The sequence below is a fragment of the Eleutherodactylus coqui genome, unplaced genomic scaffold (genome assembly GCF_035609145.1).
Source record: "Eleutherodactylus coqui strain aEleCoq1 unplaced genomic scaffold, aEleCoq1.hap1 HAP1_SCAFFOLD_82, whole genome shotgun sequence".
In the NCBI taxonomy this organism is placed as follows: Eukaryota; Metazoa; Chordata; class Amphibia; order Anura; family Eleutherodactylidae; genus Eleutherodactylus; species Eleutherodactylus coqui.
Genome location: NW_027101746.1, coordinates 510,193 through 648,021, shown reverse-complemented (window position 1 = coordinate 648,021; position 137,829 = coordinate 510,193).

Below are 137,829 nucleotides of genomic sequence, written 5' to 3'. Positions count from 1 at the left end.
GGAGCGCAAGCTTATGGCTTTTTCAAACACGGTCTACACCTCTCAGGTGCCGAGTTACAGGACGGTGAAAACAGTGAGTTTGTGTTAGACGCGAATCGTGCTCTGATTCATGTTTTAGGCTGGGAGCGCAAGCTTATTGCTTTTTCAAACACGGTCTACACCTCTTAAGTGCCGAGTTACAGGACGGTGAAAACAGTGAGTTTGTGTTAGACGCGAATCGTGCTCTGATTCATGCTCTAGGCTGGGAGCGCAAGCTTATGGCTTTTTCAAACACGGTCTACACCTCTCAGGTGCCGAGTTACAGGACGGTGAAAACAGTGAGTTTGTGTTAGACGCGAATCGTGCTCTGATTCATGCTCTAGGCTGGGAGCGCAAGCTTATTGCTTTTTCAAACACGGTCTACATCTCTCAGGTGCCGAGTTACAGGACGGTGAAAACAGTGAGTTTGTGTTAGACGCGAATCGTGCTCTGATTCATGCTCTAGGCTGGGAGCGCAAGCTTATTGCTTTTTCAAACACGGTCTACATCTCTCAGGTGCCGAGTTACAGGACGGTGAAAACAGTGAGTTTGTGTTAGACGCGAATCGTGCTCTGATTCATGCTCTAGGCTGGGAGCGCAAGCTTACTGCTTTTTCAAACACGGTCTACACCTCTCAGGTGCCGAGTTACAGGACGGTGAAAACAGTGAGTTTGTGTTAGACGCGAATCGTGCTCTGATTCATGTTCTAGGCTGGGAGCTCAAGCTTATTGCTTTTTCAAACACGGTCTACACCTCTCAGGTTCCGAGTTACAGGACGGTGAAAACAGTGAGTTTGTGTTAGACGCGAATCGGGCTCTGATTCATGCTCTAGGCTGGGAGCGCAACCTTCTTGCTTTTTCAAACACGGTCTACACCTCTCAGGTGCCGAGTTACATGACGGTGAAAACAGTGAGTTTGTGTTAGACGCGAATCGTGCTATGATTCATGCTCTAGGCTGGGAGCGCAAGCTTATTGCTTTTTCAAACACGGTCTACATCTCTCAGGTGCTGAGTTACAGGACGGTGAAAACAATGAGTTTGTGTTAGACGCGAATCGTGCTCTGATTCATGCTCTAGGCTGGGAGCGCAAGCTTATGGCTTTTTCAAACACGGTCTACACCTCTCAGGTGCCGAGTTACAGGACGGTGAAAACAGTGAGTTTGTGTTAGACGCGAATCGTGCTCTGATTCATGCTCTAGGCTGGGAGCGCAACCTTCTTGCTTTTTCAAACACGGTCTACACCTCTCAGGTGCCGAGTTACAGGACGGTGAAAACAGTGAGTTTGTGTTAGACGCGAATCGTGCTATGATTCATGCTCTAGGCTGGGAGCGCAAGCTTATTGCTTTTTCAAACACGGTCTACATCTCTCAGGTGCTGAGTTACAGGACGGTGAAAACAATGAGTTTGTGTTAGACGCGAATCGTGCTCTGATTCTTGTTCTAGGCTGGGAGCGCAAGCTTATTGCTTTTTCAAACACGGTCTACATCTCTCAGGTGCCGAGTTACAGGACGGTGAAAACAGTGAGTTTGTGTTAGACGCGAATCGTGCTCTGATTCATGCTCTAGGCTGGGAGCGCAAGCTTATTGCTTTTTCAAACACGGTCTACATCTCTCAGGTGCCGAGGTACAGGACGGTGAAAACAGTGAGTTTGTGTTAGACGCGAATCGTGCTATGATTCATGCTCTAGGCTGAGAGCGCAAGCTTATTGCTTTTTCAAACACGGTCTACACCTCTCAGGTGCCGAGTTACAGGACGGTGAAAACAGTGAGTTTGTGTTAGACGCGAATCGTGCTCTGATTCATGTTTTAGGCTGGGAGCGCAAGCTTATTGCTTTTTCAAACACGGTCTACACCTCTCAAGTGCCGAGTTACAGGACGGTGAAAACAGTGAGTTTGTGTTAGACGCGAATCGTGCTCTGAATCATGCTCTAGGCTGGGAGCGCAAGCTTATTGCTTTTTCAAACACGGTCTACATCTCTCAGGTGCCGAGTTACAGGACGGTGAAAACAGTGAGTTTGTGTTAGACGCGAATCGTGCTCTGATTCATGTTCTAGGCTGGGACCTCAAGCTTATTGCTTTTTCAAACACGGTCTACACCTCTCAGGTTCCGAGTTACAGGACGGTGAAAAAAGTGAGTTTGTGTTAGACGCGAATCGTGCTCTGATTCATGCTCTAGGCTGGGAGCTCAAGCTTATTGCTTTTTCAAACACGGTCTACATCTCTCAGGTGCCGAGTTACAGGACGGTGAAAACAGTGAGTTTGTGTTAGACGCGAATCGTGCTCTGATTCATGTTCTAGGCTGGGAGCTCAAGCTTATTGCTTTTTCAAACACGGTCTACACCTCTCAGGTTCCGAGTTACAGGACGGTGAAAACAGTGAGTTTGTGTTAGACGCGAATCGTGCTCTGATTCATGCTCTAGGCTGGGAGCGCAAGCTTATGGCTTTTTCAAACACGGTCTACACCTCTCAGGTGCCGAGTTACAGGACGGTGAAAACAGTGAGTTTGTGTTAGACGCGAATCGTGCTCTGATTCATGTTTTAGGCTGGGAGCGCAAGCTTATTGCTTTTTCAAACACGGTCTACACCTCTTAAGTGCCGAGTTACAGGACGGTGAAAACAGTGAGTTTGTGTTAGACGCGAATCGTGCTCTGATTCATGCTCTAGGCTGGGAGCGCAAGCTTATGGCTTTTTCAAACACGGTCTACACCTCTCAGGTGCCGAGTTACAGGACGGTGAAAACAGTGAGTTTGTGTTAGACGCGAATCGTGCTCTGATTCATGCTCTAGGCTGGGAGCGCAAGCTTATTGCTTTTTCAAACACGGTCTACATCTCTCAGGTGCCGAGTTACAGGACGGTGAAAACAGTGAGTTTGTGTTAGACGCGAATCGTGCTCTGATTCATGCTCTAGGCTGGGAGCGCAAGCTTATTGCTTTTTCAAACACGGTCTACATCTCTCAGGTGCCGAGTTACAGGACGGTGAAAACAGTGAGTTTGTGTTAGACGCGAATCGTGCTCTGATTCATGCTCTAGGCTGGGAGCGCAAGCTTATTGCTTTTTCAAACACGGTCTACACCTCTCAGGTTCCGAGTTACAGGACGGTGAAAACAGTGAGTTTGTGTTAGACGCGAATCGTGCTCTGATTCATGCTCTAGGCTGGGAGCGCAAGCTTATGGCTTTTTCAAACACGGTCTACACCTCTCAGGTGCCGAGTTACAGGACGGTGAAAACAGTGAGTTTGTGTTAGACGCGAATCGTGCTCTGATTCATGTTTTAGGCTGGGAGCGCAAGCTTATTGCTTTTTCAAACACGGTCTACACCTCTTAAGTGCCGAGTTACAGGACGGTGAAAACAGTGAGTTTGTGTTAGACGCGAATCGTGCTCTGATTCATGCTCTAGGCTGGGAGCGCAAGCTTATGGCTTTTTCAAACACGGTCTACACCTCTCAGGTGCCGAGTTACAGGACGGTGAAAACAGTGAGTTTGTGTTAGACGCGAATCGTGCTCTGATTCATGCTCTAGGCTGGGAGCGCAAGCTTATTGCTTTTTCAAACACGGTCTACATCTCTCAGGTGCCGAGTTACAGGACGGTGAAAACAGTGAGTTTGTGTTAGACGCGAATCGTGCTCTGATTCATGCTCTAGGCTGGGAGCGCAAGCTTATTGCTTTTTCAAACACGGTCTACATCTCTCAGGTGCCGAGTTACAGGACGGTGAAAACAGTGAGTTTGTGTTAGACGCGAATCGTGCTCTGATTCATGCTCTAGGCTGGGAGCGCAAGCTTACTGCTTTTTCAAACACGGTCTACACCTCTCAGGTGCCGAGTTACAGGACGGTGAAAACAGTGAGTTTGTGTTAGACGCGAATCGTGCTCTGATTCATGTTCTAGGCTGGGAGCTCAAGCTTATTGCTTTTTCAAACACGGTCTACACCTCTCAGGTTCCGAGTTACAGGACGGTGAAAACAGTGAGTTTGTGTTAGACGCGAATCGGGCTCTGATTCATGCTCTAGGCTGGGAGCGCAACCTTCTTGCTTTTTCAAACACGGTCTACACCTCTCAGGTGCCGAGTTACATGACGGTGAAAACAGTGAGTTTGTGTTAGACGCGAATCGTGCTATGATTCATGCTCTAGGCTGGGAGCGCAAGCTTATTGCTTTTTCAAACACGGTCTACATCTCTCAGGTGCTGAGTTACAGGACGGTGAAAACAATGAGTTTGTGTTAGACGCGAATCGTGCTCTGATTCATGCTCTAGGCTGGGAGCGCAAGCTTATGGCTTTTTCAAACACGGTCTACACCTCTCAGGTGCCGAGTTACAGGACGGTGAAAACAGTGAGTTTGTGTTAGACGCGAATCGTGCTCTGATTCATGCTCTAGGCTGGGAGCGCAACCTTCTTGCTTTTTCAAACACGGTCTACACCTCTCAGGTGCCGAGTTACAGGACGGTGAAAACAGTGAGTTTGTGTTAGACGCGAATCGTGCTATGATTCATGCTCTAGGCTGGGAGCGCAAGCTTATTGCTTTTTCAAACACGGTCTACATCTCTCAGGTGCTGAGTTACAGGACGGTGAAAACAATGAGTTTGTGTTAGACGCGAATCGTGCTCTGATTCTTGTTCTAGGCTGGGAGCGCAAGCTTATTGCTTTTTCAAACACGGTCTACATCTCTCAGGTGCCGAGTTACAGGACGGTGAAAACAGTGAGTTTGTGTTAGACGCGAATCGTGCTCTGATTCATGCTCTAGGCTGGGAGCGCAAGCTTATTGCTTTTTCAAACACGGTCTACATCTCTCAGGTGCCGAGGTACAGGACGGTGAAAACAGTGAGTTTGTGTTAGACGCGAATCGTGCTATGATTCATGCTCTAGGCTGAGAGCGCAAGCTTATTGCTTTTTCAAACACGGTCTACACCTCTCAGGTGCCGAGTTACAGGACGGTGAAAACAGTGAGTTTGTGTTAGACGCGAATCGTGCTCTGATTCATGTTTTAGGCTGGGAGCGCAAGCTTATTGCTTTTTCAAACACGGTCTACACCTCTCAAGTGCCGAGTTACAGGACGGTGAAAACAGTGAGTTTGTGTTAGACGCGAATCGTGCTCTGAATCATGCTCTAGGCTGGGAGCGCAAGCTTATTGCTTTTTCAAACACGGTCTACATCTCTCAGGTGCCGAGTTACAGGACGATGAAAACAGTGAGTTTGTGTTAGACGCGAATCGTGCTCTGATTCATGCTCTAGGCTGAGAGCGCAAGCTTATTGCTTTTTCAAACACGGTCTACATCTCTCAGGTGCCGAGTTACAGGACGGTGAAAACAGTGAGTTTGTGTTAGACGCGAATCGTGCTCTGATTCATGCTCTAGGCTGGGAGCGCAAGCTTACTGCTTTTTCAAACACGGTCTACACCTCTCAGGTGCCGAGTTACAGGACGGTGAAAACAGTGAGTTTGTGTTAGACGCGAATCGTGCTCTGATTCATGCTCTAGGCTGGGAGCTCAAGCTTATTGCTTTTTCAAACACGGTCTACACCTCTCAGGTGCCGAGGTACAGGACGGTGAAAACAGTGAGTTTGTGTTAGACGCGAATCGTGCTCTGATTCATGCTCTAGGCTGGGAGCTCAAGCTTATTGCTTTTTCAAACACGGTCTACATCTCTCAGGTGCCGAGTTACAGGACGGTGAAAACAGTGAGTTTGTGTTAGACGCGAATCGTGCTCTGATTCATGTTCTAGGCTGGGAGCTCAAGCTTATTGCTTTTTCAAACACGGTCTACACCTCTCAGGTTCCGAGTTACAGGACGGTGAAAACAGTGAGTTTGTTTTAGACGCGAATCGTGCTCTGATTCATGTTCTAGGCTGGGAGCGCAAGCTTATGGCTTTTTCAAACACGGTCTACACCTCTCAGGTGCCGAGTTACAGGACGGTGAAAACAGTGAGTTTGTGTTAGACGCGAATCGTGCTCTGATTCATGCTCTAGGCTGGGAGCTCAAGCTTATTGCTTTTTCAAACACGGTCTACATCTCTCAGGTGCCGAGTTACAGGACGGTGAAAACAGTGAGTTTGTGTTAGACGCGAATCGTGCTCTGATTCATGTTCTAGGCTGGGAGCTCAAGCTTATTGCTTTTTCAAACACGGTCTACACCTCTCAGGTTCCGAGTTACAGGACGGTGAAAACAGTGAGTTTGTGTTAGACGCGAATCGTGCTCTGATTCATGCTCTAGGCTGGGAGCGCAAGCTTATGGCTTTTTCAAACACGGTCTACACCTCTCAGGTGCCGAGTTACAGGACGGTGAAAACAGTGAGTTTGTGTTAGACGCGAATCGTGCTCTGATTCATGCTCTAGGCTGGGAGCTCAAGCTTATAGCTTTTTCAAACACGGTCTACATCTCTCAGGTGCCGAGTTACAGGACGGTGAAAACAGTGAGTTTGTGTTAGACGCGAATCGTGCTCTGATTCATGTTTTAGGCTGGGAGCGCAAGCTTATTGCTTTTTCAAACACGGTCTACACCGCTCAAGTGCCGAGTTACAGGACGGTGAAAACAGTGAGTTTGTGTTAGACGCAAATCGTGCTCTGATTCATGCTCTAGGCTGGGAGCGCAACCTTATAGCTTTTTCAAACACGGTCTACACCTTTCGGGTGCCGAGGTACAGGACGGTGAAAACAGTGAGTTTGTGTTAGACGCGAATCGTGCTCTGAATCATGCTCTAGGCTGGGAGCGCAAGCTTATTGCTTTTTCAAACACGGTCTACATCTCTCAGGTGCCGAGTTACAGGACGGTGAAAACAGTGAGTTTGTGTTAGACGCGAATCGTGCTCTGATTCATGTTTTAGGCTGGGAGCGCAAGCTTATTGCTTTTTCAAACACGGTCTACATCTCTCAGGTGCCGAGTTACAGGACGGTGAAAACAGTGAGTTTGTGTTAGACGCGAATCGTGCTCTGATTCATGCTCTAGGCTGGGAGCGCAAGCTTATTGCTTTTTCAAACACGGTCTACATCTCTCAGGTGCCGAGTTACAGGACGGTGAAAACAGTGAGTTTGTGTTAGACGCGAATCGTGCTCTGAATCATGCTCTAGGCTGGGAGCGCAAGCTTATTGCTTTTTCAAACACGGTCTACATCTCTCAGGTGCCGAGTTACAGGACGGTGAAAACAGTGAGTTTGTGTTAGACGCGAATCGTGCTCTGATTCATGTTTTAGGCTGGGAGCGCAAGCTTATTGCTTTTTCAAACACGGTCTACACCTCTCAAGTGCCGAGTTACAGGACGGTGAAAACAGTGAGTTTGTGTTAGACGCGAATCGTGCTCTGATTCATGTTTTAGGCTGGGAGCGCAAGCTTATTGCTTTTTCAAACACGGTCTACATCTCTCAGGTGCCGAGTTACAGGACGGTGAAAACAGTGAGTTTGTGTTAGACGCGAATCGTGCTCTGATTCATGCTCTAGGCTGGGAGCTCAAGCTTATAGCTTTTTCAAACACGGTCTACACCTCTCAGGTGCCGAGGTACAGGACGGTGAAAACAGTGAGTTTGTGTTAGACGCGAATCGTGCTCTGATTCATGTTTTAGGCTGGGAGCGCAAGCTTATTGCTTTTTCAAACACGGTCTACATCTCTCAGGTGCCGAGTTACAGGACGGTGAAAACAGTGAGTTTGTGTTAGACGCGAATCGTTCTCTGATTCATGCTCTAGGCTGGGAGCGCAAGCTTATTGCTTTTTCAAACACGGTCTACACCTCTCAAGTGCCGAGTTACAGGACGGTGAAAACAGTGAGTTTGTGTTAGACGCAAATCGTGCTCTGATTCATGCTCTAGGCTGGGAGCGCAAGCTTATTGCTTTTTCAAACACGGTCTACACCTCTCAGGTGCCGAGGTACAGGACGGTGAAAACAGTGAGTTTGTGTTAGACGCGAATCGTGCTCTGATTCATGCTCTAGGCTGGGAGCGCAAGCTTATTGCTTTTTCAAACACGGTCTACACCTCTCAGGTTCCGAGTTACAGGACGGTGAAAACAGTGAGTTTGTGTTAGACGCGAATCGTGCTCTGATTCATGCTCTAGGCTGGGAGCGCAAGCTTATTGCTTTTTCAAACACGGTCTACACCTCTCAGGTTCCGAGTTACAGGACGGTGAAAACAGTGAGTTTGTGTTAGACGCGAATCGTGCTCTGATTCATGCTCTAGGCTGGGAGCGCAAGCTTATTGCTTTTTCAAACACGGTCTACATCTCTCAGGTGCCGAGTTACAGGACGGTGAAAACAGTGAGTTTGTGTTAGACGCGAATCGTGCTCTGATTTTTGTTCTAGGCTGGGAGCGCAAGCTTATTGCTTTTTCAAACACGGTCTACACCTCTCAAGTGCCGAGTTACAGGACGGTGAAAACAGTGAGTTTGTGTTAGACGCGAATCGTGCTGGGATTCATGTTCTAGGCTGGGAGCGCAACCTTACAGCTTTTTCAAACACGGTCTACACCTCTCGGGTGCCGAGGTACAGGACAGTGAAAACAGTGAGTTTGTGTTAGACGCGAATCGTGCTGGGATTCATGCTCTAGGCTGGGAGCGCAAGCGTAATGCTTTTTCAAACACGGTCTACACCTCTCAGGTGCCGAGGTACAGGACGGTGAAAACAGTGAGTTTGTGTTAGACGCGAATCGTGCTCTAATTCATGTTTTAGGCTGGGAGCGCAAGCTTATTGCTTTTTCAAACACGGTCTACACCTCTCAGGTTCCGAGTTACAGGACGGTGAAAACAGTGAGTTTGTGTTAGACGCAAATCGTCCTCTGAATCATGCTCTAGGCTGGGAGCGCAAGCTTATTGCTTTTTCAAACACGGTCTACATCTCTCAGGTGCCGAGTTACAGGACGGTGAAAACAGTGAGTTTGTGTTGGACGCGAATCGTGCTCTGATTCATGCTCTAGGCTGGGAGTGCAAGCTTATTGCTTTTTCAAACACGGTCTACACCTCTCAGGTGCCGAGTTACAGGACGGTGAAAACAGTGAGTTTGTGTTAGACGCAAATCGTGCTCTGAATCATGCTCTAGGCTGGGAGCGCAAGCTTATTGCTTTTTCAAACACGGTCTACATCTCTCAGGTGCCGAGTTACAGGACGGTGAAAACAGTGAGTTTGTGTTAGACGCGAATCGTGCTCTGAATCATGCTCTAGGCTGGGAGCGCAAGCTTATTGCTTTTTCAAACACGGTCTACACCTCTCAGGTGCCGAGTTACAGGACGGTGAAAACAGTGAGTTTGTGTTAGACGCGAATTACAGGACGGTGAAAACAGTGAGTTTGTGTTAGACGCAAATCGTGCTCTGAATCATGCTCTAGGCTGGGAGCGCAAGCTTATTGCTTTTTCAAACACGGTCTACACCTCTCAGGTGCCGAGTTACAGGACGGTGAAAACAGTGAGTTTGTGTTAGACGCAAATCGTGCTCTGATTCCTGCTCTAGGCTGGGAGCGCATGCTTATTGCTTTTTCAAACACGGTCTACACCTCTCAGGTGCCGAGGTACAGGACGGTGAAAACAGTGAGTTTGTGTTAGACGCGAATCGTGCTCTGATTCATGCTCTAGGCTGGGAGCGCAAGCTTATTGCTTTTTCAAACACGGTCTACATCTCTGAGGTGCCGAGTTACAGGACGGTGAAAACAGTGAGTTTGTGTTAGACGCGAATCGTGCTCTGATTCATGTTCTAGGCTGGGAGCGCAAGCTTATTGCTTTTTCAAACACGGTCTACACCTCTCAGGTGCCGAGTTACAGGACGGTGAAAACAGTGAGTTTGGGTTAGACGCGAATAATCTCTGATTCATGTTCTAGGCTGGGAGCTCAAGCTTATTGCTTTTTCAAACACGGTCTACACCTCTCAGGTTCCGAGTTACAGGACGGTGAAAACAGTGAGTTTGTGTTAGACGCAAATCCTGCTCTGATTCATGCCCTAGGCTGGGAGCGCAAGCTTATTGCTTTTTCAAACACGGTCTACACCTCTCAGGTGCCGAGTTACAGGACGGTGAAAACAGTGAGTTTGTGTTAGACGCAAATCCTGCTCTGATTCATGCCCTAGGCTGGGAGCGCAAGCTTATTGCTTTTTCAAACACGGTCTACACCTCTCAGGTGCCGAGTTACAGGACGGTGAAAACAGTGAGTTTGTGTTAGACGCGAATCGTGCTCTGATTCATGCTCTAGGCTGGGAGCGCAAGCTTATTGCTTTTTCAAACACGGTCTACACCTCTCAGGTTCTGAGTTACAGGACGGTGAAAACAGTGAGCTTGTGTTAGACGCGAATCGTGCTCTGATTCATGCTCTAGGCTGGGAGCGCATGCTTATTGCTTTTTCAAACACGGTCTACACCTCTCAGGTGCCGAGGTACAGGACGGTGAAAACAGTGAGTTTGTGTTAGACGCGAATCGTGATATGATTCATGCTCTAGGCTGGGAGCGCAAGCTTATTGCTTTTTCAAACACGGTCTACATCTCTCAGGTGCTGAGTTACAGGACGGTGAAAACAGTGAGTTTGTGTTAGACGCGAATCGTGCTGGGATTCATGCTCTAGGCTGGGAGCTCAAGCTTATTGCTTTTTCAAACACGGTCTACACCTCTCAGGTGCCGAGGTACAGGACGGTGAAAACAGTGAGTTTGTGTTAGACGCGAATCGTGCTCTGATCCATGCTCTAGGCTGGGAGCTCAAGCTTATTGCTTTTTCAAACACGGTCTACACCTCTCAGGTGCCGAGTTACAGGACGGTGAAAACAGTGAGTTTGTGTTAGACGCGAATCGTGCTCTGATTCATGCTCTAGGCTGGGAGCGCAACCTTACAGCTTTTTCAAACACGGTCTACACCTCTCGGGTGCCGAGGTACAGGACAGTGAAAACAGAGAGTTTGTGTTAGACGCGAATCGTGCTGGGATTCATGCTCTAGGCTGGGAGCGCAAGCGTAATGCTTTTTCAAACACGGTCTACACCTCTCAGGTGCCGAGGTACAGGACGGTGAAAACAGTGAGTTTGTGTTAGACGCGAATCGTGCTCTGATTCATGTTTTAGGCTGGGAGCGCAAGCTTATTGCTTTTTCAAACACGGTCTACACCTCTCAAGTGCCGAGTTACAGGACGGTGAAAACAGTGAGTTTGTGTTAGACGCGAATCGTGCACTGAATCATGCTCTAGGCTGCCCAGCCTCTGGAGAGACTCGCCCGCCTCTGGGGAGAATCGCCCGGCCTCTGGAGAGACTCGCCCAGCCTCTGTGGAGACTCGCCCAGCCTCTGGAGAGACTCTCCCGGCCTCTGGGGAGATTTGCCCGACTTCTCTGGAGACTCGCCCGCCCTCTTTGGAGACTCGCCCAGGCTCTGTAGAGACTTGCCCGGCCTCTGGAGAGAGTCGCCCGCCTCTGGGGAAACTTGCCCGGCCACTGGAGAGACTCACCCGGCCTCTGGGGAGACTCACCCAGCCTCTGGAGAGAGTCGCCCGCCTCTGGGGTAACTTGCCCGGCCACTGGAGAGACTCACCCGGCCTCTGGGGAGACTCGCCCGGCCTGTGTTGAGACTCGCCCGGCCTGTGTGGAGACTCGCCTGGCCTCTGTTGAGAATCGCCTGGCCTGTGTGGAGACTCGCCCGGCCTCTGAAGAGACTCGCCCGGCCTCTGTGGAGACTCGCTCGGCCTGTGTGAAGACTCGCCGGGCCTTTGTGGAGACTCGCCCGGAATCTGTTGAGACTCGCCCGGCCTATGTGGAGACTCACCCGGCCTCTGTGGAGACTCGCCCGGCCTCTGTGGAGACACGCCCAGCGTCTGTGGAGACTCGCCCAGCCTCTGGAGAGACTCGCCCGCCTCTGGGGAGAATCGCCCAGCCTCTGGGGAGACTCGCCCAGCCTCTGTGGAGACTCGCCCAGCCTCTGGGGAGACTCGCCCGGCCTGTGTGGAGACTCGCCTGGCCTGTGTGGAGACTCGCCTGGCCTCTGATGAGAATTGCCCGGCCTGTGTGGAGACTCGCCCGGCCTCTGAAGAGACTCGCCTGGCCTATGTGGAGACTCGCTCGGCCTGTGTGAAGAATCGCCGGGCCTTTGTGGAGACTCGCCCGGAATCTGTTGAGAGTCGTCCGGCCTGTGTGGAGACTCGCCCGGCCTCTGTGGAGACTCGCCCGGCCACTGTGGAGACACGCCCAGCGTCTGTGGAGACTCGCCCAGCCTCTGGAGAGACTCGACTGCCTCTGGGGAGAATCGCCCGGCCTCTGGGGAGACTCGCCCAGCCTCTGTGGAGACTCGCCCAGCCTCTGGAGAAACTCGACCGCCTCTGGGGAAAATCCCCCAGCCTCTGGGGAGACTCGCCCGGCCTTTGTGGAGACTCGCCTGGCCTGTGTGGAGACTCGCCCGGCCTCTGTTGAGACTCGCCCGGGCTGTGTGGAGACTCGCCCGGGCTGTGTGGAGACTCGCCCGGCCTCTGTGGAGACTCGCCCGTCGTGTGTGGAGACTCTCCAGGCTCTGGGCAGTCTCGCCCGGTTTCTGTGGAGACTCGCCCGGCCTCTGGGGAGACTCACCCGGCCTGTGTGGAGACGCGCTTGGCCTGTATGGAGACTCGCCCAGCCTCTGTAGAGACTCGCCCAGGCTCTGGAGAGACTCGCCCGGCCTCTGGGGAGACTCGCCCAGCCTCTGGGGAGACTCGCCTGGCCTGTGTGGAGACTTGCCTGGCCTGTGTGGAGACTCGCCCGGCCTCTGTGGAGACTTGCCCGGGGTGTGTGGAGACTCGCCCGGCCTCTGTGGAGACTCGCCCGGCCTGTGTGGAGACGTGCTTGGCCTGTATGGAGACTCGCCCGGCCTCTGTAGAGACTCGCCCAGGCTCTGGAGAGACTCGCCCGGCCTCTGGAGAGATTCGCCCGCGCTGTGTGGAGACTCGCCCGCCCTGTGTAGACAATCGCCCGCCCAGTGTGGAGTCTCGCCCGGCCTGTGTGCAGACTGACCCGGCCTCTGGAGAGACTCGCCCGGCCTCTGTGGAGCTTCGCCCGGCCTCTGTGGAGCTTCGACTGGCCTCTGTGGAGCTTCGACCGCCCTCTGTGGAGACTCGCCCGGCCTCTGTGGAGACTCGCACAGGCTCTGTAGAGACTCGCCCGGCCTCTGTGAAGACTAGCCTAGGCCCTGGAGAGACTCGCCCGGCCTCTGGGGAGACTCGCCCGGCCTCTGAAGAGACTCGACTGGCCTCTGAAGAGACTCGCCCGGCCTGTGTGGAGACTCGCCCGGCCTCTGTTAAGACTCGCCCGGGCTGTGTGGAGACTCGCCCGGCATCTGTAGACTCGCCCGGCATCTGTAGAGACTCGCCCGGCCTCTGTGGAGACGCGCCCGGCCTCTGTGGAGACTCGCCCGGCCTGTGTTGTGGAGACTCTCCAGGCCTCTGGGGAGACTCGCCCGGCCTCTGTGGAGACGCGCCCGGCCTCTGTTGAGACTAGCCCGGGCTGTGGGGAGACTCGCCCGGCCTCTGTGGAGACTCGCCCGGCCTGTGTGGAGACTCTCCCGGCCTCTGGGGAGACTCGCCCGACTTCTCTGGAGACTCGCCCGCCCTCTCTGGAGACACGCCCAGGCTCTGTAGAGACTTGCCCGGTATCTGGAGAGACTCACCCAGCCACTGGAGAGAGTCGCCCGCCTCTGGGGAAACTTGCCCGGCCACTGGAGAGACTCACCCGGCCTCTGGGGAGACTCGCCCGGCCTGTGTTGAGACTCGCCCGGCCTGTGTGGAGACTCGCCTGGCCTCTGTTGAGAATCGCCTGGCCTGTGTGGAGACTCGCCCGGCCTCTGAAGAGACTCGCCCGGCCTCTGTGGAGACTCGCTCGGCCTGTGTGAAGACTCGCCGGGCCTTTGTGGAGACTCGCCCAGCCTCTGGAGAGACTCGCCCGCCTCTGGGGAGAATCGCCCGGCCTCTGGAGAGACTCGCCCAGCCTCTGTGGAGACTCGCCCAGCCTCTGGAGAGACTCTCCCGGCCTCTGGGGAGATTTGCCCGACTTCTCTGGAGACTCGCCCGCCCTCTTTGGAGACTCGCCCAGGCTCTGTAGAGACTTGCCCGGCCTCTGGAGAGAGTCGCCCGCCTCTGGGGAAACTTGCCCGGCCACTGGAGAGACTCACCCGGCCTCTGGGGAGACTCACCCAGCCTCTGGAGAGAGTCGCCCGCCTCTGGGGTAACTTGCCCGGCCACTGGAGAGACTCACCCGGCCTCTGGGGAGACTCGCCCGGCCTGTGTTGAGACTCGCCCGGCCTGTGTGGAGACTCGCCTGGCCTCTGTTGAGAATCGCCTGGCCTGTGTGGAGACTCGCCCGGCCTCTGAAGAGACTCGCCCGGCCTCTGTGGAGACTCGCTCGGCCTGTGTGAAGACTCGCCGGGCCTTTGTGGAGACTCGCCCGGAATCTGTTGAGACTCGCCCGGCCTATGTGGAGACTCACCCGGCCTCTGTGGAGACTCGCCCGGCCTCTGTGGAGACACGCCCAGCGTCTGTGGAGACTCGCCCAGCCTCTGGAGAGACTCGCCCGCCTCTGGGGAGAATCGCCCAGCCTCTGGGGAGACTCGCCCAGCCTCTGTGGAGACTCGCCCAGCCTCTGGGGAGACTCGCCCGGCCTGTGTGGAGACTCGCCTGGCCTGTGTGGAGACTCGCCTGGCCTCTGATGAGAATTGCCCGGCCTGTGTGGAGACTCGCCCGGCCTCTGAAGAGACTCGCCTGGCCTATGTGGAGACTCGCTCGGCCTGTGTGAAGAATCGCCGGGCCTTTGTGGAGACTCGCCCGGAATCTGTTGAGAGTCGTCCGGCCTGTGTGGAGACTCGCCCGGCCTCTGTGGAGACTCGCCCGGCCACTGTGGAGACACGCCCAGCGTCTGTGGAGACTCGCCCAGCCTCTGGAGAGACTCGACTGCCTCTGGGGAGAATCGCCCGGCCTCTGGGGAGACTCGCCCAGCCTCTGTGGAGACTCGCCCAGCCTCTGGAGAAACTCGACCGCCTCTGGGGAAAATCCCCCAGCCTCTGGGGAGACTCGCCCGGCCTTTGTGGAGACTCGCCTGGCCTGTGTGGAGACTCGCCCGGCCTCTGTTGAGACTCGCCCGGGCTGTGTGGAGACTCGCCCGGGCTGTGTGGAGACTCGCCCGGCCTCTGTGGAGACTCGCCCGTCGTGTGTGGAGACTCTCCAGGCTCTGGGCAGTCTCGCCCGGTTTCTGTGGAGACTCGCCCGGCCTCTGGGGAGACTCACCCGGCCTGTGTGGAGACGCGCTTGGCCTGTATGGAGACTCGCCCAGCCTCTGTAGAGACTCGCCCAGGCTCTGGAGAGACTCGCCCGGCCTCTGGGGAGACTCGCCCAGCCTCTGGGGAGACTCGCCTGGCCTGTGTGGAGACTTGCCTGGCCTGTGTGGAGACTCGCCCGGCCTCTGTGGAGACTTGCCCGGGGTGTGTGGAGACTCGCCCGGCCTCTGTGGAGACTCGCCCGGCCTGTGTGGAGACGTGCTTGGCCTGTATGGAGACTCGCCCGGCCTCTGTAGAGACTCGCCCAGGCTCTGGAGAGACTCGCCCGGCCTCTGGAGAGATTCGCCCGCGCTGTGTGGAGACTCGCCCGCCCTGTGTAGACAATCGCCCGCCCAGTGTGGAGTCTCGCCCGGCCTGTGTGCAGACTGACCCGGCCTCTGGAGAGACTCGCCCGGCCTCTGTGGAGCTTCGCACGGCCTCTGTGGAGCTTCGACTGGCCTCTGTGGAGCTTCGACCGGCCTCTGTGGAGACTCGCCCGGCCTCTGTGGAGACTCGCACAGGCTCTGTAGAGACTCGCCCGGCCTCTGTGAAGACTAGCCTAGGCCCTGGAGAGACTCGCCCGGCCTCTGGGGAGACTCGCCCGGCCTCTGAAGAGACTCGACTGGCCTCTGAAGAGACTCGCCCGGCCTGTGTGGAGACTCGCCCGGCCTCTGGGGAGACTCGCCCGACTTCTCTGGAGACTCGCCCGCCCTCTCTGGAGACTCGCCCAGGCTCTGTAGAGACTTGCCCGGCCTCTGGAGAGACTCACCCAGCCTCTGGAGAGAGTCGCCCGCCTCTGGGGAAACTTGCCCGGCCACTGGAGAGACTCACCCGGCCTCCGGGGAGACTCGCCCGGCCTGTGTTGAGACTCGCCCGGCCTGTGTGGAGACTCGCCTGGCCTCTGTTGAGAATCGCCTGGCCTGTGTGGAGACTCGCCCGGCCTCTGAAGAGACTCGCCCGGCCTCTGTGGAGACTCGCTCGGCCTGTGTGAAGACTCGCCGGGCCTTTGTGGAGACTCGCCCGGAATCTGTTGAGACTCGCCCGGCCTGTGTGGAGACTCACCTGGCCTCTGTGGAGACTCGCCCGGCCTCTGTGGAGACACGCCCAGCGTCTGTGGAGACTCGCCCAGCCTCTGGAGAGACTCGCCCGCCTCTGGGGAGAATCGCCCGGCCTCTGGGGAGACTCGCCCAGCCTCTGTGGAGACTCGCCCAGCCTCTGGAGAGACTCGACCGCCTCTGGGGAGAATCGCCCAGCCTCTGGGGAGACTCGCCCGGCCTGTGTGGAGACTCGCCTGGCCTGTGTGGAGACTCGCCTGGCCTCTGATGAGAATCGCCCGGCCTGTGTGGAGACTCGCCCGGCCTCTGAAGAGACTCGCCCGGCCTATGTGGAGACTCGCTCGGCCTGTGTGAAGAATTGCCGGGCCTTTGTGGAGAATCGCCCGGAATCTGTGGAGACTCGCCCAGCCTCTGGAGAGACTCGCCCGCCTCTGGGGAGAATCGCACGGCCTCTGGGGAGACTCGCCCAGCCTCTGTGGAGACTCGCCCAGCCTCTGGAGAGACTCTCCCGGCCTCTGGGGAGATTTGCCCGACTTCTCTGGAGACTCGCCCGCCCTCTTTGGAGACTCGCCCAGGCTCTGTAGAGACTTGCCCGGCCTCTGGAGAGAGTCGCCCGCCTCTGGGGAAACTTGCCCGGCCACTGGAGAGACTCACCCGGCCTCTGGGGAGACTCACCCAGCCTCTGGAGAGAGTCGCCCGCCTCTGGGGAAACTTGCCCGGCCACTGGAGAGACTCGATCGGCCTCTGAAGAGACTCACCCGGCCTGTGTTGAGACTCGCCCGGCCTGTGTTGAGACTCGCCCGGCCTGTGTGGAGACTCGCCTGGCCTCTGTTGAGAATCGCCTGGCCTGTGTGGAGACTCGCCCGGCCTCTGAAGAGACTCGCCCGGCCTCTGTGGAGACTCGCTCGGCCTGTGTGAAGACTCGCCGGGCCTTTGTGGAGACTCGCCCGGAATCTGTTGAGACTCGCCCGGCCTATGTGGAGACTCACCCGGCCTCTGTGGAGACTCGCCCGGCCTCTGTGGAGACACGCCCAGCGTCTGTGGAGACTCGCCCAGCCTCTGGAGAGACTCGCCCGCCTCTGGGGAGAATCGCCCAGCCTCTGGGGAGACTCGCCCAGCCTCTGTGGAGACTCGCCCAGCCTCTGGAGAGACTCGACCGCCTCTGGGGAGAATCGCCCAGCCTCTGGGGAGACTCGCCCGGCCTGTGTGGAGACTCGCCTGGCCTGTGTGGAGACTCGCCTGGCCTCTGATGAGAATTGCCCGGCCTGTGTGGAGACTCGCCCGGCCTCTGAAGAGACTCGCCTGGCCTATGTGGAGACTCGCTCGGCCTGTGTGAAGAATCGCCGGGCCTTTGTGGAGACTCGCCCGGAATCTGTTGAGAGTCGCCCGGCCTGTGTGGAGACTCGCCCGGCCTCTGTGGAGACTCGCCCGGCCACTGTGGAGACACGCCCAGCGTCTGTGGAGACTCGCCCAGCCTCTGGAGAGACTCGACTGCCTCTGGGGAGAATCGCCCGGCCTCTGGGGAGACTCGCCCAGCCTCTGTGGAGACTCGCCCAGCCTCTGGAGAAACTCGACCGCCTCTGGGGAAAATCCCCCAGCCTCTGGGGAGACTCGCCCGGCCTTTGTGGAGACTCGCCTGGCCTGTGTGGAGACTCGCCCGGCCTCTGTTGAGACTCGCCCGGGCTGTGTGGAGACTCGCCCGGGCTGTGTGGAGACTCGCCCGGCCTCTGTGGAGACTTGCCCGTCGTGTGTGGAGACTCTCCAGGCCTCTGGGCAGTCTCGCCCGGTTTCTGTGGAGACTCGCCCGGCCTCTGGGGAGACTCACCCGGCCTGTGTGGAGACGCGCTTGGCCTGTATGGACACTCGCCCAGCCTCTGTAGAGACTCGCCCAGGCTCTGGAGAGACTCGCCCGGCCTCTGGGGAGACTCGCCCAGCCTCTGGGGAGACTCGCCTGGCCTGTGTGGAGACTTGCCTGGCCTGTGTGGAGACTCGCCCGGCCTCTGTGGAGACTTGCCCGGGGTGTGTGGAGACTCGCCCGGCCTCTGTGGAGACTCGCCCGGCCTCTGTGGAGACTCGCCCGGCCTGTGTGGAGACGTGCTTGGCCTGTATGGAGACTCGCCCGGCCTCTGTAGAGACTCGCCCAGGCTCTGTAGAGACTCGCCCGGCCTCTGGAGAGATTCGCCCGCGCTGTGTGGAGACTCGCCCGCCCTGTGTAGACAATCGCCCGCCCAGTGTGGAGTCTCGCCCGGCCTGTGTGCAGACTGACCCGGCCTCTGCAGAGACTCGCCCGGCCTCTGTGGAGCTTCGCACGGCCTCTGTGGAGCTTCGACTGGCCTCTGTGGAGCTTCGACCGGCCTCTGTGGAGACTCGCCCGGCCTCTGTGGAAACTCGCACAGGCTCTGTAGAGACTCGCCCGGCCTCTGTGAAGACTAGCCTAGGCCCTGGAGAGACTCGCCCGGCCTCTGGGGAGACTCGCCCGGCCTCTGAAGAGACTCGACTGGCCTCTGAAGAGACTCGCCCGGCCTGTGTGGAGACTCGCCCGGCCTCTGGGGAGACTCGCCCGACTTCTCTGGAGACTCGCCCGCCCTCTCTGGAGACTCGCCCAGGCTCTGTAGAGACTTGCCCGGCCTCTGGAGAGACTCACCCAGCTCTGGAGAGAGTCGCCCGCCTCTGGGGAAACTTGCCCGGCCACTGGAGAGACTCACCCGGCCTCTGGGGAGACTCGCCCGGCCTGTGTTGAGACTCGCCCGGCCTGTGTGGAGACTCGCCTGGCCTCTGTTGAGAATCGCCTGGCCTGTGTGGAGACTCGCCCGGCCTCTGAAGAGACTCGCCCGGCCTCTGTGGAGACTCGCTCGGCCTGTGTGAAGACTCGCCGGGCCTTTGTGGAGACTCGCCCGGAATCTGTTGAGACTCGCCCGGCCTGTGTGGAGACTCACCTGGCCTCTGTGGAGACTCGCCCGGCCTCTGTGGAGACACGCCCAGCGTCTGTGGAGACTCGCCCAGCCTCTGGAGAGATTCGTCCGCCTCTGGGGAGAATCGCCCGGCCTCTGGGGAGACTCGCCCAGCCTCTGGAGAGACTCGCCCAGCCTCTGGAGAGACTCGACCGCCTCTGGGGAGAATCGCCCAGCCTCTGGGGAGACTCGTCCGGCCTGTGTGGAGACTCGCCTGGCCTGTGTGGAGACTCGCCAGGCCTCTGATGAGAATCGCCCGGCCTGTGTGGAGACTCGCCCGGCCTCTGAAGAGACTCGCCCGGCCGATGTGGAGACTCGCTCGGCCTGTGTGAAGAATTGCCGGGCCTTTGTGGAGAATCGCCCGGAATCTGTGGAGACTCGCCCAGCCTCTGGAGAGACTCGCCCGCCTCTGGGGAGAATCGCCCGGCCTCTGGAGAGACTCGCCCAGCCTCTGTGGAGACTCGCCCAGCCTCTGGAGAGACTCTCCCGGCCTCTGGGGAGATTTGCCCGACTTCTCTGGAGACTCGCCCGCCCTCTTTGGAGACTCGCCCAGGCTCTGTAGAGACTTGCCCGGCCTCTGGAGAGAGTCGCCCGCCTCTGGGGAAACTTGCCCGGCCACTGGAGAGACTCACCCGGCCTCTGGGGAGACTCACCCAGCCTCTGGAGAGAGTCGCCCGCCTCTGGGGAAACTTGCCCGGCCACTGGAGAGACTCACCCGGCCTCTGGGGAGACTCGCCCGGCCTGTGTTGAGACTCGCCCGGCCTGTGTGGAGACTCGCCTGGCCTCTGTTGAGAATCGCCTGGCCTGTGTGGAGACTCGCCCGGCCTCTGAAGAGACTCGCCCGGCCTCTGTGGAGACTCGCTCGGCCTGTGTGAAGACTCGCCGGGCCTTTGTGGAGACTCGCCCGGAATCTGTTGAGACTCGCCCGGCCTATGTGGAGACTCACCCGGCCTCTGTGGAGACTCGCCCGGCCTCTGTGGAGACACGCCCAGCGTCTGTGGAGACTCGCCCAGCCTCTGGAGAGACTCGCCCGCCTCTGGGGAGAATCGCCCAGCCTCTGGGGAGACTCGCCCAGCCTCTGTGGAGACTCGCCCAGCCTCTGGGGAGACTCGCCCGGCCTGTGTGGAGACTCGCCTGGCCTGTGTGGAGACTCGCCTGGCCTCTGATGAGAATTGCCCGGCCTGTGTGGAGACTCGCCCGGCCTCTGAAGAGACTCGCCTGGCCTATGTGGAGACTCGCTCGGCCTGTGTGAAGAATCGCCGGGCCTTTGTGGAGACTCGCCCGGAATCTGTTGAGAGTCGTCCGGCCTGTGTGGAGACTCGCCCGGCCTCTGTGGAGACTCGCCCGGCCACTGTGGAGACACGCCCAGCGTCTGTGGAGACTCGCCCAGCCTCTGGAGAGACTCGACTGCCTCTGGGGAGAATCGCCCGGCCTCTGGGGAGACTCGCCCAGCCTCTGTGGAGACTCGCCCAGCCTCTGGAGAAACTCGACCGCCTCTGGGGAAAATCCCCCAGCCTCTGGGGAGACTCGCCCGGCCTTTGTGGAGACTCGCCTGGCCTGTGTGGAGACTCGCCCGGCCTCTGTTGAGACTCGCCCGGGCTGTGTGGAGACTCGCCCGGGCTGTGTGGAGACTCGCCCGGCCTCTGTGGAGACTCGCCCGTCGTGTGTGGAGACTCTCCAGGCTCTGGGCAGTCTCGCCCGGTTTCTGTGGAGACTCGCCCGGCCTCTGGGGAGACTCACCCGGCCTGTGTGGAGACGCGCTTGGCCTGTATGGAGACTCGCCCAGCCTCTGTAGAGACTCGCCCAGGCTCTGGAGAGACTCGCCCGGCCTCTGGGGAGACTCGCCCAGCCTCTGGGGAGACTCGCCTGGCCTGTGTGGAGACTTGCCTGGCCTGTGTGGAGACTCGCCCGGCCTCTGTGGAGACTTGCCCGGGGTGTGTGGAGACTCGCCCGGCCTCTGTGGAGACTCGCCCGGCCTGTGTGGAGACGTGCTTGGCCTGTATGGAGACTCGCCCGGCCTCTGTAGAGACTCGCCCAGGCTCTGGAGAGACTCGCCCGGCCTCTGGAGAGATTCGCCCGCGCTGTGTGGAGACTCGCCCGCCCTGTGTAGACAATCGCCCGCCCAGTGTGGAGTCTCGCCCGGCCTGTGTGCAGACTGACCCGGCCTCTGGAGAGACTCGCCCGGCCTCTGTGGAGCTTCGCCCGGCCTCTGTGGAGCTTCGACTGGCCTCTGTGGAGCTTCGACCGCCCTCTGTGGAGACTCGCCCGGCCTCTGTGGAGACTCGCACAGGCTCTGTAGAGACTCGCCCGGCCTCTGTGAAGACTAGCCTAGGCCCTGGAGAGACTCGCCCGGCCTCTGGGGAGACTCGCCCGGCCTCTGAAGAGACTCGACTGGCCTCTGAAGAGACTCGCCCGGCCTGTGTGGAGACTCGCCCGGCCTCTGTTAAGACTCGCCCGGGCTGTGTGGAGACTCGCCCGGCATCTGTAGACTCGCCCGGCATCTGTAGAGACTCGCCCGGCCTCTGTGGAGACGCGCCCGGCCTCTGTGGAGACTCGCCCGGCCTGTGTTGTGGAGACTCTCCAGGCCTCTGGGGAGACTCGCCCGGCCTCTGTGGAGACGCGCCCGGCCTCTGTTGAGACTAGCCCGGGCTGTGGGGAGACTCGCCCGGCCTCTGTGGAGACTCGCCCGGCCTGTGTGGAGACTCTCCCGGCCTCTGGGGAGACTCGCCCGACTTCTCTGGAGACTCGCCCGCCCTCTCTGGAGACACGCCCAGGCTCTGTAGAGACTTGCCCGGTATCTGGAGAGACTCACCCAGCCACTGGAGAGAGTCGCCCGCCTCTGGGGAAACTTGCCCGGCCACTGGAGAGACTCACCCGGCCTCTGGGGAGACTCGCCCGGCCTGTGTTGAGACTCGCCCGGCCTGTGTGGAGACTCGCCTGGCCTCTGTTGAGAATCGCCTGGCCTGTGTGGAGACTCGCCCGGCCTCTGAAGAGACTCGCCCGGCCTCTGTGGAGACTCGCTCGGCCTGTGTGAAGACTCGCCGGGCCTTTGTGGAGACTCGCCCAGCCTCTGGAGAGACTCGCCCGCCTCTGGGGAGAATCGCCCGGCCTCTGGAGAGACTCGCCCAGCCTCTGTGGAGACTCGCCCAGCCTCTGGAGAGACTCTCCCGGCCTCTGGGGAGATTTGCCCGACTTCTCTGGAGACTCGCCCGCCCTCTTTGGAGACTCGCCCAGGCTCTGTAGAGACTTGCCCGGCCTCTGGAGAGAGTCGCCCGCCTCTGGGGAAACTTGCCCGGCCACTGGAGAGACTCACCCGGCCTCTGGGGAGACTCACCCAGCCTCTGGAGAGAGTCGCCCGCCTCTGGGGTAACTTGCCCGGCCACTGGAGAGACTCACCCGGCCTCTGGGGAGACTCGCCCGGCCTGTGTTGAGACTCGCCCGGCCTGTGTGGAGACTCGCCTGGCCTCTGTTGAGAATCGCCTGGCCTGTGTGGAGACTCGCCCGGCCTCTGAAGAGACTCGCCCGGCCTCTGTGGAGACTCGCTCGGCCTGTGTGAAGACTCGCCGGGCCTTTGTGGAGACTCGCCCGGAATCTGTTGAGACTCGCCCGGCCTATGTGGAGACTCACCCGGCCTCTGTGGAGACTCGCCCGGCCTCTGTGGAGACACGCCCAGCGTCTGTGGAGACTCGCCCAGCCTCTGGAGAGACTCGCCCGCCTCTGGGGAGAATCGCCCAGCCTCTGGGGAGACTCGCCCAGCCTCTGTGGAGACTCGCCCAGCCTCTGGGGAGACTCGCCCGGCCTGTGTGGAGACTCGCCTGGCCTGTGTGGAGACTCGCCTGGCCTCTGATGAGAATTGCCCGGCCTGTGTGGAGACTCGCCCGGCCTCTGAAGAGACTCGCCTGGCCTATGTGGAGACTCGCTCGGCCTGTGTGAAGAATCGCCGGGCCTTTGTGGAGACTCGCCCGGAATCTGTTGAGAGTCGTCCGGCCTGTGTGGAGACTCGCCCGGCCTCTGTGGAGACTCGCCCGGCCACTGTGGAGACACGCCCAGCGTCTGTGGAGACTCGCCCAGCCTCTGGAGAGACTCGACTGCCTCTGGGGAGAATCGCCCGGCCTCTGGGGAGACTCGCCCAGCCTCTGTGGAGACTCGCCCAGCCTCTGGAGAAACTCGACCGCCTCTGGGGAAAATCCCCCAGCCTCTGGGGAGACTCGCCCGGCCTTTGTGGAGACTCGCCTGGCCTGTGTGGAGACTCGCCCGGCCTCTGTTGAGACTCGCCCGGGCTGTGTGGAGACTCGCCCGGGCTGTGTGGAGACTCGCCCGGCCTCTGTGGAGACTCGCCCGTCGTGTGTGGAGACTCTCCAGGCTCTGGGCAGTCTCGCCCGGTTTCTGTGGAGACTCGCCCGGCCTCTGGGGAGACTCACCCGGCCTGTGTGGAGACGCGCTTGGCCTGTATGGAGACTCGCCCAGCCTCTGTAGAGACTCGCCCAGGCTCTGGAGAGACTCGCCCGGCCTCTGGGGAGACTCGCCCAGCCTCTGGGGAGACTCGCCTGGCCTGTGTGGAGACTTGCCTGGCCTGTGTGGAGACTCGCCCGGCCTCTGTGGAGACTTGCCCGGGGTGTGTGGAGACTCGCCCGGCCTCTGTGGAGACTCGCCCGGCCTGTGTGGAGACGTGCTTGGCCTGTATGGAGACTCGCCCGGCCTCTGTAGAGACTCGCCCAGGCTCTGGAGAGACTCGCCCGGCCTCTGGAGAGATTCGCCCGCGCTGTGTGGAGACTCGCCCGCCCTGTGTAGACAATCGCCCGCCCAGTGTGGAGTCTCGCCCGGCCTGTGTGCAGACTGACCCGGCCTCTGGAGAGACTCGCCCGGCCTCTGTGGAGCTTCGCACGGCCTCTGTGGAGCTTCGACTGGCCTCTGTGGAGCTTCGACCGGCCTCTGTGGAGACTCGCCCGGCCTCTGTGGAGACTCGCACAGGCTCTGTAGAGACTCGCCCGGCCTCTGTGAAGACTAGCCTAGGCCCTGGAGAGACTCGCCCGGCCTCTGGGGAGACTCGCCCGGCCTCTGAAGAGACTCGACTGGCCTCTGAAGAGACTCGCCCGGCCTGTGTGGAGACTCGCCCGGCCTCTGGGGAGACTCGCCCGACTTCTCTGGAGACTCGCCCGCCCTCTCTGGAGACTCGCCCAGGCTCTGTAGAGACTTGCCCGGCCTCTGGAGAGACTCACCCAGCCTCTGGAGAGAGTCGCCCGCCTCTGGGGAAACTTGCCCGGCCACTGGAGAGACTCACCCGGCCTCCGGGGAGACTCGCCCGGCCTGTGTTGAGACTCGCCCGGCCTGTGTGGAGACTCGCCTGGCCTCTGTTGAGAATCGCCTGGCCTGTGTGGAGACTCGCCCGGCCTCTGAAGAGACTCGCCCGGCCTCTGTGGAGACTCGCTCGGCCTGTGTGAAGACTCGCCGGGCCTTTGTGGAGACTCGCCCGGAATCTGTTGAGACTCGCCCGGCCTGTGTGGAGACTCACCTGGCCTCTGTGGAGACTCGCCCGGCCTCTGTGGAGACACGCCCAGCGTCTGTGGAGACTCGCCCAGCCTCTGGAGAGACTCGCCCGCCTCTGGGGAGAATCGCCCGGCCTCTGGGGAGACTCGCCCAGCCTCTGTGGAGACTCGCCCAGCCTCTGGAGAGACTCGACCGCCTCTGGGGAGAATCGCCCAGCCTCTGGGGAGACTCGCCCGGCCTGTGTGGAGACTCGCCTGGCCTGTGTGGAGACTCGCCTGGCCTCTGATGAGAATCGCCCGGCCTGTGTGGAGACTCGCCCGGCCTCTGAAGAGACTCGCCCGGCCTATGTGGAGACTCGCTCGGCCTGTGTGAAGAATTGCCGGGCCTTTGTGGAGAATCGCCCGGAATCTGTGGAGACTCGCCCAGCCTCTGGAGAGACTCGCCCGCCTCTGGGGAGAATCGCACGGCCTCTGGGGAGACTCGCCCAGCCTCTGTGGAGACTCGCCCAGCCTCTGGAGAGACTCTCCCGGCCTCTGGGGAGATTTGCCCGACTTCTCTGGAGACTCGCCCGCCCTCTTTGGAGACTCGCCCAGGCTCTGTAGAGACTTGCCCGGCCTCTGGAGAGAGTCGCCCGCCTCTGGGGAAACTTGCCCGGCCACTGGAGAGACTCACCCGGCCTCTGGGGAGACTCACCCAGCCTCTGGAGAGAGTCGCCCGCCTCTGGGGAAACTTGCCCGGCCACTGGAGAGACTCGATCGGCCTCTGAAGAGACTCACCCGGCCTGTGTTGAGACTCGCCCGGCCTGTGTTGAGACTCGCCCGGCCTGTGTGGAGACTCGCCTGGCCTCTGTTGAGAATCGCCTGGCCTGTGTGGAGACTCGCCCGGCCTCTGAAGAGACTCGCCCGGCCTCTGTGGAGACTCGCTCGGCCTGTGTGAAGACTCGCCGGGCCTTTGTGGAGACTCGCCCGGAATCTGTTGAGACTCGCCCGGCCTATGTGGAGACTCACCCGGCCTCTGTGGAGACTCGCCCGGCCTCTGTGGAGACACGCCCAGCGTCTGTGGAGACTCGCCCAGCCTCTGGAGAGACTCGCCCGCCTCTGGGGAGAATCGCCCAGCCTCTGGGGAGACTCGCCCAGCCTCTGTGGAGACTCGCCCAGCCTCTGGAGAGACTCGACCGCCTCTGGGGAGAATCGCCCAGCCTCTGGGGAGACTCGCCCGGCCTGTGTGGAGACTCGCCTGGCCTGTGTGGAGACTCGCCTGGCCTCTGATGAGAATTGCCCGGCCTGTGTGGAGACTCGCCCGGCCTCTGAAGAGACTCGCCTGGCCTATGTGGAGACTCGCTCGGCCTGTGTGAAGAATCGCCGGGCCTTTGTGGAGACTCGCCCGGAATCTGTTGAGAGTCGCCCGGCCTGTGTGGAGACTCGCCCGGCCTCTGTGGAGACTCGCCCGGCCACTGTGGAGACACGCCCAGCGTCTGTGGAGACTCGCCCAGCCTCTGGAGAGACTCGACTGCCTCTGGGGAGAATCGCCCGGCCTCTGGGGAGACTCGCCCAGCCTCTGTGGAGACTCGCCCAGCCTCTGGAGAAACTCGACCGCCTCTGGGGAAAATCCCCCAGCCTCTGGGGAGACTCGCCCGGCCTTTGTGGAGACTCGCCTGGCCTGTGTGGAGACTCGCCCGGCCTCTGTTGAGACTCGCCCGGGCTGTGTGGAGACTCGCCCGGGCTGTGTGGAGACTCGCCCGGCCTCTGTGGAGACTTGCCCGTCGTGTGTGGAGACTCTCCAGGCCTCTGGGCAGTCTCGCCCGGTTTCTGTGGAGACTCGCCCGGCCTCTGGGGAGACTCACCCGGCCTGTGTGGAGACGCGCTTGGCCTGTATGGACACTCGCCCAGCCTCTGTAGAGACTCGCCCAGGCTCTGGAGAGACTCGCCCGGCCTCTGGGGAGACTCGCCCAGCCTCTGGGGAGACTCGCCTGGCCTGTGTGGAGACTTGCCTGGCCTGTGTGGAGACTCGCCCGGCCTCTGTGGAGACTTGCCCGGGGTGTGTGGAGACTCGCCCGGCCTCTGTGGAGACTCGCCCGGCCTCTGTGGAGACTCGCCCGGCCTGTGTGGAGACGTGCTTGGCCTGTATGGAGACTCGCCCGGCCTCTGTAGAGACTCGCCCAGGCTCTGTAGAGACTCGCCCGGCCTCTGGAGAGATTCGCCCGCGCTGTGTGGAGACTCGCCCGCCCTGTGTAGACAATCGCCCGCCCAGTGTGGAGTCTCGCCCGGCCTGTGTGCAGACTGACCCGGCCTCTGCAGAGACTCGCCCGGCCTCTGTGGAGCTTCGCACGGCCTCTGTGGAGCTTCGACTGGCCTCTGTGGAGCTTCGACCGGCCTCTGTGGAGACTCGCCCGGCCTCTGTGGAAACTCGCACAGGCTCTGTAGAGACTCGCCCGGCCTCTGTGAAGACTAGCCTAGGCCCTGGAGAGACTCGCCCGGCCTCTGGGGAGACTCGCCCGGCCTCTGAAGAGACTCGACTGGCCTCTGAAGAGACTCGCCCGGCCTGTGTGGAGACTCGCCCGGCCTCTGGGGAGACTCGCCCGACTTCTCTGGAGACTCGCCCGCCCTCTCTGGAGACTCGCCCAGGCTCTGTAGAGACTTGCCCGGCCTCTGGAGAGACTCACCCAGCTCTGGAGAGAGTCGCCCGCCTCTGGGGAAACTTGCCCGGCCACTGGAGAGACTCACCCGGCCTCTGGGGAGACTCGCCCGGCCTGTGTTGAGACTCGCCCGGCCTGTGTGGAGACTCGCCTGGCCTCTGTTGAGAATCGCCTGGCCTGTGTGGAGACTCGCCCGGCCTCTGAAGAGACTCGCCCGGCCTCTGTGGAGACTCGCTCGGCCTGTGTGAAGACTCGCCGGGCCTTTGTGGAGACTCGCCCGGAATCTGTTGAGACTCGCCCGGCCTGTGTGGAGACTCACCTGGCCTCTGTGGAGACTCGCCCGGCCTCTGTGGAGACACGCCCAGCGTCTGTGGAGACTCGCCCAGCCTCTGGAGAGATTCGTCCGCCTCTGGGGAGAATCGCCCGGCCTCTGGGGAGACTCGCCCAGCCTCTGGAGAGACTCGCCCAGCCTCTGGAGAGACTCGACCGCCTCTGGGGAGAATCGCCCAGCCTCTGGGGAGACTCGTCCGGCCTGTGTGGAGACTCGCCTGGCCTGTGTGGAGACTCGCCAGGCCTCTGATGAGAATCGCCCGGCCTGTGTGGAGACTCGCCCGGCCTCTGAAGAGACTCGCCCGGCCGATGTGGAGACTCGCTCGGCCTGTGTGAAGAATTGCCGGGCCTTTGTGGAGAATCGCCCGGAATCTGTGGAGACTCGCCCAGCCTCTGGAGAGACTCGCCCGCCTCTGGGGAGAATCGCCCGGCCTCTGGAGAGACTCGCCCAGCCTCTGTGGAGACTCGCCCAGCCTCTGGAGAGACTCTCCCGGCCTCTGGGGAGATTTGCCCGACTTCTCTGGAGACTCGCCCGCCCTCTTTGGAGACTCGCCCAGGCTCTGTAGAGACTTGCCCGGCCTCTGGAGAGAGTCGCCCGCCTCTGGGGAAACTTGCCCGGCCACTGGAGAGACTCACCCGGCCTCTGGGGAGACTCACCCAGCCTCTGGAGAGAGTCGCCCGCCTCTGGGGAAACTTGCCCGGCCACTGGAGAGACTCACCCGGCCTCTGGGGAGACTCGCCCGGCCTGTGTTGAGACTCGCCCGGCCTGTGTGGAGACTCGCCTGGCCTCTGTTGAGAATCGCCTGGCCTGTGTGGAGACTCGCCCGGCCTCTGAAGAGACTCGCCCGGCCTCTGTGGAGACTCGCTCGGCCTGTGTGAAGACTCGCCGGGCCTTTGTGGAGACTCGCCCGGAATCTGTTGAGACTCGCCCGGCCTATGTGGAGACTCACCCGGCCTCTGTGGAGACTCGCCCGGCCTCTGTGGAGACACGCCCAGCGTCTGTGGAGACTCGCCCAGCCTCTGGAGAGACTCGCCCGCCTCTGGGGAGAATCGCCCAGCCTCTGGGGAGACTCGCCCAGCCTCTGTGGAGACTCGCCCAGCCTCTGGAGAGACTCGACCGCCTCTGGGGAGAATCGCCCAGCCTCTGGGGAGACTCGCCCGGCCTGTGTGGAGACTCGCCTGGCCTGTATGGAGACTCGCCTGGCCTCTGATGAGAATTGCCCGGCCTGTGTGGAGACTCGCCCGGCCTCTGAAGAGACTCGCCTGGCCTATGTGGAGACTCGCTCGGCCTGTGTGAAGAATCGCCGGGCCTTTGTGGAGACTCGCCCGGAATCTGTTGAGAGTCGCCCGGCCTGTGTGGAGACTCGCCCGGCCTCTGTGGAGACTCGCCCGGCCACTGTGGAGACACGCCCAGCGTCTGTGGAGACTCGCCCAGCCTCTGGAGAGACTCGACTGCCTCTGGGGAGAATCGCCCGGCCTCTGGGGAGACTCGCCCAGCCTCTGTGGAGACTCGCCCCGCCTCTGGAGAAACTCGACCGCCTCTGGGGAAAATCCCCCAGCCTCTGGGGAGACTCGCCCGGCCTTTGTGGAGACTCGCCTGGCCTGTGTGGAGACTCGCCCGGCCTCTGTTGAGACTCGCCCGGGCTGTGTGGAGACTCGCCCGGGCTGTGTGGAGACTCGCCCGGCCTCTGTGGAGACTCGCCCGTCGTGTGTGGAGACTCTCCAGGCCTCTGGGCAGTCTCGCCCGGTTTCTGTGGAGACTCGCCCGGCCTCTGGGGAGACTCACCCGGCCTGTGTGGAGACGCGCTTGGCCTGTATGGAGACTCGCCCAGCCTCTGTAGAGACTCGCCCAGGCTCTGGAGAGACTCGCCCGGCCTCTGGGGAGACTCGCCCAGCCTCTGGGGAGACTCGCCTGGCCTGTGTGGAGACTTGCCTGGCCTGTGTGGAGACTCGCCCGGCCTCTGTGGAGACTTGCCCGGGGTGTGTGGAGACTCGCCCGGCCTCTGTGGAGACTCGCCCGGCCTGTGTGGAGACGTGCTTGGCCTGTATGGAGACTCGCCCGGCCTCTGTAGAGACTCGCCCAGGCTCTGGAGAGACTCGCCCGGCCTCTGGAGAGATTCGCCCGCGCTGTGTGGAGACTCGCCCGCCCTGTGTAGACAATCGCCCGCCCAGTGTGGAGTCTCGCCCAGCCTGTGTGCAGACTGACCCGGCCTCTGGAGAGACTCGCCCGGCCTCTGTGGAGCTTCGCACGGCCTCTGTGGAGCTTCGACTGGCCTCTGTGGAGCTTCGACCGGCCTCTGTGGAGACTCGCCCGGCCTCTGTGGAGACTCGCACAGGCTCTGTAGAGACTCGCCCGGCCTCTGTGAAGACTAGCCTAGGCCCTGGAGAGACTCGCCCGGCCTCTGGGGAGACTCGCCCGGCCTCTGAAGAGACTCGACTGGCCTCTGAAGAGACTCGCCCGGCCTGTGTGGAGACTCGCCCGGCCTCTGGGGAGACTCGCCCGACTTCTCTGGAGACTCGCCCGCCCTCTCTGGAGACTCGCCCAGGCTCTGTAGAGACTTGCCCGGCCTCTGTAGAGACTCACCCAGCCTCTGGAGAGAGTTGCCCGCCTCTGGGGAAACTTGCCCGGCCACTGGAGAGACTCACCCGGCCTCCGGGGAGACTCGCCCGGCCTGTGTTGAGACTCGCCCGGCCTGTGTGGAGACTCGCCTGGCCTCTGTTGAGAATCGCCTGGCCTGTGTGGAGACTCGCCCGGCCTCTGAAGAGACTCGCCCGGCCTCTGTGGAGACTCGCTCGGCCTGTGTGAAGACTCGCCGGGCCTTTGTGGAGACTCGCCCGGAATCTGTTGAGACTCGCCCGGCCTGTGTGGAGACTCACCTGGCCTCTGTGGAGACTCGCCCGGCCTCTGTGGAGACACGCCCAGCGTCTGTGGAGACTCGCCCAGCCTCTGGAGAGACTCGCCCGCCTCTGGGGAGAATCGCCCGGCCTCTGGGGAGACTCGCCCAGCCTCTGTGGAGACTCGCCCAGCCTCTGGAGAGACTCGACCGCCTCTGGGGAGAATCGCCCAGCCTCTGGGGAGACTCGCCCGGCCTGTGTGGAGACTCGCCTGGCCTGTGTGGAGACTCGCCTGGCCTCTGATGAGAATCGCCCGGCCTGTGTGGAGACTCGCCCGGCCTCTGAAGAGACTCGCCCGGCCTATGTGGAGACTCGCTCGGCCTGTGTGAAGAATTGCCGGGCCTTTGTGGAGAATCGCCCGGAATCTGTGGAGACTCGCCCAGCCTCTGGAGAGACTCGCCCGCCTCTGGGGAGAATCGCCCGGCCTCTGGGGAGACTCGCCCAGCCTCTGTGGAGACTCGCCCAGCCTCTGGAGAGACTCTCCCGGCCTCTGGGGAGATTTGCCCGACTTCTCTGGAGACTCGCCCGCCCTCTTTGGAGACTCGCCCAGGCTCTGTAGAGACTTGCCCGGCCTCTGGAGAGAGTCGCCCGCCTCTGGGGAAACTTGCCCGGCCACTGGAGAGACTCACCCGGCCTCTGGGGAGACTCACCCAGCCTCTGGAGAGAGTCGCCCGCCTCTGGGGAAACTTGCCCGGCCACTGGAGAGACTCGCCCGGCCTCTGAAGAGACTCACCCAGCCTCTGGGGAGACTCGCCCGGCCTGTGTTGAGACTCGCCCGGCCTGTGTGGAGACTCGCCTGGCCTCTGTTGAGAATCGCCTGGCCTGTGTGGAGACTCGCCCGGCCTCTGAAGAGACTCGCCCGGCCTCTGTGGAGACTCGCTCGGCCTGTGTGAAGACTCGCCGGGCCTTTGTGGAGACTCGCCCGGAATCTGTTGAGACTCGCCCGGCCTATGTGGAGACTCACCCGGCCTCTGTGGAGACTCGCCCGGCCTCTGTGGAGACACGCCCAGCGTCTGTGGAGACTCGCCCAGCCTCTGGAGAGACTCGCCCGCCTCTGGGGAGAATCGCCCAGCCTCTGGGGAGACTCGCCCAGCCTCTGTGGAGACTCGCCCAGCCTCTGGAGAGACTCGACCGCCTCTGGGGAGAATCGCCCAGCCTCTGGGGAGACTCGCCCGGCCTGTGTGGAGACTCGCCTGGCCTGTGTGGAGACTCGCCTGGCCTCTGATGAGAATTGCCCGGCCTGTGTGGAGACTCGCCCGGCCTCTGAAGAGACTCGCCTGGCCTATGTGGAGACTCGCTCGGCCTGTGTGAAGAATCGCCGGGCCTTTGTGGAGACTCGCCCGGAATCTGTTGAGAGTCGCCCGGCCTGTGTGGAGACTCGCCCGGCCTCTGTGGAGACTCGCCCGGCCACTGTGGAGACACGCCCAGCGTCTGTGGAGACTCGCCCAGCCTCTGGAGAGACTCGACTGCCTCTGGGGAGAATCGCCCGGCCTCTGGGGAGACTCGCCCAGCCTCTGTGGAGACTCGCCCAGCCTCTGGAGAAACTCGACCGCCTCTGGGGAAAATCCCCCAGCCTCTGGGGAGACTCGCCCGGCCTTTGTGGAGACTCGCCTGGCCTGTGTGGAGACTCGCCCGGCCTCTGTTGAGACTCGCCCGGGCTGTGTGGAGACTCGCCCGGGCTGTGTGGAGACTCGCCCGGCCTCTGTGGAGACTCGCCCGTCGTGTGTGGAGACTCTCCAGGCCTCTGGGCAGTCTCGCCCGGTTTCTGTGGAGACTCGCCCGGCCTCTGGGGAGACTCACCCGGCCTGTGTGGAGACGCGCTTGGCCTGTATGGAGACTCGCCCAGCCTCTGTAGAGACTCGCCCAGGCTCTGGAGAGACTCGCCCGGCCTCTGGGGAGACTCGCCCAGCCTCTGGGGAGACTCGCCTGGCCTGTGTGGAGACTTGCCTGGCCTGTGTGGAGACTCGCCCGGCCTCTGTGGAGACTCGCCCGGCCTGTGTGGAGACGTGCTTGGCCTGTATGGAGACTCGCCCGGCCTCTGTAGAGACTCGCCCGGCCTCTGGAGAGATTCGCCCGCGCTGTGTGGAGACTCGCCCGCCCTCTGTAGACAATCGCCCGCCCAGTGTGGAGTCTCGCCCGGCCTGTGTGCAGACTGACCCGGCCTCTGGAGAGACTCGCCCGGCCTCTGTGGAGCTTCGCACGGCCTCTGTGGAGCTTCGACTGGCCTCTGTGGAGCTTCGACCGGCCTCTGTGGAGACTCGCCCGGCCTCTGTGGAGACTCGCACAGGCTCTGTAGAGACTCGCCCGGCCTCTGTGAAGACTAGCCTAGGCCCTGGAGAGACTCGCCCGGCCTCTGGGGAGACTCGCCCGGCCTCTGAAGAGACTCGACTGGCCTCTGAAGAGACTCGCCCGGCCTGTGTGGAGACTCGCCCGGCCTCTGGGGAGACTCGCCCGACTTCTCTGGAGACTCGCCCGCCCTCTCTGGAGACTCGCCCAGGCTCTGTAGAGACTTGCCCGGCCTCTGGAGAGACTCACCCAGCTCTGGAGAGAGTCGCCCGCCTCTGGGGAAACTTGCCCGGCCACTGGAGAGACTCACCCGGCCTCTGGGGAGACTCGCCCGGCCTGTGTTGAGACTCGCCCGGCCTGTGTGGAGACTCGCCTGGCCTCTGTTGAGAATCGCCTGGCCTGTGTGGAGACTCGCCCGGCCTCTGAAGAGACTCGCCCGGCCTCTGTGGAGACTCGCTCGGCCTGTGTGAAGACTCGCCGGGCCTTTGTGGAGACTCGCCCGGAATCTGTTGAGACTCGCCCGGCCTGTGTGGAGACTCACCTGGCCTCTGTGGAGACTCGCCCGGCCTCTGTGGAGACACGCCCAGCGTCTGTGGAGACTCGCCCAGCCTCTGGAGAGATTCGTCCGCCTCTGGGGAGAATCGCCCGGCCTCTGGGGAGACTCGCCCAGCCTCTGGAGAGACTCGCCCAGCCTCTGGAGAGACTCGACCGCCTCTGGGGAGAATCGCCCAGCCTCTGGGGAGACTCGCCCGGCCTGTGTGGAGACTCGCCTGGCCTGTGTGGAGACTCGCCTGGCCTCTGATGAGAATCGCCCGGCCTGTGTGGAGACTCGCCCGGCCTCTGAAGAGACTCGCCCGGCCTATGTGGAGACTCGCTCGGCCTGTGTGAAGAATTGCCGGGCCTTTGTGGAGAATCGCCCGGAATCTGTGGAGACTCGCCCAGCCTCTGGAGAGACTCGCCCGCCTCTGGGGAGAATCGCCCGGCCTCTGGAGAGACTCGCCCAGCCTCTGTGGAGACTCGCCCAGCCTCTGGAGAGACTCTCCCGGCCTCTGGGGAGATTTGCCCGACTTCTCTGGAGACTCGCCCGCCCTCTTTGGAGACTCGCCCAGGCTCTGTAGAGACTTGCCCGGCCTCTGGAGAGAGTCGCCCGCCTCTGGGGAAACTTGCCCGGCCACTGGAGAGACTCACCCGGCCTCTGGGGAGACTCACCCAGCCTCTGGAGAGAGTCGCCCGCCTCTGGGGAAACTTGCCCGGCCACTGGAGAGACTCACCCGGCCTCTGGGGAGACTCGCCCGGCCTGTGTTGAGACTCGCCCGGCCTGTGTGGAGACTCGCCTGGCCTCTGTTGAGAATCGCCTGGCCTGTGTGGAGACTCGCCCGGCCTCTGAAGAGACTCGCCCGGCCTCTGTGGAGACTCGCTCGGCCTGTGTGAAGACTCGCCGGGCCTTTGTGGAGACTCGCCCGGAATCTGTTGAGACTCGCCCGGCCTATGTGGAGACTCACCCGGCCTCTGTGGAGACTCGCCCGGCCTCTGTGGAGACACGCCCAGCGTCTGTGGAGACTCGCCCAGCCTCTGGAGAGACTCGCCCGCCTCTGGGGAGAATCGCCCAGCCTCTGGGGAGACTCGCCCAGCCTCTGTGGAGACTCGCCCAGCCTCTGGAGAGACTCGACCGCCTCTGGGGAGAATCGCCCAGCCTCTGGGGAGACTCGCCCGGCCTGTGTGGAGACTCGCCTGGCCTGTATGGAGACTCGCCTGGCCTCTGATGAGAATTGCCCGGCCTGTGTGGAGACTCGCCTGGCCTATGTGGAGACTCGCTCGGCCTGTGTGAAGAATCGCCGGGCCTTTGTGGAGACTCGCCCGGAATCTGTTGAGAGTCGCCCGGCCTGTGTGGAGACTCGCCCGGCCTCTGTGGAGACTCGCCCGGCCACTGTGGAGACACGCCCAGTGTCTGTGGAGACTCGCCCAGCCTCTGGAGAGACTCGACTGCCTCTGGGGAGAATCGCCCGGCCTCTGGGGAGACTCGCCCAGCCTCTGTGGAGACTCGCCCAGCCTCTGGAGAAACTCGACCGCCTCTGGGGAAAATCCCCCAGCCTCTGGGGAGACTCGCCCGGCCTTTGTGGAGACTCGCCTGGCCTGTGTGGAGACTCGCCCGGCCTCTGTTGAGACTCGCCCGGGCTGTGTGGAGACTCGCCCGGGCTGTGTGGAGACTCGCCCGGCCTCTGTGGAGACTCGCCCGTCGTGTGTGGAGACTCTCCAGGCCTCTGGGCAGTCTCGCCCGGTTTCTGTGGAGACTCGCCCGGCCTCTGGGGAGACTCACCCGGCCTGTGTGGAGACGCGCTTGGCCTGTATGGAGACTCGCCCAGCCTCTGTAGAGACTCGCCCAGGCTCTGGAGAGACTCGCCCGGCCTCTGGGGAGACTCGCCCAGCCTCTGGGGAGACTCGCCTGGCCTGTGTGGAGACTTGCCTGGCCTGTGTGGAGACTCGCCCGGCCTCTGTGGAGACTTGCCCGGGGTGTGTGCAGACTCGCCCGGCCTCTGTGGAGACTCGCCCGGCCTGTGTGGAGACGTGCTTGGCCTGTATGGAGACTCGCCCGGCCTCTGTAGAGACTCGCCCAGGCTCTGGAGAGACTCGCCCGGCCTCTGGAGAGATTCGCCCGCGCTGTGTGGAGACTCGCCCGCCCTGTGTAGACAATCGCCCGCCCAGTGTGGAGTCTCGCCCGGCCTGTGTGCAGACTGACCCGGCCTCTGGAGAGACTCGCCCGGCCTCTGTGGAGCTTCGCACGGCCTCTGTGGAGCTTCGACTGGCCTCTGTGGAGCTTCGACCGGCCTCTGTGGAGACTCGCTCGGCCTCTGTGGAGACTCGCACAGGCTCTGTAGAGACTCGCCCGGCCTCTGTGAAGACTAGCCTAGGCCCTGGAGAGACTCGCCCGGCCTCTGGGGAGACTCGCCCGGCCTCTGAAGAGACTCGACTGGCCTCTGAAGAGACTCGCCCGGCCTGTGTGGAGACTCGCCCGGCCTCTGGGGAGACTCGCCCGACTTCTCTGGAGACTCGCCCGCCCTCTCTGGAGACTCGCCCAGGCTCTGTAGAGACTTGCCCGGCCTCTGGAGAGACTCACCCAGCCTCTGGAGAGAGTCGCCCGCCTCTGGGGAAACTTGCCCGGCCACTGGAGAGACTCACCCGGCCTCCGGGGAGACTCACCCGGCCTGTGTTGAGACTCGCCCGGCCTGTGTGGAGACTCGCCTGGCCTCTGTTGAGAATCGCCTGGCCTGTGTGGAGACTCGCCCGGCCTCTGAAGAGACTCGCCCGGCCTCTGTGGAGACTCGCTCGGCCTGTGTGAAGACTCGCCGGGCCTTTGTGGAGACTCGCCCGGAATCTGTTGAGACTCGCCCGGCCTGTGTGGAGACTCACCTGGCCTCTGTGGAGACTCGCCCGGCCTCTGTGGAGACACGCCCAGCGTCTGTGGAGACTCGCCCAGCCTCTGGAGAGACTCGCCCGCCTCTGGGGAGAATCGCCCGGCCTCTGGGGAGACTCGCCCAGCCTCTGTGGAGACTCGCCCAGCCTCTGGAGAGACTCGACCGCCTCTGGGGAGAATCGCCCAGCCTCTGGGGAGACTCGCCCGGCCTGTGTGGAGACTCGCCTGGCCTGTGTGGAGACTCGCCTGGCCTCTGATGAGAATCGCCCGGCCTGTGTGGAGACTCGCCCGGCCTCTGAAAAGACTCGCCCGGCCTATGTGGAGACTCGCTCGGCCTGTGTGAAGAATTGCCGGGCCTTTGTGGAGAATCGCCCGGAATCTGTGGAGACTCGCCCAGCCTCTGGAGAGACTCGCCCGCCTCTGGGGAGAATCGCCCGGCCTCTGGAGAGACTCGCCCAGCCTCTGTGGAGACTCGCCCAGCCTCTGGAGAGACTCTCCCGGCCTCTGGGGAGATTTGCCCGACTTCTCTGGAGACTCGCCCGCCCTCTTTGGAGACTCGCCCAGGCTCTGTAGAGACTTGCCCGGCCTCTGGAGAGAGTCGCCCGCCTCTGGGGAAACTTGCCCGGCCACTGGAGAGACTCACCCGGCCTCTGGGGAGACTCACCCAGCCTCTGGAGAGAGTCGCCCGCCTCTGGGGAAACTTGCCCGGCCACTGGAGAGACTCACCCGGCCTCTGGGGAGACTCGCCCGGCCTGTGTTGAGACTCGCCCGGCCTGTGTGGAGACTCGCCTGGCCTCTGTTGAGAATCGCCTGGCCTGTGTGGAGACTCGCCCGGCCTCTGAAGAGACTCGCCCGGCCTCTGTGGAGACTCGCTCGGCCTGTGTGAAGACTCGCCGGGCCTTTGTGGAGACTCGCCCGGAATCTGTTGAGACTCGCCCGGCCTATGTGGAGACTCACCCGGCCTCTGTGGAGACTCGCCCGGCCTCTGTGGAGACACGCCCAGCGTCTGTGGAGACTCGCCCAGCCTCTGGAGAGACTCGCCCGCCTCTGGGGAGAATCGCCCAGCCTCTGGGGAGACTCGCCCAGCCTCTGTGGAGACTCGCCCAGCCTCTGGAGAGACTCGACCGCCTCTGGGGAGAATCGCCCAGCCTCTGGGGAGACTCGCCCGGCCTGTGTGGAGACTCGCCTGGCCTGTGTGGAGACTCGCCTGGCCTCTGATGAGAATTGCCCGGCCTGTGTGGAGACTCGCCCGGCCTCTGAAGAGACTCGCCTGGCCTATGTGGAGACTCGCTCGGCCTGTGTGAAGAATCGCCGGGCCTTTGTGGAGACTCGCCCGGAATCTGTTGAGAGTCGCCCGGCCTGTGTGGAGACTCGCCCGGCCTCTGTGGAGACTCGCCCGGCCACTGTGGAGACACGCCCAGCGTCTGTGGAGACTCGCCCAGCCTCTGGAGAGACTCGACTGCCTCTGGGGAGAATCGCCCGGCCTCTGGGGAGACTCGCCCAGCCTCTGTGGAGACTCGCCCAGCCTCTGGAGAAACTCGACCGCCTCTGGGGAAAATCCCCCAGCCTCTGGGGAGACTCGCCCGGCCTTTGTGGAGACTCGCCTGGCCTGTGTGGAGACTCGCCCGGCCTCTGTTGAGACTCGCCCGGGCTGTGTGGAGACTCGCCCGGGCTGTGTGGAGACTCGCCCGGCCTCTGTGGAGACTCGCCCGTCGTGTGTGGAGACTCTCCAGGCCTCTGGGCAGTCTCGCCCGGTTTCTGTGGAGACTCGCCCGGCCTCTGGGGAGACTCACCCGGCCTGTGTGGAGACGCGCTTGGCCTGTATGGAGACTCGCCCAGCCTCTGTAGAGACTCGCCCAGGCTCTGGAGAGACTCGCCCGGCCTCTGGGGAGACTCGCCCAGCCTCTGGGGAGACTCGCCTGGCCTGTGTGGAGACTTGCCTGGCCTGTGTGGAGACTCGCCCGGCCTCTGTGGAGACTCGCCCGGCCTGTGTGGAGACGTGCTTGGCCTGTATGGAGACTCGCCCGGCCTCTGTAGAGACTCGCCCGGCCTCTGGAGAGATTCGCCCGCGCTGTGTGGAGACTCGCCCGCCCTCTGTAGACAATCGCCCGCCCAGTGTGGAGTCTCGCCCGGCCTGTGTGCAGACTGACCCGGCCTCTGGAGAGACTCGCCCGGCCTCTGTGGAGCTTCGCACGGCCTCTGTGGAGCTTCGACTGGCCTCTGTGGAGCTTCGACCGGCCTCTGTGGAGACTCGCCCGGCCTCTGTGGAGACTCGCACAGGCTCTGTAGAGACTCGCCCGGCCTCTGTGAAGACTAGCCTAGGCCCTGGAGAGACTCGCCCGGCCTCTGGGGAGACTCGCCCGGCCTCTGAAGAGACTCGACTGGCCTCTGAAGAGACTCGCCCGGCCTGTGTGGAGACTCGCCCGGCCTCTGGGGAGACTCGCCCGACTTCTCTGGAGACTCGCCCGCCCTCTCTGGAGACTCGCCCAGGCTCTGTAGAGACTTGCCCGGCCTCTGGAGAGACTCACCCAGCTCTGGAGAGAGTCGCCCGCCTCTGGGGAAACTTGCCCGGCCACTGGAGAGACTCACCCGGCCTCTGGGGAGACTCGCCCGGCCTGTGTTGAGACTCGCCCGGCCTGTGTGGAGACTCGCCTGGCCTCTGTTGAGAATCGCCTGGCCTGTGTGGAGACTCGCCCGGCCTCTGAAGAGACTCGCCCGGCCTCTGTGGAGACTCGCTCGGCCTGTGTGAAGACTCGCCGGGCCTTTGTGGAGACTCGCCCGGAATCTGTTGAGACTCGCCCGGCCTGTGTGGAGACTCACCTGGCCTCTGTGGAGACTCGCCCGGCCTCTGTGGAGACACGCCCAGCGTCTGTGGAGACTCGCCCAGCCTCTGGAGAGATTCGTCCGCCTCTGGGGAGAATCGCCCGGCCTCTGGGGAGACTCGCCCAGCCTCTGGAGAGACTCGCCCAGCCTCTGGAGAGACTCGACCGCCTCTGGGGAGAATCGCCCAGCCTCTGGGGAGACTCGCCCGGCCTGTGTGGAGACTCGCCTGGCCTGTGTGGAGACTCGCCTGGCCTCTGATGAGAATCGCCCGGCCTGTGTGGAGACTCGCCCGGCCTCTGAAGAGACTCGCCCGGCCTATGTGGAGACTCGCTCGGCCTGTGTGAAGAATTGCCGGGCCTTTGTGGAGAATCGCCCGGAATCTGTGGAGACTCGCCCAGCCTCTGGAGAGACTCGCCCGCCTCTGGGGAGAATCGCCCGGCCTCTGGAGAGACTCGCCCAGCCTCTGTGGAGACTCGCCCAGCCTCTGGAGAGACTCTCCCGGCCTCTGGGGAGATTTGCCCGACTTCTCTGGAGACTCGCCCGCCCTCTTTGGAGACTCGCCCAGGCTCTGTAGAGACTTGCCCGGCCTCTGGAGAGAGTCGCCCGCCTCTGGGGAAACTTGCCCGGCCACTGGAGAGACTCACCCGGCCTCTGGGGAGACTCACCCAGCCTCTGGAGAGAGTCGCCCGCCTCTGGGGAAACTTGCCCGGCCACTGGAGAGACTCACCCGGCCTCTGGGGAGACTCGCCCGGCCTGTGTTGAGACTCGCCCGGCCTGTGTGGAGACTCGCCTGGCCTCTGTTGAGAATCGCCTGGCCTGTGTGGAGACTCGCCCGGCCTCTGAAGAGACTCGCCCGGCCTCTGTGGAGACTCGCTCGGCCTGTGTGAAGACTCGCCGGGCCTTTGTGGAGACTCGCCCGGAATCTGTTGAGACTCGCCCGGCCTATGTGGAGACTCACCCGGCCTCTGTGGAGACTCGCCCGGCCTCTGTGGAGACACGCCCAGCGTCTGTGGAGACTCGCCCAGCCTCTGGAGAGACTCGCCCGCCTCTGGGGAGAATCGCCCAGCCTCTGGGGAGACTCGCCCAGCCTCTGTGGAGACTCGCCCAGCCTCTGGAGAGACTCGACCGCCTCTGGGGAGAATCGCCCAGCCTCTGGGGAGACTCGCCCGGCCTGTGTGGAGACTCGCCTGGCCTGTATGGAGACTCGCCTGGCCTCTGATGAGAATTGCCCGGCCTGTGTGGAGACTCGCCTGGCCTATGTGGAGACTCGCTCGGCCTGTGTGAAGAATCGCCGGGCCTTTGTGGAGACTCGCCCGGAATCTGTTGAGAGTCGCCCGGCCTGTGTGGAGACTCGCCCGGCCTCTGTGGAGACTCGCCCGGCCACTGTGGAGACACGCCCAGCGTCTGTGGAGACTCGCCCAGCCTCTGGAGAGACTCGACTGCCTCTGGGGAGAATCGCCCGGCCTCTGGGGAGACTCGCCCAGCCTCTGTGGAGACTCGCCCAGCCTCTGGAGAAACTCGACCGCCTCTGGGGAAAATCCCCCAGCCTCTGGGGAGACTCGCCCGGCCTTTGTGGAGACTCGCCTGGCCTGTGTGGAGACTCGCCCAGCCTCTGTTGAGACTCGCCCGGGCTGTGTGGAGACTCGCCCGGGCTGTGTGGAGACTCGCCCGGCCTCTGTGGAGACTCGCCCGTCGTGTGTGGAGACTCTCCAGGCCTCTGGGCAGTCTCGCCCGGTTTCTGTGGAGACTCGCCCGGCCTCTGGGGAGACTCACCCGGCCTGTGTGGAGACGCGCTTGGCCTGTATGGAGACTCGCCCAGCCTCTGTAGAGACTCGCCCAGGCTCTGGAGAGACTCGCCCGGCCTCTGGGGAGACTCGCCCAGCCTCTGGGGAGACTCGCCTGGCCTGTGTGGAGACTTGCCTGGCCTGTGTGGAGACTCGCCCGGCCTCTGTGGAGACTTGCCCGGGGTGTGTGCAGACTCGCCCGGCCTCTGTGGAGACTCGCCCGGCCTGTGTGGAGACGTGCTTGGCCTGTATGGAGACTCGCCCGGCCTCTGTAGAGACTCGCCCAGGCTCTGGAGAGACTCGCCCGGCCTCTGGAGAGATTCGCCCGCGCTGTGTGGAGACTCGCCCGCCCTGTGTAGACAATCGCCCGCCCAGTGTGGAGTCTCGCCCGGCCTGTGTGCAGACTGACCCGGCCTCTGGAGAGACTCGCCCGGCCTCTGTGGAGCTTCGCACGGCCTCTGTGGAGCTTCGACTGGCCTCTGTGGAGCTTCGACCGGCCTCTGTGGAGACTCGCTCGGCCTCTGTGGAGACTCGCACAGGCTCTGTAGAGACTCGCCCGGCCTCTGTGAAGACTAGCCTAGGCCCTGGAGAGACTCGCCCGGCCTCTGGGGAGACTCGCCCGGCCTCTGAAGAGACTCGACTGGCCTCTGAAGAGACTCGCCCGGCCTGTGTGGAGACTCGCCCGTCTCTGGGGAGAATCGCCCAGCCTCTGGGGAGACTCGCCCAGCCTCTGTGGAGACTCGCCCAGCCTCTGGAGAGACTCGACCGCCTCTGGGGAGAATCGCCCAGCCTCTGGGGAGACTCGCCCGGCCTGTGTGGAGACTCGCCTGGCCTGTGTGGAGACTCGCCTGGCCTCTGATGAGAATTGCCCGGCCTGTGTGGAGACTCGCCCGGCCTCTGAAGAGACTCGCCTGGCCTATGTGGAGACTCGCTCGGCCTGTGTGAAGAATCGCCGGGCCTTTGTGGAGACTCGCCCGGAATCTGTTGAGAGTCGCCCGGCCTGTGTGGAGACTCGCCCGGCCTCTGTGGAGACTCGCCCGGCCACTGTGGAGACACGCCCAGCGTCTGTGGAGACTCGCCCAGCCTCTGGAGAGACTCGACCGCCTCTGGGGAGAATCGCCCGGCCTCTGGGGAGACTCGCCCAGCCTCTGTGGAGACTCGCCCAGCCTCTGGAGAAACTCGACCGCCTCTGGGGAGAATCGCCCAGCCTCTGGGGAGACTCGCCCGGCCTTTGTGGAGACTCGCCTGGCCTGTGTGGAGACTCGCCCGGCCTCTGTTGAGACTCGCCCGGGCTGTGTGGAGACTCGCCCGGGCTGTGTGGAGACTCGCCCGGCCTCTGTGGAGACTCGCCCGTCGTGTGTGGAGACTCTCCAGGCCTCTGGGCAGTCTCGCCCGGTTTCTGTGGAGACTCGCCCGGCCTCTGGGGAGACTCACCCGGCCTGTGTGGAGACGCGCTTGGCCTGTATGGAGACTCGCCCGGCCTCTGTAGAGACTCGCCCAGGCTCTGGAGAGACTCGCCCGGCCTCTGGGGAGACTCGCCCAGCCTCTGGGGAGACTCGCCTGGCCTGTGTGGAGACTTGCCTGGCCTGTGTGGAGACTCGCCCGGCCTCTGTGGAGACTTGCCCGGGGTGTGTGGAGACTCGCCCGGCCTCTGTGGAGACTCGCCCGGCCTGTGTGGAGACGTGCTTGGCCTGTATGGAGACTCGCCCGGCCTCTGTAGAGACTCGCCCGGCCTCTGGAGAGATTCGCCCGCGCTGTGTGGAGACTCGCCCGCCCTGTGTAGACAATCGCCCGCCCAGTGTGGAGTCTCGCCCGGCCTGTGTGCAGACTGACCCGGCCTCTGGAGAGACTCTCCCGGCCTCTGTGGAGCTTCACCCGGCCTCTGTGGAGCTTCGACTGGCCTCTGTGGAGCTTCGACCGCCCTCTGTGGAGACTCGCCCGGCCTCTGTGGAGACTCGCACAGGCTCTGTAGAGACTCGCCCGGCCTCTGTGAAGACTAGCCTAGGCCCTGGAGAGACTCGCCCGGCCTCTGGGGAGACTCGCCCGGCCTCTGAAGAGACTCGACTGGCCTCTGAAGAGACTCGCCCGGCCTGTGTGGAGACTCGCCCGGCCTCTGTTAAGACTCGCCCGGGCTGTGTGGAGACTCGCCCGGCATCTGTAGACTCGCCCGGCATCTGTAGAGACTCGCCCGGCCTCTGTGGAGACGCGCCCGGCCTCTGTGGAGACTCGCCCGGCCTGTGTGGAGACTCTCCAGGCCTCTGGGGAGACTCGCCCGGCCTCTGTGGAGACGCGCCCGGCCTCTGTTGAGACTAGCCCGGGCTGTGGGGAGACTCGCCCGGCCTCTGTGGAGACTCGCCCGGCCTATGTGGAGACTCTCCCGGCCTCTGGGGAGACTCGCCCGACTTCTCTGGAGACTCGCCCGCCCTCTCTGGAGACACGCCCAGGCTCTGTAGAGACTTGCCCGGCCTCTGGAGAGACTCACCCAGCCACTGGAGAGAGTCGCCCGCCTCTGGGGAAACTTGCCCGGCCACTGGAGAGACTCACCCGGCCTCTGGGGAGACTCGCCCGGCCTGTGTTGAGACTCGCCCGGCCTGTGTGGAGACTCGCCTGGCCTCTGTTGAGAATCGCCTGGCCTGTGTGGAGACTCGCCCGGCCTCTGTGGAGACTCGCTCGGCCTGTGTGAAGACTCGCCGGCCCTTTGTGGAGACTCGCCCGGAATCTGTTGAGACTCGCCCGGCCTGTGTGGAGACTCACCTGGCCTCTGTGGAGACTCGCCCGGCCTCTGTGGAGACACGCCCAGCGTCTGTGGAGACTCGCCCAGCCTCTGGGGAGAATCGCCCGGCCTCTGGGGAGACTCGCCCAGCCTCTGTGGATACTCGCCCAGCCTCTGGAGAGACTCGACCGCCTCTGGGGAGAATCGCCCAGCCTCTGGGGAGACTCGCCCGGCCTGTGTGGAGACTCGCCTGGCCTGTGTGGAGACTCGCCTGGCCTCTGATGAGAATCGCCCGGCCTGTGTGGAGACTCGCCCGGCCTCTGAAGAGACTCGCCCGGCCTATGTGGAGACTCGCTCGGCCTGTGTGAAGAATCGCCGGGCCTTTGTGGAGAATCGCCCGGAATCTGTGGAGACTCGCCCAGCCTCTGGAGAGACTCGCCCGCCTCTGGGGAGAATCGCCCGACTTCTCTGGAGACTCGCCCGCCCTCTCTGGAGACTCGCCCAGGCTCTGTAGAGACTTGCCCGGCCTCTGGAGAGACTCACCCAGCCTCTGGAGAGAGTCGCCCGCCTCTGGGGAAACTTGCCCGGCCACTGGAGAGACTCACCCGGCCTCTGGGGAGACTCGCCCGGCCTGTGTTGAGACTCGCCCGGCCTGTGTGGAGACTCGCCTGGCCTCTGTTGAGAATCGCCTGGCCTGTGTGGAGACTCGCCCGGCCTCTGTGGAGACTCGCCCGGCCTCTGTGGAGACACGCCCAGCGTCTGTGGAGGCTCGCCCAGCCTCTGGAGAGACTCGCCCGCCTCTGGGGAGAATCGCCCAGCCTCTGGGGAGACTCGCCCAGCCTCTGTGGAGACTCGCCCAGCCTCTGGAGAGACTCGACCGCCTCTGGGGAGAATCGCCCAGCCTCTGGGGAGACTCGCCCGGCCTGTGTGGAGACTCGCCTGGCCTGTGTGGAGACTCGCCTGGCCTCTGATGAGAATTGCCCGGCCTGTGTGGAGACTCGCCCGGCCTCTGAAGAGACTCGCCTGGCCTATGTGGAGACTCGCTCGGCCTGTGTGAAGAATCGCCGGGCCTTTGTGGAGACTCGCCCGGAATCTGTTGAGAGTCGCCCGGCCTGTGTGGAGACTCGCCCGGCCTCTGTGGAGACTCGCCCAGCCTCTGTGGAGACTCGCCCAGCCTCTGGAGAAACTCGACCGCCTCTGGGGAGAATCGCCCAGCCTCTGGGGAGACTCGCCCGGCCTTTGTGGAGACTCGCCTGGCCTGTGTGGAGACTCGCCCGGCCTCTGTTGAGACTCGCCCGGGCTGTGTGGAGACTCGCCCGGGCTGTGTGGAGACTCGCCCGGCCTCTGTGGAGACTCGCCCGTCGTGTGTGGAGACTCTCCAGGCCTCTGGGCAGTCTCGCCCGGTTTCTGTGGAGACTCGCCCGGCCTCTGGGGAGACTCACCCGGACTGTGTGGAGACGCGCTTGGCCTGTATGGAGACTCGCCCGGCCTCTGTAGAGACTCGCCCAGGCTCTGGAGAGACTCGCCCGGCCTCTGGGGAGACTCGCCCAGCCTCTGGGGAGACTCGCCTGGCCTGTGTGGAGACTTGCCTGGCCTGTGTGGAGACTCGCCCGGCCTCTGTGGAGACTTGCCCGGGGTGTGTGGAGACTCGCCCGGCCTCTGTGGAGACTCGCCCGGCCTGTGTGGAGACGTGCTTGGCCTGTATGGAGACTCGCCCGGCCTCTGTAGAGACTCGCCCGGCCTCTGGAGAGATTCGCCCGCGCTGTGTGGAGACTCGCCCGCCCTGTGTAGACAATCGCCCGCCCAGTGTGGAGTCTCGCCCGGCCTGTGTGCAGACTGACCCGGCCTCTGGAGAGACTCGCCCGGCCTCTGTGGAGCTTCGCCCGGCCTCTGTGGAGCTTCGACTGGCCTCTGTGGAGCTTCGACCGGCCTCTGTGGAGACTCGCCCGGCCTCTGTGGAGACTCGCACAGGCTCTGTAGAGACTCGCCCGGCCTCTGTGAAGACTAGCCTAGGCCCTGGAGAGACTCGCCCGGCCTCTGGGGAGACTCGCCCGGCCTCTGAAGAGATTCGACTGGCCTCTGAAGAGACTCGCCCGGCCAGTGTGGAGACTCGCCCGGCCTCTGTTAAGACTCGCCCGGGCTGTGTGGAGACTCGCCCGGCATCTGTAGACTCGCCCGGCATCTGTAGAGACTCGCCCGGCCTCTGTGGAGACGCGCCCGGCCTCTGTGGAGACTCGCCCGGCCTGTGTGGAGACTCTCCAGGCCTCTGGGGAGACTCGCCCGGCCTCTGTGGAGACGCGCCCGGCCTCTGTTGAGACTAGCCCGGGCTGTGGGGAGACTCGCCCGGCCTCTGTGGAGACTCGCCCGGCCTGTGTGGAGACTCTCCCGGCCTCTGGGGAGACTCGCCCGACTTCTCTGGAGACTCGCCCGCCCTCTCTGGAGACACGCCCAGGCTCTGTAGAGACTTGCCCGGCCTCTGGAGAGACTCACCCAGCCACTGGAGAGAGTCGCCCGCCTCTGAGGAAACTTGCCCGGCCACTGGAGAGACTCACCCGGCCTCTGGGGAGACTCGCCCGGCCTGTGTTGAGACTCGCCCGGCCTGTGTGGAGACTCGCCGGGCCTTTGTGGAGACTCGCCCGGAATCTGTTGAGACTCGCCCGGCCTGTGTGGAGACTCACCTGGCCTCTGTGGAGACTCGCCCGGCCTCTGTGGAGACACGCCCAGCGTCTGTGGAGACTCGCCCAAGCTCTGGGGAGAATCGCCCGGCCTCTGGGGAGACTCGCCCAGCCTCTGTGGAGACTCGCCCAGCCTCTGGAGAGACTCGACCGCCTCTGGGGAGAATCGCCCAGCCTCTGGGGAGACTCGCCCGGCCTGTGTGGAGACTCGCCTGGCCTGTGTGGAGACTCGCCTGGCCTCTGATGAGAATCGCTCGGCCTGTGTGGAGACTCGCCCGGCCTCTGAAGAGACTCGCCCGGCCTATGTGGAGACTCGCTCGGCCTGTGTGAAGAATCGCCGGGCCTTTGTGGAGAATCGCCCGGAATCTGTGGAGACTCGCCCAGCCTCTGGAGAGACTCGCCCACCTCTGGGGAGAATCGCCCGACTTCTCTGGAGACTCGCCCGCCCTCTCTGGAGACTCGCCCAGGCTCTGTAGAGACTTGCCCGGCCTATGGAGAGACTCACCCAGCCTCTGGAGAGAGTCGCCCGCCTCTGGGGAAACTTGCCCGGCCACTGGAGAGACTCACCCGGCCTCTGGGGAGACTCGCCCGGCCTGTGTTGAGACTCGCCCGGCCTGTGTGGAGACTCGCCTGGCCTCTGTTGAGAATCGCCTGGCCTGTGTGGAGACTCGCCCGGCCTCTGAAGAGACTCGCCCGGCCTCTGTGGAGACTCGCTCGGCCTGTGTGAAGACTCGCCGGGCCTTTGTGGAGACTCGCCCGGAATCTGTTGAGACTCGCCCGGCCTGTGTGGAGACTCACCTGGCCTCTGTGGAGACTCGCCCGGCCTCTGTGGAGACACGCCCAGCGTCTGTGGAGACTCGCCCAGCCTCTGGAGATACTCGCCCGCCTCTGGGGAGAATCGCCCGGCCTCTGGGGAGACTCGCCCAGCCTCTGGAGAGACTCGCCCAGCCTCTGGAGAGACTCGACCGCCTCTGGGGAGAATCGCCCAGCCTCTGGGGAGACTCGCCCGGCCTGTGTGGAGACTCGCCTGGCCTGTGTGGAGACTCGCCTGGCCTCTGATGAGAATCGCCCGGCCTGTGTGGAGACTCGCCCGGCCTCTGAAGAGACTCGCCCGGCCTATGTGGAGACTCGCTCGGCCTGTGTGTAGAATTGCCGGGCCTTTGTGGAGAATCGCCCGGAATCTGTGGAGACTCGCCCAGCCTCTGGAGAGACTCGCCCGCCTCTGGGGAGAATCGCCCGGCCTCTGGGGAGACTCGCCCAGCCTCTGTGGAGACTCGCCCAGCCTCTGGAGAGACTCTCCCGGCCTCTGGGGAGATTTGCCCGACTTCTCTGGAGACTCGCCCGCCCTCTTTGGAGACTCGCCCAGGCTCTGTAGAGACTTGCCCGGCCTCTGGAGAGAGTCGCCCGCCTCTGGGGAAACTTGCCCGGCCACTGGAGAGACTCACCCGGCCTCTGGGGAGACTCACCCAGTCTCTGGAGAGAGTCGCCCGCCTCTGGGGAAACTTGCCCGGCCACTGGAGAGACTCACCCGGCCTCTGGGGAGACTCGCCCGGCCTGTGTTGAGACTCGCCCGGCCTGTGTGGAGACTCGCCTGGCCTCTGTTGAGAATCGCCTGGCCTGTGTGGAGACTCGCCCGGCCTCTGAAGAGACTCGCCCGGCCTCTGTGGAGACTCGCTCGGCCTGTGTGAAGACTCGCCGGGCCTTTGTGGAGACTCGCCCGGAATCTGTTGAGACTCGCCCGGCCTATGTGGAGACTCACCCGGCCTCTGTGGAGACTCGCCCGGCCTCTGTGGAGACACGCCCAGCGTCTGTGGAGACTCGCCCAGCCTCTGGAGAGACTCGCCCGCCTCTGGGGAGAATCGCCCAGCCTCTGGGGAGACTCGCCCAGCCTCTGTGGAGACTCGCCCAGCCTCTGGAGAGACTCGACCGCCTCTGGGGAGAATCGCCCAGCCTCTGGGGAGACTCGCCCGGCCTGTGTGGAGACTCGCCTGGCCTGTGTGGAGACTCGCCTGGCCTCTGATGAGAATTGCCCGGCCTGTGTGGAGACTCGCCCGGCCTCTGAAGAGACTCGCCTGGCCTATGTGGAGACTCGCTCGGCCTGTGTGAAGAATCGCCGGGCCTTTGTGGAGACTCGCCCGGAATCTGTTGAGAGTCGCCCGGCCTGTGTGGAGACTCGCCCGGCCTCTGTGGAGACTCGCCCGGCCACTGTGGAGACACGCCCAGCGTCTGTGGAGACTCGCCCAGCCTCTGGAGAGACTCGACTGCCTCTGGGGAGAATCGCCCGGCCTCTGGGGAGACTCGCCCAGCCTCTGTGGAGACTCGCCCAGCCTCTGGAGAAACTCGACCGCCTCTGGGGAGAATCGCCCAGCCTCTGGGGAGACTCGCCCGGCCTTTGTGGAGACTCGCCTGGCCTGTGTGGAGACTCGCCCGGCCTCTGTTGAGACTCGCCCGGGCTGTGTGGAGACTCGCCCGGGCTGTGTGGAGACTCGCCCGGCCTCTGTGGAGACTCGCCCGTCGTGTGTGGAGACTCTCCAGGCCTCTGGGCAGTCTCGCCCGGTTTCTGTGGAGACTCGCCCGGCCTCTGGGGAGACTCACCCGGCCTGTGTGGAGACGCGCTTGGCCTGTATGGAGACTCGCCCGGCCTCTGTAGAGACTCGCCCAGGCTCTGGAGAGACTCGCCCGGCCTCTGGGGAGACTCGCCCAGCCTCTGGGGAGACTCGCCTGGCCTGTGTGGAGACTTGCCTGGCCTGTGTGGAGACTCGCCCGGCCTCTGTGGAGACTTGCCCGGGGTGTGTGGAGACTCGCCCGGCCTCTGTGGAGACTCGCCCGGCCTGTGTGGAGACGTGCTTGGCCTGTATGGAGACTCGCCCGGCCTCTGTAGAGACTCGCCCAGGCTCTGGAGAGACTCGCCCGGCCTCTGGAGAGATTCGCCCGCGCTGTGTGGAGACTCGCCCGCCCTGTGTATACAATCGCCCGCCCAGTGTGGAGTCTCGCCCGGCCTGTGTGCAGACTGACCCGGCCTCTGGAGAGACTCGCCCGGCCTCTGTGGAGCTTCGCCCGGCCTCTGTGGAGCTTCGACTGGCCTCTGTGGAGCTTCGACCGGCCTCTGTGGAGACTCGCCCGGCCTCTGTGGAGACTCGCACAGGCTCTGTAGAGACTCGCCCGGCCTCTGTGAAGACTAGCCTAGGCCCTGGAGAGACTCGCCCGGCCTCTGGGGAGACTCGCCCGGCCTCTGAAGAGACTCGACTGGCCTCTGAAGAGACTCGCCCGGCCTGTGTGGAGACTCGCCCGGCCTCTGTTAAGACTCGCCCGGGCTGTGTGGAGACTCGCCCGGCATCTGTAGACTCGCCCGGCATCTGTAGAGACTCGCCCGGCCTCTGTGGAGACGCGCCCGGCCTCTGTGGAGACTCGCCCGGCCTGTGTGGAGACTCTCCAGGCCTCTGCGGAGACTCGCCCGGCCTCTGTGGAGACGCGCCCGGCCTCTGTTGAGACTAGCCCGGGCTGTGGGGAGACTCGCCCGGCCTCCGTGGAGACTCGCCCGGCCTGTGTGGAGACTCTCCCGGCCTCTGGGGAGACTCGCCCGACTTCTCTGGAGACTCGCCCGCCCTCTCTGGAGACTCGCCCAGGCTCTGTAGAGACTTGCCCGGCCTCTGGAGAGACTCACCCAGCCACTGGAGAGAGTCGCCCGCCTCTGAGGAAACTCGCCCGGCCACTGGAGAGACTCACCCGGCCTCTGGGGAGACTCGCCCGGCCTGTGTTGAGACTCGCCCGGCCTTTGTGGAGACTCGCCCGGAATCTGTTGAGACTCGCCCGGCCTGTGTGGAGACTCACCTGGCCTCTGTGGAGACTCGCCCGGCCTCTGTGGAGACACGCCCAGCGTCTGTGGAGACTCGCCCAGCCTCTGGGGAGAATCACCCGGCCTCTGGGGAGACTCGCCCAGCCTCTGTGGAGACTCGCCCAGCCTCTGGAGAGACTCGACCGTCTCTGGGGAGAATCGCCCAGCCTCTGGGGAGACTCGCCCGGCCTGTGTGGAGACTCGCCTGGCCTGTGTGGAGACTCGCCTGGCCTCTGATGAGAATCGCCCGGCCTGTGTGGAGACTCGCCCGGCCTCTGAAGAGACTTGCCCGGCCTATGTGGAGACTCGCTCGGCCTGTGTGAAGAATCGCCGGGCCTTTGTGGAGAATCGCCCGGAATCTGTGGAGACTCGCCCAGCCTCTGGAGAGACTCGCCCACCTCTGGGGAGAATCGCCCGGCCTCTGGGGAGACTCGCCCAGCCTCTGTGGAGACTCGCCCAGCCTCTGGAGAGACTTTCCCGGCCTCTGGGGAGATTTGCCCGACTTCTCTGGAGACTCGCCCGCCCTCTTTGGAGACTCGCCCAGGCTCTGTAGAGACTTGCCCGGCCTCTGGAGAGAGTCGCCCGCCTCTGGGGAAACTTGCCCGGCCACTGGAGAGACTCACCCGGCCTCTGGGGAGACTCACCCAGCCTCTGGAGAGAGTCGCCCGCCTCTGGGGAAACTTGCCCGGCCACTGGAGAGACTCACCCGGCCTCTGGGGAGACTCGCCGGCCTGTGTTGAGACTCGCCCGGCCTGTGTGGAGACTCGCCTGGCCTCTGTTGAGAATCGCCTGGCCTGTGTGGAGACTCGCCCGGCCTCTGAAGAGACTCGCCCGGCCTCTGTGGAGACTCGCTCGGCCTGTGTGAAGACTCGCCGGGCCTTTGTGGAGACTCGCCCGGAATCTGTTGAGACTCGCCCGGCCTGTGTGGAGACTCACCCGGCCTCTGTGGAGACTCGCCCGGCCTCTGTGGAGACACGCCCAGCGTCTGTGGAGACTCGCCCAGCCTCTGGAGAGACTCGCCCGCCTCTGGGGAGAATCGCCCAGCCTCTGGGGAGACTCGCCCAGCCTCTGTGGAGACTCGCCCAGCCTCTGGAGAGACTCGACCGCCTCTGGGGAGAATCGCCCAGCCTCTGGGGAGACTCGCCCGGCCTGTGTGGAGACTCGCCTGGCCTGTGTGGAGACTCGCCTGGCCTCTGATGAGAATTGCCCGGCCTGTGTGGAGACTCGCCCGGCCTCTGAAGAGACTCGCCTGGCCTATGTGGAGACTCGCTCGGCCTGTGTGAAGAATCGCCGGGCCTTTGTGGAGACTCGCCCGGAATCTGTTGAGACTCGCCCGGCCTGTGTGGAGACTCGCCCGGCCTCTGTGGAGACTCGCCCGGCCACTGTGGAGACACGCCCAGCGTCTGTGGAGACTCGCCCAGCCTCTGGAGAGACTCGACCGCCTCTGGGGAGAATCGCCCGGCCTCTGGGGAGACTCGCCCAGCCTCTGTGGAGACTCGCCCAGCCTCTGGAGAAACTCGACCGCCTCTGGGGAGAATCGCCCAGCCTCTGGGGAGACTCGCCCGGCCTTTGTGGAGACTCGCCTGGCCTGTGTGGAGACTCGCCCGGCCACTGTGGAGACACGCCCAGCGTCTGTGGAGACTCGCCCAGCCTCTGGAGAGACTCAACTGCCTCTGGGGAGAATCGCCCGGCCTCTGTGGAGACTCGCCCAGCCTCTGGAGAAACTCGACCGCCTCTGGGGAGAATCGCCCAGCCTCTGAGGAGACTCGCCCGGCCCTTGTGGAGACTCGCCTGGCCTGTGTGGAGACTCGCCCGGCCTCTGTTGAGACTCGCCCGGGCTGTGTGGAGACTCGCCCGGGCTGTGTGGAGACTCGCCCGGCCTCTGTGGAGACTCGCCCGTCGTGTGTGGAGACTCTCCAGGCCTCTGGGCAGTCTCGCCCGGTTTCTGTGGAGACTCGCCCGGCCTCTGGGGAGACTCACCCGGCCTGTGTGGAGACGCGCTTGGCCTGTATGGAGACTCGCCCGGCCTCTGTAGAGACTCGCCCAGGCTCTGGAGAGACTCGCCCGGCCTCTGGGGAGACTCGCCCAGCCTCTGGGGAGACTCGCCTGGCCTGTGTGGAGACTTGCCTGGCCTGTGTGGAGACTCGCCCGGCCTCTGTGGAGACTTGCCCGGGGTGTGTGGAGACTCGCCCGGCCTCTGTGGAGACTCGCCCGGCCTGTGTGGAGACGTGCTTGGCCTGTATGGAGACTCGCCCGGCCTCTGTAGAGACTCGCCCAGGCTCTGGAGAGACTCGCCCGGCCTCTGGAGAGATTCGCCCGCGCTGTGTGGAGACTCGCCCGCCCTGTGTATACAATCGCCCGCCCAGTGTGGAGTCTCGCCCGGCCTGTGTGCAGACTGACCCGGCCTCTGGAGAGACTCGCCCGGCCTCTGTGGAGCTTCGCCCGGCCTCTGTGGAGCTTCGACTGGCCTCTGTGGAGCTTCGACCGGCCTCTGTGGAGACTCGCCCGGCCTCTGTGGAGACTCGCACAGGCTCTGTAGAGACTCGCCCGGCCTCTGTGAAGACTAGCCTAGGCCCTGGAGAGACTCGCCCGGCCTCTGGGGAGACTCGCCCGGCCTCTGAAGAGACTCGACTGGCCTCTGAAGAGACTCGCCCGGCCTGTGTGGAGACTCGCCCGGCCTCTGTTAAGACTCGCCCGGGCTGTGTGGAGACTCGCCCGGCATCTGTAGACTCGCCCGGCATCTGTAGAGACTCGCCCGGCCTCTGTGGAGACGCGCCCGGCCTCTGTGGAGACTCGCCCGGCCTGTGTGGAGACTCTCCAGGCCTCTGCGGAGACTCGCCCGGCCTCTGTGGAGACGCGCCCGGCCTCTGTTGAGACTAGCCCGGGCTGTGGGGAGACTCGCCCGGCCTCCGTGGAGACTCGCCCGGCCTGTGTGGAGACTCTCCCGGCCTCTGGGGAGACTCGCCCGACTTCTCTGGAGACTCGCCCGCCCTCTCTGGAGACTCGCCCATGCTCTGTAGAGACTTGCCCGGCCTCTGGAGAGACTCACCCAGCCACTGGAGAGAGTCGCCCGCCTCTGAGGAAACTTGCCCGGCCACTGGAGAGACTCACCCGGCCTCTGGGGAGACTCGCCCGGCCTGTGTTGAGACTCGCCCGGCCTTTGTGGAGACTCGCCCGGAATCTGTTGAGACTCGCCCGGCCTGTGTGGAGACTCACCTGGCCTCTGTGGAGACTCGCCCGGCCTCTGTGGAGACACGCCCAGCGTCTGTGGAGACTCGCCCAGCCTCTGGGGAGAATCACCCGGCCTCTGGGGAGACTCGCCCAGCCTCTGTGGAGACTCGCCCAGCCTCTGGAGAGACTCGACCGCCTCTGGGGAGAATCGCCCAGCCTCTGGGGAGACTCGCCCGGCCTGTGTGGAGACTCGCCTGGCCTGTGTGGAGACTCGCCTGGCCTCTGATGAGAATCGCCCGGCCTGTGTGGAGACTCGCCCGGCCTCTGAAGAGACTTGCCCGGCCTATGTGGAGACTCGCTCGGCCTGTGTGAAGAATCGCCGGGCCTTTGTGGAGAATCGCCCGGAATCTGTGGAGACTCGCCCAGCCTCTGGAGAGAGTCGCCCACCTCTGGGGAGAATCGCCCGGCCTCTGGGGAGACTCGCCCAGCCTCTGTGGAGACTCGCCCAGCCTCTGGAGAGACTTTCCCGGCCTCTGGGGAGATTTGCCCGACTTCTCTGGAGACTCGCCCGCCCTCTTTGGAGACTCGCCCAGGCTCTGTAGAGACTTGCCCGGCCTGTGTGGAGACTCACCCGGCCTCTGTGGAGACTCGCCCGGCCTCTGTGGAGACACGCCCAGCGTCTGTGGAGACTCGCCCAGCCTCTGGAGAGACTCGCCCGCCTCTGGGGAGAATCGCCCAGCCTCTGGGGAGACTCGCCCAGCCTCTGTGGAGACTCGCCCAGCCTCTGGAGAGACTCGACCGCCTCTGGGGAGAATCGCCCAGCCTCTGGGGAGACTCGCCCGGCCTGTGTGGAGACTCGCCTGGCCTGTGTGGAGACTCGCCTGGCCTCTGATGAGAATTGCCCGGCCTGTGTGGAGACTCGCCCGGCCTCTGAAGAGACTCGCCTGGCCTATGTGGAGACTCGCTCGGCCTGTGTGAAGAATCGCCGGGCCTTTGTGGAGACTCGCCCGGAATCTGTTGAGACTCGCCCGGCCTGTGTGGAGACTCGCCCGGCCTCTGTGGAGACTCGCCCGGCCACTGTGGAGACACGCCCAGCGTCTGTGGAGACTCGCCCAGCCTCTGGAGAGACTCGACCGCCTCTGGGGAGAATCGCCCGGCCTCTGGGGAGACTCGCCCAGCCTCTGTGGAGACTCGCCCAGCCTCTGGAGAAACTCGACCGCCTCTGGGGAGAATCGCCCAGCCTCTGGGGAGACTCGCCCGGCCTTTGTGGAGACTCGCCTGGCCTGTGTGGAGACTCGCCCGGCCACTGTGGAGACACGCCCAGCGTCTGTGGAGACTCGCCCAGCCTCTGGAGAGACTCGACTGCCTCTGGGGAGAATCGCCCGGCCTCTGTGGAGACTCGCCCAGCCTCTGGAGAAACTCGACCGCCTCTGGGGAGAATCGCCCAGCCTCTGAGGAGACTCGCCCGGCCCTTGTGGAGACTCGCCTGGCCTGTGTGGAGACTCGCCCGGCCTCTGTTGAGACTCGCCCGGGCTGTGTGGAGACTCGCCCGGGCTGTGTGGAGACTCGCCCGGCCTCTGTGGAGACTCGCCCGTCGTGTGTGGAGACTCTCCAGGCCTCTGGGCAGTCTCGCCCGGTTTCTGTGGAGACTCGCCCGGCCTCTGGGGAGACTCACCCGGCCTGTGTGGAGACGCGCTTGGCCTGTATGGAGACTCGCCCGGCCTCTGTAGAGACTCGCCCAGGCTCTGGAGAGACTCGCCCGGCCTCTGGGGAGACTCGCCCAGCCTCTGGGGAGACTCGCCTGGCCTGTGTGGAGACTTGCCTGGCCTGTGTGGAGACTCGCCCGGCCTCTGTGGAGACTTGCCCGGGGTGTGTGGAGACTCGCCCGGCCTCTGTGGAGACTCGCCCGGCCTGTGTGGAGACGTGCTTGGCCTGTATGGAGACTCGCCCGGCCTCTGTAGAGACTCGCCCAGGCTCTGGAGAGACTCGCCCGGCCTCTGGAGAGATTCGCCCGCGCTGTGTGGAGACTCGCCCGCCCTGTGTATACAATCGCCCGCCCAGTGTGGAGTCTCGCCCGGCCTGTGTGCAGACTGACCCGGCCTCTGGAGAGACTCGCCCGGCCTCTGTGGAGCTTCGCCCGGCCTCTGTGGAGCTTCGACTGGCCTCTGTGGAGCTTCGACCGGCCTCTGTGGAGACTCGCCCGGCCTCTGTGGAGACTCGCACAGGCTCTGTAGAGACTCGCCCGGCCTCTGTGAAGACTAGCCTAGGCCCTGGAGAGACTCGCCCGGCCTCTGGGGAGACTCGCCCGGCCTCTGAAGAGACTCGACTGGCCTCTGAAGAGACTCGCCCGGCCTGTGTGGAGACTCGCCCGGCCTCTGTTAAGACTCGCCCGGGCTGTGTGGAGACTCGCCCGGCATCTGTAGACTCGCCCGGCATCTGTAGAGACTCGCCCGGCCTCTGTGGAGACGCGCCCGGCCTCTGTGGAGACTCGCCCGGCCTGTGTGGAGACTCTCCAGGCCTCTGCGGAGACTCGCCCGGCCTCTGTGGAGACGCGCCCGGCCTCTGTTGAGACTAGCCCGGGCTGTGGGGAGACTCGCCCGGCCTCCGTGGAGACTCGCCCGGCCTGTGTGGAGACTCTCCCGGCCTCTGGGGAGACTCGCCCGACTTCTCTGGAGACTCGCCCGCCCTCTCTGGAGACTCGCCCATGCTCTGTAGAGACTTGCCCGGCCTCTGGAGAGACTCACCCAGCCACTGGAGAGAGTCGCCCGCCTCTGAGGAAACTTGCCCGGCCACTGGAGAGACTCACCCGGCCTCTGGGGAGACTCGCCCGGCCTGTGTTGAGACTCGCCCGGCCTTTGTGGAGACTCGCCCGGAATCTGTTGAGACTCGCCCGGCCTGTGTGGAGACTCACCTGGCCTCTGTGGAGACTCGCCCGGCCTCTGTGGAGACACGCCCAGCGTCTGTGGAGACTCGCCCAGCCTCTGGGGAGAATCACCCGGCCTCTGGGGAGACTCGCCCAGCCTCTGTGGAGACTCGCCCAGCCTCTGGAGAGACTCGACCGCCTCTGGGGAGAATCGCCCAGCCTCTGGGGAGACTCGCCCGGCCTGTGTGGAGACTCGCCTGGCCTGTGTGGAGACTCGCCTGGCCTCTGATGAGAATCGCCCGGCCTGTGTGGAGACTCGCCCGGCCTCTGAAGAGACTTGCCCGGCCTATGTGGAGACTCGCTCGGCCTGTGTGAAGAATCGCCGGGCCTTTGTGGAGAATCGCCCGGAATCTGTGGAGACTCGCCCAGCCTCTGGAGAGAGTCGCCCACCTCTGGGGAGAATCGCCCGGCCTCTGGGGAGACTCGCCCAGCCTCTGTGGAGACTCGCCCAGCCTCTGGAGAGACTTTCCCGGCCTCTGGGGAGATTTGCCCGACTTCTCTGGAGACTCGCCCGCCCTCTTTGGAGACTCGCCCAGGCTCTGTAGAGACTTGCCCGGCCTCTGGAGAGAGTCGCCCGCCTCTGGGGAAACTTGCCCGGCCACTGGAGAGACTCACCCGGCCTCTGGGGAGACTCACCCAGCCTCTGGAGAGAGTCGCCCGCCTCTGGGGAAACTTGCCCGGCCACTGGAGAGACTCACCCGGCCTCTGGGGAGACTCGCCGGCCTGTGTTGAGACTCGCCCGGCCTGTGTGGAGACTCGCCTGGCCTCTGTTGAGAATCGCCTGGCCTGTGTGGAGACTCGCCCGGCCTCTGAAGAGACTCGCCCGGCCTCTGTGGAGACTCGCTCGGCCTGTGTGAAGACTCGCCGGGCCTTTGTGGAGACTCGCCCGGAATCTGTTGAGACTCGCCCGGCCTGTGTGGAGACTCACCCGGCCTCTGTGGAGACTCGCCCGGCCTCTGTGGAGACACGCCCAGCGTCTGTGGAGACTCGCCCAGCCTCTGGAGAGACTCGCCCGCCTCTGGGGAGAATCGCCCAGCCTCTGGGGAGACTCGCCCAGCCTCTGTGGAGACTCGCCCAGCCTCTGGAGAGACTCGACCGCCTCTGGGGAGAATCGCCCAGCCTCTGGGGAGACTCGCCCGGCCTGTGTGGAGACTCGCCTGGCCTGTGTGGAGACTCGCCTGGCCTCTGATGAGAATTGCCCGGCCTGTGTGGAGACTCGCCCGGCCTCTGAAGAGACTCGCCTGGCCTATGTGGAGACTCGCTCGGCCTGTGTGAAGAATCGCCGGGCCTTTGTGGAGACTCGCCCGGAATCTGTTGAGACTCGCCCGGCCTGTGTGGAGACTCGCCCGGCCTCTGTGGAGACTCGCCCGGCCACTGTGGAGACACGCCCAGCGTCTGTGGAGACTCGCCCAGCCTCTGGAGAGACTCGACCGCCTCTGGGGAGAATCGCCCGGCCTCTGGGGAGACTCGCCCAGCCTCTGTGGAGACTCGCCCAGCCTCTGGAGAAACTCGACCGCCTCTGGGGAGAATCGCCCAGCCTCTGGGGAGACTCGCCCGGCCTTTGTGGAGACTCGCCTGGCCTGTGTGGAGACTCGCCCGGCCTCTGTTGAGACTCTCCCGGGCTGTGTGGAGACTCGCCCGGGCTGTGTGGAGACTCGCCCGGCCTCTGTGGAGACTCGCCCGTCGTGTGTGGAGACTCTCCAGGCCTCTGGGCAGTCTCGCCCGGTTTCTGTGGAGACTAGCCCGGCCTCTGGGGAGACTCACCCGGCCTGTGTGGAGACGCGCTTGGCCTGTATGGAGACTCGCCCGGCCTCTGTAGAGACTCGCCCAGGCTCTGGAGAGACTCGCCCGGCCTCTGGGGAGACTCGCCCAGCCTCTGGGGAGACTCGCCTGGCCTGTGTGGAGACTTGCCTGGCCTATGTGGAGACTCGCCCGGCCTCTGTGGAGACTTGCCCGGGGTGTGTGGAGACTCGCCCGGCCTCTGTGGAGACTCGCCCGGCCTGTGTGGAGACGTGCTTGGCCTGTATGGAGACTCGCCCGGCCTCTGTAGAGACTCGCCCAGGCTCTGGAGAGACTCGCCCGGCCTCTGGAGAGATTCGCCCGCGCTGTGTGGAGACTCGCCCGCCCTGTGTATACAATCGCCCGCCCAGTGTGGAGTCTCGCCCGGCCTGTGTGCAGACTGACCCGGCCTCTGGAGAGACTCGCCCGGCCTCTGTGGAGCTTCGCCCGGCCTCTGTGGAGCTTCGACTGGCCTCTGTGGAGCTTCGACCGGCCTCTGTGGAGACTCGCCCGGCCTCTGTGGAGACTCGCACAGGCTCTGTAGAGACTCGCCCGGCCTCTGTGAAGACTAGCCTAGGCCCTGGAGAGACTCGCCCGGCCTCTGGGGAGACTCGCCCGGCCTCTGAAGAGACTCGACTGGCCTCTGAAGAGACTCGCCCGGCCTGTGTGGAGACTCGCCCGGCCTCTGTTAAGACTCGCCCGGGCTGTGTGGAGACTCGCCCGGCATCTGTAGACTCGCCCGGCATCTGTAGAGACTCGCCCGGCCTCTGTGGAGACGCGCCCGGCCTCTGTGGAGACTCGCCCGGCCTGTGTGGAGACTCTCCAGGCCTCTGCGGAGACTCGCCCGGCCTCTGTGGAGACGCGCCCGGCCTCTGTTGAGACTAGCCCGGGCTGTGGGGAGACTCGCCCGGCCTCCGTGGAGACTCGCCCGGCCTGTGTGGAGACTCTCCCGGCCTCTGGGGAGACTCGCCCGACTTCTCTGGAGACTCGCCCGCCCTCTCTGGAGACTCGCCCATGCTCTGTAGAGACTTGCCCGGCCTCTGGAGAGACTCACCCAGCCACTGGAGAGAGTCGCCCGCCTCTGAGGAAACTTGCCCGGCCACTGGAGAGACTCACCCGGCCTCTGGGGAGACTCGCCCGGCCTGTGTTGAGACTCGCCCGGCCTTTGTGGAGACTCGCCCGGAATCTGTTGAGACTCGCCCGGCCTGTGTGGAGACTCACCTGGCCTCTGTGGAGACTCGCCCGGCCTCTGTGGAGACACGCCCAGCGTCTGTGGAGACTCGCCCAGCCTCTGGGGAGAATCACCCGGCCTCTGGGGAGACTCGCCCAGCCTCTGTGGAGACTCGCCCAGCCTCTGGAGAGACTCGACCGCCTCTGGGGAGAATCGCCCAGCCTCTGGGGAGACTCGCCCGGCCTGTGTGGAGACTCGCCTGGCCTGTGTGGAGACTCGCCTGGCCTCTGATGAGAATCGCCCGGCCTGTGTGGAGACTCGCCCGGCCTCTGAAGAGACTTGCCCGGCCTATGTGGAGACTCGCTCGGCCTGTGTGAAGAATCGCCGGGCCTTTGTGGAGAATCGCCCGGAATCTGTGGAGACTCGCCCAGCCTCTGGAGAGAGTCGCCCACCTCTGGGGAGAATCGCCCGGCCTCTGGGGAGACTCGCCCAGCCTCTGTGGAGACTCGCCCAGCCTCTGGAGAGACTTTCCCGGCCTCTGGGGAGATTTGCCCGACTTCTCTGGAGACTCGCCCGCCCTCTTTGGAGACTCGCCCAGGCTCTGTAGAGACTTGCCCGGCCTCTGGAGAGAGTCGCCCGCCTCTGGGGAAACTTGCCCGGCCACTGGAGAGACTCACCCGGCCTCTGGGGAGACTCACCCAGCCTCTGGAGAGAGTCGCCCGCCTCTGGGGAAACTTGCCCGGCCACTGGAGAGACTCACCCGGCCTCTGGGGAGACTCGCCGGCCTGTGTTGAGACTCGCCCGGCCTGTGTGGAGACTCGCCTGGCCTCTGTTGAGAATCGCCTGGCCTGTGTGGAGACTCGCCCGGCCTCTGAAGAGACTCGCCCGGCCTCTGTGGAGACTCGCTCGGCCTGTGTGAAGACTCGCCGGGCCTTTGTGGAGACTCGCCCGGAATCTGTTGAGACTCGCCCGGCCTGTGTGGAGACTCACCCGGCCTCTGTGGAGACTCGCCCGGCCTCTGTGGAGACACGCCCAGCGTCTGTGGAGACTCGCCCAGCCTCTGGAGAGACTCGCCCGCCTCTGGGGAGAATCGCCCAGCCTCTGGGGAGACTCGCCCAGCCTCTGTGGAGACTCGCCCAGCCTCTGGAGAGACTCGACCGCCTCTGGGGAGAATCGCCCAGCCTCTGGGGAGACTCGCCCGGCCTGTGTGGAGACTCGCCTGGCCTGTGTGGAGACTCGCCTGGCCTCTGATGAGAATTGCCCGGCCTGTGTGGAGACTCGCCCGGCCTCTGAAGAGACTCGCCTGGCCTATGTGGAGACTCGCTCGGCCTGTGTGAAGAATCGCCGGGCCTTTGTGGAGACTCGCCCGGAATCTGTTGAGACTCGCCCGGCCTGTGTGGAGACTCGCCCGGCCTCTGTGGAGACTCGCCCGGCCACTGTGGAGACACGCCCAGCGTCTGTGGAGACTCGCCCAGCCTCTGGAGAGACTCGACCGCCTCTGGGGAGAATCGCCCGGCCTCTGGGGAGACTCGCCCAGCCTCTGTGGAGACTCGCCCAGCCTCTGGAGAAACTCGACCGCCTCTGGGGAGAATCGCCCAGCCTCTGGGGAGACTCGCCCGGCCTTTGTGGAGACTCGCCTGGCCTGTGTGGAGACTCGCCCGGCCTCTGTTGAGACTCTCCCGGGCTGTGTGGAGACTCGCCCGGGCTGTGTGGAGACTCGCCCGGCCTCTGTGGAGACTCGCCCGTCGTGTGTGGAGACTCTCCAGGCCTCTGGGCAGTCTCGCCCGGTTTCTGTGGAGACTAGCCCGGCCTCTGGGGAGACTCACCCGGCCTGTGTGGAGACGCGCTTGGCCTGTATGGAGACTCGCCCGGCCTCTGTAGAGACTCGCCCAGGCTCTGGAGAGACTCGCCCGGCCTCTGGGGAGACTCGCCCAGCCTCTGGGGAGACTCGCCTGGCCTGTGTGGAGACTTGCCTGGCCTATGTGGAGACTCGCCCGGCCTCTGTGGAGACTTGCCCGGGGTGTGTGGAGACTCGCCCGGCCTCTGTGGAGACTCGCCCGGCCTGTGTGGAGACGTGCTTGGCCTGTATGGAGACTCGCCCGGCCTCTGTAGAGACTCGCCCAGGCTCTGGAGAGACTCGCCCGGCCTCTGTGGAGATTCGCCCGCGCTGTGTGGAGACTCGCCCGCCCTGTGTAGACAATCGCCCGCCCAGTGTGGAGTCTCGCCCGGCCTGTGTGCAGACTGACCCGGCCTCTGGAGAGACTCGCCCGGCCTCTGTGGAGCTTCGCCCGGCCTCTGTGGAGCTTCGACTGGCCTCTGTGGAGCTTCGACCGGCCTCTGTGGAGACTCGCCCGGCCTCTGTGGAGACTCGCACAGGCTCTGTAGAGACTCGCCCGGCCTCTGTGAAGACTAGCCTAGGCCCTGGAGAGACTCGCCCGGCCTCTGGGGAGACTCGCCCGGCCTCTGAAGAGACTCGACTGGCCTCTGAAGAGACTCGCCCGGCCTGTGTGGAGACTCGCCCGGCCTCTGTTAAGACTCGCCCGGGCTGTGTGGAGACTCGCCCAGCATCTGTAGACTCGCCCGGCATCTGTAGAGACTCGCCCGGCCTCTGTGGAGACGCGCCCGGCCTCTGTGAAGACTCGCCCGGCCTGTGTGGAGACTCTCCAGGCCTCTGGGGAGACTCGCCCGGCCTCTGTGGAGACGCGCCCGGCCTCTGTTGAGACTAGCCCGAGCTGTGGGGAGACTCGCCCAGCCTCTGTGGAGACTCGCCCGGCCTGTGTGGAGACTCTCCCGGCCTCTGGGGAGACTCGCCCGACTTCTCTGGAGACTCGCCCGCCCTCTCTGGAGACTCGCCGAGGCTCTGTAGAGACTTGCCCGGCCTCTGGAGAGACTCATCCAGCCTCTGGAGAGAGTCGCCCGCCTCTGGGGAAACTTGCCCGGCCACTGGAGAGACTCACCCGGCCTCTGGGGAGACTCGCCCGGCCTGTGTTGAGACTCGCCCGGCCTGTGTGGAGACTCACCTGGCCTCTGTTGAGAATCGCCTGGCCTGTGTGGAGACTCGCCCGGCCTCTGAAGAGACTCGCCCGGCCTCTGTGGAGACTCGCTCGGCCTGTGTGAAGACTCGCCGGGCCTTTGTGGAGACTCGCCCGGAATCTGTTGAGACTCGCCCGGCCTGTGTGGAGACTCACCTGGCCTCTGTGGAGACTCGCCCGGCCTCTGTGGAGACACGCCCAGCGTCTGTGGAGACTCGCCCAGCCTCTGGAGAGACTCGCCCGCCTCTGGGGAGACTCGCCCGACTTCTCTGGAGACTCGCCCGCCCTCTCTGGAGACACGCCCAGGCTCTGTAGAGACTTGCCCGGCCTCTGGAGAGACACACCCAGCCACTGGAGAGAGTCGCCCGCCTCTGGGGAAACTTGCCCGGCCACTGGAGAGACTCACCCGGCCTCTGGGGAGACTCGCCCGGCCTGTGTTGAGACTCGCCCGGCCTGTGTGGAGACTCGCCTGGCCTCTGTTGAGAATCGCCTGGCCTGTGTGGAGACTCGCCCGGCCTCTGAAGAGACTCGCCCGGCCTCTGTGGAGACTCGCTCGGCCTGTGTGAAGACTCGCCGGGCCTTTGTGGAGACTCGCCCGGAATCTGTTGAGACTCGCCCGGCCTGTGTGGAGACTCACCTGGCCTCTGTGGAGACTCGCCCGGCCTCTGTGGAGACACGCCCAGCGTCTGTGGAGACTCGCCCGGCCTCTGTGGAGACTCGCCCAGCCTCTGGAGAGACTCGACCGCCTCTGGGGAGAATCGCCCAGCCTCTGGGGAGACTCGCCCGGCCTGTGTGGAGACTCGCCTGGCCTGTGTGGAGACTCGCCTGGCCTCTGATGAGAATCGCCCGGCCTGTGTGGAGACTCGCCCGGCCTCTGAAGAGACTCGCCCGGCCTATGTGGAGACTCGCTCGGCCTGTGTGAAGAATCGCCGGGCCTTTGTGGAGAATCGCCCGGAATCTGTGGAGACTCGCCCAGCCTCTGGAGAGACTCGCCCGCCTCTGGGGAGAATCGCCCGACTTCTCTGGAGACTCGCCCGCCCTCTCTGGAGACTCGCCCAGGCTCTGTAGAGACTTGCCCGGCCTCTGGAGAGACTCACCCAGCCTCTGGAGAGAGTCGCCCGCCTCTGGGGAAACTTGCCCGGCCACTGGAGAGACTCACCCGGCCTCTTGGGAGACTCGCCCGGCCTGTGTTGAGACTCTCCCGGGCTGTGTGGAGACTCGCCCGGGCTGTGTGGAGACTCGCCCGGCCTCTGTGGAGACTCGCCCGTCGTGTGTGGAGACTCTCCAGGCCTCTGGGCAGTCTCGCCCGGTTTCTGTGGAGACTAGCCCGGCCTCTGGGGAGACTCACCCGGCCTGTGTGGAGACGCGCTTGGCCTGTATGGAGACTCGCCCGGCCTCTGTAGAGACTCGCCCAGGCTCTGGAGAGACTCGCCCGGCCTCTGGGGAGACTCGCCCAGCCTCTGGGGAGACTCGCCTGGCCTGTGTGGAGACTTGCCTGGCCTATGTGGAGACTCGCCCGGCCTCTGTGGAGACTTGCCCGGGGTGTGTGGAGACTCGCCCGGCCTCTGTGGAGACTCGCCCGGCCTGTGTGGAGACGTGCTTGGCCTGTATGGAGACTCGCCCGGCCTCTGTAGAGACTCGCCCAGGCTCTGGAGAGACTCGCCCGGCCTCTGTGGAGATTCGCCCGCGCTGTGTGGAGACTCGCCCGCCCTGTGTAGACAATCGCCCGCCCAGTGTGGAGTCTCGCCCGGCCTGTGTGCAGACTGACCCGGCCTCTGGAGAGACTCGCCCGGCCTCTGTGGAGCTTCGCCCGGCCTCTGTGGAGCTTCGACTGGCCTCTGTGGAGCTTCGACCGGCCTCTGTGGAGACTCGCCCGGCCTCTGTGGAGACTCGCACAGGCTCTGTAGAGACTCGCCCGGCCTCTGTGAAGACTAGCCTAGGCCCTGGAGAGACTCGCCCGGCCTCTGGGGAGACTCGCCCGGCCTCTGAAGAGACTCGACTGGCCTCTGAAGAGACTCGCCCGGCCTGTGTGGAGACTCGCCCGGCCTCTGTTAAGACTCGCCCGGGCTGTGTGGAGACTCGCCCAGCATCTGTAGACTCGCCCGGCATCTGTAGAGACTCGCCCGGCCTCTGTGGAGACGCGCCCGGCCTGTGTGGAGACTCTCCAGGCCTCTGGGGAGACTCGCCCGGCTTCTGTGGAGACGCGCCCGGCCTCTGTTGAGACTAGCCCGAGCTGTGGGGAGACTCGCCCAGCCTCTGTGGAGACTCGCCCGGCCTGTGTGGAGACTCTCCCGGCCTCTGGGGAGACTCGCCCGACTTCTCTGGAGACTCGCCCGCCCTCTCTGGAGACTCGCCGAGGCTCTGTAGAGACTTGCCCGGCCTCTGGAGAGACTCATCCAGCCTCTGGAGAGAGTCGCCCGCCTCTGGGGAAACTTGCCCGGCCACTGGAGAGACTCACCCGGCCTCTGGGGAGACTCGCCCGGCCTGTGTTGAGACTCGCCCGGCCTGTGTGGAGACTCACCTGGCCTCTGTTGAGAATCGCCTGGCCTGTGTGGAGACTCGCCCGGCCTCTGAAGAGACTCGCCCGGCCTCTGTGGAGACTCGCTCGGCCTGTGTGAAGACTCGCCGGGCCTTTGTGGAGACTCGCCCGGAATCTGTTGAGACTCGCCCGGCCTGTGTGGAGACTCACCTGGCCTCTGTGGAGACTCGCCCGGCCTCTGTGGAGACACGCCCAGCGTCTGTGGAGACTCGCCCAGCCTCTGGAGAGACTCGCCCGCCTCTGGGGAGACTCGCCCGACTTCTCTGGAGACTCGCCCGCCCTCTCTGGAGACACGCCCAGGCTCTGTAGAGACTTGCCCGGCCTCTGGAGAGACACACCCAGCCACTGGAGAGAGTCGCCCGCCTCTGGGGAAACTTGCCCGGCCACTGGAGAGACTCACCCGGCCTCTGGGGAGACTCGCCCGGCCTGTGTTGAGACTCGCCCGGCCTGTGTGGAGACTCGCCTGGCCTCTGTTGAGAATCGCCTGGCCTGTGTGGAGACTCGCCCGGCCTCTGAAGAGACTCGCCCGGCCTCTGTGGAGACTCGCTCGGCCTGTGTGAAGACTCGCCGGGCCTTTGTGGAGACTCGCCCGGAATCTGTTGAGACTCGCCCGGCCTGTGTGGAGACTCACCTGGCCTCTGTGGAGACTCGCCCGGCCTCTGTGGAGACACGCCCAGCGTCTGTGGAGACTCGCCCAGCCTCTGTGGAGACTCGCCCAGCCTCTGGAGAGACTCGACCGCCTCTGGGGAGAATCGCCCAGCCTCTGGGGAGACTCGCCCGGCCTGTGTGGAGACTCGCCTGGCCTGTGTGGAGACTCGCCTGGCCTCTGATGAGAATCGCCCGGCCTGTGTGGAGACTCGCCCGGCCTCTGAAGAGACTCGCCCGGCCTATGTGGAGACTCGCTCGGCCTGTGTGAAGAATCGCCGGGCCTTTGTGGAGAATCGCCCGGAATCTGTGGAGACTCGCCCAGCCTCTGGAGAGACTCGCCCGCCTCTGGGGAGAATCGCCCGACTTCTCTGGAGACTCGCCCGCCCTCTCTGGAGACTCGCCCAGGCTCTGTAGAGACTTGCCCGGCCTCTGGAGAGACTCACCCAGCCTCTGGAGAGAGTCGCCCGCCTCTGGGGAAACTTGCCCGGCCACTGGAGAGACTCACCCGGCCTCTTGGGAGACTCGCCCGGCCTGTGTTGAGACTCTCCCGGGCTGTGTGGAGACTCGCCCGGGCTGTGTGGAGACTCGCCCGGCCTCTGTGGAGACTCGCCCGTCGTGTGTGGAGACTCTCCAGGCCTCTGGGCAGTCTCGCCCGGTTTCTGTGGAGACTAGCCCGGCCTCTGGGGAGACTCACCCGGCCTGTGTGGAGACGCGCTTGGCCTGTATGGAGACTCGCCCGGCCTCTGTAGAGACTCGCCCAGGCTCTGGAGAGACTCGCCCGGCCTCTGGGGAGACTCGCCCAGCCTCTGGGGAGACTCGCCTGGCCTGTGTGGAGACTTGCCTGGCCTATTTGGAGACTCGCCCGGCCTCTGTGGAGACTTGCCCGGGGTGTGTGGAGACTCGCCCGGCCTCTGTGGAGACTCGCCCGGCCTGTGTGGAGACGTGCTTGGCCTGTATGGAGACTCGCCCGGCCTCTGTAGAGACTCGCCCAGGCTCTGGAGAGACTCGCCCGGCCTCTGTGGAGATTCGCCCGCGCTGTGTGGAGACTCGCCCGCCCTGTGTAGACAATCGCCCGCCCAGTGTGGAGTCTCGCCCGGCCTGTGTGCAGACTGACCCGGCCTCTGGAGAGACTCGCCCGGCCTCTGTGGAGCTTCGCCCGGCCTCTGTGGAGCTTCGACTGGCCTCTGTGGAGCTTCGACCGGCCTCTGTGGAGACTCGCCCGGCCTCTGTGGAGACTCGCACAGGCTCTGTAGAGACTCGCCCGGCCTCTGTGAAGACTAGCCTAGGCCCTGGAGAGACTCGCCCGGCCTCTGGGGAGACTCGCCCGGCCTCTGAAGAGACTCGACTGGCCTCTGAAGAGACTCGCCCGGCCTGTGTGGAGACTCGCCCGGCCTCTGTTAAGACTCGCCCGGGCTGTGTGGAGACTCGCCCAGCATCTGTAGACTCGCCCGGCATCTGTAGAGACTCGCCCGGCCTCTGTGGAGACGCGCCCGGCCTGTGTGGAGACTCTCCAGGCCTCTGGGGAGACTCGCCCGGCCTCTGTGGAGACGCGCCCGGCCTCTGTTGAGACTAGCCCGAGCTGTGGGGAGACTCGCCCAGCCTCTGTGGAGACTCGCCCGGCCTGTGTGGAGACTCTCCCGGCCTCTGGGGAGACTCGCCCGACTTCTCTGGAGACTCGCCCGCCCTCTCTGGAGACTCGCCGAGGCTCTGTAGAGACTTGCCCGGCCTCTGGAGAGACTCATCCAGCCTCTGGAGAGAGTCGCCCGCCTCTGGGGAAACTTGCCCGGCCACTGGAGAGACTCACCCGGCCTCTGGGGAGACTCGCCCGGCCTGTGTTGAGACTCGCCCGGCCTGTGTGGAGACTCACCTGGCCTCTGTTGAGAATCGCCTGGCCTGTGTGGAGACTCGCCCGGCCTCTGAAGAGACTCGCCCGGCCTCTGTGGAGACTCGCTCGGCCTGTGTGAAGACTCGCCGGGCCTTTGTGGAGACTCGCCCGGAATCTGTTGAGACTCGCCCGGCCTGTGTGGAGACTCACCTGGCCTCTGTGGAGACTCGCCCGGCCTCTGTGGAGACACGCCCAGCGTCTGTGGAGACTCGCCCAGCCTCTGGAGAGACTCGCCCGCCTCTGGGGAGACTCGCCCGACTTCTCTGGAGACTCGCCCGCCCTCTCTGGAGACACGCCCAGGCTCTGTAGAGACTTGCCCGGCCTCTGGAGAGACACACCCAGCCACTGGAGAGAGTCGCCCGCCTCTGGGGAAACTTGCCCGGCCACTGGAGAGACTCACCCGGCCTCTGGGGAGACTCGCCCGGCCTGTGTTGAGACTCGCCCGGCCTGTGTGGAGACTCGCCTGGCCTCTGTTGAGAATCGCCTGGCCTGTGTGGAGACTCGCCCGGCCTCTGAAGAGACTCGCCCGGCCTCTGTGGAGACTCGCTCGGCCTGTGTGAAGACTCGCCGGGCCTTTGTGGAGACTCGCCCGGAATCTGTTGAGACTCGCCCGGCCTGTGTGGAGACTCACCTGGCCTCTGTGGAGACTCGCCCGGCCTCTGTGGAGACACGCCCAGCGTCTGTGGAGACTCGCCCAGCCTCTGTGGAGACTCGCCCAGCCTCTGGAGAGACTCGACCGCCTCTGGGGAGAATCGCCCAGCCTCTGGGGAGACTCGCCCGGCCTGTGTGGAGACTCGCCTGGCCTGTGTGGAGACTCGCCTGGCCTCTGATGAGAATCGCCCGGCCTGTGTGGAGACTCGCCCGGCCTCTGAAGAGACTCGCCCGGCCTATGTGGAGACTCGCTCGGCCTGTGTGAAGAATCGCCGGGCCTTTGTGGAGAATCGCCCGGAATCTGTGGAGACTCGCCCAGCCTCTGGAGAGACTCGCCCGCCTCTGGGGAGAATCGCCCGACTTCTCTGGAGACTCGCCCGCCCTCTCTGGAGACTCGCCCAGGCTCTGTAGAGACTTGCCCGGCCTCTGGAGAGACTCACCCAGCCTCTGGAGAGAGTCGCCCGCCTCTGGGGAAACTTGCCCGGCCACTGGAGAGACTCACCCGGCCTCTTGGGAGACTCGCCCGGCCTGTGTTGAGACTCGCCCGGCCTGTGTGGAGACTCGCCTGGCCTCTGTTGAGAATCGCCTGGCCTGTGTGGAGACTCGCCCGGCCTCTGAAGAGACTCGCCCGGCCTCTGTGGAGACTCGCTCGGCCTGTGTGAAGACTCGCCGGGCCTTTGTGGAGACTCGCCCGGAATCTGTTGAGACTCGCCCGGCCTGTGTGGAGACTCACCTGGCCTCTGTGGAGACTCGCCCGGCCTCTGTGGAGACACGCCCAGCGTCTGTGGAGACTCGCCCAGCCTCTGGAGAGACTCGCCCGCCTCTGGGGAGAATCGCCCGGCCTCTGGGGAGACTCGCCCAGCCTCTGGAGAGACTCGCCCAGCCTCTGGAGAGACTCGACCGCCTCTGGGGAGAATCGCCCAGCCTCTGGGGAGACTCGCCCGGCCTGTGTGGAGACTCGCCTGGCCTGTGTGGAGACTCGCCTGGCCTCTGATGAGAATCGCCCGGCCTGTGTGGAGACTCGCCCGGCCTCTGAAGAGACTCGCCCGGCCTATGTGGAGACTCGCTCGGCCTGTGTGAAGAATTGCCGGGCCTTTGTGGAGAATCGCCCGGAATCTGTGGAGACTCGCCCAGCCTCTGGAGAGACTCGCCCGCCTCTGCGGAGAATCGCCCGGCCTCTGGGGAGACTCGCCCAGCCTCTGTGGAGACTCGCCCAGCCTCTGGAGAGACTCTCCCGGCCTCTGGGGAGATTTGCCCGACTTCTCTGGAGACTCGCCCGCCCTCTTTGGAGACTCGCCCAGGCTCTGTAGAGACTTGCCCGGCCTCTGGAGAGAGTCGCCCGCCTCTGGGGAAACTTGCCCGGCCACTGGAGAGACTCACCCGGCCTCTGGGGAGACTCACCCAGCCTCTGGAGAGAGTCGCCCGCCTCTGGGGAAACTTGCCCGGCCACTGGAGAGACTCACCCGGCCTCTGGGGAGACTCGCCCGGCCTGTGTTGAGACTCGCCCGGCCTGTGTGGAGACTCGCCTGGCCTCTGTTGAGAATCGCCTGGCCTGTGTGGAGACTCGCCCGGCCTCTGAAGAGACTCGCCCGGCCTCTGTGGAGACTCGCTCGGCCTGTGTGAAGACTCGCCGGGCCTTTGTGGAGACTCGCCCGGAATCTGTTGAGACTCGCCCGGCCTATGTGGAGACTCACCCGGCCTCTGTGGAGACTCGCCCGGCCTCTGTGGAGACACGCCCAGCGTCTGTGGAGACTCGCCCAGCCTCTGGAGAGACTCGCCCGCCTCTGGGGAGAATCGCCCAGCCTCTGGGGAGACTCGCCCAGCCTCTGTGGAGACTCGCCCAGCCTCTGGAGAGACTCGACCGCCTCTGGGGAGAATCGCCCAGCCTCTGGGGAGACTCGCCCGGCCTGTGTGGAGACTCGCCTGGCCTGTGTGGAGACTCGCCTGGCCTCTGATGAGAATTGCCCGGCCTGTGTGGAGACTCGCCCGGCCTCTGAAGAGACTCGCCTGGCCTATGTGGAGACTCGCTCGGCCTGTGTGAAGAATCGCCGGGCCTTTGTGGAGACTCGCCCGGAATCTGTTGAGAGTCGCCCGGCCTGTGTGGAGACTCGCCCGGCCTCTGTGGAGACTCGCCCGGCCACTGTGGAGACACGCCCAGCGTCTGTGGAGACTCGCCCAGCCTCTGGAGAGACTCGACTGCCTCTGGGGAGAATCGCCCGGCCTCTGGGGAGACTCGCCCAGCCTCTGTGGAGACTCGCCCAGCCTCTGGAGAAAGTCGACCGCCTCTGGGGAGAATCGCCCAGCCTCTGGGGAGACTCGCCCGGCCTTTGTGGAGACTCGCCTGGCCTGTGTGGAGACTCGCCCGGGCCTCTGTTGAGACTCGCCCGGGCTGTGTGGAGACTCGCCCGGGCTGTGTGGAGACTCGCCCGGCCTCTGTGGAGACTCGCCCGTCGTGTGTGGAGACTCTCCAGGCCTCTGGGCAGTCTCGCCCGGTTTCTGTGGAGACTCGCCCGGCCTCTGGGGAGACTCACCCGGCCTGTGTGGAGACGCGCTTGGCCTGTATGGAGACTCGCCCGGCCTCTGTAGAGACTCGCCCAGGCTCTGGAGAGACTCGCCCGGCCTCTGGGGAGACTCGCCCAGCCTCTGGGGAGACTCGCCTGGCCTGTGTGGAGACTTGCCTGGCCTGTGTGGAGACTCGCCCGGCCTCTGTGGAGACTTGCCCGGGGTGTGTGGAGACTCGCCCGGCCTCTGTGGAGACTCGCCTGGCCTGTGTGGAGACTCGCCTGGCCTCTGATGAGAATCGCCCGGCCTGTGTGGAGACTCGCCCGGCCTCTGAAGAGACTCGCCCGGCCTATGTGGAGACTCGCTCGGCCTGTGTGAAGAATCGCCGGGCCTTTGTGGAGAATCGCCCGGAATCTGTGGAGACTCGCCCAGCCTCTGGAGAGACTCGCCCGGCCTCTGTAGAGACTCGCCCAGGCTCTGGAGAGACTCGCCCGGCCTCTGGGGAGACTCGCCCAGCCTCTGGGGAGACTCGCCTGGCCTGTGTGGAGACTTGCCTGGCCTGTGTGGAGACTCGCCCGGCCTCTGTGGAGACTTGCCCGGGGTGTGTGGAGACTCGCCCGGCCTCTGTGGAGACTCGCCCGGCCTGTGTGGAGACGTGCTTGGCCTGTATGGAGACTCGCCCGGCCTCTGTAGAGACTCGCCCAGGCTCTGGAGAGACTCGCCCGGCCTCTGGAGAGATTCGCCCGCGCTGTGTGGAGACTCGCCCGCCCTGTGTAGACAATCGCCCGCCCAGTGTGGAGTCTCGCCCGGCCTGTGTGCAGACTGACCCGGCCTCTGGAGAGACTCGCCCGGCCTCTGTGGAGCTTCGCACGGCCTCTGTGGAGCTTCGACTGGCCTCTGTGGAGCTTCGACCGGCCTGTGTGGAGACTCGCCCGGCCTCTGTGAAGACTAGCCTAGGCCCTGGAGAGACTCGCCCGGCCTCTGGTGAGACTCGCCCGGCCTCTGAAGAGACTCGACTGGCCTCTGAAGAGACTCGCCCGGCCTGTGTGGAGACTCGCCCGGCCTCTGGGGAGACTCGCCCGACTACTCTGGAGACTCGCCCGCCCTCTCTGGAGACTCGCCCAGGCTCTGTAGAGACTTGCCCGGCCTCTGGAGAGACTCACCCAGCCTCTGGAGAGAGTCGCCCGCCTCTGGGGAAACTTGCCCGGCCACTGGAGAGACTCACCCGGCCTCTGGGGAGACTCGCCCGGCCTGTGTTGAGACTCGCCCGGCCTGTGTGGAGACTCGTCTGGCCTCTGTTGAGAATCGCCTGGCCTGTGTGGAGACTCGCCCGGCCTCTGAAGAGACTCGCCCGGCCTCTGTGGAGACTCGCTCGGCCTGTGTGAAGACTCGCCGGGCCTTTGTGGAGACTCGCCCGGAATCTGTTGAGACTCGCCCGGCCTGTGTGGAGACTCACCTGGCCTCTGTGGAGACTCGCCCGGCCTCTGTGGAGACACGCCCAGCGTCTGTGGAGACTCGCCCAGCCTCTGGAGAGACTCGCCCGCCTCTGGAGAGAATCGCCCGGCCTCTGGGGAGACTCGCCCAGCCTCTGTGGAGACTCGCCCAGCCTCTGGAGAGACTCGACCGCCTCTGGGGAGAATCGCCCAGCCTCTGGGGAGACTCGCCCGGCCTGTGTGGAGACTCGCCCGGCCTCTGAAGAGACTCGCCCGGCCTATGTGGAGACTCGCTCGGCCTGTGTGAAGAATCGCCGGGCCTTTGTGGAGAATCGCCCGGAATCTGTGGAGACTCGCCCAGCCTCTGGAGAGACTCGCCCGCCTCTGGGGAGAATCGCCCGACTTCTCTGGAGACTCGCCCGCCCTCTCTGGAGACTCGCCCAGGCTCTGTAGAGACTTGCCCGGCCTCTGGAGAGACTCACCCAGCCTCTGGAGAGAGTCGCCCGCCTCTGGGGAAACTTGCCCGGCCACTGGAGAGACTCACCCGGCCTCTGGGGAGACTCGCCCGGCCTGTGTTGAGACTCGCCCGGCCTGTGTGGAGACTCGCCTGGCCTCTGTTGAGAATCGCCTGGCCTGTGTGGAGACTCGCCCGGCCTCTGTGGAGACTCGCCCGGCCTCTGTGGAGACACGCCCAGCGTCTGTGGAGACTCGCCCAGCCTCTGGAGAGACTCGCCCGCCTCTGGGGAGAATCGCCCAGCCTCTGGGGAGACTCGCCCAGCCTCTGTGGAGACTCGCCCAGCCTCTGGAGAGACTCGACCGCCTCTGGGGAGAATCGCCCAGCCTCTGGGGAGACTCGCCCGGCCTGTGTGGAGACTCGCCTGGCCTGTGTGGAGACTCGCCTGGCCTCTGATGAGAATTGCCCGGCCTGTGTGGAGACTCGCCCGGCCTCTGAAGAGACTCGCCTGGCCTATGTGGAGACTCGCTCGGCCTGTGAAGAATCGCCGGGCCTTTGTGGAGACTCGCCCGGAATCTGTTGAGAGTCGCCCGGCCTGTGTGGAGACTCGCCCGGCCTATGTGGAGACTCGCCCGGCCACTGTGGAGACACGCCCAGCGTCTGTGGAGACTCGCCCAGCCTCTGGAGAGACTCGACCGCCTCTGGGGAGAATCGCCCGGCCTCTGGGGAGACACGCCCAGCCTCTGTGGAGACTCGCCCAGCCTCTGGAGAAACTCGACCGCCTCTGGGGAGAATCGCCCAGCCTCTGGGGAGACTCGCCCGGCCTTTGTGGAGACTCGCCTGGCCTGTGTGGAGACTCGCCCGGCCTCTGTTGAGACTCGCCCGGGCTGTGTGGAGACTCGCCCGGGCTGTGTGGAGACTCGCCCGGCCTCTGTGGAGACTCGCCCGTCGTGTGTGGAGACTCTCCAGGCCTCTGGGCAGTCTCGCCCGGTTTCTGTGGAGACTCGCCCGGCCTCTGGGGAGACTCACCCGGCCTGTGTGGAGACGCGCTTGGCCTGTATGGAGACTCGCCCGGCCTCTGTAGAGACTCGCCCAGGCTCCGGAGAGACTCGCCCGGCCTGTGTGGAGACTCGCCCGGCCTCTGGGGAGACTCGCCCGACTACTCTGGAGACTCGCCCGCCCTCTCTGGAGACTCGCCCAGGCTCTGTAGAGACTTGCCCGGCCTCTGGAGAGACTCACCCAGCCTCTGGAGAGAGTCGCCCGCCTCTGGGGAAACTTGCCCGGCCACTGGAGAGACTCACCCGGCCTCTGGGGAGACTCGCCCGGCCTGTGTTGAGACTCGCCCGGCCTGTGTGGAGACTCGTCTGGCCTCTGTTGAGAATCGCCTGGCCTGTGTGGAGACTCGCCCGGCCTCTGAAGAGACTCGCCCGGCCTCTGTGGAGACTCGCTCGGCCTGTGTGAAGACTCGCCGGGCCTCTGAAGAGACTCGCCTGGCCTGTGTGGAGACTCGTCTGGCCTCTGTTGAGAATCGCCTGGCCTGTATGGAGACTCGCCCGGCCTCTGTAGAGACTCGCCCAGGCTCCGGAGAGACTCGCCCGGCCTGTGTGGAGACTCGCCCAGCCTCTGGGGAGACTCGCCTGGCCTGTGTGGAGACTTGCCTGGCCTGTGTGGAGACTCGCCCGGCCTCTGTGGAGACTTGCCCGGGGTGTGTGGAGACTCGCCCGGCCTCTGTGGAGACTCGCCCGGCCTCTGTGGAGACGTGCTTGGCCTGTATGGAGACTCGCACGGCCTCTGTAGAGACTCGCCCGGCCTCTGGAGAGATTCGCCCGCGCTGTGTGGAGACTCGCCCGCCCTGTGTAGACAATCGCCCGCCCAGTGTGGAGTCTCGCCCGGCCTGTGTGCAGACTGACCCGGCCTCGGGAGAGACTCGCCCGGCCTCTGTGGAGCTTCGCCCGGCCTCTGTGGAGCTTCGACTGGCCTCTGTGGAGCTTCGACCGGCCTCTGTGGAGACTCGCCCGGCCTCTGTGGAGACTCGCACAGGCTCTGTAGAGACTCGCCCGGCCTCTGTGAAGACTAGCCTAGGCCCTGGAGAGACTCGCCCGGCCTCTGGGGAGACTCGCCCGGCCTCTGAAGAGACTCGACTGGCCTCTGAAGAGACTCGCCCGGCCTGTGTGGAGACTCGCCCGGCCTCTGAAGAGACTCGCCCGGCCTATGTGGAGACTCGCTCGGCCTGTGTGAAGAATCGCCGGGCCTTTGTGGAGAATCGCCCGGAATCTGTGGAGACTCGCCCAGCCTCTGGAGAGACTCGCCCGCCTCTGGGGAGAATCGCCCGACTTCTCTGGAGACTCGCCCGCCCTCTCTGGAGACTCGCCCAGGCTCTGCAGAGACTTGCCCGGCCTCTGGAGAGACTCACCCAGCCTCTGGAGAGAGTCGCCCGCCTCTGGGGAAACTTGCCCGGCCACTGGAGAGACTCACCCGGCCTCTGGGGAGACTCGCCCGGCCTGTGTTGAGACTCGCCCGGCCTGTGTGGAGACTCGCCTGGCCTCTGTTGAGAATCGCCTGGCCTGTGTGGAGACTCGCCCGGCCTCTGAAGAGACTCGCCCGGCCTCTGTGGAGACTCGCTCGGCCTGTGTGAAGACTCGCCGGGCCTTTGTGGAGACTCGCCCGGAATCTGTTGAGACTCGCCCGGCCTGTGTGGAGACTCACCTGGCCTCTGTGGAGACTCGCCCGGCCTCTGTGGAGACACGCCCAGCGTCTGTGGAGACTCGCCCAGCCTCTGGAGAGACTCGCCCGCCTCTGGGGAGAATCGCCCGGCCTCTGGGGAGACTCGCCCAGCCTCTGGAGAGACTCGCCCAGCCTCTGGAGAGACTCGCCCGGCCTCTGTGGAGACTCGCCCGTCGTGTGTGGAGACTCTCCAGGCCTCTGGGCAGTCTCGCCCGGTTTCTGTGGAGACTCGCCCGGCCTCTGGGGAGACTCACCCGGCCTGTGTGGAGACGCGCTTGGCCTGTATGGAGACTCGCCCGGCCTCTGTAGAGACTCGCCCAGGCTCTGGAGAGACTCGCCCGGCCTCTGGGGAGACTCGCCCAGCCTCTGGGGAGACTCGCCTGGCCTGTGTGGAGACTTGCCTGGCCTGTGTGGAGACTCGCCCGGCCTCTGTGGAGACTTGCCCGGGGTGTGTGGAGACTCGCCCGGCCTCTGTGGAGACTCGCCTGGCCTGTGTGGAGACTCGCCTGGCCTCTGATGAGAATCGCCCGGCCTGTGTGGAGACTCGCCCGGCCTCTGAAGAGACTCGCCCGGCCTATGTGTAGACTCGCTCGGCCTGTGTGAAGAATCGCCGGGCCTTTGTGGAGAATCGCCCGGAATCTGTGGAGACTCGCCCAGCCTCTGGAGAGACTCGCCCGGCCTCTGTAGAGACTCGCCCAGGCTCTGGAGAGACTCGCCCGGCCTCTGGGGAGACTCGCCCAGCCTCTGGGGAGACTCGCCTGGCCTGTGTGGAGACTTGCCTGGCCTGTGTGGAGACTCGCCCGGCCTCTGTGGAGACTTGCCCGGGGTGTGTGGAGACTCGCCCGGCCTCTGTGGAGACTCGCCCGGCCTGTGTGGAGACGTGCTTGGCCTGTATGGAGACTCGCCCGGCCTCTGTAGAGACTCGCCCAGGCTCTGGAGAGACTCGCCCGGCCTCTGGAGAGATTCGCCCGCGCTGTGTGGAGACTCGCCCGCCCTGTGTAGACAATCGCCCGCCCAGTGTGGAGTCTCGCCCGGCCTGTGTGCAGACTGACCCGGCCTCTGGAGAGACTCGCCCGGCCTCTGTGGAGCTTCGCACGGCCTCTGTGGAGCTTCGACTGGCCTCTGTGGAGCTTCGACCGGCCTGTGTGGAGACTCGCCCGGCCTCTGTGAAGACTAGCCTAGGCCCTGGAGAGACTCGCCCGGCCTCTGGTGAGACTCGCCCGGCCTCTGAAGAGACTCGACTGGCCTCTGAAGAGACTCGCCCGGCCTGTGTGGAGACTCGCCCGGCCTCTGGGGAGACTCGCCCGACTACTCTGGAGACTCGCCCGCCCTCTCTGGAGACTCGCCCAGGCTCTGTAGAGACTTGCCCGGCCTCTGGAGAGACTCACCCAGCCTCTGGAGAGAGTCGCCCGCCTCTGGGGAAACTTGCCCGGCCACTGGAGAGACTCACCCGGCCTCTGGGGAGACTCGCCCGGCCTGTGTTGAGACTCGCCCGGCCTGTGTGGAGACTCGCCTGGCCTCTGTTGAGAATCGCCTGGCCTGTGTGGAGACTCGCCCGGCCTCTGAAGAGACTCGCCCGGCCTCTGTGGAGACTCGCTCGGCCTGTGTGAAGACTCGCCGGGCCTTTGTGGAGACTCGCCCGGAATCTGTTGAGACTCGCCCGGCCTGTGTGGAGACTCACCTGGCCTCTGTGGAGACTCGCCCGGCCTCTGTGGAGACACGCCCAGCGTCTGTGGAGACTCGCCCAGCCTCTGGAGAGACTCGCCCGCCTCTGGGGAGAATCGCCCGGCCTCTGGGGAGACTCGCCCAGCCTCTGGAGAGACTCGCCCAGCCTCTGGAGAGACTCGCCCGGCCTCTGTGGAGACTCGCCCGTCGTGTGTGGAGACTCTCCAGGCCTCTGGGCAGTCTCGCCCGGTTTCTGTGGAGACTCGCCCGGCCTCTGGGGAGACTCACCCGGCCTGTGTGGAGACGCGCTTGGCCTGTATGGAGACTCGCCCGGCCTCTGTAGAGACTCGCCCAGGCTCTGGAGAGACTCGCCCGGCCTCTGGGGAGACTCGCCCAGCCTCTGGGGAGACTCGCCTGGCCTGTGTGGAGACTTGCCTGGCCTGTGTGGAGACTCGCCCGGCCTCTGTGGAGACTTGCCCGGGGTGTGTGGAGACTCGCCCGGCCTCTGTGGAGACTCGCCTGGCCTGTGTGGAGACTCGCCTGGCCTCTGATGAGAATCGCCCGGCCTGTGTGGAGACTCGCCCGGCCTCTGAAGAGACTCGCCCGGCCTATGTGTAGACTCGCTCGGCCTGTGTGAAGAATCGCCGGGCCTTTGTGGAGAATCGCCCGGAATCTGTGGAGACTCGCCCAGCCTCTGGAGAGACTCGCCCGGCCTCTGTAGAGACTCGCCCAGGCTCTGGAGAGACTCGCCCGGCCTCTGGGGAGACTCGCCCAGCCTCTGGGGAGACTCGCCTGGCCTGTGTGGAGACTTGCCTGGCCTGTGTGGAGACTCGCCCGGCCTCTGTGGAGACTTGCCCGGGGTGTGTGGAGACTCGCCCGGCCTCTGTGGAGACTCGCCCGGCCTGTGTGGAGACGTGCTTGGCCTGTATGGAGACTCGCCCGGCCTCTGTAGAGACTCGCCCAGGCTCTGGAGAGACTCGCCCGGCCTCTGGAGAGATTCGCCCGCGCTGTGTGGAGACTCGCCCGCCCTGTGTAGACAATCGCCCGCCCAGTGTGGAGTCTCGCCCGGCCTGTGTGCAGACTGACCCGGCCTCTGGAGAGACTCGCCCGGCCTCTGTGGAGCTTCGCACGGCCTCTGTGGAGCTTCGACTGGCCTCTGTGGAGCTTCGACCGGCCTGTGTGGAGACTCGCCCGGCCTCTGTGAAGACTAGCCTAGGCCCTGGAGAGACTCGCCCGGCCTCTGGTGAGACTCGCCCGGCCTCTGAAGAGACTCGACTGGCCTCTGAAGAGACTCGCCCGGCCTGTGTGGAGACTCGCCCGGCCTCTGGGGAGACTCGCCCGACTACTCTGGAGACTCGCCCGCCCTCTCTGGAGACTCGCCCAGGCTCTGTAGAGACTTGCCCGGCCTCTGGAGAGACTCACCCAGCCTCTGGAGAGAGTCGCCCGCCTCTGGGGAAACTTGCCCGGCCACTGGAGAGACTCACCCGGCCTCTGGGGAGACTCGCCCGGCCTGTGTTGAGACTCGCCCGGCCTGTGTGGAGACTCGTCTGGCCTCTGTTGAGAATCGCCTGGCCTATGTGGAGACTCGCCCGGCCTCTGAAGAGACTCGCCCGGCCTCTGTGGAGACTCGCTCGGCCTGTGTGAAGACTCGCCGGGCCTTTGTGGAGACTCGCCCGGAATCTGTTGAGACTCGCCCGGCCTGTGTGGAGACTCACCTGGCCTCTGTGGAGACTCGCCCGGCCTCTGTGGAGACACGCCCAGCGTCTGTGGAGACTCGCCCAGCCTCTGGAGAGACTCGCCCGCCTCTGGGGAGAATCGCCCGGCCTCTGGGGAGACTCGCCCAGCCTCTGTGGAGACTCGCCCAGCCTCTGGAGAGACTCGACCGCCTCTGGGGAGAATCGCCCAGCCTCTGGGGAGACTCGCCCGGCCTGTGTGGAGACTCGCCCGGCCTCTGAAGAGACTCGCCCGGCCTATGTGGAGACTCGCTCGGCCTGTGTGAAGAATCGCCGGGCCTTTGTGGAGAATCGCCCGGAATCTGTGGAGACTCGCCCAGCCTCTGGAGAGACTCGCCCGCCTCTGGGGAGAATCGCCCGACTTCTCTGGAGACTCGCCCGCCCTCTCTGGAGACTCGCCCAGGCTCTGTAGAGACTTGCCCGGCCTCTGGAGAGACTCACCCAGCCTCTGGAGAGAGTCGCCCGCCTCTGGGGAAACTTGCCCGGCCACTGGAGAGACTCACCCGGCCTCTGGGGAGACTCGCCCGGCCTGTGTTGAGACTCGCCCGGCCTGTGTGGAGACTCGCCTGGCCTCTGTTGAGAATCGCCTGGCCTGTGTGGAGACTCGCCCGGCCTCTGTGGAGACTCGCCCGGCCTCTGTGGAGACACGCCCAGCGTCTGTGGAGACTCGCCCAGCCTCTGGAGAGACTCGCCCGCCTCTGGGGAGAATCGCCCAGCCTCTGGGGAGACTCGCCCAGCCTCTGTGGAGACTCGCCCAGCCTCTGGAGAGACTCGACCGCCTCTGGGGAGAATCGCCCAGCCTCTGGGGAGACTCGCCCGGCCTGTGTGGAGACTCGCCTGGCCTGTGTGGAGACTCGCCTGGCCTCTGATGAGAATTGCCCGGCCTGTGTGGAGACTCGCCCGGCCTCTGAAGAGACTCGCCTGGCCTATGTGGAGACTCGCTCGGCCTGTGAAGAATCGCCGGGCCTTTGTGGAGACTCGCCCGGAATCTGTTGAGAGTCGCCCGGCCTGTGTGGAGACTCGCCCGGCCTCTGTGGAGACTCGCCCGGCCACTGTGGAGACACGCCCAGCGTCTGTGGAGACTCGCCCAGCCTCTGGAGAGACTCGACCGCCTCTGGGGAGAATCGCCCGGCCTCTGGGGAGACACGCCCAGCCTCTGTGGAGACTCGCCCAGCCTCTGGAGAAACTCGACCGCCTCTGGGGAGAATCGCCCAGCCTCTGGGGAGACTCGCCCGGCCTTTGTGGAGACTCGCCTGGCCTGTGTGGAGACTCGCCCGGCCTCTGTTGAGACTCGCCCGGGCTGTGTGGAGACTCGCCCGGGCTGTGTGGAGACTCGCCCGGCCTCTGTGGAGACTCGCCCGTCGTGTGTGGAGACTCTCCAGGCCTCTGGGCAGTCTCGCCCGGTTTCTGTGGAGACTCGCCCGGCCTCTGGGGAGACTCACCCGGCCTGTGTGGAGACGCGCTTGGCCTGTATGGAGACTCGCCCGGCCTCTGTAGAGACTCGCCCAGGCTCCGGAGAGACTCGCCCGGCCTCTGGGGAGACTCGCCCAGCCTCTGGGGAGACTCGCCTGGCCTGTGTGGAGACTTGCCTGGCCTGTGTGGAGACTCGCCCGGCCTCTGTGGAGACTTGCCCGGGGTGTGTGGAGACTCGCCCGGCCTCTGTGGAGACTCGCCCGGCCTCTGTGGAGACGTGCTTGGCCTGTATGGAGACTCGCACGGCCTCTGTAGAGACTCGCCCGGCCTCTGGAGAGATTCGCCCGCGCTGTGTGGAGACTCGCCCGCCCTGTGTAGACAATCGCCCGCCCAGTGTGGAGTCTCGCCCGGCCTGTGTGCAGACTGACCCGGCCTCGGGAGAGACTCGCCCGGCCTCTGTGGAGCTTCGCCCGGCCTCTGTGGAGCTTCGACTGGCCTCTGTGGAGCTTCGACCGGCCTCTGTGGAGACTCGCCCGGCCTCTGTGGAGACTCGCACAGGCTCTGTAGAGACTCGCCCGGCCTCTGTGAAGACTAGCCTAGGCCCTGGAGAGACTCGCCCGGCCTCTGGGGAGACTCGCCCGGCCTCTGAAGAGACTCGACTGGCCTCTGAAGAGACTCGCCCGGCCTGTGTGGAGACTCGCCCGGCCTCTGAAGAGACTCGCCCGGCCTATGTGGAGACTCGCTCGGCCTGTGTGAAGAATCGCCGGGCCTTTGTGGAGAATCGCCCGGAATCTGTGGAGACTCGCCCAGCCTCTGGAGAGACTCGCCCGCCTCTGGGGAGAATCGCCCGACTTCTCTGGAGACTCGCCCGCCCTCTCTGGAGACTCGCCCAGGCTCTGCAGAGACTTGCCCGGCCTCTGGAGAGACTCACCCAGCCTCTGGAGAGAGTCGCCCGCCTCTGGGGAAACTTGCCCGGCCACTGGAGAGACTCACCCGGCCTCTGGGGAGACTCGCCCGGCCTGTGTTGAGACTCGCCCGGCCTGTGTGGAGACTCGCCTGGCCTCTGTTGAGAATCGCCTGGCCTGTGTGGAGACTCGCCCGGCCTCTGAAGAGACTCGCCCGGCCTCTGTGGAGACTCGCTCGGCCTGTGTGAAGACTCGCCGGGCCTTTGTGGAGACTCGCCCGGAATCTGTTGAGACTCGCCCGGCCTGTGTGGAGACTCACCTGGCCTCTGTGGAGACTCGCCCGGCCTCTGTGGAGACACGCCCAGCGTCTGTGGAGACTCGCCCAGCCTCTGGAGAGACTCGCCCGCCTCTGGGGAGAATCGCCCGGCCTCTGGGGAGACTCGCCCAGCCTCTGGAGAGACTCGCCCAGCCTCTGGAGAGACTCGACCGCCTCTGGGGAGAATCGTCCAGCCTCTGGGGAGACTCGCCCGGCCTGTGTGGAGACTCGCCTGGCCTGTGTGGAGACTCGCCTGGCCTCTGATGAGAATCGCCCGGCCTGTGTGGAGACTCGCCCGGCCTCTGAAGAGACTCGCCCGGCCTATGTGGAGACTCGCTCGGCCTGTGTGAAGAATTGCCGGGCCTTTGTGGAGAATCGCCCGGAATCTGTGGAGACTCGCCCAGCCTCTGGAGAGACTCGCCCGCCTCTGGGGAGAATCGCCCGGCCTCTGGGGAGACTCGCCCAGCCTCTGGGGAGACTCGCCCAGCCTCTGTGGAGACTCGCCCAGCCTCTGGAGAGACTCTCCCGGCCTCTGGGGAGATTTGCCCGACTTCTCTGGAGACTCGCCCGCCCTCTTTGGAGACTCGCCCAGGCTCTGTAGAGACTTGCCCGGCCTCTGGAGAGAGTCGCCCGCCTCTGGGGAAACTTGCCCGGCCACTGGAGAGACTCACCCGGCCTCTGGGGAGACTCACCCAGTCTCTGGAGAGAGTCGCCCGCCTCTGGGGAAACTTGCCCGGCCACTGGAGAGACTCACCCGGCCTCTGGGGAGACTCGCCCGGCCTGTGTTGAGACTCGCCCGGCCTGTGTGGAGACTCGCCTGGCCTCTGTTGAGAATCGCCTGGCCTGTGTGGAGACTCGCCCGGCCTCTGAAGAGACTCGCCCGGCCTCTGTGGAGACTCGCTCGGCCTGTGTGAAGACTCGCCGGGCCTTTGTGGAGACTCGCCCGGAATCTGTTGAGACTCGCCCGGCCTATGTGGAGACTCACCCGGCCTCTGTGGAGACTCGCCCGGCCTCTGTGGAGACACGCCCAGCGTCTGTGGAGACTCGCCCAGCCTCTGGAGAGACTCGCCCGCCTCTGGGGAGAATCGCCCAGCCTCTGGGGAGACTCGCCCAGCCTCTGTGGAGACTCGCCCAGCCTCTGGAGAGACTCGACCGCCTCTGGGGAGAATCGCCCAGCCTCTGGGGAGACTCGCCCGGCCTTTGTGGAGACTCGCCTGGCCGGTGTGGAGACTCGCCCGGCCTCTGTTGAGACTCGCCCGGGCTGTGTGGAGACTCGCCCGGGCTGTGTGGAGACTCGCCCGGCCTCTGTGGAGACTCGCCCGTCGTGTGTGGAGACTCTCCAGGCCTCTGGGCAGTCTCGCCCGGTTTCTGTGGAGACTCGCCCGGCCTCTGGGGAGACTCACCCGGCCTGTGTGGAGACGCGCTTGGCCTGTATGGAGACTCGCCCGGCCTCTGTAGAGACTCGCCCAGGCTCTGGAGAGACTCGCCCGGCCTCTGGGGAGACTCGCCCAGCCTCTGGGGAGACTCGCCTGGCCTGTGTGGAGACCTGCCTGGCCTGTGTGGAGACTCGCCCGGCCTCTGTGGAGACTTGCCCGGGGTGTGTGGAGACTCGCCCGGCCTCTGTGGAGACTCGCCCGGCCTGTGTGGAGACGTGCTTGGCCTGTATGGAGACTCGCCCGGCCTCTGTAGAGACTCGCCCAGGCTCTGGAGAGACTCGCCCGGCCTCTGGAGAGATTCGCCCGCGCTGTGTGGAGACTCGCCCGCCCTGTGTATACAATCGCCCGCCCAGTGTGGAGTCTCGCCCGGCCTGTGTGCAGACTGACCCGGCCTCTGGAGAGACTCGCCCGGCCTCTGTGGAGCTTCGCCCGGCCTCTGTGGAGCTTCGACTGGCCTCTGTGGAGCTTCGACCGGCCTCTGTGGAGACTCGCCCGGCCTCTGTGGAGACTCGCACAGGCTCTGTAGAGACTCGCCCGGCCTCTGTGAAGACTAGCCTAGGCCCTGGAGAGACTCGCCCGGCCTCTGGGGAGACTCGCCCGGCCTCTGAAGAGACTCGACTGGCCTCTGAAGAGACTCGCCCGGCCTGTGTGGAGACTCGCCCGGCCTCTGTTAAGACTCGCCCGGGCTGTGTGGAGACTCGCCCGGCATCTGTAGACTCGCCCGGCATCTGTAGAGACTCGCCCGGCCTCTGTGGAGACGCGCCCGGCCTCTGTGGAGACTCGCCCGGCCTGTGTGGAGACTCTCCAGGCCTCTGTGGAGACGCGCCCGGCCTCTGTTGAGACTAGCCCGGGCTGTGGGGAGACTCGCCCGGCCTCCGTGGAGACTCGCCCGGCCTGTGTGGAGACTCTCCCGGCCTCTGGGGAGACTCGCCCGACTTCTCTGGAGACTCGCCCGCCCTCTCTGGAGAGTCGCCCAGGCTCTGTAGAGACTTGCCCGGCCTCTGGAGAGACTCACCCAGCCACTGGAGAGAGTCGCCCGCCTCTGAGGAAACTTGCCCGGCCACTGGAGAGACTCACCCGGCCTCTGGGGAGACTCGCCCGGCCTGTGTTGAGACTCGCCCGGCCTTTGTGGAGACTCGCCCGGAAGCTGTTGAGACTCGCCCGGCCTGTGTGGAGACTCACCTGGCCTCTGTGGAGACTCGCCCGGCCTCTGTGGAGACACGCCCAGCGTCTGTGGAGACTCGCCCAGCCTCTGGGGAGAATCACCCGGCCTCTGGGGAGACTCGCCCAGCCTCTGTGGAGACTCGCCCAGCCTCTGGAGAGACTCGACCGCCTCTGGGGAGAATCGCCCAGCCTCTGGGGAGACTCGCCCGGCCTGTGTGGAGACTCGCCTGGCCTCTGTGGAGACTCACACAGGCTCTGTAGAGACTCGCCCGGCCTCTGTGAAGACTAGCCTAGGCCCTGGAGAGACTCGCCCGGCCTCTGGGGAGACTCGCCCGGCCTCTGAAGAGACTCGACTGGCCTCTGAAGAGACTCGCCCGGCCTCTGTGGAGACGCGCCCGGCCTCTGTGGAGACTCGCCCGGCCTGTGTGGAGACTCTCCAGGCCTCTGGGGAGACTCGCCCGGCCTCTGTGGAGACGCGCCCGGCCTCTGTTGAGACTAGCCCGGGCTGTGGGGAGACTCGCCCGGCCTCTGTGGAGACTCGCCCGGCCTGTGTGGAGACTCTCCCGGCCTCTGGGGAGACTCGCCCGACTTCTCTGGAGACTCGCCCGCCCTCTCTGGAGACACGCCCAGGCTCTGTAGAGACTTGCCCGGCCTCTGGAGAGACTCACCCAGCCACTGGAGAGAGTCGCCCGCCTCTGGGGAAACTTGCCCGGCCACTGGAGAGACTCACCCGGCCTCTGGGGAGACTCGCCCGGCCTGTGTTGTGACTCGCCCGGCCTGTGTGGAGACTCGCCTGGCCTCTGTTGAGAATCGCCTGGCCTGTGTGGAGACTCGCCCGGCCTCTGAAGAGACTCGCCCGGCCTCTGTGGAGACTCGCTCGGCCTGTGTGAAGACTCGCCGGGCCTTTGTGGAGACTCGCCCGGAATCTGTTGACACTCGCCCGGCCTGTGTGGAGACTCACCTGGCCTCTGTGGAGACTCGCCCGGCCTCTGTGGAGACACGCCCAGCGTCTGTGGAGACTCGCCCAGCCTCTGGGGAGAATCGCCCGGCCTCTGGGGAGACTCGCCCAGCCTCTGTGGAGACTCGCCCAGCCTCTGGAGAGACTCGACCGCCTCTGGGGAGAATCGCCCAGCCTCTGGGGAGACTCGCCCGGCCTGTGTGGAGACTCGCCTGGCCTGTGTGGAGACTCGCCTGGCCTCTGATGAGAATCGCCCGGCCTGTGTGGAGACTCGCCCGGCCTATGTGGAGACTCGCTCGGCCTGTGTGAAGAATCGCCGGGCCTTTGTGGAGAATCGCCCGGAATCTGTGGAGACTCGCCCAGCCTCTGGAGAGACTCGCCCGCCTCTGGGGAGAATCGCCCGACTTCTCTGGAGACTCGCCCGCCCTCTCTGGAGACTCGCCCAGGCTCTGTAGAGACTTGCCCGGCCTCTGGAGAGACTCACCCAGCCTCTGGAGAGAGTCGCCCGCCTCTGGGGAAACTTGCCCGGCCACTGGAGAGACTCACCCGGCCTCTGGGGAGACTCGCCCGGCCTGTGTTGAGACTCGCCCGGCCTGTGTGGAGACTCGCCTGGCCTCTGTTGAGAATCGCCTGGCCTGTGTGGAGACTCGCCCGGCCTCTGAAGAGACTCGCCCGGCCTCTGTGGAGACTCGCTCGGCCTGTGTGAAGAATTGCCGGGCCTTTGTGGAGAATCGCCCGGAATCTGTGGAGACTCGCCCAGCCTCTGGAGAGACTCGCCCGGCCTGTGTGGAGACTCTCCCGGCCTCTAGGGAGACTCGCCCGACTTCTCTGGAGACTCGCCCGCCCTCTCTGGAGACACGCCCAGGCTCTGTAGAGACTTGCCCGGCCTCTGGAGAGACTCACCCAGCCACTGGAGAGAGTCGCCCGCCTCTGGGGAAACTTGCCCGGCCACTGGAGAGACTCACCCGGCCTCTGGGGAGACTCGCCCGGCCTGTGTTGTGACTCGCCCGGCCTGTGTGGAGACTCGCCTGGCCTCTGTTGAGAATCGCCTGGCCTGTGTGGAGACTCGCCCGGCCTCTGAAGAGACTCGCCCGGCCTCTGTGGTGACTCGCTCGGCCTGGGTGAAGACTCGCCGGGCCTTTGTGGAGACTCGCCCGGAATCTGTTGAGACTCGCCCGGCCTGTGTGGAGACTCACCTGGCCTCTGTGGAGACTCGCCCGGCCTCTGTGGAGACACGCCCAGCGTCTGTGGAGACTCGCCCAGCCTCTGGGGAGAATCGCCCGGCCTCTGGGGAGACTCGCCCAGCCTCTGTGGAGACTCGCCCAGCCTCTGGAGAGACTCGACCGCCTCTGGGGAGAATCGCCCAGCCTCTGGGGAGACTCGCCCGGCCTGTGTGGAGACTCGCCTGGCCTGTGTGGAGACTCACCTGGCCTCTGATGAGAATCGCCCGGCCTGTGTGGAGACTCGCCCGGCCTCTGAAGAGACTTGCCCGGCCTATGTGGAGACTCGCTCGGCCTGTGTGAAGAATCGCCGGGCCTTTGTGGAGAATCGCCCGGAATCTGTGGAGACTCGCCCAGCCTCTGGAGAGACTCGCCCGCCTCTGGGGAGAATCGCCCGACTTCTCTGGAGACTCGCCCGCCCTCTCTGGAGACTCGCCCAGGCTCTGTAGAGACTTGCCCGGCCTCTGGAGAGACTCACCCAGCCTCTGGAGAGAGTCGCCCGCCTCTGGGGAAACTTGCCCGGCCACTGGAGAGACTCACCCGGCCTCTGGGGAGACTCGCCCGGCCTGTGTTGAGACTCGCCCGGCCTGTGTGGAGACTCGCCTGGCCTCTGTTGAGAATCGCCTGGCCTGTGTGGAGACTCGCCCGGCCTCTGAAGAGACTCGCCCGGCCTCTGTGGAGACTCGCTCGGCCTGTGTGAAGACTCGCCGGGCCTTTGTGGAGACTCGCCCGGAATCTGTTGAGACTCGCCCGGCCTGTGTGGAGACTCACCTGGCCTCTGTGGAGACTCGCCCGGCCTCTGTGGAGACACGCCCAGCGTCTGTGGAGACTCGCCCAGCCTCTGGAGAGACTCGCCCGCCTCTGGGGAGAATCGCCCGGCCTCTGGGGAGACTCGCCCCGCCTCTGGAGAGACTCGCCCAGCCTCTGGAGAGACTCGACCGCCTCTGGGGAGAATCGCCCAGCCTCTGGGGAGACTCGCCCAGCCTCTGGAGAGACTCGACCGCCTCTGGGGAGAATCGCCCAGCCTCTGGGGAGACTCGCCCGGCCTGTGTGGAGACTCGCCTGGCCTGTGTGGAGACTCGCCTGGCCTCTGATGAGAATCGCCCGGCCTGTGTGGAGACTCGCCCGGCCTCTGAAGAGACTCGCCCGGCCTATGTGGAGACTCGCTCGGCCTGTGTGAAGAATTGCCGGGCCTTTGTGGAGAATCGCCCGGAATCTGTGGAGACTCGCCCAGCCTCTGGAGAGACTCGCCCGCCTCTGGGGAGAATCGCCCGGCCTCTGGGGAGACTCGCCCAGCCTCTGTGGAGACTCGCCCAGCCTCTGGAGAGACTCTCCCGGCCTCTGGGGAGATTTGCCCGACTTCTCTGGAGACTCGCCCGCCCTCTTTGGAGACTCGCCCAGGCTCTGTAGAGACTTGCCCGGCCTCTGGAGAGAGTCGCCCGCCTCTGGGGAAACTTGCCCGGCCACTGGAGAGACTCACCCGGCCTCTGGGGAGACTCACCCAGCCTCTGGAGAGAGTCGCCCGCCTCTGGGGAAACTTGCCCGGCCACTGGAGAGACTCACCCGGCCTCTGGGGAGACTCGCCCGGCCTGTGCTGAGACTCGCCCGGCCTGTGTGGAGACTCGCCTGGCCTCTGTTGAGAATCGCCTGGCCTGTGTGGAGACTCGCCCGGCCTCTGAAGAGACTCGCCCGGCCTCTGTGGAGACTCGCTCGGCCTGTGTGAAGACTCGCCGGGCCTTTGTGGAGACTCGCCCGGAATCTGTTGAGACTCGCCCGGCCTATGTGGAGACTCACCCGGCCTCTGTGGAGACTCGCCCGGCCTCTGTGGAGACACGCCCAGCGTCTGTGGAGACTCGCCCAGCCTCTGGAGAGACTCGCCCGCCTCTGGGGAGAATCGCCCAGCCTCTGGGGAGACTCGCCCAGCCTCTGTGGAGACTCGCCCAGCCTCTGGAGAGACTCGACCGCCTCTGGGGAGAATCGCCCAGCCTCTGGGGAGACTCGCCCGGCCTTTGTGGAGACTCGCCTGGCCGGTGTGGAGACTCGCCCGGCCTCTGTTGAGACTCGCCCGGGCTGTGTGGAGACTCGCCCGGCCTCTGTGGAGACTCGCCCGTCGTGTGTGGAGACTCTCCAGGCCTCTGGGCAGTCTCGCCCGGTTTCTGTGGAGACTCGCCCGGCCTCTGGGGAGACTCACCCGGCCTGTGTGGAGACGCGCTTGGCCTGTATGGAGACTCGCCCGGCCTCTGTAGAGACTCGCCCAGGCTCTGGAGATACTCGCCCGGCCTCTGGGGAGACTCGCCCAGCCTCTGTGGAGACTCGCCTGGCCTGTGTGGAGACCTGCCTGGCCTGTGTGGAGACTCGCCCGGCCTCTGTGGAGACTTGCCCGGGGTGTGTGGAGACTCGCCCGGCCTCTGTGGAGACTCGCCCGGCCTGTGTGGAGACGTGCTTGGCCTGTATGGAGACTCGCCCGGCCTCTGTAGAGACTCGCCCAGGCTCTGGAGAGATTCGCCCGCGCTGTGTGGAGACTCGCCCGCCCTGTGTATACAATCGCCCGCCCAGTGTGGAGTCTCGCCCGGCCTGTGTGCAGACTGACCCGGCCTCTGGAGAGACTCGCCCGGCCTCTGTGGAGCTTCGCCCGGCCTCTGTGGAGCTTCGACTGGCCTCTGTGGAGCTTCGACCGGCCTCTGTGGAGACTCGCCCGGCCTCTGTGGAGACTCGCACAGGCTCTGTAGAGACTCGCCCGGCCTCTGTGAAGACTAGCCTAGGCCCTGGAGAGACTCGCCCGGCCTCTGGGGAGACTCGCCCGGCCTCTGAAGAGACTCGACTGGCCTCTGAAGAGACTCGCCCGGCCTGTGTGGAGACTCGCCCGGCCTCTGTTAAGACTCGCCCGGGCTGTGTGGAGACTCGCCCGGCATCTGTAGACTCGCCCGGCATCTGTAGAGACTCGCCCGGCCTCTGTGGAGACGCGCCCGGCCTCTGTGGAGACTCGCCCGGCCTGTGTGGAGACTCTCCAGGCCTCTGTGGAGACGCGCCCGGCCTCTGTTGAGACTAGCCCGGGCTGTGGGGAGACTCGCCCGGCCTCCGTGGAGACTCGCCCGACCTGTGTGGAGACTCTCCCGGCCTCTGGGGAGACTCGCCCGACTTCTCTGGAGACTCGCCCGCCCTCTCTGGAGACTCGCCCAGGCTCTGTAGAGACTTGCCCGGCCTCTGGAGAGACTCACCCAGCCACTGGAGAGAGTCGCCCGCCTCTGAGGAAACTTGCCCGGCCACTGGAGAGACTCACCCGGCCTCTGGGGAGACTCGCCCGGCCTGTGTTGAGACTCGCCCGGCCTTTGTGGAGACTCGCCCGGAAGCTGTTGAGACTCGCCCGGCCTGTGTGGAGACTCACCTGGCCTCTGTGGAGACTCGCCCGGCCTCTGTGGAGACACGCCCAGCGTCTGTGGAGACTCGCCCAGCCTCTGGGGAGAATCACCCGGCCTCTGGGGAGACTCGCCCAGCCTCTGTGGAGACTCGCCCAGCCTCTGGAGAGACTCGACCGCCTCTGGGGAGAATCGCCCAGCCTCTGGGGAGACTCGCCCGGCCTGTGTGGAGACTCGCCTGGCCTCTGTGGAGACTCACACAGGCTCTGTAGAGACTCGCCCGGCCTCTGTGAAGACTAGCCTAGGCCCTGGAGAGACTCGCCCGGCCTCTGGGGAGACTCGCCCGGCCTCTGAAGAGACTCGACTGGCCTCTGAAGAGACTCGCCCGGCCTCTGTGGAGACGCGCCCGGCCTCTGTGGAGACTCGCCCGGCCTGTGTGGAGACTCTCCAGGCCTCTGGGGAGACTCGCCCGGCCTCTGTGGAGACGCGCCCGGCCTCTGTTGAGACTAGCCCGGGCTGTGGGGAGACTCGCCCGGCCTCTGTGGAGACTCGCCCGGCCTGTGTGGAGACTCTCCCGGCCTCTGGAGAGACTCGACCGCCTCTGGGGAGAATCGCCCAGCCTCTGGGGAGACTCGCCCGGCCTGTGTGGAGACTCGCCTGGCCTGTGTGGAGACTCGCCTGGCCTCTGATGAGAATCGCCCGGCCTGTGTGGAGACTCGCCCGGCCTCTGAAGAGACTCGCCCGGCCTATGTGGAGACTCGCTCGGCCTGTGTGAAGAATCGCCGGGCCTTTGTGGAGAATCGCCCGGAATCTGTGGAGACTCGCCCAGCCTCTGGAGAGACTCGCCCGCCTCTGGGGAGAATCGCCCGACTTCTCTGGAGACTCGCCCGCCCTCTCTGGAGACTCGCCCAGGCTCTGTAGAGACTTGCCCGGCCTCTGGAGAGACTCACCCAGCCTCTGGAGAGAGTCGCCCGCCTCTGGGGAAACTTGCCCGGCCACTGGAGAGACTCACCCGGCCTCTTGGGAGACTCGCCCGGCCTGTGTTGAGACTCGCCCGGCCTGTGTGGAGACTCGCCTGGCCTCTGTTGAGAATCGCCTGGCCTGTGTGGAGACTCGCCCGGCCTCTGAAGAGACTCGCCCGGCCTCTGTGGAGACTCGCTCGGCCTGTGTGAAGACTCGCCGGGCCTTTGTGGAGACTCGCCCGGAATCTGTTGAGACCCGCCCGGCCTGTGTGGAGACTCACCTGGCCTCTGTGGAGACTCGCCCGGCCTCTGTGGAGACACGCCCAGCGTCTGTGGAGACTCGCCCAGCCTCTGGAGAGACTCGCCCGCCTCTGGGGAGAATCGCCCGGCCTCTGGGGAGACTCGCCCAGCCTCTGGAGAGACTCGCCCAGCCTCTGGAGAGACTCGACCGCCTCTGGGGAGAATCGCCCAGCCTCTGGGGAGACTCGCCCGGCCTGTGTGGAGACTCGCCTGGCCTGTGTGGAGACTCGCCTGGCCTCTGATGAGAATCGCCCGGCCTGTGTGGAGACTCGCCCGGCCTCTGAAGAGACTCGCCCGGCCTATGTGGAGACTCGCTCGGCCTGTGTGAAGAATTGCCGGGCCTTTGTGGAGAATCGCCCGGAATCTGTGGAGACTCGCCCAGCCTCTGGAGAGACTCGCCCGCCTCTGGGGAGAATCGCCCGGCCTCTGGGGAGACTCGCCCAGCCTCTGTGGAGACTCGCCCAGCCTCTGGAGAGACTCTCCCGGCCTCTGGGGAGATTTGCCCGACTTCTCTGGAGACTCGCCCGCCCTCTTTGGAGACTCGCCCAGGCTCTGTAGAGACTTGCCCGGCCTCTGGAGAGAGTCGCCCGCCTCTGGGGAAACTTGCCCGGCCACTGGAGAGACTCACCCGGCCTCTGGGGAGACTCACCCAGCCTCTGGAGAGAGTCGCCCGCCTCTGGGGAAACTTGCCCGGCCACTGGAGAGACTCACCCGGCCTCTGGGGAGACTCGCCCGGCCTGTGTTGAGACTCGCCCGGCCTGTGTGGAGACTCGCCTGGCCTCTGTTGAGAATCGCCTGGCCTGTGTGGAGACTCGCCCGGCCTCTGAAGAGACTCGCCCGGCCTCTGTGGAGACTCGCTCGGCCTGTGTGAAGACTCGCCGGGCCTTTGTGGAGACTCGCCCGGAATCTGTTGAGACTCGCCCGGCCTATGTGGAGACTCACCCGGCCTCTGTGGAGACTCGCCCGGCCTCTGTGGAGACACGCCCAGCGTCTGTGGAGACTCGCCCAGCCTCTGGAGAGACTCGCCCGCCTCTGGGGAGAATCGCCCAGCCTCTGGGGAGACTCGCCCAGCCTCTGTGGAGACTCGCCCAGCCTCTGGAGAGACTCGACCGCCTCTGGGGAGAATCGCCCAGCCTCTGGGGAGACTCGCCCGGCCTGTGTGGAGACTCGCCTGGCCTGTGTGGAGACTCGCCTGGCCTCTGATGAGAATTGCCCGGCCTGTGTGGAGACTCGCCCGGCCTCTGAAGAGACTCGCCTGGCCTATGTGGAGACTCGCTCGGCCTGTGTGAAGAATCGCCGGGCCTTTGTGGAGACTCGCCCGGAATCTGTTGAGAGTCGCCCGGCCTGTGTGGAGACTCGCCCGGCCTCTGTGGAGACTCGCCCGGCCACTGTGGAGACACGCCCAGCGTCTGTGGAGACTCGCCCAGCCTCTGGAGAGACTCGACTGCCTCTGGGGAGAATCGCCCGGCCTCTGGGGAGAATCGCCCGGCCTCTGGGGAGACTCGCCCAGCCTCTGGGGAGACTCGCCCGGCCTTTGTGGAGACTCGCCTGGCCTGTGTGGAGACTCGCCCGGGCCTCTGTTGAGACTCGCCCGGGCTGTGTGGAGACTCGCCCGGGCTGTGTGGAGACTCGCCCGGCCTCTGTAGAGACTCGCCCGTCGTGTGTGGAGACTCTCCAGGCCTCTGGGCAGTCTCGCCCGGTTTCTGTGGAGACTCGCCCGGCCTCTGGGGAGACTCACCCGGCCTGTGTGGAGACGCGCTTGGCCTGTATGGAGACTCGCCCGGCCTCTGTAGAGACTCGCCCAGGCTCTGGAGAGACTCGCCCGGCCTCTGGGGAGACTCGCCCAGCCTCTGGGGAGACTCGCCTGGCCTGTGTGGAGACTTGCCTGGCCTGTGTGGAGACTCGCCCGGCCTCTGTGGAGACTTGCCCGGGGTGTGTGGAGACTCGCCCGGCCTTTGTGGAGACTCGCCTGGCCTGTGTGGAGACTCGCCTGGCCTCTGATGAGAATCGCCCGGCCTGTGTGGAGACTCGCCCGGCCTCTGAAGAGACTCGCCCGGCCTATGTGGAGACTCGCTCGGCCTGTGTGAAGAATCGCCGGGCCTTTGTGGAGAATCGCCCGGAATCTGTGGAGACTCGCCCAGCCTCTGGAGAGACTCGCCCGGCCTCTGTAGAGACTCGCCCAGGCTCTGGAGAGACTCGCCCGGCCTCTGGGGAGACTCGCCCAGCCTCTGGGGAGACTCGCCTGGCCTGTGTGGAGACTTGCCTGGCCTGTGTGGAGACTCGCCCGGCCTCTGTGGAGACTTGCCCGGGGTGTGTGGAGACTCGCCCGGCCTCTGTGGAGACTCGCCCGGCCTGTGTGGAGACGTGCTTGGCCTGTATGGAGACTCGCCCGGCCTCTGTAGAGACTCGCCCAGGCTCTGGAGAGACTCGCCCGGCCTCTGGAGAGATTCGCCCGCGCTGTGTGGAGACTCGCCCGCCCTGTGTAGACAATCGCCCGCCCAGTGTGGAGTCTCGCCCGGCCTGTGTGCAGACTGACCCGGCCTCTGGAGAGACTCGCCCGGCCTCTGTGGAGCTTCGCACGGCCTCTGTGGAGCTTCGACTGGCCTCTGTGGAGCTTCGACCGGCCTGTGTGGAGACTCGCCCGGCCTCTGTGAAGACTAGCCTAGGCCCTGGAGAGACTCGCCCGGCCTCTGGTGAGACTCGCCCGGCCTCTGAAGAGACTCGACTGGCCTCTGAAGAGACTCGCCCGGCCTGTGTGGAGACTCGCCCGGCCTCTGGGGAGACTCGCCCGACTACTCTGGAGACTCGCCCGCCCTCTCTGGAGACTCGCCCAGGCTCTGTAGAGACTTGCCCGGCCTCTGGAGAGACTCACCCAGCCTCTGGAGAGAGTCGCCCGCCTCTGGGGAAACTTGCCCGGCCACTGGAGAGACTCACCCGGCCTCTGGGGAGACTCGCCCGGCCTGTGTTGAGACTCGCCCGGCCTGTGTGGAGACTCGTCTGGCCTCTGTTGAGAATCGCCTGGCCTGTGTGGAGACTCGCCCGGCCTCTGAAGAGACTCGCCCGGCCTCTGTGGAGACTCGCTCGGCCTGTGTGAAGACTCGCCGGGCCTTTGTGGAGACTCGCCCGGAATCTGTTGAGACTCGCCCGGCCTGTGTGGAGACTCACCTGGCCTCTGTGGAGACTCGCCCGGCCTCTGTGGAGACACGCCCAGCGTCTGTGGAGACTCGCCCAGCCTCTGGAGAGACTCGCCCGCCTCTGGGGAGAATCGCCCGGCCTCTGGGGAGACTCGCCCAGCCTCTGTGGAGACTCGCCCAGCCTCTGGAGAGACTCGACCGCCTCTGGGGAGAATCGCCCAGCCTCTGGGGAGACTCGCCCGGCCTGTGTGGAGACTCGCCCGGCCTCTGAAGAGACTCGCCCGGCCTATGTGGAGACTCGCTCGGCCTGTGTGAAGAATCGCCGGGCCTTTGTGGAGAATCGCCCGGAATCTGTGGAGACTCGCCCAGCCTCTGGAGAGACTCGCCCGCCTCTGGGGAGAATCGCCCGACTTCTCTGGAGACTCGCCCGCCCTCTCTGGAGACTCGCCCAGGCTCTGTAGAGACTTGCCCGGCCTCTGGAGAGACTCACCCAGCCTCTGGAGAGAGTCGCCCGCCTCTGGGGAAACTTGCCCGGCCACTGGAGAGACTCACCCGGCCTCTGGGGAGACTCGCCCGGCCTGTGTTGAGACTCGCCCGGCCTGTGTGGAGACTCGCCTGGCCTCTGTTGAGAATCGCCTGGCCTGTGTGGAGACTCGCCCGGCCTCTGTGGAGACTCGCCCGGCCTCTGTGGAGACACGCCCAGCGTCTGTGGAGACTCGCCCAGCCTCTGGAGAGACTCGCCCGCCTCTGGGGAGAATCGCCCAGCCTCTGGGGAGACTCGCCCAGCCTCTGTGGAGACTCGCCCAGCCTCTGGAGAGACTCGACCGCCTCTGGGGAGAATCGCCCAGCCTCTGGGGAGACTCGCCCGGCCTGTGTGGAGACTCGCCTGGCCTGTGTGGAGACTCGCCTGGCCTCTGATGAGAATTGCCCGGCCTGTGTGGAGACTCGCCCGGCCTCTGAAGAGACTCGCCTGGCCTATGTGGAGACTCGCTCGGCCTGTGAAGAATCGCCGGGCCTTTGTGGAGACTCGCCCGGAATCTGTTGAGAGTCGCCCGGCCTGTGTGGAGACTCGCCCGGCCTCTGTGGAGACTCGCCCGGCCACTGTGGAGACACGCCCAGCGTCTGTGGAGACTCGCCCAGCCTCTGGAGAGACTCGACCGCCTCTGGGGAGAATCGCCCGGCCTCTGGGGAGACACGCCCAGCCTCTGTGGAGACTCGCCCAGCCTCTGGAGAAACTCGACCGCCTCTGGGGAGAATCGCCCAGCCTCTGGGGAGACTCGCCCGGCCTTTGTGGAGACTCGCCTGGCCTGTGTGGAGACTCGCCCGGCCTCTGTTGAGACTCGCCCGGGCTGTGTGGAGACTCGCCCGGGCTGTGTGGAGACTCGCCCGGCCTCTGTGGAGACTCGCCCGTCGTGTGTGGAGACTCTCCAGGCCTCTGGGCAGTCTCGCCCGGTTTCTGTGGAGACTCGCCCGGCCTCTGGGGAGACTCACCCGGCCTGTGTGGAGACGCGCTTGGCCTGTATGGAGACTCGCCCGGCCTCTGTAGAGACTCGCCCAGGCTCTGGAGAGACTCGCCCGGCCTCTGGGGAGACTCGCCCAGCCTCTGGGGAGACTCGCCTGGCCTGTGTGGAGACTTGCCTGGCCTGTGTGGAGACTCGCCCGGCCTCTGTGGAGACTTGCCCGGGGTGTGTGGAGACTCGCCCGGCCTCTGTGGAGACTCGCCCGGCCTCTGTGGAGACGTGCTTGGCCTGTATGGAGACTTGCACGGCCTCTGTAGAGACTCGCCCGGCCTCTGGAGAGATTCGCCCGCGCTGTGTGGAGACTCGCCCGCCCTGTGTAGACAATCGCCCGCCCAGTGTGGAGTCTCGCCCGGCCTGTGTGCAGACTGACCCGGCCTCTGGAGAGACTCGCCCGGCCTCTGTGGAGCTTCGCCCGGCCTCTGTGGAGCTTCGACTGGCCTCTGTGGAGCTTCGACCGGCCTCTGTGGAGACTCGCCCGGCCTCTGTGGAGACTCGCACAGGCTCTGTAGAGACTCGCCCGGCCTCTGTGAAGACTAGCCTAGGCCCTGGAGAGACTCGCCCGGCCTCTGGGGAGACTCGCCCGGCCTCTGAAGAGACTCGACTGGCCTCTGAAGAGACTCGCCCGGCCTGTGTGGAGACTCGCCCGGCCTCTGAAGAGACTCGCCCGGCCTATGTGGAGACTCGCTCGGCCTGTGTGAAGAATCGCCGGGCCTTTGTGGAGAATCGCCCGGAATCTGTGGAGACTCGCCCAGCCTCTGGAGAGACTCGCCCGCCTCTGGGGAGAATCGCCCGACTTCTCTGGAGACTCGCCCGCCCTCTCTGGAGACTCGCCCAGGCTCTGCAGAGACTTGCCCGGCCTCTGGAGAGACTCACCCAGCCTCTGGAGAGAGTCGCCCGCCTCTGGGGAAACTTGCCCGGCCACTGGAGAGACTCACCCGGCCTCTGGGGAGACTCGCCCGGCCTGTGTTGAGACTCGCCCGGCCTGTGTGGAGACTCGCCTGGCCTCTGTTGAGAATCGCCTGGCCTGTGTGGAGACTCGCCCAGCCTCTGAAGAGACTCGCCCGGCCTCTGTGGAGACTCGCTCGGCCTGTGTGAAGACTCGCCGGGCCTTTGTGGAGACTCGCCCGGAATCTGTTGAGACTCGCCCGGCCTGTGTGGAGACTCACCTGGCCTCTGTGGAGACTCGCCCGGCCTCTGTGGAGACACGCCCAGGCTCTGTAGAGACTTGCCCGGCCTCTGGAGAGACACACCCAGCCACTGGAGAGAGTCGCCCGCCTCTGGGGAAACTTGCCCGGCCACTGGAGAGACTCACCCGGCCTCTGGGGAGACTCGCCCGGCCTGTGTTGAGACTCGCCCGGCCTGTGTGGAGACTCGCCTGGCCTCTGTTGAGAATCGCCTGGCCTGTGTGGAGACTCGCCCGGCCTCTGAAGAGACTCGCCCGGCCTCTGTGGAGACTCGCTCGGCCTGTGTGAAGACTCGCCGGGCCTTTGTGGAGACTCGCCCGGAATCTGTTGAGACTCGCCCGGCCTGTGTGGAGACTCACCTGGCCTCTGTGGAGACTCGCCCGGCCTCTGTGGAGACACGCCCAGCGTCTGTGGAGACTCGCCCAGCCTCTGTGGAGACTCGCCCAGCCTCTGGAGAGACTCGACCGCCTCTGGGGAGAATCGCCCAGCCTCTGGGGAGACTCGCCCGGCCTGTGTGGAGACTCGCCTGGCCTGTGTGGAGACTCGCCTGGCCTCTGATGAGAATCGCCCGGCCTGTGTGGAGACTCGCCCGGCCTCTGAAGAGACTCGCCCGGCCTATGTGGAGACTCGCTCGGCCTGTGTGAAGAATCGCCGGGCCTTTGTGGAGAATCGCCCGGAATCTGTGGAGACTCGCCCAGCCTCTGGAGAGACTCGCCCGCCTCTGGGGAGAATCGCCCGACTTCTCTGGAGACTCGCCCGCCCTCTCTGGAGACTCGCCCAGGCTCTGTAGAGACTTGCCCGGCCTCTGGAGAGACTCACCCAGCCTCTGGAGAGAGTCGCCCGCCTCTGGGGAAACTTGCCCGGCCACTGGAGAGACTCACCCGGCCTCTTGGGAGACTCGCCCGGCCTGTGTTGAGACTCGCCCGGCCTGTGTGGAGACTCGCCTGGCCTCTGTTGAGAATCGCCTGGCCTGTGTGGAGACTCGCCCGGCCTCTGAAGAGACTCGCCCGGCCTCTGTGGAGACTCGCTCGGCCTGTGTGAAGACTCGCCGGGCCTTTGTGGAGACTCGCCCGGAATCTGTTGAGACCCGCCCGGCCTGTGTGGAGACTCACCTGGCCTCTGTGGAGACTCGCCCGGCCTCTGTGGAGACACGCCCAGCGTCTGTGGAGACTCGCCCAGCCTCTGGAGAGACTCGCCCGCCTCTGGGGAGAATCGCCCGGCCTCTGGGGAGACTCGCCCAGCCTCTGGAGAGACTCGCCCAGCCTCTGGAGAGACTCGACCGCCTCTGGGGAGAATCGCCCAGCCTCTGGGGAGACTCGCCCGGCCTGTGTGGAGACTCGCCTGGCCTGTGTGGAGACTCGCCTGGCCTCTGATGAGAATCGCCCGGCCTGTGTGAAGACTCGCCCGGCCTCTGAAGAGACTCGCCCGGCCTATGTGGAGACTCGCTCGGCCTGTGTGAAGAATTGCCGGGCCTTTGTGGAGAATCGCCCGGAATCTGTGGAGACTCGCCCAGCCTCTGGAGAGACTCGCCCGCCTCTGGGGAGAATCGCCCGGCCTCTGGGGAGACTCGCCCAGCCTCTGTGGAGACTCGCCCAGCCTCTGGAGAGACTCTCCCGGCCTCTGGGGAGATTTGCCCGACTTCTCTGGAGACTCGCCCGCCCTCTTTGGAGACTCGCCCAGGCTCTGTAGAGACTTGCCCGGCCTCTGGAGAGAGTCGCCCGCCTCTGGGGAAACTTGCCCGGCCACTGGAGAGACTCACCCGGCCTCTGGGGAGACTCACCCAGCCTCTGGAGAGAGTCGCCCGCCTCTGGGGAGAATCGCCCGGCCTCTGGGGAGACTCGCCCAGCCTCTGTGGAGACTCGCCCGGCCTGTGTTGAGACTCGCCCGGCCTGTGTGGAGACTCGCCTGGCCTCTGTTGAGAATCGCCTGGCCTGTGTGGAGACTCGCCCGGCCTCTGAAGAGACTCGCCCGGCCTCTGTGGAGACTCGCTCGGCCTGTGTGAAGACTCGCCGGGCCTTTGTGGAGACTCGCCCGGAATCTGTGGAGACTCGCCCAGCCTCTGGAGAGACTCGCCCGCCTCTGGGGAGAATCGCCCGACTTCTCTGGAGACTCGCCCGCCCTCTCTGGAGACTCGCCCAGGCTCTGTAGAGACTTGCCCGGCCTCTGGAGAGACTCACCCAGCCTCTGGAGAGAGTCGCCCGCCTCTGGGGAAACTTGCCCGGCCACTGGAGAGACTCACCCGGCCTCTGGGGAGACTCGCCCGGCCTGTGTTGAGACTCGCCCGGCCTGTGTGGAGACTCGCCTGGCCTCTGTTGAGAATCGCCTGGCCTGTGTGGAGACTCGCCCGGCCTCTGTGGAGACTCGCCCGGCCTCTGTGGAGACACGCCCAGCGTCTGTGGAGACTCGCCCAGCCTCTGGAGAGACTCGCCCGCCTCTGGGGAGAATCGCCCAGCCTCTGGGGAGACTCGCCCAGCCTCTGTGGAGACTCGCCCAGCCTCTGGAGAGACTCGACCGCCTCTGGGGAGAATCGCCCAGCCTCTGGGGAGACTCGCCCGGCCTGTGTGGAGACTCGCCTGGCCTGTGTGGAGACTCGCCTGGCCTCTGATGAGAATTGCCCGGCCTGTGTGGAGACTCGCCCGGCCTCTGAAGAGACTCGCCTGGCCTATGTGGAGACTCGCTCGGCCTGTGAAGAATCGCCGGGCCTTTGTGGAGACTCGCCCGGAATCTGTTGAGAGTCGCCCGGCCTGTGTGGAGACTCGCCCGGCCTCTGTGGAGACTCGCCCGGCCACTGTGGAGACACGCCCAGCGTCTGTGGAGACTCGCCCAGCCTCTGGAGAGACTCGACCGCCTCTGGGGAGAATCGCCCGGCCTCTGGGGAGACACGCCCAGCCTCTGTGGAGACTCGCCCAGCCTCTGGAGAAACTCGACCGCCTCTGGGGAGAATCGCCCAGCCTCTGGGGAGACTCGCCCGGCCTTTGTGGAGACTCGCCTGGCCTGTGTGGAGACTCGCCCGGCCTCTGTTGAGACTCGCCCGGGCTGTGTGGAGACTCGCCCGGGCTGTGTGGAGACTCGCCCGGCCTCTGTGGAGACTCGCCCGTCGTGTGTGGAGACTCTCCAGGCCTCTGGGCAGTCTCGCCCGGTTTCTGTGGAGACTCGCCCGGCCTCTGGGGAGACTCACCCGGCCTGTGTGGAGACGCGCTTGGCCTGTATGGAGACTCGCCCGGCCTCTGTAGAGACTCGCCCAGGCTCTGGAGAGACTCGCCCGGCCTCTGGGGAGACTCGCCCAGCCTCTGGGGAGACTCGCCTGGCCTGTGTGGAGACTTGCCTGGCCTGTGTGGAGACTCGCCCGGCCTCTGTGGAGACTTGCCCGGGGTGTGTGGAGACTCGCCCGGCCTCTGTGGAGACTCGCCCGGCCTCTGTGGAGACGTGCTTGGCCTGTATGGAGACTCGCACGGCCTCTGTAGAGACTCGCCCGGCCTCTGGAGAGATTCGCCCGCGCTGTGTGGAGACTCGCCCGCCCTGTGTAGACAATCGCCCGCCCAGTGTGGAGTCTCGCCCGGCCTGTGTGCAGACTGACCCGGCCTCTGGAGAGACTCGCCCGGCCTCTGTGGAGCTTCGCCCGGCCTCTGTGGAGCTTCGACTGGCCTCTGTGGAGCTTCGACCGGCCTCTGTGGAGACTCGCCCGGCCTCTGTGGAGACTCGCACAGGCTCTGTAGAGACTCGCCCGGCCTCTGTGAAGACTAGCCTAGGCCCTGGAGAGACTCGCCCGGCCTCTGGGGAGACTCGCCCGGCCTCTGAAGAGACTCGACTGGCCTCTGAAGAGACTCGCCCGGCCTGTGTGGAGACTCGCCCGGCCTCTGAAGAGACTCGCCCGGCCTATGTGGAGACTCGCTCGGCCTGTGTGAAGAATCGCCGGGCCTTTGTGGAGAATCGCCCGGAATCTGTGGAGACTCGCCCAGCCTCTGGAGAGACTCGCCCGCCTCTGGGGAGAATCGCCCGACTTCTCTGGAGACTCGCCCGCCCTCTCTGGAGACTCGCCCAGGCTCTGCAGAGACTTGCCCGGCCTCTGGAGAGACTCACCCAGCCTCTGGAGAGTCGCCCGCCTCTGGGGAAACTTGCCCGGCCACTGGAGAGACTCACCCGGCCTCTGGGGAGACTCGCCCGGCCTGTGTTGAGACTCGCCCGGCCTGTGTGGAGACTCGCCTGGCCTCTGTTGAGAATCGCCTGGCCTGTGTGGAGACTCGCCCAGCCTCTGAAGAGACTCGCCCGGCCTCTGTGGAGACTCGCTCGGCCTGTGTGAAGACTCGCCGGGCCTTTGTGGAGACTCGCCCGGAATCTGTTGAGACTCGCCCGGCCTGTGTGGAGACTCACCTGGCCTCTGTGGAGACTCGCCCGGCCTCTGTGGAGACACGCCCAGCGTCTGTGGAGACTCGCCCAGCCTCTGGAAGACTCGCCCGCCTCTGGGGAGAATCGCCCGGCCTCTGGGGAGACTCGCCCAGCCTCTGGAGAGACTCGCCCAGCCTCTGGAGAGACTCGACCGCCTCTGGGGAGAATCGTCCAGCCTCTGGGGAGACTCGCCCGGCCTGTGTGGAGACTCGCCTGGCCTGTGTGGAGACTCGCCTGGCCTCTGATGAGAATCGCCCGGCCTGTGTGGAGACTCGCCCGGCCTCTGAAGAGACTCGCCCGGCCTATGTGGAGACTCGCTCGGCCTGTGTGAAGAATTGCCGGGCCTTTGTGGAGAATCGCCCGGAATCTGTGGAGACTCGCCCAGCCTCTGGAGAGACTCGCCCGCCTCTGGGGAGAATTGCCCGGCCTCTGGGGAGACTCGCCCAGCCTCTGGGGAGACTCGCCCAGCCTCTGTGGAGACTCGCCCAGCCTCTGGAGAGACTCTCCCGGCCTCTGGGGAGATTTGCCCGACTTCTCTGGAGACTCGCCCGCCCTCTTTGGAGACTCGCCCAGGCTCTGTAGAGACTTGCCCGGCCTCTGGAGAGAGTCGCCCGCCTCTGGGGAAACTTGCCCGGCCACTGGAGAGACTCACCCGGCCTCTGGGGAGACTCACCCAGTCTCTGGAGAGAGTCGCCCGCCTCTGGGGAAACTTGCCCGGCCACTGGAGAGACTCACCCGGCCTCTGGGGAGACTCGCCCGGCCTGTGTTGAGACTCGCCCGGCCTCTGAAGAGACTCGCCCGGCCTCTGTGGAGACTCGCTCGGCCTGTGTGAAGACTCGCCGGGCCTTTGTGGAGACTCGCCCGGAATCTGTTGAGACTCGCCCGGCCTATGTGGAGACTCACCCGGCCTCTGTGGAGACTCGCCCGGCCTCTGTGGAGACACGCCCAGCGTCTGTGGAGACTCGCCCAGCCTCTGGAGAGACTCGCCCGCCTCTGGGGAGAATCGCCCAGCCTCTGGGGAGACTCGCCCGGCCTTTGTGGAGACTCGCCTGGCCGGTGTGGAGACTCGCCCGGCCTCTGTTGAGACTCGCCCGGGCTGTGTGGAGACTCGCCCGGGCTGTGTGGAGACTCGCCCGGCCTCTGTGGAGACTCGCCCGTCGTGTGTGGAGACTCTCCAGGCCTCTGGGCAGTCTCGCCCGGTTTCTGTGGAGACTCGCCCGGCCTCTGGGGAGACTCACCCGGCCTGTGTGGAGACGCGCTTGGCCTGTATGGAGACTCGCCCGGCCTCTGTAGAGACTCGCCCAGGCTCTGGAGAGACTCGCCCGGCCTCTGGGGAGACTCGCCCAGCCTCTGGGGAGACTCGCCTGGCCTGTGTGGAGACCTGCCTGGCCTGTGTGGAGACTCGCCCGGCCTCTGTGGAGACTTGCCCGGGGTGTGTGGAGACTCGCCCGGCCTCTGTGGAGACTCGCCCGGCCTGTGTGGAGACGTGCTTGGCCTGTATGGAGACTCGCCCGGCCTCTGTAGAGACTCGCCCAGGCTCTGGAGAGACTCGCCCGGCCTCTGGAGAGATTCGCCCGCGCTGTGTGGAGACTCGCCCGCCCTGTGTATACAATCGCCCGCCCAGTGTGGAGTCTCGCCCGGCCTGTGTGCAGACTGACCCGGCCTCTGGAGAGACTCGCCCGGCCACTGTGGAGCTTCGCCCGGCCTCTGTGGAGCTTCGACTGGCCTCTGTGGAGCTTCGACCGGCCTGTGTGGAGACTCGCCCGGCCTCTGTGGAGACTCGCACAGGCTCTGTAGAGACTCGCCCAGCCTCTGTGAAGACTAGCCTAGGCCCTGGAGAGACTCGCCCGGCCTCTGGGGAGACTCGCCCGGCCTCTGAAGAGACTCGACTGGCCTCTGAAGAGACTCGCCCGGCCTGTGTAGAGACTCGCCCGGCCTCTGTTAAGACTCGCCCGGGCTGTGTGGAGACTCGCCCGGCATCTGTAGACTCGCCCGGCATCTGTAGAGACTCGCCCGGCCTCTGTGGAGACGCGCCCGGCCTCTGTGGAGACTCGCCCGGCCTGTGTGGAGACTCTCCAGGCCTCTGTGGAGACGCGCCCGGCCTCTGTTGAGACTAGCCCGGGCTGTGGGGAGACTCGCCCGGCCTCCGTGGAGACTCGCCCGGCCTGTGTGGAGACTCTCCCGGCCTCTGGGGAGACTCGCCCGACTTCTCTGGAGACTCGCCCGCCCTCTCTGGAGAGTCGCCCAGGCTCTGTAGAGACTTGCCCGGCCTCTGGAGAGACTCACCCAGCCACTGGAGAGAGTCGCCCGCCTCTGAGGAAACTTGCCCGGCCACTGGAGAGACTCACCCGGCCTCTGGGGAGACTCGCCCGGCCTGTGTTGAGACTCGCCCGGCCTTTGTGGAGACTCGCCCGGAAGCTGTTGAGACTCGCCCGGCCTGTGTGGAGACTCACCTGGCCTCTGTGGAGACTCGCCCGGCCTCTGTGGAGACACGCCCAGCGTCTGTGGAGACTCGCCCAGCCTCTGGGGAGAATCACCCGGCCTCTGGGGAGACTCGCCCAGCCTCTGTGGAGACTCGCCCAGCCTCTGGAGAGACTCGACCGCCTCTGGGGAGAATCGCCCAGCCTCTGGGGAGACTCGCCCGGCCTGTGTGGAGACTCGCCTGGCCTCTGTGGAGACTCACACAGGCTCTGTAGAGACTCGCCCGGCCTCTGTGAAGACTAGCCTAGGCCCTGGAGAGACTCGCCCGGCCTCTGGGGAGACTCGCCCGGCCTCTGAAGAGACTCGACTGGCCTCTGAAGAGACTCGCCCGGCCTCTGTGGAGACGCGCCCGGCCTCTGTGGAGACTCGCCCGGCCTGTGTGGAGACTCTCCAGGCCTCTGGGGAGACTCGCCCGGCCTCTGTGGAGACGCGCCCGGCCTCTGTTGAGACTAGCCCGGGCTGTGGGGAGACTCGCCCGGCCTCTGTGGAGACTCGCCCGGCCTGTGTGGAGACTCTCCCGGCCTCTGGGGAGACTCGCCCGACTTCTCTGGAGACTCGCCCGCCCTCTCTGGAGACACGCCCAGGCTCTGTAGAGACTTGCCCGGCCTCTGGAGAGACTCACCCAGCCACTGGAGAGAGTCGCCCGCCTCTGGGGAAACTTGCCCGGCCACTGGAGAGACTCACCCGGCCTCTGGGGAGACTCGCCCGGCCTGTGTTGTGACTCGCCCGGCCTGTGTGGAGACTCGCCTGGCCTCTGTTGAGAATCGCCTGGCCTGTGTGGAGACTCGCCCGGCCTCTGAAGAGACTCGCCCGGCCTCTGTGGAGACTCGCTCGGCCTGTGTGAAGACTCGCCGGGCCTTTGTGGAGACTCGCCCGGAATCTGTTGACACTCGCCCGGCCTGTGTGGAGACTCACCTGGCCTCTGTGGAGACTCGCCCGGCCTCTGTGGAGACACGCCCAGCGTCTGTGGAGACTCGCCCAGCCTCTGGGGAGAATCGCCCGGCCTCTGGGGAGACTCGCCCAGCCTCTGTGGAGACTCGCCCAGCCTCTGGAGAGACTCGACCGCCTCTGGGGAGAATCGCCCAGCCTCTGGGGAGACTCGCCCGGCCTGTGTGGAGACTCGCCTGGCCTGTGTGGAGACTCGCCTGGCCTCTGATGAGAATCGCCCGGCCTGTGTGGAGACTCGCCCGGCCTCTGAAGAGACTCGCCCGGCCTATGTGGAGACTCGCTCGGCCTGTGTGAAGAATTGCCGGGCCTTTGTGGAGAATCGCCCGGAATCTGTGGAGACTCGCCCAGCCTCTGGAGAGACTCGCCCGCCTCTGGGGAGAATCGCCCGGCCTCTGGGGAGACTCGCCCAGCCTCTGGGGAGACTCGCCCAGCCTCTGTGGAGACTCGCCCAGCCTCTGGAGAGACTCTCCCGGCCTCTGGGGAGATTTGCCCGACTTCTCTGGAGACTCGCCCGCCCTCTTTGGAGACTCGCCCAGGCTCTGTAGAGACTTGCCCGGCCTCTGGAGAGAGTCGCCCGCCTCTGGGGAAACTTGCCCGGCCACTGGAGAGACTCACCCGGCCTCTGGGGAGACTCACCCAGTCTCTGGAGAGAGTCGCCCGCCTCTGGGGAAACTTGCCCGGCCACTGGAGAGACTCACCCGGCCTCTGGGGAGACTCGCCCGGCCTGTGTTGAGACTCGCCCGGCCTCTGAAGAGACTCGCCCGGCCTCTGTGGAGACTCGCTCGGCCTGTGTGAAGACTCGCCGGGCCTTTGTGGAGACTCGCCCGGAATCTGTTGAGACTCGCCCGGCCTATGTGGAGACTCACCCGGCCTCTGTGGAGACTCGCCCGGCCTCTGTGGAGACACGCCCAGCGTCTGTGGAGACTCGCCCAGCCTCTGGAGAGACTCGCCCGCCTCTGGGGAGAATCGCCCAGCCTCTGGGGAGACTCGCCCAGCCTCTGTGGAGACTCGCCCAGCCTCTGGAGAGACTCGACCGCCTCTGGGGAGAATCGCCCAGCCTCTGGGGAGACTCGCCCGGCCTTTGTGGAGACTCGCCTGGCCGGTGTGGAGACTCGCCCGGCCTCTGTTGAGACTCGCCCGGGCTGTGTGGAGACTCGCCCGGGCTGTGTGGAGACTCGCCCGGCCTCTGTGGAGACTCGCCCGTCGTGTGTGGAGACTCTCCAGGCCTCTGGGCAGTCTCGCCCGGTTTCTGTGGAGACTCGCCCGGCCTCTGGGGAGACTCACCCGGCCTGTGTGGAGACGCGCTTGGCCTGTATGGAGACTCGCCCGGCCTCTGTAGAGACTCGCCCAGGCTCTGGAGAGACTCGCCCGGCCTCTGGGGAGACTCGCCCAGCCTCTGGGGAGACTCGCCTGGCCTGTGTGGAGACCTGCCTGGCCTGTGTGGAGACTCGCCCGGCCTCTGTGGAGACTTGCCCGGGGTGTGTGGAGACTCGCCCGGCCTCTGTGGAGACTCGCCCGGCCTGTGTGGAGACGTGCTTGGCCTGTATGGAGACTCGCCCGGCCTCTGTAGAGACTCGCCCAGGCTCTGGAGAGACTCGCCCGGCCTCTGGAGAGATTCGCCCGCGCTGTGTGGAGACTCGCCCGCCCTGTGTATACAATCGCCCGCCCAGTGTGGAGTCTCGCCCGGCCTGTGTGCAGACTGACCCGGCCTCTGGAGAGACTCGCCCGGCCTCTGTGGAGCTTCGCCCGGCCTCTGTGGAGCTTCGACTGGCCTCTGTGGAGCTTCGACCGGCCTCTGTGGAGACTCGCCCGGCCTCTGTGGAGACTCGCACAGGCTCTGTAGAGACTCGCCCAGCCTCTGTGAAGACTAGCCTAGGCCCTGGAGAGACTCGCCCGGCCTCTGGGGAGACTCGCCCGGCCTCTGAAGAGACTCGACTGGCCTCTGAAGAGACTCGCCCGGCCTGTGTAGAGACTCGCCCGGCCTGTGTAGAGACTCGCCCGGCCTCTGTTAAGACTCGCCCGGGCTGTGTGGAGACTCGCCCGGCATCTGTAGACTCGCCCGGCATCTGTAGAGACTCGCCCGGCCTCTGTGGAGACGCGCCCGGCCTCTGTGGAGACTCGCCCGGCCTGTGTGGAGACTCTCCAGGCCTCTGTGGAGACGCGCCCGGCCTCTGTTGAGACTAGCCCGGGCTGTGGGGAGACTCGCCCGGCCTCCGTGGAGACTCGCCCGGCCTGTGTGGAGACTCTCCCGGCCTCTGGGGAGACTCGCCCGACTTCTCTGGAGACTCGCCCGCCCTCTCTGGAGAGTCGCCCAGGCTCTGTAGAGACTTGCCCGGCCTCTGGAGAGACTCACCCAGCCACTGGAGAGAGTCGCCCGCCTCTGAGGAAACTTGCCCGGCCACTGGAGAGACTCACCCGGCCTCTGGGGAGACTCGCCCGGCCTGTGTTGAGACTCGCCCGGCCTTTGTGGAGACTCGCCCGGAAGCTGTTGAGACTCGCCCGGCCTGTGTGGAGACTCACCTGGCCTCTGTGGAGACTCGCCCGGCCTCTGTGGAGACACGCCCAGCGTCTGTGGAGACTCGCCCAGCCTCTGGGGAGAATCACCCGGCCTCTGGGGAGACTCGCCCAGCCTCTGTGGAGACTCGCCCAGCCTCTGGAGAGACTCGACCGCCTCTGGGGAGAATCGCCCAGCCTCTGGGGAGACTCGCCCGGCCTGTGTGGAGACTCGCCTGGCCTCTGTGGAGACTCACACAGGCTCTGTAGAGACTCGCCCGGCCTCTGTGAAGACTAGCCTAGGCCCTGGAGAGACTCGCCCGGCCTCTGGGGAGACTCGCCCGGCCTCTGAAGAGACTCGACTGGCCTCTGAAGAGACTCGCCCGGCCTCTGTGGAGACGCGCCCGGCCTCTGTGGAGACTCGCCCGGCCTGTGTGGAGACTCTCCAGGCCTCTGGGGAGACTCGCCCGGCCTCTGTGGAGACGCGCCCGGCCTCTGTTGAGACTAGCCCGGGCTGTGGGGAGACTCGCCCGGCCTCTGTGGAGACTCGCCCGGCCTGTGTGGAGACTCTCCCGGCCTCTGGGGAGACTCGCCCGACTTCTCTGGAGACTCGCCCGCCCTCTCTGGAGACACGCCCAGGCTCTGTAGAGACTTGCCCGGCCTCTGGAGAGACTCACCCAGCCACTGGAGAGAGTCGCCCGCCTCTGGGGAAACTTGCCCGGCCACTGGAGAGACTCACCCGGCCTCTGGGGAGACTCGCCCGGCCTGTGTTGTGACTCGCCCGGCCTGTGTGGAGACTCGCCTGGCCTCTGTTGAGAATCGCCTGGCCTGTGTGGAGACTCGCCCGGCCTCTGAAGAGACTCGCCCGGCCTCTGTGGAGACTCGCTCGGCCTGTGTGAAGACTCGCCGGGCCTTTGTGGAGACTCGCCCGGAATCTGTTGACACTCGCCCGGCCTGTGTGGAGACTCACCTGGCCTCTGTGGAGACTCGCCCGGCCTCTGTGGAGACACGCCCAGCGTCTGTGGAGACTCGCCCAGCCTCTGGGGAGAATCGCCCGGCCTCTGGGGAGACTCGCCCAGCCTCTGTGGAGACTCGCCCAGCCTCTGGAGAGACTCGACCGCCTCTGGGGAGAATCGCCCAGCCTCTGGGGAGACTCGCCCGGCCTGTGTGGAGACTCGCCTGGCCTGTGTGGAGACTCGCCTGGCCTCTGATGAGAATCGCCCGGCCTGTGTGGAGACTCGCCCGGCCTCTGAAGAGACTCGCCCGGCCTATGTGGAGACTCGCTCGGCCTGTGTGAAGAATCGCCGGGCCTTTGTGGAGAATCGCCCGGAATCTGTGGAGACTCGCCCAGCCTCTGGAGAGACTCGCCCGCCTCTGGGGAGAATCGCCCGACTTCTCTGGAGACTCGCCCGCCCTCTCTGGAGACTCGCCCAGGCTCTGTAGAGACTTGCCCGGCCTCTGGAGAGACTCACCCAGCCTCTGGAGAGAGTCGCCCGCCTCTGGGGAAACTTGCCCGGCCACTGGAGAGACTCACCCGGCCTCTGGGGAGACTCGCCCGGCCTGTGTTGAGACTCGCCCGGCCTGTGTGGAGACTCGCCTGGCCTCTGTTGAGAATCGCCTGGCCTGTGTGGAGACTCGCCCGGCCTCTGAAGAGACTCGCCCGGCCTCTGTGGAGACTCGCTCGGCCTGTGTGAAGAATTGCCGGGCCTTTGTGGAGAATCGCCCGGAATCTGTGGAGACTCGCCCAGCCTCTGGAGAGACTCGCCCGGCCTGTGTGGAGACTCTCCCGGCCTCTGGGGAGACTCGCCCGACTTCTCTGGAGACTCGCCCGCCCTCTCTGGAGACACGCCCAGGCTCTGTAGAGACTTGCCCGGCCTCTGGAGAGACTCACCCAGCCACTGGAGAGAGTCGCCCGCCTCTGGGGAAACTTGCCCGGCCACTGGAGAGACTCACCCGGCCTCTGGGGAGACTCGCCCGGCCTGTGTTGTGACTCGCCCGGCCTGTGTGGAGACTCGCCTGGCCTCTGTTGAGAATCGCCTGGCCTGTGTGGAGACTCGCCCGGCCTCTGAAGAGACTCGCCCGGCCTCTGTGGTGACTCGCTCGGCCTGGGTGAAGACTCGCCGGGCCTTTGTGGAGACTCGCCCGGAATCTGTTGAGACTCGCCCGGCCTGTGTGGAGACTCACCTGGCCTCTGTGGAGACTCGCCCGGCCTCTGTGGAGACACGCCCAGCGTCTGTGGAGACTCGCCCAGCCTCTGGGGAGAATCGCCCGGCCTCTGGGGAGACTCGCCCAGCCTCTGTGGAGACTCGCCCAGCCTCTGGAGAGACTCGACCGCCTCTGGGGAGAATCGCCCAGCCTCTGGGGAGACTCGCCCGGCCTGTGTGGAGACTCGCCTGGCCTGTGTGGAGACTCGCCTGGCCTCTGATGAGAATCGCCCGGCCTGTGTGGAGACTCGCCCGGCCTCTGAAGAGACTTGCCCGGCCTATGTGGAGACTCGCTCGGCCTGTGTGAAGAATCGCCGGGCCTTTGTGGAGAATCGCCCGGAATCTGTGGAGACTCGCCCAGCCTCTGGAGAGACTCGCCCGCCTCTGGGGAGAATCGCCCGACTTCTCTGGAGACTCGCCCGCCCTCTCTGGAGACTCGCCCAGGCTCTGTAGAGAATTGCCCGGCCTCTGGAGAGACTCACCCAGCCTCTGGAGAGAGTCGCCCGCCTCTGGGGAAACTTGCCCGGCCACTGGAGAGACTCACCCGGCCTCTGGGGAGACTCGCCCGGCCTGTGTTGAGACTCGCCCGGCCTGTGTGGAGACTCGCCTGGCCTCTGTTGAGAATCGCCTGGCCTGTGTGGAGACTCGCCCGGCCTCTGAAGAGACTCGCCCGGCCTCTGTGGAGACTCGCTCGGCCTGTGTGAAGACTCGCCGGGCCTTTGTGGAGACTCGCCCGGAATCTGTTGAGACTCGCCCGGCCTGTGTGGAGACTCACCTGGCCTCTGTGGAGACTCGCCCGGCCTCTGTGGAGACACGCCCAGCGTCTGTGGAGACTCGCCCAGCCTCTGGAGAGACTCGCCCGCCTCTGGGGAGAATCGCCCGGCCTCTGGGGAGACTCGCCTAGCCTCTGGAGAGACTCGCCCAGCCTCTGGAGAGACTCGACCGCCTCTGGGGAGAATCGCCCAGCCTCTGGGGAGACTCGCCCGGCCTGTGTGGAGACTCGCCTGGCCTGTGTGGAGACTCGCCTGGCCTCTGATGAGAATCGCCCGGCCTGTGTGGAGACTCGCCCGGCCTCTGAAGAGAATCGCCCGGCCTATGTGGAGACTCGCTCGGCCTGTGTGAAGAATTGCCGGGCCTTTGTGGAGAATCGCCCGGAATCTGTGGAGACTCGCCCAGCCTCTGGAGAGACTCGCCCGCCTCTGGGGAGAATCGCCCGGCCTCTGGGGAGACTCGCCCAGCCTCTGTGGAGACTCGCCCAGCCTCTGGAGAGACTCTCCCGGCCTCTGGGGAGATTTGCCCGACTTCTCTGGAGACTCGCCCGCCCTCTTTGGAGACTCGCCCAGGCTCTGTAGAGACTTGCCCGGCCTCTGGAGAGAGTCGCCCGCCTCTGGGGAAACTTGCCCGGCCACTGGAGAGACTCACCCGGCCTCTGGGGAGACTCACCCAGCCTCTGGAGAGAGTCGCCCGCCTCTGGGGAAACTTGCCCGGCCACTGGAGAGACTCACCCGGCCTCTGGGGAGACTCGCCCGGCCTGTGCTGAGACTCGCCCGGCCTGTGTGGAGACTCGCCTGGCCTCTGTTGAGAATCGCCTGGCCTGTGTGGAGACTCGCCCGGCCTCTGAAGAGACTCGCCCGGCCTCTGTGGAGACTCGCTCGGCCTGTGTGAAGACTCGCCGGGCCTTTGTGGAGACTCGCCCGGAATCTGTTGAGACTCGCCCGGCCTATGTGGAGACTCACCCGGCCTCTGTGGAGACTCGCCCGGCCTCTGTGGAGACACGCCCAGCGTCTGTGGAGACTCGCCCAGCCTCTGGAGAGACTCGCCCGCCTCTGGGGAGAATCGCCCAGCCTCTGGGGAGACTCGCCCAGCCTCTGTGGAGACTCGCCCAGCCTCTGGAGAGACTCGACCGCCTCTGGGGAGAATCGCCCAGCCTCTGGGGAGACTCGCCCGGCCTTTGTGGAGACTCGCCTGGCCGGTGTGGAGACTCGCCCGGCCTCTGTTGAGACTCGCCCGGGCTGTGTGGAGACTCGCCCGGCCTCTGTGGAGACTCGCCCGTCGTGTGTGGAGACTCTCCAGGCCTCTGGGCAGTCTCGCCCGGTTTCTGTGGAGACTCGCCCGGCCTCTGGGGAGACTCACCCGGCCTGTGTGGAGACGCGCTTGGCCTGTATGGAGACTCGACCGGCCTCTGTAGAGACTCGCCCAGGCTCTGGAGATACTCGCCCGGCCTCTGGGGAGACTCGCCCAGCCTCTGGGGAGACTCGCCTGGCCTGTGTGGAGACCTGCCTGGCCTGTGTGGAGACTCGCCCGGCCTCTGTGGAGACTTGCCCGGGGTGTGTGGAGACTCGCCCGGCCTCTGTGGAGACTCGCCCGGCCTGTGTGGAGACGTGCTTGGCCTGTATGGAGACTCGCCCGGCCTCTGTAGAGACTCGCCCAGGCTCTGGAGAGATTCGCCCGCGCTGTGTGGAGACTCGCCCGCCCTGTGTATACAATCGCCCGCCCAGTGTGGAGTCTCGCCCGGCCTGTGTGCAGACTGACCCGGCCTCTGGAGAGACTCGCCCGGCCTCTGTGGAGCTTCGCCCGGCCTCTGTGGAGCTTCGACTGGCCTCTGTGGAGCTTCGACCGGCCTCTGTGGAGACTCGCCCGGCCTCTGTGGAGACTCGCACAGGCTCTGTAGAGACTCGCCCGGCCTCTGTGAAGACTAGCCTAGGCCCTGGAGAGACTCGCCCGGCCTCTGGGGAGACTCGCCCGGCCTCTGAAGAGACTCGACTGGCCTCTGAAGAGACTCGCCCGGCCTGTGTGGAGACTCGCCCGGCCTCTGTTAAGACTCGCCCGGGCTGTGTGGAGACTCGCCCGGCATCTGTAGACTCGCCCGGCATCTGTAGAGACTCGCCCGGCCTCTGTGGAGACGCGCCCGGCCTCTGTGGAGACTCGCCCGGCCTGTGTGGAGACTCTCCAGGCCTCTGTGGAGACGCGCCCGGCCTCTGTTGAGACTAGCCCGGGCTGTGGGGAGACTCGCCCGGCCTCCGTGGAGACTCGCCCGGCCTGTGTGGAGACTCTCCCGGCCTCTGGGGAGACTCGCCCGACTTCTCTGGAGACTCGCCCGCCCTCTCTGGAGACTCGCCCAGGCTCTGTAGAGACTTGCCCGGCCTCTGGAGAGACTCACCCAGCCACTGGAGAGAGTCGCCCGCCTCTGAGGAAACTTGCCCGGCCACTGGAGAGACTCACCCGGCCTCTGGGGAGACTCGCCCGGCCTGTGTTGAGACTCGCCCGGCCTTTGTGGAGACTCGCCCGGAAGCTGTTGAGACTCGCCCGGCCTGTGTGGAGACTCACCTGGCCTCTGTGGAGACTCGCCCGGCCTCTGTGGAGACACGCCCAGCGTCTGTGGAGACTCGCCCAGCCTCTGGGGAGAATCACCCGGCCTCTGGGGAGACTCGCCCAGCCTCTGTGGAGACTCGCCCAGCCTCTGGAGAGACTCGACCGCCTCTGGGGAGAATCGCCCAGCCTCTGGGGAGACTCGCCCGGCCTGTGTGGAGACTCGCCTGGCCTCTGTGGAGACTCACACAGGCTCTGTAGAGACTCGCCCGGCCTCTGTGAAGACTAGCCTAGGCCCTGGAGAGACTCGCCCGGCCTCTGGGGAGACTCGCCCGGCCTCTGAAGAGACTCGACTGGCCTCTGAAGAGACTCGCCCGGCCTCTGTGGAGACGCGCCCGGCCTCTGTGGAGACTCGCCCGGCCTGTGTGGAGACTCTCCAGGCCTCTGGGGAGACTCGCCCGGCCTCTGTGGAGACGCGCCCGGCCTCTGTTGAGACTAGCCCGGGCTGTGGGGAGACTCGCCCGGCCTCTGTGGAGACTCGCCCGGCCTGTGTGGAGACTCTCCCGGCCTCTGGGGAGACTCGCCCGACTTCTCTGGAGACTCGCCCGCCCTCTCTGGAGACACGCCCAGGCTCTGTAGAGACTTGCCCGGCCTCTGGAGAGACTCACCCAGCCACTGGAGAGAGTCGCCCGCCTCTGGGGAAACTTGCCCGGCCACTGGAGAGACTCACCCGGCCTCTGGGGAGACTCGCCCGGCCTGTGTTGTGACTCGCCCGGCCTGTGTGGAGACTCGCCTGGCCTCTGTTGAGAATCGCCTGGCCTGTGTGGAGACTCGCCCGGCCTCTGAAGAGACTCGCCCGGCCTCTGTGGAGACTCGCTCGGCCTGTGTGAAGACTCGCCGGGCCTTTGTGGAGACTCGCCCGGAATCTGTTGAGACTCGCCCGGCCTGTGTGGAGACTCACCTGGCCTCTGTGGAGACTCGCCCGGCCTCTGTGGAGACACGCCCAGCGTCTGTGGAGACTCGCCCAGCCTCTGGGGAGAATCGCCCGGCCTCTGGGGAGACTCGCCCAGCCTCTGTGGAGACTCGCCCAGCCTCTGGAGAGACTCGACCGCCTCTGGGGAGAATCGCCCAGCCTCTGGGGAGACTCGCCCGGCCTGTGTGGAGACTCGCCTGGCCTGTGTGGAGACTCGCCTGGCCTCTGATGAGAATCGCCCGGCCTGTGTGGAGACTCGCCCGGCCTCTGAAGAGACTCGCCCGGCCTATGTGGAGACTCGCTCGGCCTGTGTGAAGAATCGCCGGGCCTTTGTGGAGAATCGCCCGGAATCTGTGGAGACTCGCCCAGCCTCTGGAGAGACTCGCCCGCCTCTGGGGAGAATCGCCCGACTTCTCTGGAGACTCGCCCGCCCTCTCTGGAGACTCGCCCAGGCTCTGTAGAGACTTGCCCGGCCTCTGGAGAGACTCACCCAGCCTCTGGAGAGAGTCGCCCGCCTCTGGGGAAACTTGCCCGGCCACTGGAGAGACTCACCCGGCCTCTGGGGAGACTCGCCCGGCCAGTGTTGAGACTCGCCCGGCCTGTGTGGAGACTCGCCTGGCCTCTGTTGAGAATCGCCTGGCCTGTGTGGAGACTCGCCCGGCCTCTGAAGAGACTCGCCCGGCCTCTGTAGAGACTCGCTCGGCCTGTGTGAAGAATTGCCGGGCCTTTGTGGAGAATCGCCCGGAATCTGTGGAGACTCGCCCAGCCTCTGGAGAGACTCGCCCGGCCTGTGTGGAGACTCTCCCGGCCTCTGGGGAGACTCGCCCGACTTCTCTGGAGACTCGCCCGCCCTCTCTGGAGACACGCCCAGGCTCTGTAGAGACTTGCCCGGCCTCTGGAGAGACTCACCCAGCCACTGGAGAGAGTCGCCCGCCTCTGGGGAAACTTGCCCGGCCTGTGTTGTGACTCGCCCGGCCTGTGTGGAGACTCGCCTGGCCTCTGTTGAGAATCGCCTGGCCTGTGTGGAGACTCGCCCGGCCTCTGAAGAGACTCGCCCGGCCTCTGTGGAGACTCGCTCGGCCTGTGTGAAGACTCGCCGGGCCTTTGTGGAGACTCGCCCGGAATCTGTTGAGACTCGCCCGGCCTGTGTGGAGACTCACCTGGCCTCTGTGGAGACTCGCCCGGCCTCTGTGGAGACACGCCCAGCGTCTGTGGAGACTCGCCCAGCCTCTGGGGAGAATCGCCCGGCCTCTGGGGAGACTCGCCCAGCCTCTGTGGAGACTCGCCCAGCCTCTGGAGAGACTCGACCGCCTCTGGGGAGAATCGCCCAGCCTCTGGGGAGACTCGCCCGGCCTGTGTGGAGACTCGCCTGGCCTGTGTGGAGACTCGCCTGGCCTCTGATGAGAATCGCCCGGCCTGTGTGGAGACTCGCCCGGCCTCTGAAGAGACTTGCCCGGCCTATGTGGAGACTCGCTCGGCCTGTGTGAAGAATCGCCGGGCCTTTGTGGAGAATCGCCCGGAATCTGTGGAGACTCGCCCAGCCTCTGGAGAGACTCGCCCGCCTCTGGGGAGAATCGCCCGACTTCTCTGGAGACTCGCCCGCCCTCTCTGGAGACTCGCCCAGGCTCTGTAGAGACTTGCCCGGCCTCTGGAGAGACTCACCCAGCCTCTGGAGAGAGTCGCCCGCCTCTGGGGAAACTTGCCCGGCCACTGGAGAGACTCACCCGGCCTCTGGGGAGACTCGCTCGGCCTGTGTGAAGAATTGCCGGGCCTTTGTGGAGAATCGCCCGGAATCTGTGGAGACTCGCCCAGCCTCTGGAGAGACTCGCCCGCCTCTGGGGAGAATCGCCCGGCCTCTGGGGAGACTCGCCCAGCCTCTGTGGAGACTCGCCCAGCCTCTGGAGAGACTCTCCCGGCCTCTGGGGAGATTTGCCCGACTTCTCTGGAGACTCGCCCGCCCTCTTTGGAGACTCGCCCAGGCTCTGTAGAGACTTGCCCGGCCTCTGGAGAGAGTCGCCCGCCTCTGGGGAAACTTGCCCGGCCACTGGAGAGACTCACCCGGCCTCTGGGGAGACTCACCCAGCCTCTGGAGAGAGTCGCCCGCCTCTGGGGAAACTTGCCCGGCCACTGGAGAGACTCACCCGGCCTCTGGGGAGACTCGCCCGGCCTGTGCTGAGACTCGCCCGGCCTGTGTGGAGACTCGCCTGGCCTCTGTTGAGAATCGCCTGGCCTGTGTGGAGACTCGCCCGGCCTCTGAAGAGACTCGCCCGGCCTCTGTGGAGACTCGCTCGGCCTGTGTGAAGACTCGCCGGGCCTTTGTGGAGACTCGCCCGGAATCTGTTGAGACTCGCCCGGCCTATGTGGAGACTCCCCGGCCTCTGTGGAGACTCGCCCGGCCTCTGTGGAGACACGCCCAGCGTCTGTGGAGACTCGCCCAGCCTCTGGAGAGACTCGCCCGCCTCTGGGGAGAATCGCCCAGCCTCTGGGGAGACTCGCCCAGCCTCTGTGGAGACTCGCCCAGCCTCTGGAGAGACTCGACCGCCTCTGGGGAGAATCGCCCAGCCTCTGGGGAGACTCGCCCGGCCTTTGTGGAGACTCGCCTGGCCGGTGTGGAGACTCGCCCGGCCTCTGTTGAGACTCGCCCGGGCTGTGTGGAGACTCGCCCGGCCTCTGTGGAGACTCGCCCGTCGTGTGTGGAGACTCTCCAGGCCTCTGGGCAGTCTCGCCCGGTTTCTGTGGAGACTCGCCCGGCCTCTGGGGAGACTCACCCGGCCTGTGTGGAGACGCGCTTGGCCTGTATGGAGACTCGCCCGGCCTCTGTAGAGACTCGCCCAGGCTCTGGAGATACTCGCCCGGCCTCTGGGGAGACTCGCCCAGCCTCTGGGGAGACTCGCCTGGCCTGTGTGGAGACCTGCCTGGCCTGTGTGGAGACTCGCCCGGCCTCTGTGGAGACTTGCCCGGGGTGTGTGGAGACTCGCCCGGCCTCTGTGGAGACTCGCCCGGCCTGTGTGGAGACGTGCTTGGCCTGTATGGAGACTCGCCCGGCCTCTGTAGAGACTCGCCCAGGCTCTGGAGAGATTCGCCCGCGCTGTGTGGAGACTCGCCCGCCCTGTGTATACAATCGCCCGCCCAGTGTGGAGTCTCGCCCGGCCTGTGTGCAGACTGACCCGGCCTCTGGAGAGACTCGCCCGGCCTCTGTGGAGCTTCGCCCGGCCTCTGTGGAGCTTCGACTGGCCTCTGTGGAGCTTCGACCGGCCTCTGTGGAGACTCGCCCGGCCTCTGTGGAGACTCGCACAGGCTCTGTAGAGACTCGCCCGGCCTCTGTGAAGACTAGCCTAGGCCCTGGAGAGACTCGCCCGGCCTCTGGGGAGACTCGCCCGGCCTCTGAAGAGACTCGACTGGCCTCTGAAGAGACTCGCCCGGCCTGTGTGGAGACTCGCCCGGCCTCTGTTAAGACTCGCCCGGGCTGTGTGGAGACTCGCCCGGCATCTGTAGACTCGCCCGGCATCTGTAGAGACTCGCCCGGCCTCTGTGGAGACGCGCCCGGCCTCTGTGGAGACTCGCCCGGCCTGTGTGGAGACTCTCCAGGCCTCTGTGGAGACGCGCCCGGCCTCTGTTGAGACTAGCCCGGGCTGTGGGGAGACTCGCCCGGCTTCCGTGGAGACTCGCCCGGCCTGTGTGGAGACTCTCCCGGCCTCTGGGGAGACTCGCCCGACTTCTCTGGAGACTCGCCCGCCCTCTCTGGAGACTCGCCCAGGCTCTGTAGAGACTTGCCCGGCCTCTGGAGAGACTCACCCAGCCACTGGAGAGAGTCGCCCGCCTCTGAGGAAACTTGCCCGGCCACTGGAGAGACTCACCCGGCCTCTGGGGAGACTCGCCCGGCCTGTGTTGAGACTCGCCCGGCCTTTGTGGAGACTCGCCCGGAAGCTGTTGAGACTCGCCCGGCCTGTGTGGAGACTCACCTGGCCTCTGTGGAGACTCGCCCGGCCTCTGTGGAGACACGCCCAGCGTCTGTGGAGACTCGCCCAGCCTCTGGGGAGAATCACCCGGCCTCTGGGGAGACTCGCCCAGCCTCTGTGGAGACTCGCCCAGCCTCTGGAGAGACTCGACCGCCTCTGGGGAGAATCGCCCAGCCTCTGGGGAGACTCGCCCGGCCTGTGTGGAGACTCGCCTGGCCTCTGTGGAGACTCACACAGGCTCTGTAGAGACTCGCCCGGCCTCTGTGAAGACTAGCCTAGGCCCTGGAGAGACTCGCCCGGCCTCTGGGGAGACTCGCCCGGCCTCTGAAGAGACTCGACTGGCCTCTGAAGAGACTCGCCCGGCCTCTGTGGAGACGCGCCCGGCCTCTGTGGAGACTCGCCCGGCCTGTGTGGAGACTCTCCAGGCCTCTGGGGAGACTCGCCCGGCCTCTGTGGAGACGCGCCCGGCCTCTGTTGAGACTAGCCCGGGCTGTGGGGAGACTCGCCCGGCCTCTGTGGAGACTCGCCCGGCCTGTGTGGAGACTCTCCCGGCCTCTGGGGAGACTCGCCCGACTTCTCTGGAGACTCGCCCGCCCTCTCTGGAGACACGCCCAGGCTCTGTAGAGACTTGCCCGGCCTCTGGAGAGACTCACCCAGCCACTGGAGAGAGTCGCCCGCCTCTGGGGAAACTTGCCCGGCCACTGGAGAGACTCACCCGGCCTCTGGGGAGACTCGCCCGGCCTGTGTTGTGACTCGCCCGGCCTGTGTGGAGACTCGCCTGGCCTCTGTTGAGAATCGCCTGGCCTGTGTGGAGACTCGCCCGGCCTCTGAAGAGACTCGCCCGGCCTCTGTGGAGACTCGCTCGGCCTGTGTGAAGACTCGCCGGGCCTTTGTGGAGACTCGCCCGGAATCTGTTGAAACTCGCCCGGCCTGTGTGGAGACTCACCTGGCCTCTGTGGAGACTCGCCCGGCCTCTGTGGAGACACGCCCAGCGTCTGTGGAGACTCGCCCAGCCTCTGGGGAGAATCGCCCGGCCTCTGGGGAGACTCGCCCAGCCTCTGTGGAGACTCGCCCAGCCTCTGGAGAGACTCGACCGCCTCTGGGGAGAATCGCCCAGCCTCTGGGGAGACTCGCCCGGCCTGTGTGGAGACTCGCCTGGCCTGTGTGGAGACTCGCCTGGCCTCTGATGAGAATCGCCCGGCCTGTGTGGAGACTCGCCCGGCCTCTGAAGAGACTCGCCCGGCCTATGTGGAGACTCGCTCGGCCTGTGTGAAGAATCGCCGGGCCTTTGTGGAGAATCGCCCGGAATCTGTGGAGACTCGCCCAGCCTCTGGAGAGACTCGCCCGCCTCTGGGGAGAATCGCCCGACTTCTCTGGAGACTCGCCCGCCCTCTCTGGAGACTCGCCCAGGCTCTGTAGAGACTTGCCCGGCCTCTGGAGAGACTCACCCAGCCTCTGGAGAGAGTCGCCCGCCTCTGGGGAAACTTGCCCGGCCACTGGAGAGACTCACCCGGCCTCTGGGGAGACTCGCCCGGCCAGTGTTGAGACTCGCCCGGCCTGTGTGGAGACTCGCCTGGCCTCTGTTGAGAATCGCCTGGCCTGTGTGGAGACTCGCCCGGCCTCTGAAGAGACTCGCCCGGCCTCTGTAGAGACTCGCTCGGCCTGTGTGAAGAATTGCCGGGCCTTTGTGGAGAATCGCCCGGAATCTGTGGAGACTCGCCCAGCCTCTGGAGAGACTCGCCCGGCCTGTGTGGAGACTCTCCCGGCCTCTGGGGAGACTCGCCCGACTTCTCTGGAGACTCGCCCGCCCTCTCTGGAGACACGCCCAGGCTCTGTAGAGACTTGCCCGGCCTCTGGAGAGACTCACCCAGCCACTGGAGAGAGTCGCCCGCCTCTGGGGAAACTTGCCCGGCCTGTGTTGTGACTCGCCCGGCCTGTGTGGAGACTCGCCTGGCCTCTGTTGAGAATCGCCTGGCCTGTGTGGAGACTCGCCCGGCCTCTGAAGAGACTCGCAAGGCCTCTGTGGAGACTCGCTCGGCCTGTGTGAAGACTCGCCGGGCCTTTGTGGAGACTCGCCCGGAATCTGTTGAGACTCGCCCGGCCTGTGTGGAGACTCACCTGGCCTCTGTGGAGACTCGCCCGGCCTCTGTGGAGACACGCCCAGCGTCTGTGGAGACTCGCCCAGCCTCTGGGGAGAATCGCCCGGCCTCTGGGGAGACTCGCCCAGCCTCTGTGGAGACTCGCCCAGCCTCTGGAGAGACTCGACCGCCTCTGGGGAGAATCGCCCAGCCTCTGGGGAGACTCGCCCGGCCTGTGTGGAGACTCGCCTGGCCTGTGTGGAGACTCGCCTGGCCTCTGATGAGAATCGCCCGGCCTGTGTGGAGACTCGCCCGGCCTCTGAAGAGACTTGCCCGGCCTATGTGGAGACTCGCTCGGCCTGTGTGAAGAATCGCCGGGCCTTTGTGGAGAATCGCCCGGAATCTGTGGAGACTCGCCCAGCCTCTGGAGAGACTCGCCCGCCTCTGGGGAGAATCGCCCAACTTCTCTGGAGACTCGCCTGCCCTCTCTGGAGACTCGCCCAGGCTCTGTAGAGACTTGCCCGGCCTCTGGAGAGACTCACCCAGCCTCTGGAGAGAGTCGCCCGCCTCTGGGGAAACTTGCCCGGCCACTGGAGAGACTCACCCGGCCTCTGGGGAGACTCGCCCGGCCTGTGTTGAGACTCGCCCGGCCTGTGTGGAGACTCGCCTGGCCTCTGTTGAGAATCGCCTGGCCTGTGTGGAGACTCGCCCGGCCTCTGAAGAGACTCGCCCGGCCTCTGTGGAGACTCGCTCGGCCTGTGTGAATACTCGCCGGGCCTTTGTGGAGACTCGCCCGGAATCTGTTGAGACTCGCCCGGCCTGTGTGGAGACTCACCTGGCCTCTGTGGAGACTCGCCCGGCCTCTGTGGAGACACGCCCAGCGTCTGTGGAGACTCGCCCAGCCTCTGGAGAGACTCGCCCGCCTCTGGGGAGAATCGCCCGGCCTCTGGGGAGACTCGCCCAGCCTCTGGAGAGACTCGCCCAGCCTCTGGAGAGACTCGACCGCCTCTGGGGAGAATCGCCCAGCCTCTGGGGAGACTCGCCCGGCCTGTGTGGAGACTCGCCTGGCCTGTGTGGAGACTCGCCTGGCCTCTGATGAGAATCGCCCGGCCTGTGTGGAGACTCGCCCGGCCTCTGAAGAGACTCGCCCGGCCTATGTGGAGACTCGCTCGGCCTGTGTGAAGAATTGCCGGGCCTTTGTGGAGAATCGCCCGGAATCTGTGGAGACTCGCCCAGCCTCTGGAGAGACTCGCCCGCCTCTGGGGAGAATCGCCCGGCCTCTGGGGAGACTCGCCCAGCCTCTGTGGAGACTCGCCCAGCCTCTGGAGAGACTCTCCCGGCCTCTGGGGAGATTTGCCCGACTTCTCTGGAGACTCGCCCGCCCTCTTTGGAGACTCGCCCAGGCTCTGTAGAGACTTGCCCGGCCTCTGGAGAGAGTCGCCCGCCTCTGGGGAAACTTGCCCGGCCACTGGAGAGACTCACCCGGCCTCTGGGGAGACTCACCCAGCCTCTGGAGAGAGTCGCCCGCCTCTGGGGAAACTTGCCCGGCCACTGGAGAGACTCACCCGGCCTCTGGGGAGACTCGCCCGGCCTGTGCTGAGACTCGCCCGGCCTGTGTGGAGACTCGCCTGGCCTCTGTTGAGAATCGCCTGGCCTGTGTGGAGACTCGCCCGGCCTCTGAAGAGACTCGCCCGGCCTCTGTGGAGACTCGCTCGGCCTGTGTGAAGACTCGCCGGGCCTTTGTGGAGACTCGCCCGGAATCTGTTGAGACTCGCCCGGCCTATGTGGAGACTCACCCGGCCTCTGTGGAGACTCGCCCGGCCTGTGTGGAGACACGCCCAGCGTCTGTGGAGACTCGCCCAGCCTCTGGAGAGACTCGCCCGCCTCTGGGGAGAATCGCCCAGCCTCTGGGGAGACTCGCCCAGCCTCTGTGGAGACTCGCCCAGCCTCTGGAGAGACTCGACCGCCTCTGGGGAGAATCGCCCAGCCTCTGGGGAGACTTGCCCGGCCTGTGTGGAGACTCGCCTGGCCTGTGTGGAGACTCGCCTGGCCTCTGATGAGAATTGCCCGGCCTGTGTGGAGACTCGCCCGGCCTCTGAAGAGACTCGCCTGGCCTATGTGGAGACTCGCTCGGCCTGTGTGAAGAATCGCCGGGCCTTTGTGGAGACTCGCCCGGAATCTGTTGAGAGTCGCCCGGCCTGTGTGGAGACTCGCCCGGCCTCTGTGGAGACTCGCCCGGCCACTGTGGAGACACGCCCAGCGTCTGTGGAGACTCGCCCAGCCTCTGGAGAGACTCGACTGCCTCTGGGGAGAATCGCCCGGCCTCTGGGGAGACTCGCCCAGCCTCTGTGGAGACTCGCCCAGCCTCTGGAGAAACTCGACCGCCTCTGGGGAGAATCGCCCAGCCTCTGGGGAGACTCGCCCGGCCTTTGTGGAGACTCGCCTGGCCTGTGTGGAGACTCGCCCGGCCTCTGTTGAGACTCGCCCGGGCTGTGTGGAGACTCGCCCGGGCTGTGTGGAGACTCGCCCGGCCTCTGTGGAGACTCGCCCGTCGTGTGTGGAGACTCTCCAGGCCTCTGGGCAGTCTCGCCCGGTTTCTGTGGAGACTCGCCCGGCCTCTGGGGAGACTCACCCGGCCTGTGTGGAGACGCGCTTGGCCTGTATGGAGACTCGCCCGGCCTCTGTAGAGACTCGCCCAGGCTCTGGAGAGACTCGCCCGGCCTCTGGGGAGACTCGCCCAGCCTCTGGGGAGACTCGCCTGGCCTGTGTGGAGACTTGCCTGGCCTGTGTGGAGACTCGCCCGGCCTCTGTGGAGACTTGCCCGGGGTGTGTGGAGACTCGCCAGGCCTCTGTGGAGACTCGCCCGGCCTGTGTGGAGACGTGCTTGGCCTGTATGGAGACTCGCCCGGCCTCTGTAGAGACTCGCCCAGGCTCTGGAGAGACTCGCCCGGCCTCTGGAGAGATTCGCCCGCGCTGTGTGGAGACTCGCCCGCCCTGTGTAGACAATCGCCCGCCCAGTGTGGAGTCTCGCCCGGCCTGTGTGCAGACTGACCCGGCCTCTGGAGAGACTCGCCCGGCCTCTGTGGAGCTTCGCCCGGCCTCTGTGGAGCTTCGACTGGCCTCTGTGGAGCTTCGACCGGCCTCTGTGGAGACTCGCCCGGCCTCTGTGGAGACTCGCACAGGCTCTGTAGAGACTCGCCCGGCCTCTGTGAAGACTAGCCTAGGCCCTGGAGAGACTCGCCCGGCCTCTGGGGAGACTCGCCCGGCCTCTGAAGAGACTCGACTGGCCTCTGAAGAGACTCGCCCGGCCTGTGTGGAGACTCGCCCGGCCTCTGTTAAGACTCGCCCGGGCTGTGTGGAGACTCGCCCGGCATCTGTAGACTCGCCCGGCATCTGTAGAGACTCGCCCGGCCTCTGTGGAGACGCGCCCGACCTCTGTGGAGACTCGCCCGGCCTGTGTGGAGACTCTCCAGGCCTCTGGGGAGACTCGCCCGGCCTCTGTGGAGACGCGCCCGGCCTCTGTTGAGACTAGCCAGGGCTGTGGGGAGACTCGCCCGGCCTCTGTGGAGACTCGCCCGGCCTGTGTGGAGACTCTCCCGGCCTCTGGGGAGACTCGCCCGACTTCTCTGGAGACTCGCCCGCCCTCTCTGGAGACTCGCCCAGGCTCTGTAGAGACTTGCCCGGCCTCTGGAGAGACTCACCCAGCCACTGGAGAGAGTCGCCCGCCTCTGGGGAAACTTGCCCGGCCACTGGAGAGACTCACCCGGCCTCTGGGGAGACTCGCCCGGCCTGTGTTGAGACTCGCCCGGCCTGTGTGGACTCGCCTGGCCTCTGTTGAGAATCGCCTGGCCTGTGTGGAGACTCGCCCGGCCTCTGAAGAGACTCGCCCGGCCTCTGTGGAGACTCGCTCGGCCTGTGTGAAGACTCGCCGGGCCTTTGTGGAGACTCGCCCGGAATCTGTTGAGACTCGCCCGGCCTGTGTGGAGACTCACCTGGCCTCTGTGGAGACTCGCCCGGCCTCTGTGGAGACACGCCCAGCGTCTGTGGAGACTCTCCCAGCCTCTGGGGAGAATCACCCGGCCTCTGGGGAGACTCGCCCAGCCTCTGTGGAGACTCGCCCAGCCTCTGGAGAGACTCGACCGCCTCTGGGGAGAATCGCCCAGCCTCTGGGGAGACTCGCCCGGCCTGTGTGGAGACTCGCCTGGCCTGTGTGGAGACTCGCCTGGCCTCTGATGAGAATCGCCCGGCCTGTGTGGAGACTCGCCCGGCCTCTGAAGAGACTCGCCCGGCCTATGTGGAGACTCGCTCGGCCTGTGTGAAGAATCGCCGGGCCTTTGTGGAGAATCGCCCGGAATCTGTGGAGACTCGCCCAGCCTCTGGAGAGACTCGCCCACCTCTGGGGAGAATCGCCCGGCCTCTGGGGAGACTCGCCCAGCCTCTGTGGAGACTCGCCCAGCCTCTGGAGAGACTCTCCCGGCCTCTGGGGAGATTTGCCCGACTTCTCTGGAGACTCGCCCGCCCTCTTTGGAGACTCGCCCAGGCTTTGTAGAGACTTGCCCGGCCTCTGGAGAGAGTCGCCCGCCTCTGGGGAAACTTGCCCGGCCACTGGAGAGACTCACCCGGCCTCTGGGGAGACTCACCCAGCCTCTGGAGAGAGTCGCCCGCCTCTGGGGAAACTTGCCCGGCCACTGGAGAGACTCACCCGGCCTCTGGGGGACTCGCCGGCCTGTGTTGAGACTCGCCCGGCCTGTGTGGAGACTCGCCTGGCCTCTGTTGAGAATCGCCTGGCCTGTGTGGAGACTCGCCCGGCCACTGAAGAGACTCGCCCGGCCTCTGTGGAGACTCGCTCGGCCTGTGTGAAGACTCGCCGGGCCTTTGTGGAGACTCGCCCGGAATCTGTTGAGACTCGCCCGGCCTGTGTGGAGACTCACCCGGCCTCTGTGGAGAGTCGCCCGGCCTCTGTGGAGACACGCCCAGCGTCTGTGGAGACTCGCCCAGCCTCTGGAGAGACTCGCCCGCCTCTGGGGAGAATCGCCCAGCCTCTGGGGAGACTCGCCCAGCCTCTGTGGAGACTCGCCCAGCCTCTGGAGAGACTCGACCGCCTCTGGGGAGAATCGCCCAGCCTCTGGGGAGACTCGCCCGGCCTGTGTGGAGACTCGCCTGGCCTGTGTGGAGACTCGCCTGGCCTCTGATGAGAATTGCCCGGCCTGTGTGGAGACTCGCCCGGCCTCTGAAGAGACTCGCCTGGCCTATGTGGAGACTCGCTCGGCCTGTGTGAAGAATTGCCGGGCCTTTGTGGAGACTCGCCGGGCCTTTGTGGAGACTCGCCCGGCCTGTGTGGAGACTCGCCCGGCCTCTGTGGAGACTCGCCCGGCCTCTGTGGAGACACGCCCAGCGTCTGTGGAGACTCGCCCAGCCTCTGGAGAGACTCGACCGCCTCTGGGGAGAATCGCCCGGCCTCTGGGGAGACTCGCCCAGCCTCTGTGGAGACTCGCCCAGCCTCTGGAGAAACTCGACCGCCTCTGGGGAGAATCGCCCAGCCTCTGGGGAGACTCGCCCGGCCTTTGTGGAGACTCGCCTGGCCTGTGTGGAGACTCGCCCGGCCTCTGTTGAGACTCGCCCGGGCTGTGTGGAGACTCGCCCGGGCTGTGTGGAGACTCGCCCGGCCTCTGTGGAGACTCGCTCGGCCTCTGTGGAGACTCGCCCGTCGTGTGTGGAGACTCTCCAGGCCTCTGGGCAGTCTCGCCCGGTTTCTGTGGAGACTCGCCCGGCCTCTGGGGAGACTCACCCGGCCTGTGTGGAGACGCGCTTGGCCTGTATGGAGACTCGCCCGGCCTCAGTAGAGACTCGCCCAGGCTCTGGAGAGACTCGCCCGGCCTCTGGGGAGACTCGCCCAGCCTCTGGGGAGACTCGCCTGGCCTGTGTGGAGACTTGCCTGGCCTGTGTGGAAACTCGCCCGGCCTCTGTGGAGACTTGCCCGGGGTGTGTGGAGACTCGCCCGGCCTCTTTGGAGACTCGCCCGGCCTGTGTGGAGACGTGCTTGGCCTGTATGGAGACTCGCCCGGCCTCTGTAGAGACTCGCTCAGGCTCTGGAGAGACTCGCCCGGCCTCTGGAGAGATTCGCCCGCGCTGTGTGGAGACTCGCCCGCCCTGTGTAGACAATCGCCCGCCCAGTGTGGAGTCTCGCCCGGCCTGTGTGCAGACTGACCCGGCCTCTGGAGAGACTCGCCCGGCCTCTGTGGAGCTTCGCCCGGCCTCTGTGGAGCTTCGACTGGCCTCTGTGGAGCTTCGACCGGCCTCTGTGGAGACTCGCCCGGCCTCTGTGGAGACTCGCACAGGCTCTGTAGAGACTCGCCCGGCCTCTGTGAAGACTAGCCTAGGCCCTGGAGAGACTCGCCCGGCCTCTGGGGAGACTCGCCCGGCCTCTGAAGAGACTCGACTGGCCTCTGAAGAGACTCGCCCGGCCTGTGTGGAGACTCGCCCGGCCTCTGTTAAGACTCGCCCGGGCTGTGTGGAGACTCGCCCAGCATCTGTAGACTTGCCCGGCATCTGTAGAGACTCGCCCGGCCTCTGTGGAGACGCGCCCGGCCTCTGTGGAGACTCACCCGGCCTGTGTGGAGACTCTCCAGGCCTCTGGGGAGACTCGCCCGGCCTCGGTGGAGACGCGCCCGGCCTCTGTTGAGACTAGCCCGGGCTGTGGGGAGACTCGCCCAGCCTCTGTGGAGACTCGCCCGGCCTGTGTGGAGACTCTCCCGGCCTCTGGGGAGACTCGCCCGACTTCTCTGGAGACTCGCCCGCCCTCTCTGGAGACTCGCCCAGGCTCTGTAGAGACTTGCCCGGCCTCTGGAGAGACTCACCCAGCCTCTGGAGAGAGTCGCCCGCCTCTGGGGAAACTTGCCCGGCCACTGGAGAGACTCACCCGGCCTCTGGGGAGACTCGCCCGGCCTGTGTTGAGACTCGCCCGGCCTGTGTGGAGACTCGCCTGGCCTCTGTTGAGAATCGCCTGGCCTGTGTGGAGACTCGCCCGGCCTCTGAAGAGACTCGCCCGGCCTCTGTGGAGACTCGCTCGGCCTGTGTGAAGACTCGCCGGGCCTTTGTGGAGACTCGCCCGGAATCTGTTGAGACTCGCCCGGCCTGTGTGGAGACTCACCTGGCCTCTGTGGAGACTCGCCCGGCCTCTGTGGAGACACGCCCAGCGTCTGTGGAGACTCGCCCAGCCTCTGGAGAGACTCGACCGCCTCTGGGGAGAATCGCCCAGCCTCTGGGGAGACTCGCCCGGCCTGTGTGGAGACTCGCCTGGCCTGTGTGGAGACTCGCCTGGCCTCTGATGAGAATCGCCCGGCCTGTGTGGAGACTCGCCCGGCCTCTGAAGAGACTCGCCCGGCCTATGTGGAGACTCGCTCGGCCTGTGTGAAGAATCGCCGGGCCTTTGTGGAGAATCGCCCGGAATCTGTGGAGACTCGCCCAGCCTCTGGAGAGACTCGCCCGCCTCTGGGGAGAATCGCCCGGCCTCTGGGGAGACTCGCCCAGCCTCTGTGGAGACTCGCCCAGCCTCTGGAGAGACTCGACCGCCTCTGGGGAGAATCGCCCAGCCTCTGGGGAGACTCGCCCGGCCTTTGTGGAGACTCGCCTGGCCTGTGTGGAGACTCGCCCGGCCTCTGTTGAGACTCGCCCGGGCTGTGTGGAGACTCTCCAGGCCTCTGGGCAGTCTCGCCCGGTTTCTGTGGAGACTCGCCCGGCCTCTGGGGAGACTCACCCGGCCTGTGTGGAGACGCGCTTGGCCTGTGTGGAGACTCGCCCGGCCTCTGTTGAGACTCGCCCGGGCTGTGTGGAGACTCGCCCGGGCTGTGTGGAGACTCGCCCGGCCTCTGGACTCGCACGGCCTCGGGAGGCACTCGCACGGCCTCTGAAGAGACTCACCCGGCCTCTGTGGAGACAGGCCCAGGCTCTGTAGAGACTCGCCCGGCATCTGGAGAGACTCGCCCGGCATCTGTGGGGACTCGCCCGGCCTCTGTGGAGACTCGCCCAGCCTCTGAAGAGACTTGCCCGCCACATAAGAGACTCGCTCGGCCTCTGGGGAGACTCGACCGGCCTCTGGGGAGACTCGCCCGGCCTCTGGGGAGACTCGCCCGACCTGTGTGGAGACTCGCCCGGCCTGTGTGGAGACTCGCCCGGCCTGTGTGCAGACTCGCCCGGCCTCTGAAGAGACTCGACTGGCCTCTGAAGAGACTCGCCCGGCCTGTGTGGAGACTCGCCCGGCCTCTGTTGAGACTCGCCCGGGCTGTGTGGAGACTCGCCCGGCCTCTGTGGAGACTCGGCCGTGCTGTGTGGAGACTCGCCCGGCATCTGTAGAGACTCGCCCGGCATCTGTAGAGACTCGCCCGGCATCTGTAGAGACGCGCCCGGCCTCTGTGGAGACTCGCCCGACCTCTGTGGAGACTCGCCCGACCTGTGTGGAGACTCTCCAGGCCTCTGGGGAGACTCGCCCGGCCTCTGTGGAGACGCGCCCGGCCTCTGTGGAGACTAGCCCGGGCTCTGTAGAGACTCGTCCAGGCTCTGGAGAGACACATCCGGCCTCTGGAGAGACTCGCCCGTCCTCTCTGTAGACTTGCCCAGCCTCTCTGTAGACTTGCCCGTCCTTTCTGTAGACTCGCCCGGGCTCTGTGGAGACTCGCCCGGCCTCTGGGGAGACTCGCCCAGGCTCTGTAGAGACTCGCCTGGCCTCTGGAAAGACTCGCCCGGCCTCTGGAAAGACTCGCCCGGCCTCCGTGGAGAATCGACCGGCCTCTGGAGAGACTCGCCCGGCCTCTGGAGAGACTCGTCCGGCCTCTGGAGAGACTCGTCCGGCCTCTGGAGAGACTCGCCCGTCATCTGTGGAGACTCGCCCGTCATCTGTGGAGACTCGCCCGGCCTCTGTGGAGACTCGCCCGGGCTGTGTGGAGACTCGCCCGGGCTGTGTGGAGACTCGCCCGGGCTGTGTGGAGACTCGCCCGGCCTCTGGACTCGCACGGCCTCGGGAGGCACTCGCACGGCCTCTGAAGAGACTCACCCGGCCTCTGTGGAGACAGGCCCAGGCTCTGTAGAGACTCGCCCAGCCTCTGAAGAGACTTGCCCGCCACATAAGAGTCTCGCTCGGCCTCTGGGGAGACTCGACCGGCCTCTGTGGAGACTCGCCCGCCTCTGCGGAGAATCGCCCGGCCTCTGGGGAGACTCACCCGGCCTCTGGGGAGACTCGCCTGGCCTGTGTGGAGACTTGCCTGGCCTGTGTGGAGACTCGCCCGGGGTGTGTGGAGACTCGCCCGGCCTCTGTGGAGACTCGCCCGGCCTCTGTGGAGACTCGCCCGGCCTCTGTGGAGACGCGCCCGGCCTCTGTGGAGACGCGCCCGGCCTCTGTGGAGACGCGCCCGGCCTCTGTGGAGACGCGCGCGGCCTCTGTGGAGACGCGCGCGGCCTCTGTGGAGACGCGCGCGGCCTCTGTGGAGACGCGCGCGGCCTCTGTGGAGACGCGCGCGGCCTCTGTGGAGACTAGCCCGGGCTCTGTAGAGACTCGTCCAGGCTCTGGAGAGACACATCCGGCCTCTGGAGAGACTCGCCCGTCCTCTCTGTAGACTTGCCCAGCCTCTCTGTAGACTTGCCCGTCCTTTCTGTAGACTCGCCCGGGCTCTGTGGAGACTCGCCCGGCCTCTGGGGAGACTCGCCCAGGCTCTGTAGAGACTCGCCTGGCCTCTGGAAAGACTCGCCCGGCCTCTGGAAAGACTCGCCCGGCCTCCGTGGAGAATCGACCGGCCTCTGGAGAGACTCGCCCGGCCTCTGGAGAGACTCGTCCGGCCTCTGGAGAGACTCGTCCGGCCTCTGGAGAGACTCGCCCGTCATCTGTGGAGACTCGCCCGTCATCTGTGGAGACTCGCCCGGCCTCTGTGGAGACTCGCCCGGCCTCTGTGGAGACTCGCCCGGCCTCTGTGGAGACTCGCGCGGCCTCTGTGGAGACTCGCGCGGCCTCTGTGGAGACTCGCGCGGCCTCTGTGGAGACTCGCGCGGCCTCTGTGGAGACTCGCGCGGCCTCTGTGGAGACTCGCGCGGCCTCTGTGGAGACTCGCCCGGGCTGTGTGGAGACTCGCCCGGGCTGTGTGGAGACTCGCCCGGGCTGTGTGGAGACTCGCCCGGCCTCTGGACTCGCACGGCCTCGGGAGGCACTCGCACGGCCTCTGAAGAGACTCACCCGGCCTCTGTGGAGACAGGCCCAGGCTCTGTAGAGACTCGCCCAGCCTCTGAAGAGACTTGCCCGCCACATAAGAGTCTCGCTCGGCCTCTGGGGAGACTCGACCGGCCTCTGCGGAGACTCGCCCGCCTCTGCGGAGAATCGCCCGGCCTCTGGGGAGACTCACCCGGCCTCTGGGGAGACTCGCCTGGCCTGTGTGGAGACTTGCCTGGCCTGTGTGGAGACTCGCCCGGGGTGTGTGGAGACTCGCCCGGCCTCTGTGGAGACTCGCCCGGCCTCTGTGGAGACTCGCCCGGCCTCTGTGGAGACGCGCCCGGCCTCTGTGGAGACGCGCCCGGCCTCTGTGGAGACACGCCCGGCCTCTGTGGAGACGCGCGCGGCCTCTGTGGAGACGCGCGCGGCCTCTGTGGAGACGCGCGCGGCCTCTGTGGAGACGCGCGCGGCCTCTGTGGAGACGCGCCCGGCCTCTGTGGAGACGCGCCCGGCCTCTGTGGAGACGCGCCCGGCCTCTGTGGAGACTCGCCCGGCCTCTGTGGAGACTCCCCCGGCCCCTGTGGAGACTCGCCCTGGCTCTGTAGAGACTCGCCCGGCCTCTCTGGAGACTCGCCCGCCCTCTGTGGAGACTCGCCTGGCCTCTGTAGAGACTCGCCCAGCCTCTCTAGAGCCTCGCTCGACCTCTGTGGTGCTTCGCCCGGCCTCTGTGGAGACTCGCCCATCCTACGTAGAGACTCGCACAGGCTCTGTAGAGACTCGCCCGGCCCCTGGGGAGACTCGCCCGGCCTCTGGGGAGACTCGCCCGACCTGTGTGGAGACTCGCCCGGCCTGTGTGGAGACTCGCCCGGCCTGTGTGCAGACTCGCCCGGCCTGTGTGCAGACTCGCCCGGCCTGTGTGCAGACTCGCCCGGCCTCTGTGGAGACGCGCCCGGCCTCTGGGGAGACTTGCCCGGCCTCTGGGGAGACTCGCAAGGCCTCTGTGGAGACTCGCCTGCTTCTGGAGAGACTCGACCTGCCACTGGGGAGACTCGCCCGTCCTCTGTGGAGACTCAGCCGGCCTCTCTGACGACTCGCCCGGCCTCTGTGGAGACTCGCCCAGGCTCTGGAGAGACTCGCCCGCCTCTGGGGAGACTCGTTCGGCCTCTGGAAGACTCGCCCGGCCTCTGGGGAAACTCGCCCAGGCTCTGGAGAGACTCCCCCGGACTCTGGAGAGACTCGCCCGGCCTCTGTGGAGACTCGCCCAGCCTCTGTGGAGACTCGCCCGGCCTCTGTGGAGACTCGCCCAGTCTCTGTAGAAACTCGCCCAGGCTCTGGAGAGACTCGCCCGCCTCTGGGGAGACTCGTTCGGCCTCTGGAAGACTCGCCCGGCCTCTGGGGAAACTCGCCCAGGCTCTGGAGAGACTCCCCCGGACTCTGGTGAGACTCGCCCGGCCTCTGTGGAGACTCGCCCAGCCTCTGTGGAGACTCGCCCGGCCTCTGTGGAGACTCGCCCAGTCTCTGTAGAAACTCGCACAGGCTATGTAGAGACTCGCCCGGCCTCTGTGGAGACTCACCCAGCCTCTGGAGAGACTCGCCCGGCCTCTGGGGAGACTCGCCTAGCCTCTGTGGAGACTCGCCCGGCCTCTGGGGAGACTCGCCCGGCCTGTGTGGAGACGCGCTTGGCCTGTGTGGAGTCTCGCCCGGCCTCTGTTGAGACTCGCCCGGGCTGTGTGGAGACTCGCCCGGGCTGTGTGGAGACTCGCCCGGGCTGTGTGGAGACTCGCCCGGCCTCTGGACTCGCACGGCCTCGGGAGGCACTCGCACGGCCTCTGAAGAGACTCACCCGGCCTCTGTGGAGACAGGCCCAGGCTCTGTAGAGACTCGCCCAGCCTCTGAAGAGACTTGCCCGCCACATAAGAGTCTCGCTCGGCCTCTGGGGAGACTCGACCGGCCTCTGTGGAGACTCGCCCGCCTCTGCGGAGAATCGCCCGGCCTCTGGGGAGACTCTCCCGGCCTCTGGGGAGACTCGCCTGGCCTGTGTGGAGACTCGCCTGGCCTGTGTGGAGACTCGCCCGGGGTGTGTGGAGACTCGCCCGGCCTCTGTGGAGACTCGCCCGGACTCTGTGGAGACTCGCCCGGCCTCTGTGGAGACGCGCCCGGCCTCTGTGGAGACGCGCCCGGCCTCTGTGGAGACGCGCGCGGCCTCTGTGGAGACGCGCGCGGCCTCTGTGGAGACGCGCGCGGCCTCTGTGGAGACGCGCCCGGCCTCTGTGGAGACGCGCCCGGCCTCTGTGGAGACGCGCCCGGCCTCTGTGGAGACGCGCCCGGCCTCTGTGGAGACGCGCCCGGCCTCTGTGGAGACTCGCCCGGCCTCTGTGGAGACTCACCCGGCCCCTGTGGAGACTCGCCCAGGCTCTGTAGAGACTCGCCCGGCCTCTCTGGAGACTCGCCCGCCCTCTGTGGAGACTCGCCTGGCCTCTGTAGAGACTCGCCCAGCCTCTCTAGAGCCTCGCTCGACCTCTGTGGTGCTTCGCCCGGCCTCTGTGGAGACTCGCCCGGCCTGTGTGCAGACTCGCCCGGCCTGTGTGCAGACTCGCCCGGCCTGTGTGCAGACTCGCCCGGCCTCTGTGGAGACGCGCCCGGCCTCTGGGGAGACTCGCCCGACCTGTGTGGAGACTCGCCCGGCCTGTGTGGAGACTCGCCCGGCCTGTGTGGAGACTCGCCCGGCCTGTGTGGAGACTCGCCCGGCCTGTGTGCAGACTCGCCCGGCCTGTGTGCAGACTCGCCCGGCCTGTGTGCAGACTCGCCCGGCCTCTGTGGAGACGCGCCCGGCCTCTGGGGAGACTTGCCTGGCCTCTGGGGAGACTCGCAAGGCCTCTGTGGAGACTCGCCTGCTTCTGGAGAGACTCGACCTGCCACTGGGGAGACTCGCCCGTCCTCTGTGGAGACTCAGCCGGCCTCTCTGACGACTCGCCCGGCCTCTGTGGAGACTCGCCAAGGCTCTGGAGAGACTCGCCCGCCTCTGGGGAGACTCGTTCGGCCTCTGGAAGACTCGCCCGGCCTGTGGGGAAACTCGCCCAGGCTCTGGAGAGACTCCCCCGGACTCTGGAGAGACTCGCCCGGCCTCTGTGGAGACTCGCCCGATCTCTGGAGAGTCTCGCCCAGCCTCTGTGGAGACTCGCCCAGCCTCTGTGGAGACTCGCCCGGCCTCTGTGGAGACTCGCCCAGTCTCTGTAGAAACTCGCACAGGCTATGTAGAGACTCGCCCGGCCTCTGTGGAGACTCACCCAGCCTCTGGAGAGACTCGCCCGGCCTCTGGGGAGACTCGCCTAGCCTCTGTGGAAACTCGCCCGGCCTCTGGGGAGACTCGCCCGGCCTGTGTGGAGACGCGCTTGGCCTGTGTGGAGTCTCGCCCGGCCTCTGTTGAGACTCGCCCGGGCTGTGTGGAGACTCGCCCGGGATGTGTGGAGACTCGCCCGGCCTCTGGACTCGCCCGGCCTCTGGAGGGACTCGCACGGCCTCTGGAGGGACTCGCACGGCCTCTGAAGAGACTCACCCGGCCTCTGGGGAGACAGGCACAGGCTCTGTAGAGACTCGCCCGGCCTCTGGAGAGACTCACCCGGCATCTGTGGAGACTCGCCCCCGGCCCTTGTGATGACTCGCCCAGCCTCTGAAGAGACTCGCCCGCCACTGAGGAGACTCGCTCGGCCTCGGGGAGACTCGACCACCCTCTGTGGAGACTCGCCCGCGTCTGCGTAGAATCGCCCGGCCTCTGGGGAGACTCGCCCAGCCTCTGGGGAGACTCGCCCAGCCTGTGTGGAGACTCGCCTGGCCTGTGTGTAGACTCGCCCGGCCTCTGTGGAGACTTGCCCGGGGTGTGTGGAGACTCGCCCGGCCTCTGTGGAGACTCGCCCGGCCTGTGTGGAGACTCTCCCGGCCTCTGGGGAGACTCGCCCGCCCTCTTTGGAGATTCGCCCAGGCTCAGTAGAGACTTGCCCTGCCTCTGGAGAGACTCACCCAGCCTCTGTAGAGAGTCGCCCGCCTCTGGGGAGACTTGCCCGGCCACTGGAGAGACTCACCCGGCCTCTGGGGAGACTCGCCCGGCCTGTGTTGAGACTCGCCCGGCCTGTGTTGAGACTCGCCCGGCCTGTGTGGAGACTCGCCTGGCCTCTGTTGAGAATCGCCCGGCCTGTGTGGAGACTCGCCCGGCCTCTGAAGAGACTCGCCCGGCCTATGTGGAGACTCGCTCGGCCTGTGTGAAGACTCGCCCGGCCTTTGTGGAGACTCGCCCGGAATCTGTTGAGACTCGCCCGGCCTGTGTGGAGACTTGCCCGGCCTCTGGACTCGCACGGCCTCTGGAGGGACTTGCACGGCCTCTGAAGAGACTCACCCGGCCTCTGTGGAGACAGGCCCAGGCTCTGTAGAGACTCGCCCGGCCTCTGGAGAGACTCGCCCGGCATCTGTGGAGACTCGCCCGGCCTCTGTGGAGACTCGCCCGCCACTGAGGAGACTCGCTCGGCCTCGGGGAGACTCGACCACCCTCTGTGGAGACTCGCCCGCCTCTGCGGAGAATCGCCCGGCCTCTGGGGAGACTCGCCCAGCCTCTGGGGAGACTCGCCCAGCCTCTGGGGAGACTCGCCCAGCCTCTGGGGAGACTCGCCCAACCTCAGGGGAGACTCGCCCGGCCTGTGTGGAGACTCGCCTGGCCTGTGTGGAGACTCGCCCGGCCTCTGTGGAGACTTGCCCGGGGTGTGTGGAGACTCGCCCGGCCTCTGTGGAGACTCGCCCGGCCTGTGTGAAGACTCGCCTGGCCTGTGTGGAAACTCGCCCGGCCTCTGTTGAGACTCGCCCGGGCTGTGTGGAGACTCGCCCGGCCTCTGTGGAGACTCGCCCGGCCTGTGTGGAGACGCGCCCGGCATCTGTGGAGACTCGCCCGGCCTCTGGAGAGACTCGCCCGGCCTCTGTGGAGCTTCGCCCGGCCTCTGTGGAGCTTCGACCGGCCTCTGCGGAGACTCGTCCGGCCTCTGTAGAGACTCGCTCAGGCACTGTAGAGACTCGCCCGGCCTCTGGAGAGACTCGCCCGGCCTCTGAAGAGACTCGAATGGCCTGTGTGGAGACTCGCGCGGCCTCTGTTGAGACTCGCCCGGGCTGTGTGGAGACTCGCCCGGCCTGTGTGGAGACTCGCGCGGCCTCTGTGGAGACTCGCCCGGCCTCTGTGGAGACTCGCCCGGCCTCTGTGGAGACTCGCCCGACCTGTGTGGAGAATCTCCAGGCCTCTGGGGAGACTCGCCCGGCCTCTGTGGAGACGCGCCCGGCCTCTGTGGAGACGCGCCCGGCCTCTGTGGAGACTCGCCCGGCCTCTGTGGAGACTCACCCGGCCCCTGTGGAGACTCGCCCAGGCTCTGTAGAGACTCGCCCGGCCTCTCTGGAGACTCGCCCGCCCTCTGTGGAGACTCGCCTGGCCTCTGTAGAGACTCGCCCAGCCTCTCTAGAGCCTCGCTCGACCTCTGTGGTGCTTCGCCCGGCCTCTGTGGAGACTCGCCCATCCTACGTAGAGACTCGCACAGGCTCTGTAGAGACTCGCCCGGCCCCTGGGGAGACTCGCCCGGCCTCTGGGGAGACTCGCCCGACCTGTGTGGAGACTCGCCCGGCCTGTGTGGAGACTCGCCCGGCCTGTGTGGAGACTCGCCCGGCCTGTGTGCAGACTCGCCCGGCCTGTGTGCAGACTCGCCCGGCCTGTGTGCAGACTCGCCCGGCCTCTGTGAAGACGCGCCCGGCCTCTGGGGAGACTTGCCCGGCCTCTGGGGAGACTCGCAAGGCCTCTGTGGAGACTCGCCTGCTTCTGGAGAGACTCGACCTGCCACTGGGGAGACTCGCCCGTCCTCTGTGGAGACTCAGCCGGCCTCTCTGACGACTCGCCCGGCCTCTGTGGAGACTCGCCAAGGCTCTGGAGAGACTCGCCCGCCTCTGGGGAGACTCGTTCGGCCTCTGGAAGACTCGCCCGGCCTGTGGGGAAACTCGCCCAGGCTCTGGAGAGACTCCCCCGGACTCTGGAGAGACTCGCCCGGCCTCTGTGGAGACTCGCCCGATCTCTGGAGAGTCTCGCCCAGCCTCTGTGGAGACTCGCCCAGCCTCTGTGGAGACTCGCCCGGCCTCTGTGGAGACTCGCCCAGTCTCTGTAGAAACTCGCACAGGCTATGTAGAGACTCGCCCGGCCTCTGTGGAGACTCACCCAGCCTCTGGAGAGACTCGCCCGGCCTCTGGGGAGACTCGCCTAGCCTCTGTGGAAACTCGCCCGGCCTCTGGGGAGACTCGCCCGGCCTGTGTGGAGACGCGCTTGGCCTGTGTGGAGTCTCGCCCGGCCTCTGTTGAGACTCGCCCGGGCTGTGTGGAGACTCGCCCGGGATGTGTGGAGACTCGCCCGGCCTCTGGACTCGCCCGGCCTCTGGAGGGACTCGCACGGCCTCTGGAGGGACTCGCACGGCCTCTGAAGAGACTCACCCGGCCTCTGGGGAGACAGGCACAGGCTCTGTAGAGACTCGCCCGGCCTCTGGAGAGACTCACCCGGCATCTGTGGAGACTCGCCCCCGGCCCTTGTGATGACTCGCCCAGCCTCTGAAGAGACTCGCCCGCCACTGAGGAGACTCGCTCGGCCTCGGGGAGACTCGACCACCCTCTGTGGAGACTCGCCCGCGTCTGCGTAGAATCGCCCGGCCTCTGGGGAGACTCGCCCAGCCTCTGGGGAGACTCGCCCAGCCTGTGTGGAGACTCGCCTGGCCTGTGTGTAGACTCGCCCGGCCTCTGTGGAGACTTGCCCGGGGTGTGTGGAGACTCGCCCGGCCTCTGTGGAGACTCGCCCGGCCTGTGTGGAGACTCTCCCGGCCTCTGGGGAGACTCGCCCGCCCTCTTTGGAGATTCGCCCAGGCTCAGTAGAGACTTGCCCTGCCTCTGGAGAGACTCACCCAGCCTCTGTAGAGAGTCGCCCGCCTCTGGGGAGACTTGCCCGGCCACTGGAGAGACTCACCCGGCCTCTGGGGAGACTCGCCCGGCCTGTGTTGAGACTCGCCCGGCCTGTGTTGAGACTCGCCCGGCCTGTGTGGAGACTCGCCTGGCCTCTGTTGAGAATCGCCCGGCCTGTGTGGAGACTCGCCCGGCCTCTGAAGAGACTCGCCCGGCCTATGTGGAGACTCGCTCGGCCTGTGTGAAGACTCGCCCGGCCTTTGTGGAGACTCGCCCGGAATCTGTTGAGACTCGCCCGGCCTGTGTGGAGACTTGCCCGGCCTCTGGACTCGCACGGCCTCTGGAGGGACTTGCACGGCCTCTGAAGAGACTCACCCGGCCTCTGTGGAGACAGGCCCAGGCTCTGTAGAGACTCGCCCGGCCTCTGGAGAGACTCGCCCGGCATCTGTGGAGACTCGCCCGGCCTCTGTGGAGACTCGCCCGCCACTGAGGAGACTCGCTCGGCCTCGGGGAGACTCGACCACCCTCTGTGGAGACTCGCCCGCCTCTGCAGAGAATCGCCCGGCCTCTGGGGAGACTCGCCCAGCCTCTGGGGAGACTCGCCCAGCCTCTGGGGAGACTCGCCCAGCCTCTGGGGAGACTCGCCCAACCTCAGGGGAGACTCGCCCGGCCTGTGTGGAGACTCGCCTGGCCTGTGTGGAGACTCGCCCGGCCTCTGTGGAGACTTGCCCGGGGTGTGTGGAGACTCGCCCGGCCTCTGTGGAGACTCGCCCGGCCTGTGTGAAGACTCGCCTGGCCTGTGTGGAAACTCGCCCGGCCTCTGTTGAGACTCGCCCGGGCTGTGTGGAGACTCGCCCGGCCTCTGTGGAGACTCGCCCGGCCTGTGTGGAGACGCGCCCGGCATCTGTGGAGACTCGCCCGGCCTCTGGAGAGACTCGCCCGGCCTCTGTGGAGCTTCGCCCGGCCTCTGTGGAGCTTCGACCGGCCTCTGCGGAGACTCGCCCGGCCTCTGTAGAGACTCGCTCAGGCACTGTAGAGACTCGCCCGGCCTCTGGAGAGACTCGCCCGGCCTCTGAAGAGACTCGAATGGCCTGTGTGGAGACTCGCGCGGCCTCTGTTGAGACTCGCCCGGGCTGTGTGGAGACTCGCCCGGCCTGTGTGGAGACTCGCGCGGCCTCTGTGGAGACTCGCCCGGCCTCTGTGGAGACTCGCCCGGCCTCTGTGGAGACTCGCCCGACCTGTGTGGAGAATCTCCAGGCCTCTGGGGAGACTCGCCCGGCCTCTGTGGAGACGCGCCTGGCCTCTGTTGAGACAAGCCCGGGACGTGGGGAGACTCGCCGGCCTCTGTGGAGACTCGTCCGGCCTGTGTGGAGACTCTCCCGGCCTCTGGGGAGACTCGCCCGGCTTCTGTGGAAACTCGCCCGGCCTCTTTGCAGACTCGCCCAGGCTCCGTAGATACTTGCCCGGCCTCTGGAGAGACTCACCCAGCCTCTGGAGAGAGTCGCCCGCCTCTGAAGAGACTCGCCCGGCCTATGTGGAGACTCGCTCGGCCTGTGTGGAGACTCGTCCGGCCTCT